The sequence below is a fragment of the Corvus hawaiiensis genome, chromosome 19 (assembly GCF_020740725.1).
Source record: "Corvus hawaiiensis isolate bCorHaw1 chromosome 19, bCorHaw1.pri.cur, whole genome shotgun sequence".
Taxonomy (NCBI): Eukaryota; Metazoa; Chordata; class Aves; order Passeriformes; family Corvidae; genus Corvus; species Corvus hawaiiensis.
The window spans coordinates 5,879,779-6,023,957 of record NC_063231.1 but is presented as its reverse complement, the minus strand read 5'-3'; the positions used below and the strand labels follow the sequence as shown (position 1 = coordinate 6,023,957).

Sequence of the window (144,179 nt, the reverse complement as noted above, 5' to 3'; positions counted from 1 at the left end):
TGGAAAAATTAACCCTTATTGCTCTGAAAACTCAGACATTAATTTCAATATCTGTTCTTTTCAAAGGAGTCCTCTGCTTTCAGGAGAAGAAAAGCCCTTTTGAAAATATCTGTCTGAAAGATGACCCCTGATTCTCCTTTCCTTTTTCCCCAGTAGAAACAGGAGCACTCTCTTAGCATGGCCTTTGAAACTTTGGCTTTTCTGATGGTGTTTTAATGGCTTTCACAGAAGTTATACATAGAAGCAGATATTAAATCCACCCTGCCACACTCACTTGCTTTCATCTGCTCCTGATGCTTTGTGGGAAATAGTGCCAAAAATTGCCAGTGAAATTAAACTTTCAGAAGGAGGCATAAAAAATGAGATTTCTTAGCACTGAAACCAGACTTGTGAATATCTCTGGCATCTTCATGAGTTGAAGAGCATCTAGAAAGTGAGCAAGGGTGATGCAAGATGGACTGATGCAATTAGTGGTGCTGGGCATAATAAGAAATGTCTTAAAGAGCTGTGAACATTTACTGTGTGGTAAATTCCCTGAATAATCCCAGAGGAACAGTGATGAGATGCTGCACCAGCATCTGCTCCAGGCTAAGGAAAGAGAGGGTAAAAAAGCACAAAGAGTTTATGCACAACCTGAAAACCAAACCCAAAGAATGTGTTGAGTTCACAGTGAGTGCTGTGGGCAAAGGCAAAGCTGAGCCACTCAAATCCCTTTTTATCTCAGTGGGATGAGGTACTTGGTAGGTGAATCCTTTTCAGGGATCTCCTGCAGGGAAGCTGTTCCCAGCAGGATCCATGATGGGATTTCACCTTTGAGAAATGCCACATCAGCAGCTCACAGGATCCCTACAATGCCTGATGTGTGAACTGGAAGTTGCTGGTGCTGTTGATTGACATTGAAATGGTATCCTTTTTTTGTTGTTGTTCTTTAGCATTAAATTTATACTACATAATATGGGAAATTTGAGGTTTTTTCTGTTAAAAACTCACATGCTTTTTTCATGCAGAGGCAGAACTTGATTTCAGTGCTTATTTACCAAACTCAAAGTATTTTTTGGTTTGTTTCTCCATAAGTGTTTGTGTTATTCTACATTATTTTTCCCTACTTAAAGTCTTACTGAAAACAATTCAGTTATTCATTTCAACAGATATGCAGTGCAGGAAACAAAAATAAAAGAAAATTCACACGGAGTAAACTGTACATTTTTAAAAAATTAAATATACTTCTAAATTGCTCTTGATGAAAGAAAAGCACAACCTACCAAACACAATCTGAAGCTTGAAGTTGAAGCTGTTCTTATTGTTAAGTTAAAAAATATAATGACTTATAGAAGTTGTGAGAAGATCTGTCTTTTCAACAAGATCCAGTTTTAAGCCATCTGTGATTGAACATGGGCTGATTTCATTCCTTGTATTTTCAGGGCAAGAAATCAATGATAGATGTAGTTCTTAAACAGCATTATGTAGTAGCATTGTACAGAAGACACTAAATAAGGTAAAATGGTTCTGGTAGGGCTTGTGCAGGCATGTGAAAGGGAGTAATTCTGGGGAAACCCAAGTCTTTATGAATACTTATTTAGATTTATTGCATCTACAAAACACATTAGCACTGTGGAAAACACCATACCTATAAAAGCAGATGAGCAAACAGCAACTGTGTACAAAGGTACTTAAGGATGCTGTGGGCCACTTTCCACTCACTTGAAAGAGAGGAAATATGAGCAAACAATTATGTGTCTTTTTCCTGCCACTGTGGTTCTGACACTCGTTTGTTTCTGCCTCAGGAAAGGCTTTTATTCCTTCCCAGGTACAGTAACAATTTTCATCCAAGCTTCTATAGCTTATCTTCAGGACAGTAACCCTGTTGCAGCAGGTTTGGAGTTGGCTTTTTTAATACTTTGGGGCAGGTATTTTACCTATACATTGATGAAGATGTTGAACAGCCAGGGTGCTGTTCAAGAGCTGATCTGGGCAAAAGCTCAAAATTCAATTATTCCACCTCCCTTAACAGAGATGATCAAAGTAGCGGATGGGGAACATGGGGAGAAGGGAGTGCACCAGGTTTAGGAGGAAATGAATGAGTGCAAACAGAAGCACCAGAAAATTACCTTTTCTTCCTTCAGTCTGTGCAGAGGGTAGGGCAGAAGGGAGTTGGAAATCTGCTTGTTTGTAATCTCTGTGTTGTGGGAAGCTCTGACCAGTCACACACCCCTGGAACCAGGGGGACTGACCTGGGCTCTCGTATGCCATGTAAATCTGAAACCTTCTGTACTGAGATCAAAAAGGGAAGGAGAATCCTGGCTTTTGAGTTTGGTTTGTAAACAGTGCTGGTGTCACAGGGAAATAAAATCCCCTAAATTGAGCTCTGTTTCCAGTTGTCCCAGTGGGGGCTGCCCATGCCTTGGTCCAGTTGGAGAGAGCTATAAACAGGCTCTGTTCCATATTCGTGTCAGGGGAAAAGCAGAGCCACTGACATTCCATGGCCATTCCCATGCCCGTCTGCTCCTGGGTTTTATGGACCAAGAAGACCCCTGTCATCATCTTGCCTGACCTCCTGCCTAACACAGGCCATAGATTTCATGTAGGAATTTTTGGAATCAGTCTATGACTTCCAACTTTCGTAATTTCTGCAAGACCTACTGCCAGACTTTACCTACAATACCTTACAGATGAAGGATAAACCTCTTATTTGCAAGGCAGCTCTCAAAAACCTTTCAGAAACACACTACATGTGCAGTTCTTGCTAGAAAAACCAACCCAACCCCCCAAAACATCCCAAATCCAATGAAGTATTTTATTGTTGTCAGATGGCAGCTCCATTTCTGTAGATTCTTTTAGTTCTGGTAACACCTAAGCTTTGTTTATTCCTCTTTGTGATGGACAACTCTAGAAACTGTTTGGCAAATATTGCAGAACCTTGGCATTTCTGGTTTTCAGCAGTCTTTCTCAAGAGTGTGGTTTTGGTGTTCTTTGTTTTGTTTCAGATTACACTTTCATTCTGCACATCTGAAGTGGTTTTGTATCTGTTTTGTGGGTGGCAGCTATTTAATTCAGGAAGAGAGTGACTTCATCTGACAGCTTGGGAGTTGTACAGCTCAGCCAGTTACTACTTATTTCTAATAACAGCCAATTGCTTTTTTTTTTTTTTTTTTGTAGGCTTTAAGAACTCCTGCTTTCTGTAATGGCTTTATGATTTAAATTACATGTAACTTATTCTTACCTTATTATGAAAAATATTACCTTCTTTCCCTTACTCCAAATTGTATTCTAATACATAAATCTCAACTTTCTCTTATTAAATACTGAAGTATTTCAGATGTTTCATACACTGACCTCCCCAGAAAACATCCCCTATAGATCCAGTGTGCTCTCTACCATTCAAATGGGTACCATACTTTATAGAAACTTAGAAGCATTCTCTTTTATTCCTTTGTATAAATTATGATCCATGAATATTTCACCATGAGGAAAATAGGCAAGCCTATCTTTAAAGAGGGAATGCAGGCTGGAACTGGAATGAATAATAAAAAGCTTTTCTGTCTAATGAACATCTGATCTTTTAGAAAAATATTTCTGAGGCAGGAGCGTGAAGTTCAAGCCTTGGAATGGTTTGTGAACTGAATATAAAAAAGTATGGACTAAGTTAATCAAGGCACTTCATTGAGTTATTGTCCTTTTACATTTAGAAAAAACCTAAAACCATAAAAACATTCTGTAATTCTGAAGTCTATGTGAAGAAATCGGTTATAAAATGTCAAAACATGACTTTTCAGCAACTTAATGGTTTTCTGTTTGCTTTTTTTTTCTACATTAAGAGAAAGTTCATCTGAACAATAAGAAAATAGATTTTAAACATGGCATAACTGTTTCCACAAAAATGATTAGCAAATCAACATTTATTAAGAATTACTTAAAAATTAATTATCAGCTCTAGTGGAGATGTTTTAGAAAATAACACAGGCAAGACCATTGGGCATTAACTAAGAATGTACTGTCTGGTCTCTCCGTTGGCAGTCAGAAAGAGCTGCCTGTGTACCTTAATCCTGGACATTTTTGATCTGTTTTGATATTGCCTGCTACAACACATGTGCAGTCATTCCTCTAACCAAATAATTTATGTAGTCAGCCACTTAAATACTAAAATACCAGATGATATCTTTACAGAACCAATGTAATATTGCATGGGGGAATTGCTTCAGCCAGAAGGAATTTCTCTTGAAAAGTGAGCATTGCTAGAGGAGTTTCTGATGCCTTTTTTCCTGCATGGTGCTCGATTTACATAGGAATCAGCTCATCAAATCGCTGAGTAAGGCAGGGGCTTATGTGCTCTTCTCATTCTTGTCTTCCTTCATCCTCTGGTAGAGAAGCAAAAAGGAATTTTTGGGTTTCCCAGAAGTGTTGCAGCTGATGCCAATGCAAAAAGCCTTGTTATTAGGGCTAATACTCCTTGTGTTCTCCCTCTGCCTCTCTCACATGCACAGGGAAATCACAATAACCTGACATGAAATGTTTAGAACATCCACTCTCTGTTATGCAGTTATTGATTTTTACACAGCATTCCTACCATGCATTTCAGTCATGCTTCAATATTTTACTGACGCGGAGGTAATGTGTGTCTGAAAAGCTTGAAGGCTATAAATTTTATGTTAATTGACAATTTAACATCTGAATTTAGAAATACCTGGCATGAATAAAATGTAAAACAGGATGATTACGTGTGATTAAATAGTTGACTTTTATATTGTATATTAGTCATGCCATCATCCAATTAAAAGGATAATGGAAACAATAGTGATTTTTAATTTTTAAACCAGTGTGGGCTGCATTAAGGGGATTATGGAGCTTTATGAAGTAGTTTGCATAATGTAATGCTCAAGAATAGAGTCTGAGTCAAAGCTGAGCTGCACATGGTAAATTAGGCAACTTTTATTTTCTCCTTGACGTAACTCCAGACTATAAATTCTGCCTGTGAAATTTAATGGAAGTGTCTCCAGGTTAGGGAGAGATTCACAGAACAAGGTTGCAATTTGTGCTCTTTTTTCAAGAATTCTTTTCAGGCCTGGCTTTGGCATGTGAGTACTGAGGCCAGGATGGCTGGCTGTGGGTTTTGTGCTCTGCTAGACCAGACTTTACTTTTTCTTCAACAGAGACTGATTTAATTGTGGATGCTCTGTGCCAGTAGCTGCCATTATACTTTATCCACTGAAGCCTGCTCTGTGCACTCTCTTGCTCATTACCATTAGTTAGCCTTGTTCACCTAATTAACCCAATGATCCTCTTCATTTCACCAGATTAACTGCAAATGGGTGAGAACATAGTAATGTGGCCTCTGATACCATTGGCAAAGGTCAAAGGCATTGAATGAGGCTTGTTTGCCTTTGTGGCCAAAAAGAACAAGGGCACAAGGCAGGGAAGTTTGAAGCACTGTGGGAAAGGTGTTTCATTCCCCCCATCTCATTTAAAACTGGCAATGGTTAATTCAGCATCTTCAATTTAGTTCCGTTCTTCCCCCAAAACCAGAGTATTTCAGATATTTGGTTGTTACTGAAGTGGAGCTGACAGTTTTATAGTGAGGCTTTTTGGTCCTGCTTGTGTGAAAGTCTCAGCCCTCGCATTAATCTTGTCAAAGGCAAAATGTTTTATATGTTGCATAAAATAGCTGCACATCTGTTGTTCTTAATAATGTTTGCACTTTCAGGACTCCTTTGAAAAAATAATTTTATAATCCAATATTTTATGCATCCTTATTATTCTGTAATTCTTTCTGAGTTTGTTTGAATTGACTGACAGTTTTATTCTGAAAATCCCTGATCTTCATATTTTGTCACAGGGATCATGAGTGAAACTGGTGAAAAATAGATTTATACTGGTGTGTTAATGACCTAAACTAAAAGATCCACTGCTCAGTCATGTCACAAGAGAGAAACAAGCCTCTTTTTTTTTTAACAAGAAACCCTTTAATGCAACAAGAGATTTATAACTTAGCTGCTCTGAATTCCTCTCTCGGAGTTTCAGTGGTTTAATGCAAAGATAGTCACTCTAGGGCTACCTGGCTGTAGGAATGTCTAAATTAGTGCTCTTGGAAGGGGATGATTTAAATGGTTTCCTGAAATTGCAAAGGAGACATTTGCAAAGCAGTCCTAATGATATGTAAAAGTAATTGAAACGTGAAGCTATTTTTCCTGATTTCCTATTGCATTTGACAACCACTTTCATTCTTCATTATTATGCGTGAATATAAGGAAGAAAAGAAGAGATTGGGGTACAGTCTGCATGAATTTTGTCTGAAGCTGAGGCTGCAAAGACAGTGTGAAATACGAGTACTATGAAAAAGATAAAAGCTGCCTCAGCTTATCTGTATAAACAGGTACTAAAATAGACAATGCCATTTTCCCAGGAAGCTCTGTTGGATGGCTGGAGGTGTTTTACAGACCCCTGGCTTGCAGGACAGAGGTACCACCTGCCCTGAACATCCCATGGGCTCACCAGGAGTTGGTTGCTGTAGTTTGGAGGTGGCAAAGGACAGGGACGCAAGGATCAATGTCCCGTGTGGTTTGTCCATGGCTCGGACTGGAAATTTTGAAGTAGCCACAATGCTTTCAAGCATGTAAGTGAAGGATTCCCTGTATGGGGGAGAAATTTGACATGCCCGAGTGTAACCTGCAATGGCTGTGTAGAGCAGGGGAGGGATTAATTGCATTCAAAAAATAAAAGCATTGCCTGAACATGGTAAGAGCCATGTAAGAGGAAGAAATTTGCAGAACAGGCTATTCATAAATTTGGTGCACAAAGAACTTGAGTCGTCTTTCCTGGTGTTGTTGAAGGGGGCTGTTTCTGAGTCTTTTATTTACTTTGTCTCCCTCAGCAGACCTGGGAATTCTTTATATTTAAGGACTTATCTTCTACTTTATTATTTCTGTATTTTGTAATAAAATGTGGCTTTAGAGACTGTGAACTTTTACTGTCTTTTGGTCTGTCTATTTAAACGAAAGAATGATAGGGAGTACAGTCCACTCCAGAGTTTTATCTGAATTATACCATCAGCCAGCCCTGGAAATGAGCCTTTTTGGTGCTGTAGTGGAAGAGAACCAGATATGTGAACTGATATTCCAATACTGATTGTTTTTGAAAATACTTTTGTTCAAAAAGGCTGCTTTAGAGGAGCAACAAAGATTTTGTTTCCCAGTATGTCATTGCCTGGGAGTTTCTTTGCCTAGGTAGTGGATGCATTTTTGAATGATGAACATCCTGGAAAGTGTGTTACTGCAGTGATTTGCACTCCTCTGTGTCTTAGCCAGGCACAGGCTATAGTTTTGTCCTTTCCCTTTAAGCTGGATCCACTTGGCATCATTTTGTGAGTGAAGAATCAGGGCTACTGGACAGCTCTGAGTTGACCTGATTCTTCATAACTTGCAAAAAATTGTAAATTACCCAGGGCACCACCAATTTCTCCAAACTGGTGCTTTCAGTGTCATGCCAACTTCTGGTGACTTCAAAGCAAGTCGGACCTGACCACTGGTATTCACGCCTTGCCCTGACAGCTGTGTGTGGATGAGTCCCCACTCCATTCTCTGCTGTCCTCATAGCTGATGGAGCACTGGCCACCTGCAACTGGCCACTGACTAGCTGCTCTTCATACCATAAACCCCACAGCAGGGCAGCAGGTGGTGTGTAAGCTGTGGGAGCATCGAGCAGGGTGGGATCTGAGAAACAATCCTGTTGGAGGCACAGCAAATGGCTGACTTCCCACAGTGAAACATTTGGGTAATCCATCACCATCTGGCTTTATTTTGCAAACCCACTCAATTGGCCAACATATTCAAAATACCACTGCAACTTCTTTCTCTCAGAGAGAGTCTTGAAAGAAGAAAAAAGAAAAAAAAAAGATAAAATTGCCTACACTTTTTTTCCCCCCCTCCTGTTCAAATTGTAAAGGATTTCTTTACATTCTTCTAATCATTAGGTTTTGTAAAATAGCCTTTTCTTGGACTGAAAAATGTCCTTCTGTGGGAAATGCAGACACAGGGTACCTTTTACAAATTCAGTGATTTTATTAGGTGCTCAAATAAACTGTGATAATGAGCTGGTTCAGCCAAGTAGACTGAGAGGCAATGACTCAGGGCTGTCATACCCATATTTATCAGGGTATGGGTGGTCTAGCACTTAGAGATAACTGGTGCTTAAGCTCACCTCTCCTGTTCCTCACTTGCCTTCCAGATGCAATAGATGCTCCTATCCACATTCACATGACTGGAATGCCTATGCCCTCAATTTGTGTGGGTTTTGTGGGGCAAATCCAGAATGGATGGCAATAGTAAGTCAAATAACTTGAAAATACAGCTGTCTGCTGTTAACTTTTGGCTTATCTGACAACCTTTTGTCATAGAAGGTATTTCTGAGGAATTAACAAGGGCAAGGATTATAAAGGAATATGCTTTTGGAGAATTTGTCATCCTTAAAGTTTCTTGAAAGATGGGCAACTTAAACTCCAGTTGTGCTATTTGTCAGACCCACATGTGACTGTCTTAGAATGCAGGACATATTCACTTAGATAAAAACAGCTAGACTATACAAAACAAAATCAGAACCAACAATAAACCAAAACCACACATACACACCCCACCAAACGAAGACTCCAAATCACAGCTCTGGTGCAGCCTAACAATCTAGTACTGTTCAAATATGCAATGAAAAGCTTATTTTGTACATCCCACTCTGTTAGCTGGGGAAATTAATACCCTAGCCAGAGGCCTCTGTGTTAATGACCCCCAGCTATGCAGGGATGAAAGGTTTTATATGTCAGCTTGTTCCCCACAGCTGAAATACTCTGTGGAGCCTTTTGTGCAGGGTTCTTTAAAATTTAAATTCATAAATGTATCAAACATGGGCATTCTTTTTTATCCCTCCCTCTTTGCATTGAGATGTGATCATGTTAGAGTGGGTGTTTACTGGAGAGAGGCTCCTTTTTAGAGTGATGTTTGTGGAGTCTTAACTGGTCTGATGAGTGTGCTCTGCAGATTAAGATACTCCCCACAGATAAAAAGATTACAAGGGCATGCAGTGACAGAACAAGGGGGAATGTCTTCAAACTGACAGAGGGTAGATTTAAATTAGCTCTTAGGAGGATATTCTTTACTGTGAGGATGGTGAGGCAGTGGCACAGGCTGACCACTGAAACTCTGGATTCCCCATCCCTGGAAGTGTTCCAGGCCAGGTTGGATGGGTCTCTGCAACCTGGTCCAGTGGGAGGTGGCTCTGCCCATGGCAAGGGGTTGGAACTGGATGAGCTTTAAGATCTCTTCCAATCCAGACCCTTCTATGAAAATTATAAAGCAGGCTTAAAAGAAGGATAATGATTTTTCCAGCTCTTTATGGTTCAGTAAATGTCCTCCTCATTCCCCTGCTTTGCATCTGTCATGGATCCATAGGCAAACCCTTCCTGTCTCTAACCAATATTTCTGAGAAGGCATTTACTGTACTGAGCACACCCTGAGCTCCTTTGCTTTTCTGTACAGAACCCTTGTGTTGCTCTGGCTTCAGAATTGCTGTTCCATTTTCTCTCTGGCTGCTTCTATCCTTTCAATTTTATGGTATTCAACAATCCCAGGCTGGGTCCAAGAATGTTTGATTTGCTGGGTTTTCAATGAATTCTAATCAAAATTAGGCATCTAAAGGCACCTATTCTCTTGATTAAAGGAGGCAAACATCCTAGGGATCTCTGACAGTGTCTTGATGTAGATAATTCAGTATCTCCGGCTACATAAACTAAAGTAATGTGAACTCTTATAAATATGCTTCAGACCTTATCTTGTGCCCTGTATCCATTGATCAGTGTGATCACTGACACAGGAAAAACCCATTTGAAAGCAAGCCTGAATATAGGCCAGAGGAAACTGAATGTAAGCATGAGAAAATGTATAGGTCCTGGAGCCAAAGAGAACATTCAGATTTTGGCTACTCTGCCCTCCTGTAAATTGAGTAATTCATGTTTATTTCAACCCCATCTTATTTTACAAAGAAGAATGACAGCTCTCTGTGTCCTTTGTATCAGCTGTAACTTTTCACCTCTTCAGCTGCTGTTATGTGTAAGTTCTTGGACCATTTTGCTTTAGGTTGCAGTGCTGTTGTAGGCTGTGTGTAACCCTGGGATGCACTGGCATCTCTCATTCTAACAGAGCAATGTCCTACCTACAGGAAGTATCTGGTAATGGGGATTTCAGGGCATTTCTGGTCAACTTGGACTAAATGAGCTCATATTCATGAAAAATACTGCTAAAAAATTCAGGGGTGGGAAGTTATCTTCTATTTAATTTACAATCCTTAACCACGGTGTGAAGATGGATTTAATTCTGAACCAGATTATGATTGTTCTTAACACCTTTTTAATTGCAATAGTTCCTGTTGGAAGGGATAGTGGTCATTTTAAATGTAAAGTGCTCTGCTTATTGCACAGGAGCACAGCTCAATTAAGCTTGAGTATTGTGGGATGCTTTCTAAAGCACTGCAGGAACAATTAATTCATTTCTGATTATCAAAGTTGTGCTTCTGAACACTTTTCTTTGATCAATCTACAATATATTTGCTTTCCTTGTGTGGGAGAGTACCAGTGTGAGGATGGCACTTGTGTTATTAATGGAGCTGTTGATCACCTCCCTTGTTTGTTAGGATTCTAGCCAAATGAAAAAATATTAAAACTGGGCTTAATAAAGGTATTTTTAATATATTTAATTGATAGTCCTCTTTAGTTGCTTATTTAAACTTAACTTGCTTGCATGAGAACTGTATGATACAATCCAGAGTCCTCAGTTCTGGAAAATACTCTGTATTGATTTGCTGACTGAAGTTAGAGACTCAAACATGTGCTTTAATAAGGCCAGTTGTTCTTGCATGTTAACAAAATGAACATAATAGGCAAACCACTCAGCAGTAATCACTGGTAATACCTCTGCCATTTATATGGGTAGCATTAAGAGATCTGTTTGTAACAGAGCTCCTGTTGTCAAGAACTTCTCTTTAATTCAGAAGTCATTGTAGAATTAAAGAAAAATGCCACTGAACTAAATTTTAGCATATCTGTAGTCAAGATACAATACAATATTTTCATAGAGAAAACTTAACTGACTGACTTGAATGCTCTTTGGTTTAAGGTTTTTTGTAGAATAATGAGTGGAATGAGAGATGTGTCTGAAAGATTGCCTGATTATTGCAATATTGTGGTGTAGGACTGTAAATGAGAGCTGGCAAAGGGCTGGGCAAAAAAGCCTCTGACACTGTCCTAGGAACACACTTGAGGAGGAGATGGATTTGCTCCTACAGCTCTGTCTGCTCCCAAGCCACATTCATGCTGGATTGCTCATTATCTCTGTGCCAATTACCTGTAAGGACTTGATGAGCATTGTCAAGCTCCACCCACCTGTGACAGCACACAAGACTCCTGTTTGGACATTTCTTCTTTTCTTTATCTGCTGAAAACCAAATAATGCAGCTCTTTATGTCCTCTCAACAGCTTTAAAATTATATAAATTCACACATCCATCATAAATACATATATGTATCTCTGTTGTTTCAGGCTGCTGTTGTAATCATTGTAATTAGATTTTGACAAGACTATGCAGAAGCTAGATATTCCATGAAATGTATACTAAGTTGTAGTTTCTGGAAAGCCAGCTACCAGCAACTTAGACCATTTCTTAGACTGCTGACTTCTAGTTCTCATCCTCCTTGATCTATTTACTCCTGAAGAGCAGCAGAGCCTGACAGCAACATCCTTGGGACACCTGTAACACAGCCTGTGTTGTGTTCTGACTGTGCTCCTGCACTGCTCCCTGCCTCAGCTCTCGGGAGTTTGTGCTGTTGATTAAAATGACAACTATTTATTTATTTAAAACTTAATCACAACTGCATTCAGGGATCTGTGAAAAGGTGGTTTTGACATTTTTCACACATCAATGTTTAATTAAAAGTCACTTGAAAACAAATAAGGAATTTGGGATGACATTTTACAGGAGTCTTTACCTGAGCTCTGTAATTCCTGATGAGCAGGACTTGAAGGCAGACTTTATGAAGCTGCTGTGTGGGATGTGGATGAAATACTATCCCATTTCATGGGTCTCAGAGACCTGTAAGAATAAGTCAAGGCAGAAACTCACAGAAAGATCAATATTATAAGCAAGAACTCTGGACAGTAAAATAGAAGCTTAAAAAGTGGCAGATATCACTAAACTCTGGACAGTAAAATAGAAGCTAAAAAGGGACTGGTATTGCTAAAGTATTCTGAATAGATTTCAATTTCAAAGCAAACCTTTACACACCCCAGTGCTCTGCACAATCAATACCAGAAATTGATAAGCAAAACTGCCAGAAAAATGATGGAGAAATCTAGAGCAGCTGTGAGCTGACAGTGCTGTTGCAGCCGAAGAGAAGTGTGACCTTTTCTGGCAGCTCTAAGTGGACATCTCTGTGCAGTTTTGGGGAGATTTTCGGGTGATCACATAGAACCTACCCTACTGCTAGGGTGGGTTCTATGTGATGTGATTAAGGTGGTATTTGATGAAAATGAAGGTTGTCGTAGATGTCATATAAAGTGAATCTATCAAACTATAATTGAAGAGAAATAAAACCTTAAATGATTATATGAGGCATCTCAATTATTTTTAATAGATAATTTTTTTTTCAGGCTAATGAATTTGAGACAATAAAGTGGGCTTGATTTTTAAAATTTTTTAATACAGATAGACTTCTTGTGAAGTTGGAAAGAGAGGAAAAAGCAGCACAAACCCTCACAGCTGGTCATCCCTCAGCATATGCTAAAGGAGGTTTTGCTGGTATAAAATGAGAGGCTGCCATGTGACAGTGGCAGTGTTTTTCAATTAATGTGTCTGGATAGAGTATAAATTGTGACACCTCTGAAGAAAGAAAAGGCAGTTTTGCTAATGACAGTTTGTTAAGGTTGACAAGATGCCTATAGCATGCTTTCATTTTTGCTGTATTCTTCCCTTTTGCCCAAAGGATTGACTGTGAGGCAAATTTGGCTGCTGCTAATAAGCACTTAATAAAATAATCATGGCAGAATTACTTCAGCATTGACATGTACCACAGCCCACATCGTGTTCTGTGGGGTTTCTGGTAATGGCATTTCAGACTGATAAATTCATAAATTATGATGTGGAATAATGGACTCTTATTTGAGTCTGGTTTACACTGCAGGAGCAAAACAGGAGTCTGTTACTACACCTGAGGACAGGTCCCTACATGGTTTTTAAATGACTGCAAAAATGTTGACATGAGTGGAGTGAAATCAGGCAATTCCCATCAATGTCAAGACCAAGTGAAGATGGATAGCTGTGAATCCTGACTGCGTTCATGGGTCAGAAAAACCCCAACTCTATTTCCACGAAACCGAGGCAGAGAGATGCTCAGCAGATCGCTAAAATAAAAATCTGCCAAACCAGAAACTTGATCCTAGTTCTTGTTGAGAGTTAAAAGGATAAAAATAGACTACTTTTCTCTCCTTAAGGAGAAAATGTTCAGTTGCAGAGCAGGTGTCCAATAGCTAACTCATGGCCAGAGCAAAGCAAAGACTTGCACGTTGCTGATAGATTTACTCTGACTTGGAACTACATTCTGCTATAGATGTGCCTGAGCTCTGCTTGCCACAATAAATGTTCTTCTAGTGGTCTCAATTTCCTTGCCACCAGAAATTTAGGAATGCATTGGATCAGTCCCTGAAGTAAGAGAAAGCAGACAACAAACTTGATGGCAAAGCTAGTAGATCTTGTTTTAGGTGAGGGATCCCTCATGTGAAGTCTGTCAAATAAAACTGATCTTATCTAAATTCACTGAGAATCTTATAGAGAATCTACTGCCCTGTTCATCTGGGTGTGTCAAGGGATAAGTAATTTGTCATCAAATGTGCTCAAAACCTTTCAGGATTTGACCTGCACTTATTAAAATCTATGATATCATGTTAAACAAAGAAACAGTAAAATGTGCTCTTCAGTTTCAAGAGTTTACAGTGTTATAGTCTTGGGGGTTTTTCTTCTGTGTGTTTTTTGGGGCTCCATCACTTGTAGCTTGAAAAGAGTTACACATTTCTGAGTTAAACCCCCCCCCCCGGAACAAATATGGCAATTAAAAATGTTTTTCTGCTGTTTAATTGCTGTGGATCCCTGAATGACTCTGCATTTTATTCTGTTCTCTCTGGCGGCCCCTGTTTTGATACAATAGTACAATCAAGGGAACATCTCAACACAGCCAGGGTGAGGGAACACATTTATCTGGTTCTGTTGTCCATTGTCATGCAGAAAGTATTATCTCTTCTTTAGGTGGCTGCAAAATGACTTTCTAAAAAATTCTTGGAGAAGTTACAGTTAAGCCCATATTTACTGGGACTTTCACATTCCACTGCCGATGGTTCTGCAGAATATTTTATTTTAAGGTTTTTGGGAGTATTTCATCTGCCTTTATTAGTTCCAACAATGAATAAATAACACCGTCCCTGCCCGGCTCCGTGGGGTCCCGCGTGCCCCCACAGGCGCACGGGTGGGTTCCGTGTTGCAGTCGGTAGCAAAGAGTCGAGAAGGGCGTTTGTGTGCGTTCCGCCAGGAGCATTTATTGCTGCTACACTGCCAAAGGTTACACGGGCAAATACCAACGTGATCCCGAAGCTCACAGTTTTATCCGGGGGTGGGGAAAAGGCAGGACCAGGGAACGGGGACCAATGGGGAGCTCTGGGGGAGTGATGAGGGGTAGAGGCCAACAGCCAACTGGGGAATCCAAACTGGGATAGATTAACACAACAGAACAAGCATCCTGGGAGAAGCCTTTTTGGCCACCCTAACATGAAGTGGTTCTTGTGGTACTGGGGACTTGTACTGAAAACTCTGTGTCCCTTGTAATGAATGTTCACCAGCCAGCACAAATAAAAATTATTCTAATACTTTTATGTAAAAGTGCATATGTACTAAATCACTTCCTTGCTGAAAACCAGTTTCAAACCCACCTAAGTGGGCTTCTCCAATGCCATTTTATTCTCAAGGGTTGAAAACTGGCAACCCACAATTGGATTCCAAGGCAATCCAGCTCAGTTGCCATGGAGACAGCCAGGATGTTAGTGATCTGGATTATTATTTAAAAAGCTGAACCACTTCCTTGTGTGCTTCCTGCTTCCTCTTCTTAATCCTGAGATCCCATCAGGCTTTGAACGTGCAAGCTGCTCTTGGCAGTGAATCGGCCTTTTTAATCCTTCTTCCTGTTGGATGAATTTTGAGGTCTGAGCACACCCCACTCCTTAGCTCTGAGCCTTACGTGCCCGTGTCCCCAGGAGTTCGTGTGTAGGACGCTCTGGATATTAATCCACACATCACTGCTGTCCAAGGCTTTGGCATTTGAGGTCAATTCATGTTTCTGCATCCTCCTTCCAATGCAAAGAGTCAGGGTTTATAGCTGTACACTCTATCAGTGGTGAAGCTTAACTTCTCTTTGCATAAACCCCAGATTTTTTGGGGAATATATCAGGTTTTACCCTCCTGGCCTGTTTTTTTCCTCCTGGATGACTGCAGAATGTGGGGTGGGCTTTGCTTAATGTGGGCAGGTTAAAAGCTTAATGACATCTGTAGTGGAGTTGTCATTAGCTCTTATTTGGTACCCTTAGGCAAAAACTAATTTGAAGCTTGAATTATCAAGACTGCTTCTGGCTGACAGAAAAATATTGTATTATTAAAAAAGTTTTTTAATTGCTAGTCCCAAAGTATGACTAATGTTTGCCATTCCTAACAGTGCATGAGGTATTGACAAGCTTAGATTAAAAAAAAAAAATGGCTAAAACTGAGAAGGGGGAAAAGACCAAATCAAACAAACTCCCAAACGTTGTTCGTAGTTCCTGTCCTTGAAAGGTACAGTGTAATCTTTCCTTATTTATTAATTCCACTCCACTTTGCCCTCTCTGCCGTTATGCAGGCTCCAACAAGGAAGGTGACCCCTAAGTATTCAAAACAAGTCTGGAGTAACATACTAATGAAAATTCATGTGGTGTTAAAAAAAAAAATGAAAAAGAAAAGCCCAAATCTTTGTTCAAGGTCCATTAAAATGTACAGACCATTCTGCAATACTTTCATTAACAAGCTTCTTGCTTGTAAAAGTCCTGCCTATTGTGTGATGAATCCCCCACAGTATTATTGACTGTCTTGTCCTCTCCAAATGTAGAAGATAAAGATAATAATAATAAAGAAAAAGTAATATGGTGGAAGAATGATAGCAGACAAGTTTCATATGCAGTCTAGTATGAGATGCATTAGCTTTTGGCAAACTCTGTTTGACCTCGTATCATTTGGCCATTCAATATCATTGAAGGGGTCTGTAACTCATACTACAAATAAATCAAAATATTAGCAAAGGTCCACATTAGTTTGCAATGTAATACCTGAGCCCCAAAGAAAACTCTTCTAATGCATGGAAAAATAAAGGGCAACAAAACCAGAGGTAAATGCAAACTTCAGGGCTGGTATAATTTATCATGCCTGAAAACCCTGGTGCAATGAATGATCCTTTCAAAGGGGACGCTTACAATCCAGGTCTTTCCTCAGCTTTAGGGACTAAGGGACTAATGTTGCTTAGGAACAACCTGCATATTTAAACACTGTTTTAAACAAAAATGCCACAATCTAGTTAATGAATTCCAAGCTCTGAAACTCCAATTTCTGCACTACTACCTTGTCTAAAGGCTGTCTTGGTTGGAAGTATACAAAAACATACAAGAGCAAGTTCTCAATCATTCAGACAATCTTTAAGTTTATTTGTATTTGGCTGTCTCCCAGTTAAGATTTTCCAACTGGTGCCATCCCTGTGTGTTTTAAGTATCACACCTTCTTTCAAGCCTGTGTAAGTAATTGGGTAACTGAACTGTCACCACTTGGTTCTGTCTCTACAACACCAGAGTCTCTCAAGCTGTAGACAATAATAACTCCTGCCTTTGAATCCAGCAGTCTCAGGGTTTGTTCTTCCCATTATGCAAAGTCAACAATGAGGAGCTGCTCAGTGAACTGCTGGGACTGCAAGTGGGGCGTTGGAAGGCTGAGAAATTGCTGCTTGGTCTGGCTGGATGATGGACTGCAGGGATGCACAAAACCATGGATGTGCCTCTGGTGCAGCACTGCGGGACAACAAAGCTGAGGTCTTCTGAGTTATGTAAAAAAAAGTCACTAAAAACCTGTTCAGCAGAAAAATTGCAGGTATTTTAGTAAAGTTTGGGATCATTATCCCAGTGAAATCTGGAAGGGTCTGCTCCTACCTCCCCCAGCAGTGTGGATCTCTGTGGGTGCTGCTGCTGAAACAAGAGCAAGGTGGAATGCTGCAGATGACACGAGTACTTGTCCCATAATATCATCCTCCTCAAAGAGGCTGTGCCTGATGAATTACAGCTGTCACTGAATAAAGTGTCTTCTCAGGGATATTATGTCTGTGGCATGTCTTTCCTAAGTATTCAGTTCTGTTCCGTGTCAGAACTGAGAAGGATCACTGCATCCATGAGGAGAGGGTTTGGTTTTCAGTTGGATTTTCCTGAATGCATAAATCACCAACTCATTTCTTTTCAGTGTTCTAGTGAGGGTTTTCTAAACATGCAATAAGCATACTAAAAAAAAAAAAAAAAAGAAAAAAGAAAAAAAAAAGAAAGGGAGGAGGGAAATCTAGAAGATAAAGGGCTTAGAATCATCTCAGACAAAAACAGTCACTTGTGATAAATGTAAGGTAGCTGGTAATTGATTGCAATATTGAAGAATTTTACCTCCATTAGCTTTATGGTCTCCTATTACACGCTTTCCAATCTTAAGTAAAACTAGATCCACGTGAACCTTTTGTAAATAAGATCAATCAAAGCTCCTTTAAAGACTATCAACATGATGAAGTTGTTTTTTTCCAAGCGTTGCTCTGCAACCCTACCCATAGATTTTGCTGGGTAGTAAAATCTCTGTTTTAGGCAATGACAATGGGGGGAAAACCAGTCTTTGACTTTACCTGATGTAAAGGAAGTGCACAGGAGAATTTAATGAACTCTGTGTCATAAGGTGGGCACAGGAGCACTTTGTAGGAGAGGAATTTTGAGAGCTGTCCAGGCTTCAGTAAGTCCACGAATATGGGATCAGTATCAAAGCACGATTCGCCTAAAATGCAGGCAGACGTTTACTTTTTGGATAGCAATTTTTTGTGTGGAGTTTTCTGCTTCTGTCTTATGAAAGGGATCAGTTTTCTCTTCCATTTTCTACTGCCTTTATGGCTGCATTTATGCTTCCTGTTGACAGGGAGTAGAGGTTTCAGACGTCATACTTAGTGCTTATTGGTATTATCCATCAATACAGTGGCACACAATTCCACTGATTTTAATATAATTGAAGCAAATTAATTTTAATAACTAAAATCTGAACATTATCATTAGTTGAAATGGGAATAAAATTGCTCCCATCTCGTGTTTAAATTACTGCTTCTTTTCATAAATTTTCAAACAGCTGACTCTGGATTCCTACCTGCATTTGGGGGGGGAAATTTATTGCTGCTATTTTTTAACAAGGACTCATGGAGAATTCTATGGGAGCTTTAGTTATACAATAGATTAAGTGCAACAAAAAGGCTGAGTGCTGCACCAGGAGTCTACAGCAGAGAACATTAAAGCCTAATTTCCTAATACATAACTGGGCATCCCCAAGGGGTGCAACTCATTATTAACCATATTTTCAAACAGTGCTAATGGATTGGATTGGAAAGAAAAAAAATCAAATATTTGACTCATTGAAATAAGTGCATTTTATTTCAGGATTTACAGAATGACTTGTTTTATCATTCTTGGATAAAAATCTCAAAATGTTTAATGCTGGAATTATTTTGACCTTTGTTACAGCTTTTCCTGGTGGACTTGTTCTGCTGTTTTGGCTCGAAATTATTTTTTCTTTAGTAAAGGGGGGAAGTTCTTCTAATCTTTTATAGTGAAAATAATAATCAAACCACTAAAAATGTGCTCTTACTGCTTTGATCCTTGCCGAGACTCATGGCAGCCTGATGTCCCTGTAGTGAGAGAGTTCTGAGACTTGTGACCTGTACAAAACTAAGGGAGTTCTCAGTTCATGTGCTAATCCCACAAAAACTGTTGGAATTTTATAACTGTCTTTAGATTTCATTGTCCCAATTCTGTGTCAATAAAGGAACCTTCTGAGGATTTCAAAGCTGTGGAGAGCTCTGCTCCACATTTGCAGGTTTGGAAACTGAGGGCAGAAAAAGTTGTGGCTTAATTGGTCTGGCTTTTCCTGCTTGGGCAAACGGGCTTGTCAGAGAGCCAGTAACTCTGACAGAGTTCCACTGTCGGAGTGTAACTTGTTGGTATTCAACAAGATGAATGTTTCTGCACAGGTCTGCTTCTCTTGTGCTGTTTGGTTATTTCACTTCTGTGCCATGCTTGTGGCTCTGACCTGCAAGGCAAGGCTCTATCTACAGGAAAAAGCTTTCTGTCTGGCTGCTTTTATTGATTTGGAAAGTTATAGTGGATGAGCATATTAGTAGAACTGCCCTTCTAGAAAACTGCATCTGGTGGATTTACTCTGGTTTCATCCTCTCATGAGTTGGTTGATTAAGCAGGGGATACTCCACACTTTTACCTGCAGTAGGGAGTTGTACAGTGCTTTCAGGGCTATGTTTGGACTGTGGGAATATGCTGCTCTGGCAGCCGACACTTCCACAGGCAGGACTTGATGCCCAAAGCTAAGGGACCCTGCTGAATTTTACACAGTGCTACTGCAGTTTGGAGAGGGGCTTTCCTGTTCCTGTCATTCAGTAACCTTCCTGTAAGTAACTTAATCTCTTATTTACAAAACTGTGTGCAGGAAACAGAAAATGCAAATCACAGTGGTTGATGCAGACTGGCTCTTAATTTGAATTAATACTTGAGAATAATGGTGTGTTTTATCTCCGCTCAACTTAACTGAGCCTTATTAAATTTTAATTTTTTTCTTCCCTCCTTTCCTCGAGTGCAAAGGGTGTACAAACCTTACTGAATGGTAGTAGACAGGATCATGCTGGAGCAGGTGATTTTGGAGGGAGGATTAGAGTCCTTGCATATGAGAACTGCTACTGCTGCATTAAAATTCAATGGTTGATATGCACAGGTGCATGAAGAGAGTAGGCTGACTTCTTAATTTGGGATAGTGGATGCCATTAACTTTCTTCATGTTTATGAAAATTAAATTTTAATTGTGAGGCATTGTTTTGAAGTTAATTTCTTTCTCTTTGCCTTGCCTTTGTGCTCAGGTTGAAGACTGGAAAGTGAGATTACGTAAATTGTTTAATTTAATTAGTAGTCTCATGGTAAATGTTCTGCAGAGCATTAGTGACTGACCTGTGCCCTGACATTATTGAACTATAAAGCAAATACCCATGAGAAGAAAGTATGGTGAATTAGCAATTTTCTAGCAAAAGCTGAAAATTAAACTCTCCTCTCATATAATTGTGTCTATGCAAATCCCTTGTACTAACTCTGAGAATCTGTAACTTGAGGAGGTGAAAAGCAGTTTATTTCCAACTCTGTTGAAATGACAGGTTGCTAGTTAACCCTTTATTCCCCATCTCACCCCAAATCCTTTCCCTCAAACCTTTGTGTGGCAGAGCTGTAATTCCCTGGGGGTATGGAGGGAGGTTTGCAGTGTGTATTAGTGACTGTCTTAGAATAGCTATATTTAAAATGTATGGGAAAACTTTGTGGATGGTGATGAGAATTTAAGCCATTTCAGTGTAATGCCAATTCATTACCAATCATTCCTTTCTTTTTTTTTTTTTAAACATAAATTCTGGAAGTTGAGCCTAAGAGAAATCAATAGCACGATGGAGGATTTAATGTGGATCAAAGTGGAATTACTTTAGGTAATTTACCTTTAGAGATCAGTTGCTACTAATTAATGTCTTTAATTTTATGAGAAGCTATTAGCAGCTTGTAGAGGAAATGTAAACTTCTTTAGATAAAGAATGCTACAGCTTCATGTGTGAATATATGACTCTCAAAATGTTTTTAATGCTGTCATCAATCTAGGAAAACCAAGCCATCTGCTACATTGATTACGAGAGAAAGCTGTGATAATTTAGTTTGCTAAAAAGATTAGACTAATGAATTTTCACTCGTGTTGAAAGCTGGATGTTAGAGCAGAAAGCGTGTCCCTGCTCACCAGCATTTCATGAGCTGCATTTCTTAAACCCAGACTTGTTTTATTTTTGTGATAGTAGCTGTTGTTTGGCATTTGGGTTTTGGTGGCTTGTTGGTTTTGTTTGTGTGTCTGAGATTTTCCAGTACCTCAGAGCTGTTTTGTCATCCCTTTCTAGGCTCCTGCCGTGCTGGAGGTATCAGTGCTGATGGATAGACTAAGAAAGAGTTTTGTATGTCTTAATGGCACCTTGAATGAGAGCAAAAAAGATTGCAACATTGCTGCATAATCTCTTAAAAGCATTTTAACAATTCTAATTGCTTTTTTTTCTACTTTGAAATACTCTGACACTTTATGTATATCTTAGATTCCATTATGAGTGTGCTGTGATATAATTTAGACACTTTCCAACTTGCTACAAAGTGATCTTAGAGTTCCTCCTTCCCCGAAAGTTTGGTTTCTAAAGACATCCTCTTTTATTTATTTACATCAACTCCTCCATTGCATCATCAAAAAGCAACATGTGTATCATAGCTTGAAAGCAGCACCCAATCTACTGATCAGTGCAGGGAGTGAATCAGGGCTTTTGAACAGCTTTGCCAAGAAGGTGCAATAAGGCTGCTTGGAATTATCATCAGGCCCCAGGTTCATCTTGCTCTGAATTCTTCAAAGCAGCAGGACTGTTGTTAAAAGAATATACCTGCTTTTAAAGCAGGAGATTGTTAATTAAGTGAAGTTTGGCCAAATGTTGATAATATTTGACGTGCAAAGCCAGGGCTTGTAGAACAGATTGGTGTGATGTTTCTGGCTCCTGAAGGCCTTCCACCAAGCTGGACAGAACTAAGAGCCTGCTGGGCTTGGAGCCTGACTCTGGTTGGGTTGTTAAAGGTAAATCTTTAACTCCATGGAGTCCAATGTTCTTCTGCTGAAACTGCTGATGCTGGAGGGTGAGGGACATCAACTGGCACCGTGACAAAAATGAGTTGATTTCACATCAGTGCTTCTCTGGGTTGTTAATGGAAATACTGACATTTACCTCCAGGAGTTCCTGTGCCATTATAGCACAACTGTTGGGTTTGATTTTATTTTTTGGAATGGCAAACATTGAGGTCAGCAGGTGTGGTACAACATGGGGCTGTGCTTTCTGAAGCTGACAGTCCACACCTGGCCTAACAGCTGAACTTGAAAACAAAATGCTGTCCGATTTTTAGGACCTTGAGCTCCAAAAATCTAATCATCCGTGTGTGGGAATCACCCTGCACCAGATGGGGAGATTAGTTTGCTCTTTCAGTTACATTAGAGAGCCAGAGTTAACACAGCTCCCCAGCAGCAAACAGCTGAAGTAATGATCACAGTTCACAATCAGGATGCTTAGGGCTTCAGGGAAAAGCAGGACAGGAGAGGGGGAATGTGTCTGAGAGCAGGAGCTGGCAGTTGTCTAGGCAAGCTTTAACTTCATATGGCTTATTCAGTTAATCCCTGTGACTCCTTGGCCCTTCTGCCCTACCTGGAAGGCGGGCTTGATGTACTGGAGAGTCCAGGAGCAAAGTGGAGAGTGCTCCTGGTACTAATGGTGTAAAACAACTCCCAGCAGAGCAGGGAGCTGGAGAGAAAATCGTCTCCTCAACAGGATGCAGTTGTATAGCCTCAAACAGTACTTCTGCAGCACACTGCACAGTCACTGAATTAAAGCCCTTAAGCAAACCAGGCAGAAAAGTATAAATTAGCTGAGCACGCACATATATCTGAAAAATCAATTTAAGTCCTGCAAGGCTCTTGCCAGCAGGACCACACTCTTAGGCTTTTCAGATCCAACAGAAATGTTCAACACAAATGTATTTTTGAGTACTAGCATTAAATAGGAGTCCTCTGAACCAGTGACCTGAAGTCTGCTAAATCATCCTTTGTCTCAATAAGGCACAATGTAAGTGTTCATAACTGGGCAGTGTAAATGGACAGGAGGTGATTACTGTCTCAATCCCTTTGGAAACAAAATTCTGCAAGTCTTCACAGAGAAGAGCAAGATGAAATTACATCTTTGCTAATGTTTTGCATTAGCTGCTATCTGCACCATTGCTTGAAAGCATTTGTGCCTTTTGAGGAGGATATAATTCAAGGCATAAGGGAGATGGTTGCTGGAGTTACAAGGCCTCCCTTTCCCTATGCATGGTACAGTGACAAGTGTTTGCTCCCTCAATTCTTGGCAAATGCTGAAACATAGAAATTACTGCAATTGTTTATTAATCATTGAAAATCAGAGCTGCCCCAAGCAAGAGTTTATCATAACTCAGAGCTCATTTGATCAGACTGAAACCCTGATGTTTGTGTTTTCAAAGTTCCAGTAAGCTGCTCTTTCAACTGGGAGTTGTACACACACATAAAACAAGCTAATGATTGTAGGGGATGGATTGGAAGAAAAGGATTTCCAGGGACAGCACGGGGGAAGCTCTCCACACCTGTCAGAGTGCTCTGTGTGCACCGGGCTCCCACCAGCCTTAGTGAAGGTACAAATACGGCACATTCTGTCCTTGACCAAACACGTGCCCAATTAGGCCCTGACCTTTCTTGTTAATTTTGAACCTTTCAGGGTGAATTCAATTATCAGCCTCAGCTTACCATGTTTATTAGCATGCAGGGAGAAAAGCTGACACTCCAGAGAGGAGGTATCTGAGGGTTGCAGTGCAAAAAACTCTCCCATTATGAAAGCAAATGGAGTAATGGAAGAAAATATGTACTGAGGCAGCAGTTTCCATTCCTACGTATCATGTGAGAACTTCTGGCTGCAAAGTTAGGAGTTTCCTTTGCAAGCCCTTGTGCACAAGAACCATTTTTGTTCATCTTCCTTACTCCTTGCTAAGGATCCTAGTCTTTCACTGTATGACACTCTCTTTCACGTGTCAGCCATGTGACAGGTTGCTGAGGGACACCGTAATGGTTTTCAAAGCCAAGCAGTCAGCAGAGATGACACCTTCCAGTTCTGTGGACAGAAAGTCCTCACCCACACTTAATGGCAAAAGGAGAAAAGCAAATAAAAAAGTTCCATAAGTTTCTAACAGTGAGACTGGGATTCCAGGGATAAAAGAAAAATTGGGTAAAGATGGAAAGCGAAGATACAATGAACTTCAGCAAGTCACCAGGAATTCCATGATATAAGACAAGTACTAACTTGCTGTACTAGTTTGAAAACAGACCAGTGGGAGGCACCAAGTCAGAATAACAATTTAATAGGGAAATTTTAAAAAATAATGGCAGGAAAACACTGGTTTAAACTGACAGTCAGGATACAAACTGACATCCTGTTAGTCAGGGTGGCGGTAGCAGTCTGATAAAATGGTGGCTGCAGTCCTCCTGAAGTGGTGGATGTGGTTCTGTTGAAGCAGTGATCCTGTAGAAGCGTCTGCTCTTCCTTGGAAGGTCCAGTGGTGGCTGTGTAGCTCCTGTCCTCTGGGAATGCAGTGGAAAGGCTGTCTCTGGTGTTGGGAATCTCAGATTATATCTAGGATGGAATGCTTGGTTCCTCCTTCTGGGTGGAGCATCTCACAATGGGATGATGAGTCATGCAGCAAGGCATTGATGGGCCCATTAACATAAGACAGTCCGGAGCGAGGAGGCAAGGAAACACTGCCCCACCTGGTTTCGACAGCTCATGAGGATGGTAATAGAATACACTGCAGCCCAGGACAGTTGCACTTTTCTCTTTTGAATATTTTGATTTCCCACTTGCGTTTCACACTCATTTCATATTAATTGCTAATATTTACTGACCCAGATCCTTCAGAAAGTAGCTTTAAAATGTGTCATAAACCCCCTGCAATTTCTCCTTGTAGTGATCTATTTGGCTCGGTGATTGCTGGCCATGAATTTAAGTGAACAGCTTTTTTTAATATTTAACTGGTTAAACCATTCTTTTGGATCTCAGGGTGGCTTAAATTTGGATCTCCTCAGCAAAGGAAGTGCAATTATGACAATGGGGAGCAGAGATGTGATGATGATGCAGTAGCCACTCTGCAGGGAAGACACTGATTCCTGCCAGGCTTTTCCCAGAAGTTACTGAACTGTTTTAAATGACAAACTACTGTGATGTGAGGATCCTGCACTCATGAAAGTCTGGTCTCGCTTTTTCTCTTTCAGCTGTTGTGGCAAGATGTGTGAGTGACGAATGGTGAAAATCTTTTGAAGAACTGCTTTACTTACTCTATAAACTGTTATTTCAAGGGAACAGCAATAGTTCTATGATAGGATCATCAGTAGGATCTCCTTGGTGTGTCTGTGAGGGAGAGAGGCTTTTCCTGCTTGTCTCCCTGTGTCCTTCCACTGCTGAGTGATGTGCACAATGGTGCTGGGTGGGGAGAACATCATTCCCTCCCCCAATCAGGAGCTTGCAGCACAACAGAACCTGCACTCTTCATGTCTGGCTCCCTCATCACCTTATTTTGAGCTTTATATCATTATTTAATGCCAACTGAACAAATAAATAAATCTCTAAAAGGATCTCATTGTTCCCTGCTGCCAGCCTGGAATGATGCTGGGATCAACTTCAACAATGGCCTTGACATCCCACTGTGCATTAAATTGAGGGTGAAGGGAGAGAAGGGGCAAGGAAAGCAGAGGCAGGTGGAAAATCCCTCTTGCTCCAGTCTGTCCCCTTATATCTTGCCCAGTTTGTGATGCTTTGCCCCACCTTGAGCAGTCCTATTTAAGGGGCTTGGGGTGTTCATATGTCCTCTGCCCCCAACAGATCATGTTATATTCCTGTAGAAAAGTAAGGCACATGTTCCTCATACTTCAAGCAGCTGAAAATGAATACAAATTGTGTTCACCAAGTGCTCTTTTATCACCTTATAAAATATTCCAGGTGATTTTCTATTATTTCTTTTAATGGCCAGAATTTTTTTTTTTATTATATTGGGTGAGCTTTCAAGAAATAGTCACTGATCCATTCATTGTTTTCTGATTTTAGTGATTCTATGTGGCCACTTTTTGTCTAAAATCCAAATCTTCTGTTTTATTCAACTTTTCAGGAATGGTTTGAGTCAGCTTGCAACAGCCCTTAAAGCTCATCTTGTTCCAGCCCCTGCTATGGGACACCTTCCCCTATCCCAGGTTGCCCAAGTCCCATCCAGCCTGGCCTTGGGCACTTCTGGGGATGGGGCAGCCAGAGCTTCTCTGGAAATCTGTGAGACGGCCTCCCCACCCCCAGAGGGAAAAATTCCTTCCCAGTATCCCATCTAACCCTGCCCCCTGGCAGTTTAAAACCATTCCACCTTGTCCTGTCCCTCCATCCCTTGTCCTAAGTTCCTCTCCAGCTCTCCTGGAGCCCCTTTAGGCACTGGAAGGGGCTCTGAGGTCTCCCTGGAACCTCCTCCAGTTGAGCACCCCCAGCTCTCCCAGCCTGGCTCCAGAGCAGAAGAGCTCAGCCCTTGGAGCATCTTCCTGAAGATTAATGACCATAAAAATGTAGCATTCACACCTCACTTCTTTTCCAATTAATATGAGACACACCTGAAATTACTAAAGACATTCTGAAATAATACCTGATGCTGCAAGGATACCTGAGAACCTGTGCTCAAGGGAATTTTGACTTTTCTTTGGAATTTGGCAAAATATCTATGCTTGGCATAAAATAATTAAAAACCTGACCATTCTCTTTTGTATTAAAAAGAAGTCTAGTCCATACTATGGGAATAACTCTTTCTTTTTTGTTTATGCATAAATAGGCACAAGACTGAACAGTGGCTGAGTATGATACATTTTGTTTCAAGAGATCTTGAATGCCTACAGCTATACTTGACTCCAGCACAAATTCTGTGTGTTCACTCCTTCTGAAAATTAGGCTCTTTGTTCTTTTCCTAAAGCAATGACAATCTGGGTCTCAAAGGTAAAACCACACTGTACCATAAGCTGGGAGTGTAACAATATGCTTGGGTTTTTGCAAAGAAATTTGCAAGTCAAAAGCAAGAAAAAAAGAAGATTTGATTTTTTAAGGGCTGTTTTTGATTTAACACCACCTTCAAGATTTTAAAATCTTGTACTTTTTTTCTTCTCCAGTCAGTATTCCTACAGGGACTTCTCTCACTCTTTTCTATCCTAATAGAAATGGAGTAAAAAATTAATTGCTCTTGTGTTTTAATTGTGAATGAGAAAGCATTCTAGCTGCCTCATGTAGGAAATGGGAAAAGGACAGTTCTTTTCTTTTTCAGGTACTTGTTAATGTTTAAAAGAATGAAAGAATAGGGAAGAAAAAAAAAAATCAAGCCTGATGCCAGATTTCACAGACCTCACATAAATGCTTTGATTTGGAATTTGTTCCACACACATTTTTCTGAAGGCTCTCAACTTCCCTGTGAAGCAACTTGCATTTGTTTAAGGGTCTCTTATTTAGAGGGGAGGAAGTTACTTTCCCCAGAGATGTTATGGGTGCATTCACAGTTACATTTTTGCTGTGAAAAGTCTCTCCTCTCTGCATACATAGGGGAAGCACATCTGTTCACAAGGAAATATTGATTTGAAAGCAACATTCACCTTCTGAGTGTTGTTACCTCTGAAATTCCCACCAAGAATCCTGTGCTGGAAGCTGTTGGATGGCAGCAGTGCTTCTCTGGCATGATCATTCTCTGAAGGTCATGTTTGTATCACATTTTAAATAGGGCAGGGTGAGAAGGTCAAATCAATGAGTGTTTCAGCTATCTCCTGGTTTATCTGTAAGGCTAATCTGTGTGTTCCAGCTCCTTATCTCCTCCAAGAATTCCTGTCCTTAGTATCAGCTGGGAGTTTGGTGTCTGTGTGCCTAAAGTACAAATCCCTCTAATTAACTCATAATTGCATACTTTGGGCACTTACATATTTTCTAAACCTAAGGAGATGTTGTAGGAGAGAATTTGGTGTTTCTTTCACTCATTCAAGCTGTAAAAACTGGACAATTCCATGACTGGAAGAAAACAGACTGGAACTTTGCTAAGGACAGAACAGAGAGTTGGGAAAGAACTAAATGACCCACTGGCCATGTGTGTTGTCTTATGGATGAAGTACAATTATGCTTAAAATAGTAGAAATCGATAATTTTACGAAACCCATCACACTGGTTGCAAATAGTAATTACTGTTGCTAAAATAGAGTAATTTGAGCTCTATTGAACTTTGATGGTGTTCTCAATATATGACTTGGTCTCTACTAGTCTTCCCCATGGTAAATGTAATGGCTTTTTAATAGTAATCTGTAAACTAAATGAATTGAGCATTTCAGTGGAGATCTGGTAGAATGAATGGAAATTGAGAATATTCTGATTAGTTTGTTCATTGCTTGATAGTTACATTAAACTGCGTGGAAAAGTGAATAATGTTCAAAAGAATAAGCTGAAAGTACTCTTCCAGCTCCAAGATGGTATGTCAATTTAGGTTTTACAGGATTTCTCATTTAAATAATTATCTGTGCTAAATTTTACTGTCTGACATTTTATAAAATCAAAATAATGAGCTTAATATAGAGAACATATTTGAAAACATCTTTGTTGGAGCTGGCTGGAAATTTCAACAACTGTTTTTGATCACAAATAGGAGTTTGATCAAATACAAAATGTTTTCAGAAAGTCTGAGTCGATTTTTTAGGACAGCGAAGTTAAAATAATACCTTCGGAATTTCTTTCTTTTTATGATTATTAAGATAAACCAAGAAACTGTTCAGATGACTTCTTAATTCCAGCTCAGGCTTTTCATACTGCTTTGAATTTTGAAATTACTGGATTACCTGTGGAACACACATTTGATTTTAAGACAAAGTCTAATCTTATTAACCAAAACAGTTCGATATTTCATTTTGCTCTTTGGTGAAATAAACAGTCTCTTTGACTCAAACTGAAGACTTTGAATTTTGCTTCTGGTCTCAGTGATTCTTTTTTCCTGCTGTTCCCCCTTACAGTAGAACAGTCCAGATTTCATGTCCAAGCCCACTCAGATTTGCAAAGTTTGGGTTTGGACTGTGGTTGAGAATTGTTTAAATATTTCTATGTTCTTGTTGACAGCTGGATGATCCCAAACCCGTGTGAAAGATTTTGAAGTCTCCTGCCATGAATGGATCCAGACTAGGCAGACATGCAAGGTGATTTCGCTGTTCTTAATTTACCAGAAAAGCAAGTTGCCCTTGATAGTAGTGAGCAGTTCATCAGTGTTTCAGCATCATTAAAATTCTTTATTTGTTGCTTTGATGGTAGTTCCTGTGTTATAGCATGTAATGGGTGAGTAAAGGTGATGCCCATTCCTGTCCTTGCAGGAGCCATCCTATTCCTTTCTCCCTGTGCCTCCCCTGTGGACCTGCACCTTCCAGGATGGGACTGGGAGCTCTTAAACTTTTGTACATCAGCAGTGAGAGCTGAGTTGCTCCATGACAGCTGCAGTCTTGCACAAATAAAACAGATAATAGAAGATGACAAACTTTCTCTTGTGAACTGAATTTCCTAATAGCTTTTAGTTTCTTTAATTGCTTTTCATGGTTACGAGGAGAGCTTTAGTATAAATATTAATGTTATGAATGAAACATGAGACTTTTATTTCAGCAGTGTCTTCAAACTCACTTAGAGTTTCCTTCTGGTAGAATGATTGATGGAATGTCTTGTTGAGGACTGGACTGACAACAGGAATTGTAGTTCAGAAAAAATAGCATAGATTGTAAAAGCATCTAGTTCTTGTTACATTGCTAGAAAGAGTCGAGCATATTTTAAATGTCTTTAAAATCCTCTCAAATAACAGCTGACATGCAGTGTCACTTGCAGACATTAGGACAGCTTCCTGTATTGGCAAATTTTTCCTTTGGTGTTCTCTCATTCTGCTTCAGAATCCATTGTCCTTTCCATAAAAATGTACTATTTATTGCAAAGATTTTGCTGGGTGATTGAAACAATTTCCTGGTAAGAAACCTGTAGCCACTTCTAAGTCCTATGCAAGAATAAGGAAGAAATTATTATGCTTAAAAAAAATCGGAAAAAAAAGTCATTTGTCCCATAAGTACCTCTTATAATCTCTGCACTGGAGCAGGAATAGTCTGAGATTGAAGTAAATAAAAACATCAATAGTTTGAAGAGAAGACAAATTTATAGTTTTTTTCTGAAGTGGTTTGGGATTGGAGCTGCAATTCCCAAAGTTCTCTGCTGAGAAAACTTGGGCGACTGTTCCTAGAGTGTATTTGGCTCTACAGAAGAGTTTCTCAACAGTCAACATTAAAAGCCCTGGCCATGGGTTACATCCTTTAAATATGTCACCACAATGCTGGAGACAATTTATCTTCTGAATCTTATTTAGTGGAGTATGTCCTTATCCAATGGATGGAGATCCCATGGATCATCATCTTACGGGATTTGGTGGAGAGATTCTGTATGAACAACCAGCTCCTACAGTCCCTCCTCCGCTGATAAGGTGTTTTTAGATGGTATTTTCTTTTCTGTAGAGAATATTTTTCTTAGGCAGAAATTTTATTCCAACAGCACGTCACTCTCAAAATCTGAATCTTACATGACCATTTATTCATATTTGGCCAGGGATTATAAAAGCTGTATGCACACATTTTTCCACTGGAAATGAGAAGTGTGACAATAGGGTAATTATATTTTTAAACATTCCTGCAAATGCATGAAGCCATCCATAAGTTTACTTCAAGTTCAAATACTGATGTGCACATTTGCATCTGTATATGAATGTCCCTGAACACTTGTTGGTTTGGGGCTTTTAACAGACTTCTCTTTTATGCTAATGCAAAGCTTTGAAAAATCAGTTCTTTGAGTTAAGGCAGTATTGCAAGAATTATCATCCCTGGCTTTAATGTACTCAGGAAGCAAATGTAGTATCCTTAATCAGTCATAGCAGCCAGCCTTAAATAGGGTGAGAGATGTTTTATTTCACATTCCCTATTTTTAAAGTGAAAATTAAACTAAGGAAGATCCAGTCAACAGACTACATAAACTTTATAGGCAAAGTCATGGGGCTTTTAACTTGTCAAACAATTTCATACACCATATGTAGTCTAATTCAACAGTTTCAGTGAGAGTATGGAATCCTGTCTGATACTTTTTACCAAACATAATGGATCTTCTTTAATGTTTTCATGATCACATTCTCTAGCCTTTATATAGTAATTATTTTATGTGTGTTTATAAGTCTAAAGCCCCAACAAGAATCCCTCCAGATGAAAATCAGAAGTGTAAAAATGACACTTCATGCTGTGTTCCTTTTGGGAAGCTATCTGCACCTCTCCCTTCATTCCACATTTTCCTTACAATTTCCAGGCTTTCATTTAAAAATAACTTTCTCCTCCTTTCCTGCCAGGAAGTTATCAGCTATCCTTGTGTAAATCTGTGCTGACACATGTTAATTCAACCTTGCTAAGAACTGTCTGCTTTTAAATTGCAGTGGCAGCAAATCCATAAACTCTAGAATTTACTGAGGGTCACTTCAGTATTAAGATGCATCAGCATAGCTGTGGCAAACCCTGATCCTACAAATGGCCACTCTCAGGCTGGAGCTCCAGGTTCTTTTGAGGACAGAGCCTGAGCACTACCCCTCCTAAAATATCAGTACATTTACTCAGAGAGAGTAAAGATCTGCTGCTCATTGGAGCTTAATTCAGCTGTCAGGTCAGATATGAGCCATGTTGAAATGTTTGGGGTCAGTTTTGGAAGTGTGGGATAAGTTATTTAGCACCTTGTGCCAGCATTGGTGTCTCTGGTCTTGTGAGAAGTGGCTCTGGTCATGTGTAAGGTCAAAAAAACCCCAAATGAGGAGTGCAAATACCCATGATGAGCATAAAAATGAGTGTGGATGATCACACAGGTAAATAAATATCACTAACTGACCTCTTGCCTGCCCAGGGTGCAAAGAAAACAGATTTTAATAGCTGGTTAATGAAGCTTTTAACCTAAGCACAACGAAGCTCTGGTTTATTTTCTGTGTCTTCTGGGCTGGGGGAGGTTGTACACAGAGAATGAAAAGAAGCTCTTTCTCCCTCAGATTGAAAAAAGATGCATTTATGCCTTGAGTGATATGGGCAAAGAAGGGAAGGAAAGAGACAGCCCTGCTCAGCCTGACACAGTCACTTGTTCTGGAGGTGATTTTTTGTCTGCACTTGCTGTATTGAGCCAGATTTGGAAAGTCCTAGGAAAATCCTGTGTCCAGGAAGATGCACAAGAGGTGGATGTGTGCATATGTCTGTTTACAGGAGGAGTTATGCACTGTGCTTTTAAAGAAAAAAAAGGTTTTATTTCTTGTACATTGTCCACGAAGATAATCTTCCTCACACAGTATTTCCTTGTATAACAGTTTCCTTTATCAAGCAGAAATATAATAGAATTCTTTTCCTCCTTCAACCCTTGGCCTCAGAAGAGCTTTTTCACGTCCTTTAAGAGTCAGTCACAGATTTTCACCAATGATGCTGAAACAAAGGCTAAATGTTTAGAGCAAGTAACACTCGAATTTGTCCTTCAGCCTTTCTGGGGGAAAAAAAGTGTTCACCTAATGCCCTCATTTTCTATCCTCAGAGGAAAAAAGAGTATTTTTTCCTCAGTGGCAATGGTCCAGCCAGAGGAATGTCATTTAGCACCAAAGGATGTCAACATCACAGAGCATTTATTAATTTTATCAAGATTAATATAATCCTTGGCGCTTGGTCCTAAATCATTGGTGACAGCTCATGGCAAAATGGGAAATATCACAGGGACCAATGACACTTGCTGCAGCTTTCCCTTCAGCAATAACACTTCTGATGTATTTATCTTAATTAGCAGCAGCAGGAGGAAAAGGAAGAAATAGAGACAGAGAGAAACTCAATTGAGTTTGAGTGAGATCATAATTAAGAAAGCAGTTGCTGTACAATTCCAAATGTAGATTTCTGACAAAAAGAAAGACATGCAGTTCACTTACATGAAAGGCAGAAATGCAGTGAAGTTTAATGAAATATTTGCCATCATTTTTCCTTTTCTAAGCATCAGCTCTAAATGCCATCCCTAAGTCATTCAGAAAAGTGCACGTTCTTTTATAGTAAAATCTTCCTATCAAAGGAAAAAAATATCAAGACTAAGTAGCATCATTGCTGAGAGATGAAAGATGAATCATTCAAGTTATTTAAGCTTGAAATGCCTTTATAAATTAAAATGAGATGGGTGGATTAAATATAAAATATCTTTTTCTAGCTTGTTTGATTATTACCCTGTTTTCTGGCTGATTGTGTTGTCTTTACCTCCAGTAAATACCAGAGCAATGTGCTGAGTAGCTCAGCAACAGCAGTCTGGGTACCCCTACTTTTATTGCTTCTGGAAATGAAAGACTCAAATATTAGTTTTTTATTAGTATTGTGCCCTTTATAATCTACTCGTTTATCACTAATATTTATAAACTGTTCTAAAATTTGTAAACATCTGTGTTTTTAAATTATTTAAATTAAAAATGAGAAATCTGCTGCTTCTGAGTATTTTATTTTTCTCTTCAACAATTCTACATGAATTTTGCTCATAAATTAGTGTTCTCTAATGGCTGATGTTGTTTTGTGGTTTTTTTAAAACCCTGTTAAACTAATGGAACAGCACAAAAACTGTTGGAAATAGTGAAAAAGGTACTGGAGAGACTGGGGCTGAACGAATATTTATAGAGGAGGAAATTCTGCCCCAAATTACTGGGAAAAATGTGTGGTTTGGGCCTTTATAGAGACAAGAGTGGAAAACCTACAGCAGTTCAAGACACAGGATAAAATGGTTGGGAAAAGCAACTGCCAAAGGACTCCACAATAATAATGGCCTTAAAATATCTTCTTTCATCTATATTTTTTAATTGTTTATTCTGACAAATGCCAACACATTTGTGTACAAAATTAGTACAACTTCTTTTTATGAGACTAAGGGAGCTTTATGTATAAAAAGCACATTTGTGTGGGTTGGAGGGGTAGCTCCCCTGTATCACATGATAATTATGTGGCCAAAATATGGGAAATTCTGCACTCTGTAGGAAAACTGGAGTCAGCTGAAGGCCAGCTGAGTGTGCAGCAGTGCTGCTCATTCCCATATCTCTGCTCCCTGCCTAACTGGATTGCTGCTGGGACAGCAACAATATTAAAGTCATCCTTTTTCCCTGCTGTCAGCTGCATCAGGTGCAGCTCCCCCTTATTGACAAGTGTCTAATAAGCTCAGATCTGCTCACTGCTATCTTTTTGGCGGTACAGTGCTTCTACTGAAGGCCATTTGGTCTAGCAGATAGAGTTCCCCTTCTGTCACATTCTTGGGGAAAAAAATGCCCTGTTCAGCTTCACCTTGGAAGGCAGATGTTCATTATTACAATTCACCTGACAGAAGAGCACCTGCTGGCTGCAGAACCTGTCTCAAATTTAAATATGTGGCAATAATCTCTGTGAAAACCAAACTTTCCCTGGAAAAAAACCCCCAAAAACAACAGAATGTATTTGAGAATTAAATGTTTAACAGTATAAGTTAACTATTATTGATAAGTGAAATGTGGTTATTTAAAAACCCCCAATAAAATCATGCACAAAAATGGAGGAACAAAACCCCAAAGCTTGCAGAAATATTTGGTTGCTCTGTACTGACAGCTGGTTTTCATAATCTGCAGCTTGTGTGAGCAAAGGAGAAACTCCAGGCTCAAACTGTTCCACATGCTTCTTGAATTGAGCAGAATATTTTGGGTACTCGATTCAAGATCTCAGCTGTTTCTAACACCCTTACTGGTGGCTTCACTTAGAGGGTGTGAGCAGACAAACATTTCGAGCAAGCAGCTCAATCTCCCTTCAAGTGATATCAAACTGAATTTGGCTACCTTGCTAAAAATGTGTCTGTGGGTAATCCAGACAGGCTGTGTTGTGACTCATTCCTAATCCCTCCTGGGGAAACACAGCCATGGAAAGCCCTGGGTGACTCTGATGTTCCTGCAGTGCCAGAGGCACCTGAGCTGCTCTGCACAGCCCTCGCCTGTCGTAAGTGAGGGTCAATATGGGGTTAGATGCCACCAATACAAGTTCAAAATCTAGGTTTCAACCATTTCTGGAGCTCTGGTTCCTTTCAGCCAGAGTTGCTCTATGAACTGATGACTTAAATTTCACAATTTCAATCCAGGAAAATATATGTTCTAATGAAGACAAGATCCTGAGCCCTGTGGTGTCTTTGTTAAGGTTGAGGGAGTTTTGATGCCTCGACTAAATTCTGGGTGGCAGTGTGGGGAGAGGAAATGTGGGGCCCTGCTGCTTTTCTTGGGTGCATTTTCCACAATTATTGGCACACCCTGGGTGTGTCCCTGGGCAGGGCTGTCTCCAGCTGCAGGTGGGGTGATTTTGGTCCATCCCTGGTGTGTTGGACCCACCCTGCAGGTTGGGAGAGTTGTACCTGCTCATTCACAAAGCAGAGGTGTCTGTGTGTCAGAGACTGAAAATAATTCATGCTTCAAGCATTGATATAAGGTTTTGCTCATTATAAAGAAGCTACAACCAAAGAAGCTTCCCTGAAGACTGGGACTTTGGACAGAAAGTCAAACTGCTGATTAGATAAAGGGAAACCCATTGTTCAATCATCTCAGGCTGAGGGAAAGGAATGCATCCACGAAAGGCCAAAGCCACCAGCTGCACTGAGAATCATCCCCGGCTGAGTTTGGGGTGGGGGGAGAACACAGCTCACAGAAACCAGGTTTACACAGACTCCCCCCTGCAAATGATGAGGGAGGAGGAGGTTTCAGTGCTTGGCGTAACCTCTGGCCAGAGGCAGTGAACACCCATCCTCCGTTACACAAACCGGCCCAGCTGTGGAACCCCCAACCCCACATCCATGGGACTTTCACATGAGAGGCAGCTGAGGGGGAGCCAGAACCCCCCCAAAGATGCAACAAATCCCGAGTCTGCTGTAAGAGACGTCCCACCCTCCCCCAGGGGACATGCCTGGGCTTTGCCACCTGGCTCGAGGGTATGTCAAGCCACGGGATTCTGTGCTTTTTGGGGGGGCGTTCAGCACCGAGAAGACCAGCTGGAGAGGATCAGCGAACATCGCTGGGATCCAGGGAGTGGTGATGTTTTCCGTATTTTGTCCCTGTCACTCTTTCTGTCCCCCCCACCTATTTTCTACTTTCTTTTCTTGTCTCTCCTTTTCTCTCTCTCCCCCTCTCATCAAATAAAACCCATACTATTGTCACTGGCACATGGTCTCGTTTGCGCCTTAATTTGGGCAGAGGAATTTCTAAAAACCTTAATAATCGATTCTAACACTGTGTCCTGCCCCTTTGAAATGCATTAGAATGAGGTACTTAGATAATTATCCCACCTCACTGTGGTTAGAAATACTGAACACACATAAAAGGAAAGGGTAGATGTTTTTGTGTATCCTTCCTGAAATATTTTTAGTTTTCCAATGTGGCACTTTTGGGCATTTCCTCTGAGGGACATCTTTCCTTTTTCATTAGACTCCAGATAAATGTTCTCCTGCCACTGAGCCAAGTGACTTTGTTACATCTCAGTTTAAGATTAACGCACAAAAAAAAGTTCTGCCATCTTGCAATTAGTCCATTGAAAAAATTGAAACCTTCAAGACGTGACAGGACTTAAATTTTCAGGGGCTTTATCTCAGTCTTAGACTCAAATAAGCTCACATAACTATATCTTTGTGTGTGTGTGTGCTTTCAGTGAATTATAATTTAAAATATTTGCTCTCCTTTTTGGACATTTTATATTTTGGTTTCCTGTATTTGGTGGAATGAGTGATGCAATTTAGTTTGCCTTGCATGAGGATACTTCCACAAACACACACTAATCCAGAAGTAGTTACAGGACTTGATGAGTGAAAAATAACTGATTTGACACAAAAATATTTAGAAAGAGCCTTTAAAATGGGAAATTTGCTGATTAAATTCAAATTCTCTGAAAAGTATTTCTGATTTTTGAGAGCAGCAGAAAAGCAGCAAAACTGCTTTTTGTATTAAAAACTATACATTCAGGAGGTCACAAGTAATGGTTTTTTAGGCTAGGGAAGGACTGGACAAAGATGTGCTCTCCAAAAAAGAGAAGTGCTGGGAAGTTGCTGCAGTAAAACTGATTTAATGGCTTAGATGGTCAGATTTTGGTACAGTTGATATGATGATCCTAAATCATTCTTTATTATGATATATTTTATTTCATATAGCTGAATCCCCCATATGTCAGGCACAGCCCACTCCATTTCCTAAGTGATCCTTTAAAATGGTCAGAACCTGCTGCCCTCTGTGTTCCCAGCACAGTCTGGTCTGGCTCATCAACATTTACCTTCTCAAACACCAAATCTGGCACAACTGGTAGTGATTTGAACCATTCCCATCTGTTATTGCATTAACATCTCATTTTACTTTATGTCATTTCATTCTCTAACAGTTTCCTTATTTCTGAAACTATTGTGGTTTTGTAAAAATCTCTTTATTCTGGTCTTGTTTTAATGAGTAGTGTGATACTTGATTTTAATTTCTTGGTGAAACTTCAGTATTTCTAGTTACAAAATTATTACAGTGTTTCAAGAATAACAAAAAAACTGATGCCATATTTCAGTCTTATTAATTGTGAGATCTAATGAGAAACGAGTGCTTTCACACTCACTGAGACTAATTTAGGAAAGCACTGGAAGGAGTGTAGGATTATATGACATAGTTCCTAACAGTTATGGGTCCGCTAATCCTGGCCCCACTTAAAATATTTGGGTTTCTGTTTTCCTTCAAGACAAGCACTTTGAGGATTTCTTCTGTGAAGCATTTCTGGCTCTGAACGGGAGTTGCTGTGGAAAAGGAGGTGCTTTATGACCCGATAATGTTTTGAATTAGGGACTTGCTATGGAAGCAGTTGAACCCTGGCAAATAGGAGATCACAGAATCATGGAATAGTTTGGGTTTGGAGGGACCTTAAAGTTCATCCGGTTCCACCCTCTGCCATGGACAGGGACACCTTCCACCATCTCAGGTTGCTCCAACCAGGCCTTGGACACTTCCAGGGATGGGGAGTCCACAACTGTGGCATTTAAGTAAAACCTTATAAAATGAAGGCCTTGCTGCCTTTGTAAAATTATGGCTCAGGCCTGTTACTTCGGCTAGAGAAGCACTGTGAGAAAAGTCCGTGAGAAGAAAAACAATTAGTTTTTACCCATGAGAATGTAGTATCAACAGAAGCAATAAGTTAAACAGTAGAAGGAGAAAACAGCAACATATCCGCACCTGTTATTTTTCTGAATGCTTGAGTGCTTAGGCTGTAGGTGGCCAATGGTAGCATGTTGTGGTTAGTAATAGCCAGTGAGTCTAGTGTAGTAGTTTAGCAGCCAATGAATCTGTAACACGAATGTTAACATATAAAAGGTGTATAAAAGAGGCTGCTTTGTTTAATAAAATGGCTTTTTGGCCCTTGAAAGAGGCCCTGTCCTTGTGTGTTGTGACCGCCCCAACAGCGACACGCAGCCTCTGTGGGTAACCTGTTCCAAGGTCCCACCACCCTTATAGTAAAGAACTTCTTCCTGTACATAATCTAAATGTAACCTCTTGCACCTTAACGCCATTCCCCCTTGTCCTGTCACTGCTTGCCCATGCAAAAAATCCTTGCAAAAGGAGATATGGACAGCAATGCATCCCATATGGTCACAAATAAATACTGACAAGTTATTTTTAATGATGTTTGTGATCTGCTGGTGGTTCCACATTTTCCACATTCCAGCTTTCTCTGTGCAATACAGGGTGTGGGGAACTTCATGTGCACCTAAGTACAGAGACATTGCTCCTGATTACAGCTGCTGGCTCTGCATCTGTGCTGCTTGGTTGCTTCTTTCTGGGAAACCTCTGTAGTTTCCCAGAAAAAAAAAAAAAATTATAACCTGATTTGAAGAAGAGAAGGAGGGGGAGACGTTAGCATGGCTTTTTAAAAGTAAATGTGGGTTGTGTGCCAGCCCTTGGTGCTGTTGCCTCTGGAGAAGCCCCACGAGCACCGTGCTCAATGGCTCAGGTGGGTAGCCAAGGTGCCCTGGGTCCTGTGTTGGTCCTTTGCACAGAGAGGAATTTTTCTGCTGGCATGGAAAGGGGCTACAATAGCTGCTACAAATGTATTTTTTATTCATATTCTGGTCTCTTCATGCCTTGCAGGTACTCCATGGGGAGCCTCCCATGCTGTCTGCTCTGAGAAATGGAAGGTTTTGTGCATATTTTAGGTTAATTCTGAAATCTCAGATGTCACATCCTGAGCCCATTTCCATAGTTACTCATGTGGAACAAAATTGTGCAGCCATGATGGAAATGGGAAAAAAAGAGGTAGGAGTAAATAAAATAAATTAAAATACTTCACACACTTCCTCCCCACCGCCACCCTGCCATGCCCCTGCCTTCCCAAAATGGGGGCCTGATCCCTTGCCTATGGAAACCCATATAAAAAGCTTAGTTCTGTGTGTTTTTAAGGCTCATTCCAGAAGTCATGATTTCAACTTGTGTGAGATAAGAATGTGTGTTTTCCAGTGTACTCTTCTTAGCTGTGATCTTCACAGCATTCTTAACTTATTTATCTGTAGCTCTGATCCACTGACCCTCTCACAGTCAGGTTATTGGATTTATGTGACGTTTTTTATTTGTAAGACATGCTTTCCTGGGCTTTAATATTTAAATAGTCATTCACAGCTCTCTGAAATGCCCACTCCTTCATGCCTTGCCCCCTCCCAGTTCACTTATCCTTTCTTGGGGGCTGAACTCTGGGATCTCTTGTGATTTGGTGCAAATTTCTCGTGTGCTCTGTGACTAATCCCAGTCTTCCCAGGGTGTTTATTGCTTTGGTGTCTGGTGGCATCTGAACAGCAGACACAAGGTTTTCAAAGTGAACTTAGTGGCCAATATCTGCCTCAGCCCCCTCTCCTTCCTTTCATTTCAGGATGTTATGGGGTTTGTTTTCATTCAACCATTGTCCAGTCCTACCACTTGGAGAACCAAACCAGGGGAGTTTTTTTTGTTGATGGGCTGAGTAGTATGTAGCAAATGTCTTAATTTTGGCCTCTCTTTGAAGTCATTAAAGTTAGAGAAATTAATTCTCATTTATGCAAAAAAATGCCTTAATCCCATTGCATTTCTTCCTGAGAAGATGACTGAGCAGATATCATTCTATTATTGTCAGTACTCTGTAAGGGCAAATGCTTGTATTGCCTTATCTCACCTAAACTTAGGAGTTTATAGTCTTGTTTTATTACATATCTCACAAATATATTTATAGTTTCCTCCAGCTCTGGCTTCCTTCATATCAGGCACTTCTCTGCAGGGAGTGAAAAAAATACTCCTAAGGCTGTAATGTTCATCTTTCTCTGACATGCTTGGTTGTGATATATTAATTGTTTTTAAATAGCATTCATTAGAACTGTGCTCATTCCTTCCAGATTTTAGAATCAATGTCAGAGAAAATGAAAGCCCTTGTTTCAAATTCTCTTTCTGATTATCACCCCTCTAATTGACTTTTGCTCCTTCCCAGTCAAGTTTTAATTTCCTCATGTGGATATATGAGGCTGTCTGTTGCTATTTTTCTTTCTTCTGCCTGGGTTTGCCTTTCTGCCCCAATATTGTCTCTCTCTGATTAATTTCCATCACCTACTAAGGGCTGTGCAGAATGAAGACCCTAAGGAGTACCTGTGGAAAAGTCCCAGTCAAGGTGGGCTTTGCATTTTGGGAAATTCTCAGTATTTCCCCAAACGCCAACTGGGACAGAGGCAGCTCAAGGTTATTTTCCAGTTTTTATATTTCACAGGCACCATGTACATTGCTGCAGTCTGGGGACAGACAGTCTCTCATTTTTGAGCAATCTTTATGACAGACCATTTTTAATTTGATGTTATTTTTGAATTTTATATATATATATATGTGTATATATATAAAATTCTAGAAGTTTTTACCAGTTTCAGCTGTAATATCCAGAGAAGTTCAGCTCCCTGGTGAGGAGGAGCACTTGTATGAAAGTGTTTAGTTAACTGTGCGAATACCAAGACATAGTTATATTAATACTTTGTCAGGTCTGCACTGACAAGAATTTGATCACCCAGTGCCACTTAACAGACTGTCTCCCAAAATTTTATCCTGTTTTTTGGCTGTGTTAATAGCCTGATAGACATTCTAAATTATTGCATATTTTGATGACAATACCAAAAAAATCCAAACAAAACCCCCAAGCCAAAACCGTAACAGCTTCATAGATGCATCTGATAAGCTCAACTATTTTAATTATCTTAGTTATCAGTATGTTTGTATGTCTGTAAGGGAAGGAAAACACAGTTTGAGGGTGGAGCTGGCAGAGACCTGAACTGGGCACTTTGATCCCTTTGCCACCTGGGAGCAGGGAACTTCTCTCCTTCCTCATGGGATGTTCTACTGCATCTCCTGTTACAGTGTTTCCCCAGGGCTGATCAAATGGAATGCTTAAAAACAATCCCTGCCCCACATGAAAATGGGATAGGCAAGAAGATATTTGTAAGAATGCAGAGAATTTACCATATTACAGTGAAAGCACAAGTAAAGCAAGACAAAAGGCTGTGTCAGAGAATGACTTAAGTCCCTCTTGTTGGCAAATATTGTCTTCATAAAGTACAGTGCAGGGTGCAGCACCTCCCAGGAAGACTTTTTTTTAATTCTTTCCTCAACATGAGAAGGAGCTTTTGTGTTCCACAATACATCAAGTATATGTTTTCCAAAAGCCTTTATTAACTTATTAAATCAGGAAGATGAAATAGCCACTTTGTTCTATTTAATTTAAAACAATAAAACTAAATAATAAAATTGTGGCTTTATAATGTAGTCTTGTGTTAGATAAGAAAGTCTTTTATTCAGTATTAGAATTACATCCAGTGTTATTTTAGTTTTGTTTCCATCCATATGTTTAAGTAGTGACACCACAAAAGGGTCTGTATGTTTGGCAGCCTGTGCCATATAATTAGATGTGAAACACTTTTGCTGGTGCAAGTAATTGAGGGTATGAATTTAAATGCATACAGGTTTAGAAATTGAAATTTATTTTAAAAAGAAAGGATAAAAACACCAAAAGACCCCAACTAGAACTGCAGGTATCCTATGTGGAGGTGAGTAGGATAATCCAATTTCCCAGTGATAATTTCTGCATTAGGCTGATGTTGTCCATGTTGAGGAAATGTAAATTTATGGCTCGAAATTCACAAATTTTATGCAATACAGAGTAGCCTATTGAGCATATCCCCATAAAGTGGTGTTGAAAACAGAATTTTAAGAATGGGATGTCAGTAGGAGTGGTGGATTTTGAAACTGAGGATTTAAAAATCTGTCTTCTAACTAAGCAGGGCTGCTCATTTTCAGGTTACTTCAGTTGCTCATGGGAGGATTTCTTGCACCTACCCAAAAATTCTCCTTTCTTGACCTCGTGTTAACACCAGCTCCTGTTGGGGGTAACCTGGGTCTGGGTGCCTCTGGCAAGGAGAGGAAAGGCTCAGCCCTTCAGGTACAACTCTGGGCTCAGATTCTTGGATTGTAAATAAGGAGGCATATTTTCAAATATTTAACTTTAAAGTCTGAGTGTGTCTGTAATTCTTAATTGAGCTACAGATTTAGAATAGCAATTTTTTTGAACTGGCAGAGCCTTTTTAACTCACCATCAGTAACAGAGTCAGTTTTAAATGTGAGTTCAATGTCTTCTGTCAATTTGTGAAACAGCTATTATATTATTTTAATGTTTCTGGTTATTTTAGTTATTAAATTCTGCATTTGATACGAATGTCTTTAAAATAGCCCTTTTTTTATTTTTCCTAGGGTTTGGGGATTTTTTTTCTTTGTTGTTGGTTTTGGTATTTTTGTAATAAGCATTTTACTGAAAAATAGAATGGATAGAGAAACAGAATAGGCACAGTCCAGATTACATCTCCATTTCCTAAAATCATCTGCAAAAGATTTAACAATTCTTTGAGACCATAATACCATCTTTTGAGCTTAAAGCAATTACGTGTTCTCAATAACCACAGTGGTCTACAACCAAAGACCAAAAGATTCTGGATCAATTTTTAGTCAGAATCTGTTGATTTTTTTGAAGGTACACTTCCAGCTTTTGTATCTGTGCTTAAATTTTACCTAATCCAGTTGGTTTTCTGCCTGTGCATGCAGAGGAGGCTGAAGTGGATACAAACATTCCCAGGTTTAAAATCCCTTGTCAGAGCATAAAAGCACAGGTGCATTGTAGCTTTAGTTTTCCCAGTAAATTTATTTTTGATTGGTTTTTTGATACTGCTTTTGGTGCAGTAGTTTTTAATAAAGGCTGCAGGAGGCAAGACTCTCTGTGTGCTATAAAACCTGCACACAAGCCTTCTGCAGAGCTGAAGGAAATGTGAGATCCTATGAGATCCTATTGCTCTGGAATAGCTGCTTGTTGACATTCTTGCATTATTTTTGTTTACCCAGGAGCATGGAGGGCTTGGAGTCAGGGCTGCTGGCAAAAGCTGTGGGAGGGTTTTCCTACCAGTACATGGCTAATCAAAGTATGAAACACAGAATGCTGAAAAGGTCACCATGGCAAACAGCTGGATTGTATTTCATGAATATATTAAGCATTTCATTTCTAATGTCTCATTCCAAAGACAAAGATTTTAATGAAACTGGAAAATGGCAGGAAGCTGCTTTTTTAATCTGGCTGCTTTTTGAACCAGCAGTTTCAAAGTCAGGTTGCCATTATGCATAGAGACCTTTCAGGGCACATAAAGTCTTGTTAGAGCTGGCCACAACTTTACTGAAGTACCCAGAGATTTTATTAATTTACTGCTATTTTATACAAGTAGAATAATTAACACCTGCTGCTTACAGGAGTTCCCTCTTTCTTCTTATCTGTACTGTTCAAAATGAAATATTACCTCAGGAGCCACAACCCATAGAGGGAGTTCACTGTGGGCCTGGCCTTCAGTGGGATGATCATGGAAGAGCTAAATGGAAAACTGGATGCTCTTTACAGCTTCAGAACTCGGGGTTTTGTCACATTTTCAGTGATGTGCAATGCACTTTCTGAGTTTTACGAGTACATTAAGGAATAACATGGGCTTGATGATTGAAATTAAATGCCTTGAAGGGTATATTCTTTTAATTTGTGCTGAGATTTCACTTAATACAAAAGATAGCTATCAACATTTTTTATTAGGATCTTACTGTGCCCCGTAGCCAGCCCCAGGACAGCAGGACAGTGATGGCACTGATGGGCAGTGACAGGTATTCAGTAAATGAACATTAATTATGTCAAATACCATGGGACAAGGGAACACTTCAAGCAGCAGCACATGAATCGTAGGTCAAAATGTGGAGTGGGGATGGAGCTTTTTCTTTAATCTGCTTTCACGGCTGGATCCTGTGCTGGGAAAGGGACAGATGGACACATCCTATATATAGATGGAGCATCTGGATATATGCCCTGCCCTGCTCTCTTCCTTGCTGTGCCCAAAATTAGGTTAGAATTGCTTAGGTAGGAATGATGTGGGTAAGGATTTTTGGTGTGGAGTACAGTACCAGTACTTTGATTTGTCTTCATCCCTAAGAATTGGTACAATTTTGAGGATGAGATGCCACACCTAAGTTAAAAAAAAAAAGAGAAAATATGTTTTGGTTTATAGCTTTATTTGTAGCCTAAAGACTTGTAAGTGGAAAGAAACATGGTAAGGATGAATTTCAGGTCTCTGCTAGACCATTTAAAAATACAAATATTCAGTACACAGTTTCTTCATAAGATTGAGCTGCTGTGGAAGGGGGATACAACATCTGTCAGTGTCTGTCAGATGTTTAATTGGATAATTTGCAGGTGAATAGGGATTATTTTGAGTAGTGATTTGACATTTTCTACTGTATGAACCACCGAGAGCCACTCCTCCCTCCTTTAATTATGTAAGAGTCTTGAGTTTGTTTTGAATAGTTCTGATTAGGAGTTCAGTCTATGGTGGCTATAGATTATTCATGAATCAGCCTTTCTCTTTTGATGGAGAGAAAATTGTGCCACCATCGTAAATCTTACAGCAAATATTTCACATTCCCAGTCCTACTGGGATGAATGTAAGGAGCAAATATTTATTTTTCTTGCAAGCCAGAGAGCAGCCATGCTTCTGGGGCAGACGAGGCAGTGACATATGCTCCGTGCTGTTTGTCATGTCCCAAGCTCCAGGGATCCAGGTTCTGCTTGCTGGGTGAAGGCATCCAGAGATGGATTTGCCTGTTGCAAAGAGTGAGGGATCATTTCCAAGAAAGCTAAGCATTTCAGCACAGTTGGTGTGGGTAGGTGTGCTGGAATTACAGGTAAACAACAGCATATGGTTTAGCTTGAGTATCCCAAACCTTTCAGGATTTGGGGACCAGGGATTCCTGTTCCAAGTTACCTTCAGGAGAAGCTGCTTTTCACCGCCTCAGAGAGAGCCCAGGGGTATGGCCAGGGTTAAGTTGGCTTCTCTGAAACCCTCCCAAGGTGTCCCAACAACTTCTGTCTACTCAGAATCCTTGGTCCTTTAAAAATAAATAAACCCCAAGGAGGCCCTGCTGCAGTTCATAATGTGCACAGAAAATTCCCCTTCCATTTTTTTTTCCCTATTTTTGCCTGGCTATGGCTCTTTTGGGGACTGTAATGGTGTGAGGGCAGCATTGTGTGGTTTTATTTGTCTGTTGTAAACTCTGGCACAGTTATTTCTACACTGCTATTCGGAGCAGAGAGAAAGCAGGTATGATAATGTGAGTAGGATTATACTCTAAATAATGAGTACACAGGCTGGTGTTCTGAAATTCGTCTCTTTGTGAGATTTGATGACCAAAACAGTCCAAGGAAGCCTGATGAGGCTTATCATTAGAGGAGGGCTGGTGCCTTGGGAAGATGGTTAAGGATTAACAGAATCTCTTCAGTGTGGAGTGGATTTCGGCTTTTATTAATTGTTCAAAAATGTATTTTGTCACAGCTTTCCTATAAAATAATAAGGTTTTTTCCCTGAAATTTATGATATTTGGGTGTTTTACTGAGGTGTAAAGAGTACTCCTGCTTTCATGTTTTCCAAATTTTTCTCCCTGTCCTGCCCCCAAATCTTTCTGGTTGTCTCAATCTTCACCAGAAGACCAGTCCTGAAAATGTGGCCAAAGCCCTGTTGTAAATTAACAACTGGAGCCCTAAAGGAGAAAGCCACAACAACTAAAGAAACAAACAAACAAAACCTCCCAATCCAACCAACCAACCAACCAAAAAACCTCACAACAACCACAAACCAAAAATAAAAGAAACCAAGCAAACAAACCCAACCATCCAACCCCAGGTTTCTGGAGATGCTTCTGCAACAATTTTCTGACTTCGGGATTTTTGACATAATTTACTCAATGTGGCTGAAAATACTAACTTGATAAAATTCTTCTATTGCTTTGTTTTTCAAGATGTTCACTTATTTCAATGCATTTTCTTCAAGTGAATGGCCTTTTGATGAATTTTTGCTCATTTTCTCTCTAAGCTGAGGTTTGCTGTGTTGCTCTGCTTTACTGTCTCCTAGGTCTGACCAATTCCCTCAACATTTCCAGTTGATATGGTGAGAAATAAGTGTTCGTTTTTCCTGCTCAGCTTCTAAGATTTGTATATTGAGATAAGCACTTGGTGCCTTTTCCTCATGTACCAACATTTTTCTGTAGACTGATAAAACTGTGAAGTTTATCCTTCCATTATTTTCTACTCTGATCTGGATAAGTGGATTATTTTTTAAATTAGTGCCAATTGAAGATCCAAACTCATATTTTCTCATTATCTATCTTATCTAGGTTACTTATTTTACTATGTTTATTACTGGAATTCAGTAATTCAGAGCGTAAAAGAGATAGAAATGAGGAGGAGGGAGAAAAGATAAATTTATACTGAAGTTATTAACTGTTCCTTTATAAGTGAATGTTTGTAGGAATTTGGACTGACCATGTATATATATATAGGAAATAAGAAAAAGTCAGCACAAAATGCTTTTGGTAGAAGAATTTTGTCAAGTTTTTTTAAAGTTTCAGATAACATTTAAAAAAAACCCCTTTGAATTTCATACAAACAAGCAACCCATCACTGCAAAAACTGATATGAATTGCATTAAATAGATGTGCTTCTTAAATAAAATTAACTATTCTTTTTCATTATGTCAACACCAAATTCTGCAACTCCCTTTAATTTTAATAGATGTTTTTTTGGCAAATAAGTGAAGATCTGCACTGTGAGATATTAGAACAGATGCGCTATTGCCTTGATCCTGCCTGCTGCTTTGTGTGGGTTGAGTTAATACTGTCTCTGTTCAGAGATTTTGATGTTCACCTAATATATTAATTTGTAGGTTTGAGGTCTAAGATTGTTCATCTTTCATGCTATCCTGCAGGCTGTTGTTTACTTCCTTTGGTGCTAAGGAGTAACCATGCAAGCATAATGAGTGCATTGATTAATCATTTCAGCGTAGATCATTTATATTCCAAATTAAGTTGCTTGAAAAAGAGCTGAGAAAAAGTTTTTTTAATTCCTCTTGCCAGAGCCTGACCTGTCCATCCCACAAATGCACCACGCACCTCCCTTTTCCAGCCCAGTTCCTAAGCAGGGAAGTCATAATAGAAGCAGGGATAGCCTCCAGATACAAATGTACATATGAAGGAAATTTTTACATATTTTGGAAAACATTATAATGTTTCTGAAGCAGAAGAGCTTAGGATAATGCAGGAGGAAGACAGAAGGCTTCTCCCCTCTCTTTCCTCCCCTTTTCCTTTCCATTGTGGAAGAAACACACACATAGAGCCTTGTCCCCTCGGGATGTTTGCAGGTTCCAGAAGGTCTGAAGGTTCAATATAAGTGTTCCCCTGCAGAATAGGCAAATATTTGGGTGCTCAGCAGCACAGTCCAGAGACAATTAGACACCACTTCCACCTGCAGATGAACTCTCCAAGCCCTTTCAGGTCCTGCTGGAACATTCTGCTCCCAAAGCTGATGGTAATGAGCACTTACACAGTGCTTTGCAGGGGAAATCACCTACACGATGTGCACTCCAGCTGGGGAAGTTGAGGCACAGGAGGTAAAAGTGGCTGTTAAGAGAGCTGGGATTGAGGTCCAGATCTCTTGACTCCCCACTCTGGGCTCTTCTGGAATTCTGCCAGGCAAATCAATTCTAAACTGCTGCTACATCCACAGAGTCTCAAATCTCTTACATCAGCGCTCAGTGTGAGGGATATCAGAACTGGGATGTTGGATCAGCCTGTGTCTGGGGCTCCTGAACCTCAGTGCATAATCAGGGCAGTTGAGTCTGTGGCTTCCTTAGAAAACACTATTTCACCCAACTATTGCTCTACAATAGAAAATAGCCAGGTTTTATTTCAGAAATCTTTACAACCAAATGGACAAAATTTATCTGTAGCCTGACAGCCAATATGCATTAGCCTCAGGTTCCCTGCTAAACTATTAAAATTAATCGGGTGGCAAACTTCAATTATGCCAGCCCTAATAAACAAGAAATCCAGGCTCCTAGCACTGGCAACATCAGTAAATAGAGCAGTACAATAAAGTGGATGATGAAATTCTCCATAAGATAGTCAAATCAAATTAAACTGCACATACACCGAACCATTCATTTTTTGGTTTGAATTTTTCAGACAGAAGTTTCACAATCTATTATCTGCTGCATAATAAAGTGCAAATGCCAGCAGCTGGGGGTGAGGCTTTGCTGTGTCCCCCTTTGGCAGTTCCATTGGTGTTGATGGTGCTGTGGGAATCAACATCTCGTGTGGGTAAATTAAGAGGCAGATCGGTTTTTCTTGTTAGTTAGAGAAGACAAGCTGAGGCCATTTTGCCTAGGATTAGACTGGGACATGACACAGGGTCTGAAGTGCCAGGGAAATGCAAGGGAAATTAAGCAGGAAGCAATAAGAAATGCATCCAGGGCATTGGTTAAAAATAGTAAGAGTTAAGGCATAGGTGGTCACGAGCTTTTCAGTTCAAACAGACATGGAAAGATAATAGAGAAGCTGAAACTGCAGCAGCTGGGAGCTGATAGGATCAAATAATTTGCAGTATGAACTTAGTAGTAGTGAACTAATCAGCTACTGAAGACTTTATCTGTTTAGCACAAGTGAATGAAAGAGAATGAACCAGGGAGCATGGAGCCACTGAGAGACCTGGAGGTTGTGTTTCTTTTAAATTCCTGAGAATTTATGGAAGTCACTCAAGAAATACAACTGTGTCTCCAGAGCAAGAGGAAGAATAGGCTGCAGTTTCTAAAGGGAAATGGCTGCAGTTTCTAAAGGGAATAGGCTGCAGATTCTAAAGGAGCATGGGCAGCTGAACAGCAGTTCTGGTGGTATTTGGACAGAGAGCTTCCTCAGGCTTTTTGGAAATTTCCACAGAGAAACCTCCTTAGGTTTATGGGATCCATGAATTTAACCAAAGCACCCAAGAAAGAAAACAGACTGAGAAGGAGATGTTTCAAAGTAAAAGCTGCTGATGTGCACAGACAAACTGCAGCTGTCTGTGAAGGCAGCATCCCAGAGGCTGGGTCAGGGCCGTGCTGCCTGGTACTCTCACAGGACAGATCAGGAAGGGCGATTTTGTCTCTGTGTCTGAGCCCAGCAGTCCCTTTTTCTGAAGATAGTACACTGAGGAGCAATGCATTTGTTTCTGGCACAGATATGAGGAAACTCTGTGTGTGTGCAGCAGCCAGGATAGGATGAAGACAGCCCTGGCACCATCTCCAGATCCAAAACAGGAGCTCTGTGACAGTACTGTGAGATTTGTTCACTAAACTGGGATTAGGCTTAACAGCTGCAAAGTCTTTGTGGCTGGCACTTGGGGAATATCAACTTGCTGCAGATGAGGGCTCTCACCTGGCAAATTAATTTCCACTTTCAAACTGATCCATCCTTTAAACAGTCTGGCCCTGGCTGCGGCACAGATCCCAGCACCGCGAGTTGTGGATGCAGCATCTTGGCTGCTGCTTGTGCAGCCTGGTTTGGAATCTGTGCAGAAACTGCCTTACTGTGTATTTAATGACTGACATGTTGGTAGGACGCATTTTTTCTGTTTCTCTTAGTACATTCATATTTATGCAATTTTGCTTCTCCCTTAACCTGTGTTGAGGGGAGGTGGTGATTTTCACCCTCTTGTTTTGCTTCTGCCCAGGGTCTGTGCTCTTCCCAGAAATCTGTGTAATCCCTCCATTGGAGCAGCAAATGTTTACCCGGCAATGCAGGGCCTTCTCCAGAACAATATGAGAATTTTAGTAAAATAGATATATGTATTATTTTTTACTACTGGTAGCCAGGACATTCAGAAATGTAGTTGAATAAGAATTAATTCTCTGATTTTGGGAAATCTTCCTATTCTCCCCCCCCTTTCTTTATTCTTTATCTTTTTTTAAGTAAATAGAAGTCTAAAGGTACAGTCTAATATTAGGATTAGCAGCTCAATGTAGTGCTCTGCACCTCAGCAGGCAAATAATCAAGGTCTTCTCCCTTCCTGTGGCTGCATGCTAACTAAGGCAAATAACAGAGCTCATAAATTAAACAGTTCCTGGCCCTGCCTGAACTCCTTTACCTGGGCCCATTATTGCCTGCTCTTTTAAAGTCTAAGCACGATGGAAATTTCCATGTTCATAGGGTTCGTATCAGGGGCTGATGTTGATATTTTGTCACGTTCCAAAATCCTTCTTGCTTGTTATACACGTAGGTACTGAGGGAACCTTTGGGTTTAATGTGAGGCTACCCATAGCCTGTGCCCACTGCATCCCAAATAGGATCATTTCAACATCAGTTATCTTCTGATGTTTCTTGAATCTGTTACATGGAAATAGAAGATGGAAGATAAATGCAAAAGGATATGATAAGGATGCAAAAGGAAATGATAAGGATGAGCCTTATAGAACTTTTTATGATCTACTCAGTAGCTCATTTTGGTGTTGGAGTTTTTTTGTTTGTTTTGCTTCTTTGTTTGGTTTTGGTTTGGTTTTTTTTTCCCCCCTAAATACAGACTGGCTCCTTTGTGTTAGTTGCAAAAGAGACTCTTGACAAATGGCTTGAAGAATGAGCAAGTCATAAAGTGACAAAGTAGGGGATTAGAATATTTTAGTTTGGTTTTGTTTTGGACATTAAACAAATAGAATGCCTCATATTAAAAGGGGACTGACTGTTGTTTTCAAACTGGACATGGTAGAAAAGACATACTTCATCTTGCACAGCTGACCCTCAGCTTGTGTGAGTGGCTTGGGAGGGACTTTGTGCACATGCAAGAAAACCCATCTTCCCCTGGTCATTTTGTACCTGAGCTTCTGGACAGAAAGGTTTGGAAACTCACCCAGTGGGGCAGACAGAGCCAGAAGTACGCCTTAAAAAATTTATGAGCCCTAGAGAACATTCTCCTGAGGGGTAATGAACCAGAATCCAGAGAGCCGTGAGTGGGTTCAAGAAGAGGGAAGTGTTTGAGTGTAACGCTAGGGAGCAGCGAGGAGTCCCAGGTGGTGCAAAGGAGGAATTTCACCGACAAAAACCCGGCCGTTTTATGCCGTTAGTCGGTTGTCAAACCCAATTTAACCAACCACCACACACCACGGTGCGGGCATGAGGCATTTACGTGGCACGCCTCACTTCCTCTATTCTAGCTGAGTCACCCTCACAGTCCTCTTCTACTTAGGCTAAGTAACAGGCTGGAGCCATGACTTGACCAGGCCTTCCCTTTACAAAGCTTTACCTATCGGTCACATTTGAGTTTCCGCTTGAACTGGAATAGCAAGATTTTAGCTGACACTGGAGACCTTTATCCACAAACATCAAAGTCATTTCTAGATAAAGAGGGAGGTGGCTGGACTTTTTGACTAAATACATCTTTCAGTTGAAAGAAAAATAGTGGAGAAATAAGATGTACGTGGGATTCAGTATTAAGTTGTCCAGGCATTACAGTTTCAGACATCAGTTTAATCAGGCCAGTCAGAAGGAATACGCAGGACAGAAATAAAATAATAAATGGTTTCTAAGAAGGAAATGTAGGCACACTGGAATCTGAATTACTTTCTGGAAGGACCTTTTTTCAGATGTGACTTCTTTTTTTTTCTGGTCCAGGAGGAGCCATAACCATCCAAAGCCGCTCTTTCCCAGATCAAACCATGTGAGCTTGGTCGCACAGTGTAAGCGAATGCTCATTTGGTCAGCTTCCAGCTGGCAAGTCCTGAATGAAGAAGTCTCTGTCTCTTGTGACAGTGGCAGTTCTGCTGCTCCTGAGCAGAACTCAGGTCCGGACAGTGCAATGACATTTTCCTGTAGAAAAAGCACACAATACATGGGAACTGAATCCATACAGTCATACATTCTGCCTTGAGCAACGGCCTTGGCAGATCTCAGATCTTAAACCATTTGAAGTCTGTGTGAGAGCCCTGGGAGAGGAAATTGGTGGGGAAGGATGGCAGGCAGATGGTTCAGCTCTGAATGAGCTGTGCCCCACTGGTAGGATGTCACATCAGGTGCCACTCTGCAGTGCAGGTCACACCACAGCTCCTGCTCTGTGTGACTGTGGCACAGCTGCACATGGGGAGGGTTGTTTGGCTATTGAGTTGTGACTTGGGAGAAATGAACTTGATTCCTGGCTTTCCCATGGCTTCCTGGGTGAGTGTTGCTTATACACTCTGGGCCTGAGGGGCAGATTCAGATTTGTGCTGTTCAGCTGCAAGAGATATCTTGAAATACAAGTTTACTACTAATTTCTCTCCTTTCTGTGGCAATCACAATGACCAGCCCAGAAGTATTATGTTTATTATGGTAGTATTAAAGCTGCCAACCACGAATGAGGCCCTAAAATACTGGGAAAAACACAAAGGGAGAGTAAAACTCTCTGTTCCCTGTGGTATTCATTGTTTTACGGGCTTGTCTAAAGCAGAAAGCTATTCTGGTGTCAGATAAGGTGTGAATAAACCCACATAAACCAGTACAGTTTCATGGGGCTCCTCTGATGCCAGATTAAAAGCAACTTGTCTTTGATTGTGTTTTTTAGTTTGTTTCCAACAACTGCACTTTAATGTAGGATTTCTAGCAAAGAAACATTTTAGAGTATTCTCTTCATCTCCTGAATTTCAGTGTGTTGTACAGCTGCTTTCTATTTATATATAACTATATGTGTATATTTATATGCTCTGCATCCTTCCAGAGCTGGCTGTGAACTAAATGATTTCAAAAAATACAGTCTGTAAGGAACCTGGGATCCTGGGAATGATACATGTTCTACAAATGCGTGGCCGGTTGCCACAGTGGGGTTTTTGATGTGTGAGAACAACAAGGTGAATCTCTCCCTTGTGCTGGAAGGTGGAGATGGAATGCAGGGAATGACAGGAAGTAGGTGGTGAAGAAATGGGATGAGAGGGGAAGGATGTGTCCTCCAGGGATGTAGAATCAGCCTCATTAAAGAGTTTCTCCTGTTAAAGATCTAGACCAGAAGGTATTCTCATACCATGATTGATGTAGAAACTATTTGCTGAACCTGTCCTACAAATCATCATCTTTATGATCAGTGGTTGGAGATCCATCTATGTTTTAATATCCTTATGATGTGATTAAAAACATGAATTGAATGAATAGGGAGAAATTACTTTCTTACTTTGTTAGTATAAAGACATTATGTCTGACCTAGTTCTGCAAATACTAGGAAGGAAATAGGTTGGGAGGAGGAAAATGCAGCAGCTGATTTTTAATATACTGTGAACTGCTTATAGGATGAGAACCATCCATTCCAGTGATTATTTTCTCATCACTTACATATTCAGCTGCCTCTGTTCCTAAACACAATTCACAAACTGACTTAATTGTTTCTAAGCTTATAACTATAATGGGTGTATTTTAAAAAGCAAACCCATCAATACGTTAAATAACAACATTTTAATTAACTCAGGAATACTTTCCCTTATTTATTGGGATTTATTTTTCCCCTCTTACCTAGCTCTTAAGAGCAGAAGCTTATGGGTTCCCTTAGGAATTCTGTTAATATAGTAAAGTTGTTCATTGAAATTTGAACAGACAAAGCCTTGAGGGTATTGGAAAGTCTCCTGCCAAAAATTTAGTATTTCCAAGAATTAATGGGAACTACTATTCCAGTGAGCTGTTAATGCTGTTCACTGTAGTTTTAATCCCTCAACAACTTGATTCAGATTTTCAAGAGTCTGTAAAGTTGTGTTCAAGATACTGCTGAGATGCTTCTTTAATTTTACAGAATAAATATATTCAAATAACCCCTAAGCACAATAAGGGAGCTTTATTCCTCTCTCTGAGATATGGCTAAAAGACATAATCCTGAGGGAAGGGAAATTCTCAGCTCCCACTGAGAATTATGGAAGACTTATGGTGCTTCCAGGTAGCAAAGGCACAGGGGCATCTGACATTAAGACAGCAAAAAAGAAAAAGATTCAGGAGGCTTGAATATAAATAATTCTCAAAGTCCATCAAGTAGTCAACTCAAGTTATTTAATAAAGTGCCAGGGAAGACTTAGGTTTATAACTGTCACATGGGAGAAGGAGATTAGAAGAAAATAGTGACATCTGTGTGGTTCCACAGGGCGAATTCTCAGAGCTTCATTAATGGGGCATTAACGAGCAGAAGACTCATTGTCCTGGCTGATCTGTGCCTCTGGATCCTGCATGTCAGGAGTTTATGATGGACCTGATCTTCCTTCTCCTGCAGTAAATGGCATTGCAACCATCAATTATTTGTTACACTTCTCATCTATAAAATATCTCTGTACTTCAAACAACAGTTAAGGGCTTATGACATATCCCAGGCTGACAGCCTTAGAGACTAAATTCTGTTTATTTGCGGAGCAGGTTGTGTTCAACTGAGAGTGCTTCTGGCACTCCATCTCTACGCTGTTGCCCCTGGACCTTCTCTGTGGGCAAGAAGTGTCCTCATCAGCAATTTTCTTTCATTTATGGCACCCCAGAAATCCTCAGCCAGACATCTTCTACCCACTGAGCATTGCTTTTTTACTTGAGCTAAAAACAAGAGCAGGTATAAATGACTGTCTAAATTTCATTCACGACTAAATGCATTCTACTTATCAGCAAGAAAAGTGCTTTACTTCTGTTCATATTTCGTTTGGAGGCATTTCCTCTGCCAGGCCCAATCTGACTGCACCAGAATTTGAATTTTAAAGATCCAGGTTTGCAGACCACTGAAGAGCCCTCAAATGTTAATGAGTTTCAGTGGTGGCCAGCCAAGGGCACTTTGGAATCAACAACCTCTGGGTGAAATGCTCGATATCCTCTTACCAAACCTCTGAGGTCTCCAGTCATGTTGATGGATTTCTTTTCATGTTACTTAGATATTAACTCTGCATACCAGGGAAGAAAAACATAAGGCATAGTCTGAGAGGGAAGAAAAGTGTTGTAAAAAAGCGGGAGAATATTAATAATTTTTATTACTATTTCTAACTAATAATAGTATTTATATAGAACTGTAGAAGAGGCCATCTACAAAACATTAAAAATCATAGATATTTTAAATTGAGATTATATCTTTGGGGAAATCAACAGGAATTCATTGCTATGTACTTAACTTGCACGGTTTCTTACGAGGCTATTGGTTCAAACAAAATTTGAAGCTAGATGCATTATGCCTCGGGCCAAAAAAATCATTCATCCTTTGCTCATTTGCCCTGTGATATAGAGCACAATGTATGAAAATTTTTAATGAGATTAAAATCTTATTTAGGAAAGAGTTCATCTGGGGCTTTATGGTCCGCAAAAAGTGCCGTTGAAGCTCTGACATTCACTTGGAAGCAAGGAAATACAACTCATTTAGGGGACAGGATTTGGTAAGCAAAAATTTATACTTACAGTCTACACAGCAAATCATCTTCATTAAGTCTCCTGCTGATCACAGTATGTTTGGAAGGGATTTTTTTCTACATAATGCAATTATTGCACCCAAAGAGTAGAGCAGTTTTGAGGGTTAATATTGGGCACTGTCGGTTCCAACATGTGCCAGCATTTACTCACAGGAGAGGGCCTGATCCAAAGAAATGCATTTTCCCCCCCAAAATTCAGAAAGCAGTGTGTCTCAAATGGAGCTGCAGCTCCTCCTCATTTTTATGAGTACTCTGAGGCATTACATGAACAATATGAATAAATAAGCCCCCTTCTCCTACAATTCTCCAAATACACTGAATAAATGGCCATATCTCTTTCTAGAAGTTGAGCCTAAAAGGAATAAGATCCTGCTACCACTCAGGTAATGGAGTTCTTTTTTCACTGTCACTGAAACTGGGCTGGTGTTCCTGGCATGCTGACAGCCCATAATAAAGGTCATCACACTTGCTGTCTCCAAACTCCCAGCGCCTTGAATAGGAGTTTCAAGTGCACAGCATGGAGCCTAAGAATTATGGCTTAAGAGAAACGTGTCTGCTAATAGTAATTTCTGATAAACACCAGGTGAAAACCAGCCCTGGCACTGCCGGGGGGAGGGGAGCATAGGGAAGCTGTGTGCGATTTCTTCATTTCTGCCAATAAAATTAATCCTTGTGCTGTGTGTGTTTTATCTGTAGACTTCTGATAATAAAGATGCAAATGCCATAGAAATAATTTTAGGCACAGGGAAATGAGTTGATTAATTCAAGTCCTTTGATAGAAACAGGAACTTGTTCTCCAGCTTCTGCGCTCCTGCGTACGCCTGAGAAATAGCCTGGGATTTCATTGCTTCCTGTGTTAATTTCTGCAGAGTCAAACTGAAATATTTTGTGACAATATAAACTTGTTTTGAAAACTTTTATGTAGAGATTTTTTCAGTATAGAAAGGAAAACTCTCATTTTTTAAAATATAATTATATTCACATGTATATGCATATCTATATGAATTACCATTTTTCAGGCTTTTTTTTACTGAGCTGTATTTTGTTCTGAGTTTTTTAAGGCAAAAAAATAATTAGTTATAAGTATGGTAATCCTGTGACATGTATTTAACACAGGATCATGGTGACAGTGAGGCTAACATGTCATGCAATTACATTATATTTAACAAAAGTCCTTTGGATTCACAGGCTTTGTGGACGACAATGTCTCGAAGATCTATATGAGTTTATTCCTACGCAAACCAGGATGGGTATAAAAACTATTACATTGCTGATTTTATCACATGTAGCTTATTTTGTACTCTATCAATGTACTTTTCAAAGTTTGCTGTCAATGTTCTCTCTGATTCCAGTTGTTTCTCACTGAATGTCTTTTATTGCAGAAAAAGTGATTATTTTCTCAGAATGTTGATGGGAATTGTAACAGTGTTGGGAGTAAAGCTGCTAAAATATTTCCATTTTTCAACTGGGTCTGTCACAGAGCCAAGGATTGATTCTGATGTGTCCTCTCTCCTTCACTCTGTCAGGCCCCACATCAGACACAGGGCCCTGGACAGAGGGGAATCAGCAAATTTTGGGTATATTTGGGGATGGAAAACTAAGGAATGAAAGGGGAATAAGAATTTCTTCCAAAATGTGAGACAAGCTTTGTCCCAGCTCTCTCTTAGAGCTCAGCAGCAGACACAAGGCAGGGTGGGGCAAAGGAGAACCTGTGGTTTCAAGTCACATTTATCCATGGAGCGAAGAGAACAAATTAAATGGGAATTTTATTGTAGTCATGCAGTCCCTGGGAGAGGTTCTGGGAATCTGTTCTGAGTTTATTAAAGGCTGTGATGTACCCCACAGTGTTTATTTCCAACATGAATAGTTACCAAACTGCTCTTGAGTGGGTGCAGGATTGAAAGCCCTTGCATCCACACAAAGAACCAAGAGCCCAGGGAGAGGGAAAATCAGCTTACAGTAACCACCAGAAGCCAGCCAGGTAAATTTATAAGTTTGCCGCTGTCAAAATTGGTGGTAGTGGGGTACCTTTTAAAACCAATCTGTTTTCTCTTGCATGCAGTGTAATAGGGACTTCTTTTCCCAGGGAACAAAATTCCTGAAAAAAAAATCAGTAATTTTCTCTTTTGTGATGTTATTATATTGTATATTATGTGGCATATTATATTATATTATATTTATTACATTATATTTATTACATTATATTATTATATATTATACTACATATTATGTGGCATATTTGATGATGGCTCTATGAAGTCTGCCTTCCTGGTTCTTCCTCTGTCTTCAAGCAATTAATCTTTCGTGCCTCTGGTTGTAAATTAATTTGTTTCTTGGGGCTCATATTTTGTCAGAGGGGTATTTTGGCACGCTGCTGTGCTGACAGATTATCCCAATTACATTTTACTGGTAGTGTTTGGTGTCTGATGCCTTCCATGTGAATACTTGCATGGGATGAAATGCTGCCTTTTATTTCTGTGTGATCTGGCTTTACTCATAGGTAATTTGTACAGAAATGATGAATTGCAAAGCAAGAGGTTCATTGTGAATATCAGTGACTAATGGACCCTTGATCAACACCTTAATCCCTACTAATGAGAGTACCCAGTGCTGGTGTTGGGTTCCAGCAACCTGTGCTCATGTCTCTTCTCCTGCCTTTATGGATGGCCTGTGGGAACTCCCTCAAATTCTGTGCCTGAAGAGGCACCTTTTTATAAGGGTGGACCTTCCTTATCTATAGGAAGGTGAGCTTTTCTATCTTCTTATCTTCTTATTCTCTATCCTCTCTTTTATAGAGGACTTGTAAAAATAAACCCAATCCTTGTCCGTGACAGCAAAGGTGCAAGAGGTGTAATGTACAAAAATGATTTTCCTGGGTTTTGGGTGCTCCTGAGGGTGACCAAGATTCACCACTCCTGTAGTGTGAGGTCCCAATGGGAGAATGAGCCTTTCCAGAATGAGACAGTAATTCATAAGAGCCCTAGGGGAGGGAGGATGTTGGAGACTAAATTACTGCATCTCTGTTATCTTTTCCTAGCTGAGAGTACAATTAAAAACATGATATTATTTTTAGAAAGTTATTGTTAACTGTTCTTTCCAGCAATCACATTTTCCATTTCCATATTGTTGTGACATCTCCTCTCTGGGCATGACAGTTGCATGAATTAAGTTAAGTGCTGTTGTTCAGCTTGATTACAAGGAAACTGAAATATGCCCCTCATGGGCATTATCTGTCACGTTGCTGAAAACAAAACCGTCATAAAGGTCTGCTTGTTGCTGGAAAAGCCTCGCAGTGCATCCATCTCTGTGAGGTACCAAATGTCTGCCACTCCTGCCAGAGGCCTCTTGGAGTTACTCTGCTGTCTTGTGACATGGAAATTTTGCTCTGTTCCAGCCTTCTAATATTGCTGCAATCTTTCCTCAAATTCTCTAATCCAGCCTTCCCCAAAATGAGATTTTTTTTGGTGTGCTTCATTTGAGGAGGAAGGCACAAAGTGTAGTTCATAGACTCTTTACATCTATGGGCACATGTTCCTCCTCGGTAAAGCATGAAAAATTCATAATCCAACTGCTAGAGTAAAACAAAACACCTCCTGTAATCAGTAATTCTATTTATGCCTCAAAGTCCTCACATTTGTGAAACACACAGAGGCAAAAACAAAGGTGGAAATATTGTAGTTAATTCTTCAATGCATTTTGTCTTTTCAAAACTTCTGTGCCATTATTTCCTTTCTGGCCTCCTTGTGTCATCCGGAACGTGGCCCATGTGCTCCTGCCTTCTGTGCATTGTTTATTTAATACCTGTCCTCCTTTCACTTTTACAGCTGCAGTGCCTATTTTAGGCTTCCTCAGAAGCTTTTCTCCAAGTGGTTTGAGCCATGTTATCTTCATGCCCTACTTTGGAAACATAAGAATTACTAAGGGTCTTAAGGAGTTAAAACATGAAATAATAATATTATCTTAGATTTAATGAGAAAATTGGCTGCTATCAACTGTAGGAGCATGCTTTTGTTTTTCAGCTTGTACAGAATGCATGTGCAAGCACCAGCTAACCTTATACTTTATCAGAAAAATTACACTTTCTTTATGTTTAGGGTTTTTTTTTTTTATTAACTCCATCTATTTTATCTTCTTGATAACGAGCACACAAGACTAAAACAACAGGTAAATTATTCTTTTAACCTTATATCTTAGTTTTGGATATACTTTTTTTTCCTTGTCCATACCTGTCCTCTCCATCCTCAATTAGTAAGCGATGATTTCATCCCATCCCCAATCAGGCACTCTTGGTATCACGGACATTATCTGGTTTTCAGGCTAGGACTGAGACCTGAACAGTGAGTGGCTTTTTTTTAAGTGTTGACTAAACTGGTTGACACAGACTACCCTGAAGAACACATCTAAGGTGCTCAGAAAACATGTCAGCATATTTAATATACATAATGGAAAGAGATTTTTGTCTCCTACATGCTAGGAGTCCGGGAAGTTAATAGTTCACTGTCACCTGATTAGAAACCAACTCTTTCATTTAAGGAAGTTGCAATTGAAACAAGGTTTGAAATTCTTTATTCATTTCATACTTTGGCTTTTCTGTGTGAACTGCTTTCATTTTTGACTGTGTGTGGTTAATAATAGCTGGACAGACAGCAGCTGTGCAGTTCTATTCAGGGACTAATGAGTAGTTCACAATCTAATATTTAGCAAAAGTTGTTGCTTTGTTTGTAAATCAGCCTTCTCCAGGCTGAGTGAAGTCACTATCTCCTCTCATATCCCAGCTTTCCATTTGGAAAAAGAGTAACAGCAAGTTGTTACTTCTTCTGTCTGTCTCTGTGTGTGTCTCTGTGCGTGTCTCTGTGCGTGTGTGTGTGTGTGTGTGTGTGTGCTGCCTGTTGGTCAGAGGCTGGAGCAGGGAAATTCAAGATGTCCCTGACAGCATCGCAGTGTGTTTATCTCCAGGCTGTCCCCTGGATGGGGGCTACTGGGTTTGTGATGGGTTTTTTCCCTCTTCCCACGCAGAGAGGGATGCCCTGAGCAGCGCCAGGCTCTGGAGTGGTACTTGCTGGAGCTCTGTAAAGCACAGTGACTCAGCTCTGACCCTGAGGAGCAGGGCGTGCTGACCTGCCAGGCTCCTGCAGCAGTGCTGGGGATGCTCCTCAGGGCCTCCAGTGGCCCTGTGTGTGCTGTCGTTTGTCGCAAGTCACACTGCCAGGCTGTGCCAGCTGCTCCCTGGCTCTCCTGTTCACTGTGCTCATGTAACCTGGGAACACTGTGCCCTTCTGCAGGCAGGAAAAGAGGTCTCAGTCTCTCTGCTTCTATCAAAACTCTCTTCATGCAGTGGCAGGGGCACTTCTGTTGTTGACAGAGTTGGGGTTCGTAACAGCTGGAGTACCTGCATAGAGAATTAACCAGGGAGCCCATGGTAGTGTCTTTTGAATAGATAACTTAAATATTGGTATTATTCTGAGCTCCTTTTAAAATTTGTCATGCATTTAATTCCTAATGACCTATAATTTTAGGGTTGACTGGTCCTTTTACAAGGCTAACTTGACATCTTGAAAGACCTTTCAGAAACAGCCAAGTTCTCTGTAAATCAGAATCTTCTAAAATGGCTCGAGTTGGACCCTTGTATCATTTCAAACATATTTTCAGATAACTGTCCTCAGAAACTTGGGATTGTTTCTAATGATTGGCTCCTTTGTGCTTACCTAGAGAATGCTGTCGAGAGATTGTATCAAGCTGGAAAAAAAAAAACGCCCAAGGAAAGGTACATTTTACAGCCATCAGGTAGTTGCAAAAAGCGTAACAAAAGCTGAAATAAAACACAAAGTGTTTTATAATACACGGAATAGTATCTTATCCAGTCATGGTTATTCACTTTAGGAAAGATGTCTTTGATGTGGCAAAGAAACTAACATATTGAGTTATATATTTTGAGACTGTACCTTGTGCTATAGTAGTTTTAAAAGTAACAAGTGAGGAAAAGAGATGATGAGTAAAATATTGAGCAAAAAATGAATCCAGTGTACTAGGGTAACTTAACACCCCTTGAGACATGCTTTTTGCCACAGGACTAGGTAATCAAAATATTCTGCTATGCAAAATGCTTTGTTTTAAAGAGGAAAAGAACAAGAAAAAAATCCGTTTAGGGAGAATATTAAACTTGTGCTTGGCATATGAAGGTTTCAAGGCTAGTGATATGTAGAATTTATGTCATTAATATTCTTGTTTCCAGCTACACTCTGTGTCCTGTGACCAAATAATTGGAGTACATTTTACACACCATTATGCAGCAACATAAGAGCAGGGTATACAGTTTTTCTGAAAGCTTGTCTATCCACTCTTTGCATTTTTTATTCCTTTTATGCACTGCTCTGGGATATAAAAATACAGCCTATTCCCTTTACAGTTGTATAAATAGTGAAGGTTAAATTGTACAAATGGTCTATGTCTAAACACTTGATATCAAATCTGCACAGCTTAGTGAAGAGAATGCTCTAAAGAACCAAAACAATATCTGAGAGTGTTGATACAAACCTAACCTGTCCTTGTGTGCTGTGCATGGACAGGATCTGCTGTGCCCAAACCCTGGGCGTGTTGGCTTAGGGAGGACACCGTGGTTCAAGCAGCAAAGCAGAAGTGCTCTGTGACAATTAAAAAATATCCTGAGCCAATGCCATTCTTCAATGAATAGAAAAAAATTGTTTTCTGTAGTAAGAAAGTCGTTTCACCAAATGACAGCTGTGGTGATGCGATACTTTTATTGTACTTTCACATATTCTCCGTACCCCAATAGTTCATCCCCACCTTCCCCACTCCTATTCCCAGTTGGTTTGCCCCAGACCCAAGCCGCTCCCCCGGTGCTCCCTATGTGGTTGTTCTCCTCCCCTTGTTCTAGCTCTTTCCCTATCAATCACCCAAACCCCTCCCGTTATTCCCGAAAGTTCTGTGCCTGTCACCAAAGCCCTCCCTAATTACCCTTATATGGCCCCCGTCAGTCTCCCGAGATCCTGCTCCCTCTTGGAAATCCCCTAAACCACGACGCCCCATTGGTGCATGTGACCCCTTTCCCTCCACCCCTCGAGACTATTGGCCCCTATGAGTGTCTATCCCTGTCCATATCCCTCCCCTAAGAGATCCCCATTGGTCCCCAGTTAAGCCAGCCCCCATTGTGACACCTCCCTTTATAAGATGTTTCCCAGATCCGTTCTGGGCCTGTCCTCTGTGGATACCTCCCAATAAAGTTGGATTACCTCCTGTGGCAAGCCTCCTCGCTACTTTTTTATCCTCTCCCTGGTCTGGGCCGCTGACAGCCACTGTGCCTGGAGCTTCAGCCCCCCTGGGCAGAGCTGAACTCCTGAGGAGCAGCTTTAAAGCCGAGAGCCTCCAGCTGCTCCCCACTTGTGCCGCACACCGCAGGGGCTGGCCCAGCAGAGGAGCGAGGGTCAGTGCGACAGTCAGGAAATTGAGGTCATGGAAACTTGGCTTTCTCATCAATGGACTTCGTTCACAGTTTGCACAGTTGTTTTTAGAAAACATCTTTCATTACGTTGTGGGAGACAGAGCTTGTTGTGCGGAGTGTGTAGTAATAGCGGTATAAAATGCAGCAGATGTCCATTCCATTCAAGAAAGAAATAAAAAAATTTATCTGAGTTACAAAGTGTTCCTTGAAACTTTCTGTCTGTGGGAAATAACATGGGAAATACATTCTTTAACGTTTCTTGGTATTGAGTAGGCATTGGTTTTAAATGATAGGTTCTCTTCAGGGTACAAATATGTAATAATTTGATTAGTTAATAGTTTTATTAGTGATTGATATGATTTTCTATGTAAAATCTTTTTGACATATTTTCCTAGGAGCTATTTACATTAAGGAAGACATAAGGTGCTGCAGGGTGGCTTTTTGTCTGCCTTTTTAAAAAACAATTGCACATGCAAACGTTAATTAAAATGCCTCATTTAGAGTGGGACTGTGGCTATCAATTTTCATTTATAAGCCTTAAAAATTTCAGTGCTGTTAATGAATTTTGGGTAAAACGTAACTGATTTCACTTGTTTTACAGAGTAATTTGTATGCTCTTGTGAAAACAAGCAACTTTAGCAAGAAGAATCTGACCTTATAATGATTTATTTTACTCTACTAAGCCATAAAGTGCAGTTCAGCAGCAGATGACAACCACCTAATGCAATCATTTATATGCACTTTATAGAAAGTTGCTTTTTAATTTGGTCTTAATCAGGAGCAAAATAAAGCCTAGAAATTAATAGCTCTTGGAAACACAAAGCGGTGAAGTTCCCAGCTCCAGCAGCAGCTCCCAAGGGGATTCCTTTTGATCTCATTCAGATCTAGGTTAAGGGTGTGGATGTGCAATCAGAGTTCTTGGAAATCTTGTGATGCTCAAAATGCAAATCCTGCTGCAAGTCATTAATAAATAAATCGATCAATTTATTTCCTCCTCAGGTAAAATACGTGGTGTCCATGCCCTGCAATGCAGGATTTGGCCTGACATTTAATCTTTTAAAGGAGAAGCAAACTGCCCTGATTGTGAGAAGCACTTTGCTACAGAGGCTGGGAACTTCAGTATCTGTTACATTTCAGTGCTGTTGATTTAATTTCTATAAATGAGCCCAGGAACTGAGACAGTAGGAAAAAGTACAAAGGTGTTTCAGATACACCAAACAGCAAAGAGTTTTCAAACCCTGGCTCATGAGGGGCCCTTGCAGCTCTTCAATTCAGCCTCTGTCTCCTCTCCACAAGTTACAGCAGTGCAGTTGCTGAATTGTGGTACTGCTCTTTGAAAAAGATGGGAAAAAAGGAAAAAAAAAAATTAGCCAGTTTTGAATACAGGTATGGGGATAAAGGTAGATGTTGAAGTAGTTTAGTGCTCTAGGTGAAGTTTCAGGGGGAATTACCATCTCCTTCCCTCTTTTTAACAATGCAGATCCAAACACCTTTTTCTGTTCCATAAGTGATTTTAGCATGGCACATAATCCAGCCAAAAAACCACAACGCATCTATGATTTATTTAGCTGAGATCAAAGACATACAGCTGCAAAGAACCTAATGAAACTTTGATGATGCAGCAGGCAGGCTACATCTATTATTTAATTTGGAGGTTGTGATCTTATACAAAATTAGCTCCCAGACTTCTCTTGCACTTGGGCTGCAAATACACTTGTACTTCATCATTTTGATACAGAGTTGAATCACCAAGGTTTCACAGCAGATCCTTAGATGTCCTATGCTGAATTTGCTGTCAGGAAAGGAGATAAGAAATTCCCACTTTGGATCAGCACAGATATACTTCTGGCCACCTGCTGCTCAGCACTAGGACAGTTCAGCTTGTTTTACTTAAAGGATCAAGACTGACATATTTTAAAAACATGATTGATTATGGAGGTGTGTCCAGGGCGGACACAGACCTAGCTCTTGGCCTACTGAAAATACCAATGAAGAAGTAAGCTTTAGAAAATTTTGAAAAAAGTTATTAAGTTTTTGAATTATTATAGTTCTTTGTTTTATGAAACAGAACATCACAGAAACAAGTCTAATTGAAGTACTTCTTTTTTCTCTTGTTTGAAATAAGAGAAACCATATCCTTTCTGTTATCTTGTTGATAGAAGGTTGGGTAAGCAATTACTAAAATAATTTTAATTGAATTTTTTTACTAATCAACCAGGTTATCTTTATTAAAAAGAGAATGTTTTAAGTTGATGTTTTTGACTGAAATTTTACCTTAGGACAAGTTCTGGAAGTTGAACATGCGTTCATCAATAGCTCTGATTTCCACATGTGAGTACAAGTGCATTCGTACAAGCAGCATTTTGCTCCAGTTTTATAGTAGCAGTTCCAGCCAATTTATGTAATTTAGGTGTGTGATGCTGAAGATAAAGATGAGTAAGGTAAGTCCAAAAAGCCTGACTGAAGCACAGGGAACTCTATGGAAAGGGACATTCCATGCTCCCATAGCCTCACACTCGAAGTCGAGCACATGCGAATTATCTCCCCACTCCCTGTGTTTGTTGCCCACCTTCAAAATTATTACAGTCTTCATGTCAAAAGTGCAACTCTGCACCTTTCAGGGAGTGAGAGTAGGAAAATCTTGCCTGTCCTATTTCAAACTGTGGATTTCCCTTGTTCTTCTGCAGCTGGGAAAGTGATAGGATGACTGAAGGTAAGGGGGAGCAGGCTCTGAGCATTGGGGAGGAGAATGAATGTAGGCTGAGAAACAGTGATCCTACTTTAGTGCCTTTACTCTTTGGTCTGGAATTCTGGTGTAAAATACAAATTCACGCTTCCAGAATCCACAGGGTTTATTTGAGATTTGGTACCTTTGCTGAGTGCATCAAGGGAGTCTGGAGAATATAACTGTCCTTGGCTGTGTTCTGAGGTACTCCTCTGTATAGCTCGTTTCTTTTATGCCTGCTGAATGTGTTGGCACTTCTCCTTTTTGAAATACTCAGTGGTCTAATTCTGGCATTCTTCAACTGAATAAAACACTGAAATCAAGCCCAGAGATAAGTGATAGATTTTTTCTTTTTTTTAATAAATAAGGTAGAAAGAAAGCTCTTTGTATTGCTGTTTTTGTTTCACTACTGAGAATTTACCTAAAATGTATCACAAACAGACTAAAATATTAATTAATTTAATCAGTAATGAGTTTCAGATTTTGTGTTCACCTGCTTTGGGTTCGGATATTCTTGGATCGTCATCAAGTTCTTAGGGTTAAATATGTCAAACTACAGCAGAAGACAGAAACATCCTTAGCTCGGCTATAAAAAGCTGTGGGTTTGAGGAGAATTTTGCTAATTGGCAGATTGATTATTTCTAAGTAAGCCTACTGCTAGTGAAATATCATGCAAATTATTGAAATGAGAGGTTTTAATAATGCAGAGTGGGTATAAGATGATACATACCTTTGATTATCGCTCTGTTTGTTTGAGTTTTTTAATATTAACTTTAATCAAAGAAAAAACAGATTTCAGTTAATGAAAGGAAGAAGAATGTGATCCAAATCTCTGGGGAGATATAACGGATAATTGGATTTCAAGTACTCTAGCTCCATTCCCAATAGTGTTCATTTTCTTTGCAGGATGATAGTTGTTTAGTTTCATTAGCCTTAATGTACAGGGTCAGCTTTTAAATTACACTGCATTAGGCTGCTGCTCTCTTTTGCCTCATTCCTTGCATTTTTGCTGTGTGGCCTCTCTCATGGCCATGACTCTGCCTTGGTAGAGGTCACTTGTCACTGCCACCAGAGGGCTGCCACTGGAACTGCCAGTCCTCTTCCTAATGATTCCTGCCTTCCTCCCGAGCCTCCAGTGTGTCTCTAAGAAGGCAGAGCTTTGCCTGTGACTCTCAAAACAATGAACAGAAGCTCCCCTTTTCTTGTTAAAATCCATTACCAGTAAACTGAGCCTTGCAAAAAAAACACTTGAAGGACTTCAGTTGGCAGCACTCACTGTGACTGCAGAAAAGAATTCAGCAGCCTCCAGGGTTTATTTTAAATTCCAAATTAACAAAAGAAATTATTATGTGTGATGCTGGAATAAATTTATATTCTAAGGGAAATGTTTTCCGTGTTGGGAAGGAGAGGTTCTCGAGCAGGGCAGGCTGTTAGGTCGTATTTGCATACGATGAATTCCTTTCTTTCTCAATGACTGAAATTTCAGCCTGCAAATATTGGTGCTGTTTGTGTCTAGAAAAGCAAATGTTAATGAATTTAGTTTAAAAACAGTTACTAAATGTAGGTAGAATTGGGTGACAAGTACACGTGCTTGTTATGGCTTCCTGCTTAATGGGATTGGCTAAAAGCATAGACTTTCCTCCTTTGAAACTCATTGGTATTTGATTTTGATGGGTTCAGGGAGAAAACCACCAAATACTTTGCCAAAATTTGATATGCCTTTCAAACCTGGTGCATTCACCGGGTTTGAATTGTGAATGCATCTTCCTGATGGAAATAAGCTCTTTTTGCACTGGAAAAATGAGCAGTGCGTGAGCTTGGCCATCACATTTATATGTCTGGATTAATTACTGGACAACGTGATAAGATGCATAGCAGTTGTTTTTTACTCAATTCTATGTGTAAATTTCCACATCCTTGGAAGAAGCAACGCATTCCAGCAGCATAACTGAGAGTAAACACAGGCGGTGGTGGGGAGAAGTTACCGAAGTGCTGTGGAAGTGCCAACCTCTAGAGACAACATTTAGTTTACCCTAAGTTTTAAAAATGTGTCAACGTTGTTTCTCTTTCAAAGAAACACACAACGCCTCAGTGAACCTGACATCTCTTGGAGCTGACCCTATTAATTATTTTTGACTTACTGTGTGCTATACATCCACAGGGATTTGCACTGAATCAAGTACACTATCATCAAGGGCTTTTATTCCTTCTTTATATTTCCTGGTGTGTGTTAGAGAGTATATATGCAAGGCTAATAGCAGGTACTGTGTGATAGATCTGGAGATATAAATGCATCTGTCTTGAGGGGGGAAACCGTACAAAGCAGATTAGGAAAGTGCACTGTTAATTTTTTATCTGCACAGCTCAAAAATTCAGATATCTCTTTTAGACTACCAGGCACAATACCTGATTTTCCTGCAGATCTTAAAATGATGATTTCTAAGGACAAGTTCCAAGCCTGGAATACACTCCCCAAACAGGGACGACCAAATTTTTATCTCAACTACAAATACTACATTAGAGTTCCTGCACTACATGTGCAAGGCTTGCTGTGCATCAACAAGGCATGACTGAGAGCAGCTTCCCTCCCCTGTGCATTGCTCTTTGGGGACCAGAGGCAATTGAGAAGGTGGGGAAGGGAATGGCTTGTTAGGCTCAGGGTGTAGAGAGAGGTGGGAACAGTTCACGAAAGTAATGAGTTGAAGAGAAAGTAACAAGGATGCTGAGGAAGCTCATTCTTTTTCTGATTCTTTTGCATTCATTCATGGGAGAAAAAATGGGAACTCTAGGAAGAAAGACAGGAGGAAGAAGATAAAATAATAAAAATGTGCCTTTGTGCAATGAAAAGTCATTTCCTCTTCGCCTACACACGCACAGGTTTTAAGAACAGAATGTATTGTTTCATGTAGTAAAAAAATATGAAAGGGCAGAGAACAAAATAAGGGGGTTTGCTCTTTGTGGCTTTTTCTTTGTTTGGTTTTTTTTTTTGGTTAGTTTTGCTTTTGTTTTTTCGGGGGGGTTTTTTTGGTTGGTTATTTTCTTTGGTTGGTTTTTTCTTTTCAGTGGTTTTTGTTTGTTTGCTTGTTTGGTTTTGGGGTTTTCTTAGGATAAATCCATAACTTTTCAATTCTGTTTTTTTCAGAAATCCAGCTGAGCTCTGTGGTTCCATGACAGAGACAGCTGTATCCAGGATGGTTCTGACTCCAAGGCAAGACCAAATCCTGCCTGCGTGGGAAGACATGGTAGAGAAGGTGACAAAAAAATTATTGAAAATTCAGATATGAGTGATTTGCCTTATCATTGTCTGATAGTGTGGATTTCTCTTGCAAGACTGAATTTAAAAGAGAGTAAGGGAACACCACTACCCAGATTAATCAATGTTTAGCACTGTAACATCTGTGCTTTTTTAAAAAATATTTTTAAAATTCAATTGACAAGGCATGATACACCTGTGTGACTAATGTCAGTTGTCAGGAATGTGGGAGTATAAATGGGAGTGTCAATATAAACATGCTGGAGCAAGACTGGCTCTTAGAGCAATATAATCTTGAAATACAGGCTGTGATTTGATACTCTGCTCTCTATGGATAACCTCTAATAAGAGTTTTCCTATTCGAATCTGATTTCAGTGTTGGATCACTATTTTTAAATTGTTCTTTTTTCCCTGTAAATTACCATTTACACCTCTAACTATGACACAATCCAGCATTTATAAACCACTGACTGCTCTAAGCAAATCTGCTACCTCTGCTCAGGGTTACCTGTAGGGTTATTTGGCTGTGCCAGGTTTTGACCTCCTGACAGCAGCAGAGATCAATGAAAATTGAGTGAAACTGGGAGAAAACCATAGATTTTTAGTGGAATCTTTCTAGCCAACTGGAGAAAAGGGAAATGGCATTGGAGTCATTGCATTGTTGAATCCAGGGATGTGATTCCTGTGTGCTGTGATGCACGAGAGGACACCACTATGCAGGGTGGTCCCACAGTGGATCCACTAATCCAGGCTACTTCCAGAGACACAGTGGGGGGGTACCTGAAGCACGGCTGAGTAAATCAGAATCTCTCTTTTCAATGAATATATTTTTACTAAGCTCCACAGAAAAGCCCAGCATTCAGCCAGTTTTGTCAACATCTGCAAGCTGTTAGACTGCTGTGGACCAGAATGAAGCTGATGTTAAGTATGGAGCAGGGAGGAGTTGCAGAAAACAGCCACATCTGGGTTGTGGGTCTTCTCTTGCCTATCTTTTTTTTTGGTGGAATCTCCTTTACTTTGAAGTAAAGGAGATTCCACCAAAAAAAAAATCACCAAAAAAATGATGGTAAAATATAGAACGAGAAATCTGAAGAGGCACATTCGAAATGTTTGAATTAGTGGAGAGATCCTCTCTGAATGCAGATAAATCTATACAACTGCCACTCAGAAAAATTAGCCATAAAGAGCATGGTAGAGATAGTTATCAAACAGCTTCCCACTTGAAAAGAGATCACAGCCAGATTATAAATTCTTTTGAAACTTTCATATACTTAAGGGTTTTTGTCTGGCACTTGTCTTAAATGTTGATTTTTTTTAAACCAAGAAGGAAATACAAACAAAAATGTTGTCAATAATACCCTGTAAATCATTGTTTTCGTTTTAAGTTCAGTATCTTTTTTTAAATGAAATTAGCTTGGCAGAGAAACAATTCTTCGTAATTTTTACTTTGCATTTTCCTGTTGGAACATAACAATCTCCTCTTACTATATATTAAATGTTTAGCTATGAAATGTGGTATTGTGCTTGGGATTTATTTAATACTTTATTTAGGTACATTGTAAAATTAAAATTTAAAAGTATTTTTTTAAGTGAAGTGGGGTTTCTAAAAATGTTTTTAACGATACTTCAGCTGCAGCAGTTTGAAGAAAAATCAAATACTTTCTGAGATTGTGAAACATATATTTTTCAGCTGGAGGCACAGACTGAGTGAACAGTGTCAGACCCTGATCCTTCAAAGGTTGTGCGTGCAGTTTTTCACTTTAGACATAGCCCTGCTCTCTGCTAATGGAATTTTGGTAGGCTTGACATTCCTGTCTTCCAGGAGTGGTTCTAATTGCAACAAAACACATAAAACATTTAGCAGCATGTGTTGGTGGGTTAGCACAAGGAGATGTTTTTTTCATCCCAGAGTCCTGAAGGACGGGTGTCATCCTGAGCACCTCGCCAGGAATAGAAAGAGGGGACAGCAAGGACCTGTAGTCTTATTCCCTGCACAAAGGGGCAAAATGAGCCAATCCAAAATTCAGCCTGATACAAAATTTATCTGCCTTCCTCCCTGAGAATGACTGCTTGGGAATGGGCTGTGTCTCCTACAATAAGGACCTGCTGGCCTCTGGTGATTTCCATGGCAGGGCAGACCTCTGGTTGGACATCCTTGCTTCCTTCCATGCCTCTGCCCTCATGATTTCTGCAATAATGAAATAAATTCTCCTTACGTCTGTTGAGACCAGTGCCTTGAATGCAGGAGAATTACAATATATGAGCAATGGACATTTTTTCTACCTTTTGAAAGGTAGAAAAAGCTGCCTTTTTTCACTCTGGAGCAAATTTCCCACTTTAACTCAGATAAATAGCAAAATATTAATAATCACCACTAAAGAATATGGTGGCTCAATTATTTGATTTACTTGATTTTTGCCTGCTTAATTTACTTTGCCTGCTGTTTGTATTCGGTAAGGAAAGGCAAACTGAGCCACAGGAAACAGCAACACTGTAAAGTTGTCCTAAAATCATCAGACTCTGGATCAGATCTTTCCTCACTGAAAGGGTAATTTTTCTTGCTGTCATCAGTTGCAAAAGAGTTTAATTTTATTGATTCTTTATTCATCTGTTTGTATTATTTGTACTCTCTAAGTGAATCTCCAGTGAGAGTTTACTTTTAACAAGGCAATACCACGTCACCAGTTTTCCCTGTGATGGATTTATTCTTCCTGATACAGATAAAACGAACTCCACCTGCATGTTAAAAAATAATATGTAGCTCTTTCTCAACAGTTTTTCTAGTGGCATATTGCTGTGCATGTTCTTGGTATTGGAACACCAGCAAGCCAGATAAAGTTTGATGGAAAATAGGCAAACACCCTCCACCCTCCACTCCCAAATTCCAGCCAGAAGATCTCTTGAAGTCAGGAAGGTTTAGATAAAAATTGTTGGCCTTTTATATGAAGCTGAAAGGACTAGGCTGACTGGTATCTCCTGGTGCTCTGGGAGCTGCTCACTTGTCTGAGCCTGAACTTTTCCCTCATTTCCTGACAAAATGGCAGCAGTTTGGGAGCCAGTGTCAGTCCATTTGTGCAGCTCTTCCACAGCAGTGTTTTAGAGCAGTTGAAGCAAAAAATATATTGCAAACTATAAGCTGGTTTTTTGTGGGAATTTTTAGCTAATTAGCTCATTATTTAATTTGCATAAATAAGCTAATATAAGAACTTAATTATAAAAATTGTAGATTTCAATATAAACAATTATTACTGTTGTCAAGTTGTGGACAGGCAGCAGAACCCCATGTTGAATCATATTTCTACTGGAATCCTAAATGTAAGCTATAAATAATCTCATTTCTAGAGGAAAAGGAGAATTCTTTGAGACTTTATCTTACAAAATTGGCTTAGAAAAAACACTTAATATAAGAGTCAAAAACTTCTAAACTTACAGCAAATGGAAGGAGAATTCATTGGAAGAAAGTAGGAAAACACCTTTTCTGTGCCATTGATGAGTAAATTCTAAAAGTTTGGCTGTTGAATTCAGTAGACTTCAAACTACCCTGTTATTATTTGCCATTCTCATTATGCTTTTAATTGAAAATCTGTTTAAGATTTGTTTTTTGAAATATTTTCTGCCTGTACTTCGTGCACTGGAAAAACACATGAAAGATAAGCTGCTAGAATGTCAAGAAAATATTTTAGTTCAGAACATCTTCAAAATATATTAAAAGCACCTAGGTCTTCAGAAAACACTTCTAGTCACCATTCCTCTTTTTCAGTCTTTATTGTCCCACAAAATTCTGCTTTGTTGCTTTAAAGGGGCTGAGGCATAAAATTGATTTTAAAAGTTGAGTGGAAATTTGGTTTTTTTGTTGCTGTGTTTTGGGGATTTTTATTGTAAATTTATAAAGTGAATCCCTTCTACATGGTAATTTTTCTCCATATTAGAGCCTGCAAATTCTGGTCAAAATCCTTGACTCCCTTTATTTTGCTCTATGTTATCACCTTGGACAGCGCCTGGTGAGTTCTTGCAGCCCTGTGGAGGCCGTTCTTGGTTTATGAAAGCCAGTTGTGAGACTTGTCAGCTCAGACACGTGGACCACTGTCTTCACACACAAAAACAGAGAAATCTGACAAGTCCATCAACGTATAAAAACATTTGGAGGAGCAGTCCCCCAGCACTAGGGAAAACCTGCTCATGGTTACAAATTCAGGGTGTACCTGGGACTTAAAGGCAGCTTAAAAATGCATTTTCATTACCCCAGAAAGGAAAATAACTTCAATGAATATGTAAAATGCAAACACCATGACATCTGCAAGCAGGAGCTGCGCGAGTTTCTCAAATTAGTTCAGACTTCACATATTCCGCCCCCACCCTCTGTTTAACAAATGTATGCATAGATGACAGAAAAAAATGAAGTCTAAAGGAAAAAAAACCCAAACCATGGGAATGAACTAATTCTCCTGTCAGTCAAGTAGTTATAAAACAAGCCAAGCATATACTGAAGGTGAATGTTAATGACTAAGGAGGCAGACAGATGGTCCAACTTTTCTTTAGGTGTTTCTTCATCCTTTATTATTTAGAGAAAATTGTCTTTGATAACTGCATTCACTGTTAAATAGATGTTCAGGAAACATAAAGGTCACCTTTTGATTATGGTCAAGCAGAGCACATTTGATAGATTTCTGCCACTTTATGATTTTATTGCAAATACAGGGTGGGGGGTTGATATTTTGGTGTGGGGTGTGTGTGTTTGTTTTGTTTTATCAGAGTTTATCACCATTAAACTCCATGCTTGTTTCCTGCACTTAAAAGCACATTGTCATTCCCCAGGAACCAATTTTGGTATTGAAGTCTCAAGTTCCCTCCACAGTTATGACATTTCTCACTTAACATAATTACTGAGAGCTCCAGATCGCTGCTGCAGGCACTGGCACCTTGGGGGAAGTTCAGTGTGTTCTGGGTCTTTCAGAAAACCTTCAGTGTCTCCAAGGGCTCAGCCAGCCCCAGCCACATTTTGAGGAGGAGGAACTTTTTTCTTCTGTGTTGACTAACAATTAGGAAAGGTTTATGCATAACTGACTGAAGGAAACTGAAAATTAGCTGGCTAGACACCAGCTGCTGCTGCTGATATGGCCAAGGCTTTTCTTCGCTCTGCAGAGAGGAATATATTGCTGTCTCAGGAAGGGAACACAGCTTGTCCCATGACATCTTTGCCTTCACATCCTCTCCGTGGCTGAGTTATGGCTGCAGGTTTGGACAGGCAGTCATTCCATGGCACCACATTTACACAAATTTCGGGGTGCAGAGGTTAACAGTGACCCACTTGGTCGACATTTCTCTCTCTGTAATAAGACAGAAGTCTTCTCACTGCTGCAGTTTTGTGGAAATCAGCCTTCCAGCAGAGCAACACTTCCACGAGTAAGTTTTGCATGTTTTGTGAGTTTCAAAATACAGGAGCAAACACTGTGTAGAGGATTTGTATTTACACAGGGGGAAATTAAGTCACCACATCCTCTGACTACTGCCTGCTTGATTTGGAAAAAAACCCCACACCCTCAACTCTATTGACCCCAATTTTGCAGTGTTGCAATTCAATATGTCCTCAGCAGTTGTGTGTTATTTACCCAAAATATTAAAATATTGCTGCTGCATAGTGTGTAACTTGCATTATACTTCCCATTAAGGTGTAAAATTGAATCAGGCAGCTGTGGTTTGAGTTCTTTTCTCAATTCAGCTGTGTAATCTACCAGTGTCTCCTGGGTATAGAGACAGCATTTCAGAGGAGTTGAACTCCTGCAAGCTGGACAGGGAGATAGTTCTGGCCAGTGTAATTATGCAAATGGGAATTCAGTTTCCCGGGAGTATATTACCAGTATTACTTCAAAGACTTGCCCAGAATTCTCGCTTATCATCTTTTTTATGAGTTCTTTTTCTTTGTTACACAAGTGAAAACGAAATATTGAAACATTGAGAAAATTTGGAGAAAATAACTGAGCCCAGATCCATTTGCAAATGCTGCCTGTTCCAGTTGGAGACTGGTTAGCCAGAAGTAAGGATATAGAAATTCTGTTCTTTTTCCCCTCCTGTCTTGCAACCATGTTTTTTGCAGAATTTTCTGTAGAATTTAAATGCAAACAGCATTACGTGTATTTTGAATCACATCAAATAATTTAATAGACTGCCGAGGTGGTACCATTCTAATATGTATTTTAAAAAAACTGTTTTAAAAGGAAAGTGTCCCATAGAATATTTCATTTGAAAAAATTGGGGTTTTTAGCACTTTAAAGGATTCTTTGAAAAGCTATAAGGGTAACACAGCTCATATTTTATGTCCTTCAAAAGTCTGCTTTTTGAAATTAGCCTGGAAATTGAAGAATGGCACTTTCCACTCTCCTTGGAATCTTGGAAATTTTATCCTTAATGCAAGTAAAGTTCAAGGCACATGAATGATTCTCTCTTTCCACATGAAAATAAATGTAATTGAGGCTGGAGTCTGTCTAATGTAATGAAATTAAATAAATGGAGGTGTTTGGATTTTAATTTCTTTAATTTTATTTTTTACAAATTATTTTAACGTTGAGGAACTATTCTTCTCTTTTCCCATCTTTTCAGCCAATTGGTCTTTTTCTTGGGTTCACTAGGAATAGACTTGACAGAAGCACTTGAGTAGAGTATTAGTTGATGTATTGGGGCTGAAGGAACTTCCCTACCCACTGACTCTTTCTGCATGAGTATTAGAGAGTTGCACAAATGTCTGCTCAAAGTAGACTTATCTCTGGAACCAGTTTTTAGTTTTTAGCCTTTTATTTAATTAGTGCATTATTTCCTTCTGAAAGTGAATACTTTGAAGTAATTTCCAATATCTAATGGAAGTGGACGTATTTATGACTTCAGGTCTCATTCCCAAGGAGTGATGGCAACTATAATTGTGAGTGCAGGTCAGAGCTTATAGCACTTCCCAATAGTTTTGTGTGTTAAAAAGTCATAAAGCAGCTTCACATTTCCATTTTTATTGCATGAGTAAATCTTTCTGTGGTGCAGGACAGCTTTTGGCAATCAACCTGCCTCATGATCTTAGCCAAGAAGGGGACTTCTGAACATTTTTAAAGGGCAGGACCACAATGTTAACTCAGGGCAAAAGCAGTGTTTTGCTGTCATGAGGCATAATGGAATTGTCCTGCCATTGAAACTGAGCTGACTGAAGCCTCACTCCTTTGTTCCTCTTTAGTAACCTCTTTTTGACTAATAGAGCTCTGCATTGAAGTCAACCATTAATAGCAAAATTAATTTTCTCGACTTTTTAATGATGTAAAAATAAATTTTAAAAATGCTTAAGCTCCCTCTTTAGTCAAACAAGAATTATTCACACCTCCAGAGCATGAATCATCTCACCTAGGAAAACACCTATGCCAGTGCTCTCCATTAATTCCATAGAGAAACTAGATGAATAATGGGAGCTCCAGTTAGGTGAAGGGAATCATTCCTAAATGAGCACATCTCTGCTTTGGATAATACCACAGATCAACTACTAAAGATTAATATCCTCTTGACTCTTTACCAGGACAGTAGTCAGCCTATCTTGGCCTTGATATATTGGCATTTTATTGTGGTTTAGAACCAAGCGAGATGAAGAAATGTGATACAAGTTTCTGGCCTGAGGTATTAAAAAATTATAGAGTAAGAAGGAAGTTGTTTGAAGTAAACATGAGACTAGTGATTAAGTCATTGGCTTCCAGGTTCTTTTAACTCCTTGCCATGGGCTGCCTTTTTATTCCTGCACGCCTTTTTGCCTTTTGTCTACAAATCATGAGATTTGCAGCACAGTGAATCATCTGGAGTACTTAGGCTCTTGGCTTTTAATCAATCATCCCATTGTTATTTATTAGTCCAGGTTCCATTGACACTGCATAGAATAAGGCCTTTCCCAATGACCTTGTAATAAAACCAGGAGGAACTATAGAGAATCAGTCCTTGTTCGAGAGGCAGTCACTGTATCCAGGAATTGTGCTAAACAAGTAATTATAGCCCAAACTGTGAAACTCTCAAAGGCTTTTATGAACATCTCATTCTGCATGCATATTTCAATTTACAAGGTTCATTTGAATCAGTGGCTGAAAGAACAATGCATAACATGGGTGACAGACAACCAATATCTCAGATTTATACATTGAGTTAATTCTTTAAAGCCACTGTTCAGTAACACCATCCATTTCTTCGTTTTCTAATTCATTGGTGTCATATTTTTGATTGAAAGACAGTTTGACACACTTGCTTTTGCCGTGCATGGGATTCTCTTTCTGTCTCATCCTTTCTGTTTCAATTTCACACCAATACACAGTGCAAAGCTGAGTGAGAATAGCACAAAACTCAAACCTTATAAATACATGACTGGAAATGCTTTCAGTGTTGGAGATCCAGTAACCGATGGCAAAAGCTGTGCTGGTGGGCTGCTCTGTAGCACTGAGAACACAGCCTTTGCCATATACCTTATACAGGATAAAAAATCCCTGCATTGCCTGGCAATGAATCCTCTTAACTCCTCTTTGGTTATTTGTATGTTAAAACAAGATTTAGAAGCCAAAACCTGCTTACCATTTAAAGAAAACTGCATGTACCACTTAAAGTAAACAACATGTTAAGTAGCATTGCTGCCAGCCTTTAAATTGGCAAACATCCCCAGCCAGAGCCTGTTAAATATCATTAAAAAATTATGGTCAAAGGGAAGTATGCACATTAATACTTTATGAAAACACCTCGGAGTGCCCGACTTCAACCTGAATGTAATTTGCCCAGGCAGTCTGAGCACAGACCACAGGGAAATACCTGTCTGGAAGGGCTTACAGTCTGCAGGGAAGGCAAAAACCCCGACAGGGAGGAGAGTGAGATCCAAAAAATACCGTTGGTCAGCAGAATGAGCGATGACCTGGGCACAATCTTTTTCTGACCTCTGGGTATGGTGGCTTTAATTCTCAAGCTGGGAAAATTTGCTTAATTTGTTGCTAATCAGACCACGCTTTAGAGGTGGACTTGCTCCATTTGGAGCTGCCCAGTGGGATCCCCCCAAGACCTCACCCTGTCCACAGAGGCTCTCAGTGTGCACAAAGTGGGTTTAAGCGGGTGGATGGAGAATGGGAAGGAGAGCAGGGATTGCCAGGTGCCTAACAGGCAGCAGAGATTAGGAAACATTCCAGGAGGCTGGCTAAGAAAGGAACTGCTGTCGATTGTAAATTTTGGCAAAGCAATCTGCCAATGGAAAGAATTGTCACACTGTACATATTGAACTATTTAAGGGTGGGTTTTTTTGCTTTTAAATTGTTTTTTTCAGTACTATCTCAAATACCATTCAGTTGCATTTGCAATGTCTACTTTAAACCCCATTAAAGAGGAGAACATAGAATCCAAGATCAAGCAGTACCTGCAGTCCTTCCCTAGCCCAGCTGAGATGTTGCTGCTGTTCCAGGGACAGGCTGCACACATAAGAAAACAATCCACTTTTCAACAGTTGCCTCCTGTAACAACATCCCACAGCGCTAGGACTCGAGGGGAGAAAATAACATGAAATTTGATAGTAATTACTACAAAGAATTTAATACTTGAGCTTGCATTTTTGCAAGATGCATAGTGAGATATGCATGCCTTTTTTTTCCATCATCAATGCATCATTAGATTAATGTTGAGTATTAGTATTGAGCAAAGGCTTGGTACTCCTTTCGATCACTCTGTACTGGTGATGGTTGTGGTGAATACTGTAAATACCACAAGAAGACAATTTATCTTTGATAGGATATTTCAGACTGAGCAAAATCACTTTTGAGCCAAAGACAGACCAAAGTGAGAGGAATGGAAATAACAAGAGGGATACAGCAACACTGTATCAATGTAAATTGAGGTGGAGTTTTATTCCGTGATGGTGCCAGGGACTGGCACTGAGATTGGTGGTTTTATGGCAATTATTCATAAGGACAGAGATCAAGAGACTGTTCCCACCCTGCCAAAATTACTAATTCAAATAACAAAACAGACCAAGGGCCAGGGACAATTCATCAGGGGGCACAAATTGCAATGCAGAGAGATTTAATTACCTGCCCTTTACTGTCTGGAAAAATATGGAGCATTTCCACTGCAAACTGCAACCAGGTGCTGGGAACCTTGGCTCTCTGAGCTGCAAAACATCCAAACCACATCTGCAAGCACTTTTCAGACTGAAGGAAAGCTCAACACTGGTGTGATTATTCAGAAGTTATTTTAAGAGAAACTATAACAGAGACGTTAATTATACTGTTATAGATTGATATTGTGAACCAATGGACCACGAGAAAATTACTTTTCATGCTTTAAAACTTTTTTGGTAATTTTTACAGACATTTTAGCAGCATCCATTGGCCTCAGCTGTCATCAGGGCACACTCAATAGAGGAGTTTCACAGTAATTAATGTGTCTCTTCTATGAAGACTGTATAGAGAAGGTATGACATGTCCTAGCTGGGAGGGGGAGAAGAACCAGAAGTTGATGAAGAGCCACATGGTTGAACTACAGTTGAGGAATAGTAGAGCAGAAGTTACTTTCCTCATGTGGCATTGTGTATGAGGCTCTTTGGTAGAACATGATTCTGCTGCACATCTGGATGGCTTTAAAAATATGTGTATAAATAATAAAATTATTTATTATGGTTTTGAGCTAAATTATATATGTTACAAGGTGAAAACTGAATTGACTAATGTTTACATGTATGTTCTGGTAGTATTAAATAATATAATCAGTAAATTCACCACTTATATCCATAAAAAGTGATCATGAATCAATTTTTGTATCATACAGCCAGCTATAGTCCTTGAGATCATTAAAGATTTCCCACATATATCTTAAAATAAAGGAGAATGAAATATTATGGAAAGCTTTTCAATGACCAAGAAAAATACTGGAATATATTACAGACTTTTTCAAGTGTACAGTTCTATTGATTTAAGCAACCTTTAAAAAAAGGACCCTAAGAGCAATGATGCACCAGCCCAGATAGCAATTCTATATTTACTCTGAATTGCTCATGTTTGCTTCTGAAAATTCATAACCCGAGGCAGAACTGAACACTGAAAGCAAAAAACCAAGCATGTAAAATCAATTGATATTCTGACTTGCTCCTGGAACATCTTTATTTTCTATAGCCACGTTCAACCGTGCTTTGTATCTATTTATCACTGAACTCATTGGGCAGAACAAAATTTCGGCTAATGTTAATGTGTCATGAATATGCACAGAAAGTGTTCTCTTTTGCCTAAATATCAACATTTATAACAGCTTCTTTGTTCTCCTGTGTTTAATAGGAATGGCAGATAGTAGGTGCTGTGGGCTAAGACTCCCCATTAACGCTGTTCTCTTGGGTATTCTTGACAGTTAATTTTGAGAGTCAGGAGATTAATGTAGATCCTGTATTTAGTTGTTACATATCAAACATTTCTGAAACTGAGCATGTCCTCTGAAACACCACACACCTTTTGAAAGCAGACTCTCATTTTTAGGGAGAAACATCATCTGATGGTGAAAATCAAGCCTCAGAAAACCTGGCTGATGTTCAGAGGATGAGATGGAAGCCTCAGGTGAGTATTCCCACCAAACAGCCCATCACCATCAAACTAACCTAGCACACACCCATGTTTCATGCCACCAACAATAATTTAGTGTGAAATACCTCATGAACTTATGGAAAAGCTGTGGATTTCCTTTTGGGGTAAAAGACAAAGGCGCAGATAGACAACATCAAATGATTTGACAAATTATAACAACTCCATTGTCACTGTTCTGTGTTTGTTGAATGTTATTGAGTTTGTCATCATCTTATGGAATCACATATGTGTGGCTGTACCCGTCAATATTTCATGCCACATCTGAGATTTGGGGTTTTTTTGTCCTGAGTATTTTGGTCCGTTCCAGTAGAACGTCTAAAAAGCTTGTTACTGGCCCCTCCACGTGCAGAGAACTTGTAGTAGTTTGGTAGAATCTGAAAAGCCTTAGAGCCCTGTGCATTCCCTCAGTGGAAAAGTGTTATGCCTTGGAACAAGGTGTTTGTAAAACCTTCTCTGAAATGAGGAAATTGTCAGAGGGGACAAGGGGCCTGGAAATTTCCAGATGTGCTGTTATGCAAAAAGTAATTCCTTACCTGAATTTGCCTTAAGTTCTTCAACCTGGTTTATGCAGATCTCTTTAGTGTTGTTAGGGGTGGCATACCTGTTAATCTGCTTTATCTCCGTTTCACTTGGTCTCTGGAGCAGTTCTTGGAGGAATAATGAAAGACAATAATTGCTTGTAAAAATGTGTGTGTATCCCAGTATCCTTAATAATTTGGTTTGTCCCAGGGACTCCAGTAGAATTTTTAGTGACCACATCTTTATCTTTCATAGCAGTTGTGGCCTCCAACCATGTTTTCAAAGCCAGAATGGGCATTTAGGACTAACACTGGTTTGCTGTTTATCTTATAGCTGCTATCTGGCAAAACCAGTGTTCTCCTGAAAGAGAAGATAACCAAACATTAGAAAGTTGTCCTTACTGCAGCAAGGCTTGATTTTATGAGTCCAAACTAAATTTGGACACAGATGCCCCTGTGATGTAAATACTGTTACTCTCAGTAGACGACTTTTTCTTTTCCAAAATTACAAAATTACACCATTACAATTACTTGAATAAAAAAAGATTAGCAAGACTTCATGTTGTTTCTGCTTAAAACACACACCTGGTTTCCAGGAATTATTGCTCTCTTCTTTCTTTATTGTTTTAATGGGAAGAAAATACTTGACTCTGACAATGTCTTATGTGTGGGTTTGTCTTGGTTAAATCCTGTTGTGTTCTTGCATCTGTTGTACAGTCTGCTAGTTCATATAAAGGATTCTAAAGCACAATCACAAATGGCATTGTGTTTCTAACTTTTTTGAATAATCTAGATCTTGCTTGGTATCAACAGTATTTATTCCTGATGTATTTGCTAAAAAACAAAGAAACCTTAGAAAACTTTATAAAGCGCTTAGAGGAAGGTCAATCAAAATTTCCTCAAAGTGCTACAACGTGTTCCCTCATTTAACAGACAGCCATATGTCAGGATCTATTCAGATAGCAGCATTCAGCAATGCTTGTATTTCCAGGCTGCTGTGTTTGCTTGCTTTTGCAAAGACCGTCACATTTCCCAGAGGATTAACTATTAGGTTCTCATTCTCTTTCTGAGAAATCCAGGCATTAGTATTTCACAGTCTAGCATCAAACTTAACACTGGAAAAAGAGAAGGAATAATGATTAGATGGCAGTGCAGATGCCTGAGGTTTGCCAGCAGATTCTGAGACTCATATCTGAATGAAACCACCAACACTAGGAACTGAAGTAATTTTTCCTAGACAATGAAGTCAAATGGAAAAGGTTTTATGGGTAGAAAGAGCATTTGCTCCTGGGGCTCCCCCAGATGGGCTCTGTTTGGACCACAGGCTGCTGGAGGAATTTTTAACATTGTGAGGTTCATATGGAGTAGATAACCTTGAGGCTAACAAGAGTTTGGAAGTTAGTGGCAAAGAAGGGATGAAGAGATTATTTTCACAGAGGGAGTTCAAATAATTTACCTCCATATTCTCTCTTTACTCCCTGTTCCACTTTCTTCACCTTGCAGCTCGGAGATGATAAATAAAAGTTTGTCACGGAAACACATGGGGAAAGGATCAGTAGTGAAACTTTTAAATTTATGGTAGAAGTTTACATAAAAGATGACAAAATACTAGCAGCAGGAGGAAGGTACCATGACAACAACATCTTGCAAAAAAAGTCAAACAATCTTGGCCTGCCTGAGGATGCAATGCTAAGTGGATTTTCATCTAATGTGCAATCAGAACACACAATCTTTTTCACACGACCCTGTGTGAAAAAAATTGGTCGCTGATGATCCAGAGATGAAGGAACCAGAGAGGTCAGTATGTTTTAAAGGAAATAAGGTGAAATGGTCCTGCAGATGCCACTGGTTCTTTATGTGCTCTATTGTGCTGATAAGATAAGATGATGACTCCTCTGTCATGTCAGTGTGTGACAAAATTTATTTGTGATGAGTTTCCTGAACAGAAAACTCGTTGCACAGCAGCAGGATTTATCCATCTTCTCCTTGGCTTCCATGTAACCAAGTCCATCGGGGTGATTGAGCCCAGTGCCCAGAGGGTCAGAGGTCAGTGCTCCGTGGTCTCTGAACCACCTTTGCCATGGAGCAGGGCGGATGCTCAAGAGGCAGGTGATAGTTCATTACAGCATGGGGATCTTGCTGTGGTGGGGTGGGAAATCTGACCAGAGGCAGGGAACCTCGAAACAAAAGCGGTATTTCTGGTTAACTCTTCGATTACAGAGGATAGAAGAGCTGGGGCTGCCTAAGGGAGCTCTGGAGTGCAACAGAGCAGGAGCTCTGAGTGATGACAGGGGCTAAAGGGGAAAACATACCGGTTAGAGGCCAAGGGGAGCCTGGGAATTGCACCACAATCAGAAAGATGGGGGTGAAGTAGTTTTAGAAGCTTATGATTATGGGCAGTAGGGTTTTGAAAATTCCTTCTGTGGATAGAGGTCAGCTCTCTGTAGGCACCAATGTCTGTTGGTTTTGCCAATGACTAATCCGAAGGAGTCTTTTTATTCCAACTAAAATTTTGGGCTTTATATTGTTACATTAATGTGGAAAGCACACTTTGGCAAAAGCAGAGCCCACAGCATTGTGTATGGCTGCTTTCTAGGTGAGGAAAATATTTCCCATCCCTTAGGTAGAGTCAGGTAACGAAAAAGTGAACTAGAGGGTGTCTTGTGGGGGAAGATGGAGAGGCATTTTTTTGCAGTATTTTTCTTAAGTGGTGTCCCAGAGCTGCTGGGAGGCCTGAGCTGCCTATTTGTAAACAACAGGTATTATGGCCCTGGGTCCCCTGCCTGTTCCTAGCAGCCATGGGAGATGGCCTTTGTGTTTTACTTAAGTCCCTACTGGAGTGAAATAAAAACAGCTGAGCAAGGGGGAGCTCCTCTCTGTGGGCCACGAAAACCTTGTGTGAAGGTTTGTGAGAGGAAATGGAGGCCCTAGAGTTTTTTCTTTCCGCTCTTTCAGCTGCTCGCTAGCAGGTGATGCACGAAACAGAAGAAAAGTGCAGATAAATTTTCTCAAAAAAAGGGGAATTAAAGTAAAAGTAGGACCTGGGGGACTAAGAAGGAGTTTGAGATGGCTCTCTTGCACACCTTACCCTTGTGCCAGTGGCTGCTCGTAAGGCTGGGTAGTTTTATTCCAATAGCTCGAGGCTATGCCTGAAAACACCTTTTAGAATTATCCATTTATACTAAGCCTGCACACCTGAGACCACCCACAACAGTTAAAAGATTTCAGAGAGGAAAATGCCAGTCTGCATGTGGATCTCTAATAAGAAAAAGTAAAATACAGCTGGCTTTTTGATAAAGGGACTGTGTCTCTTAAAAGCAATAGTTGCTGCCAGTCCGGATTAAAACAGACTTTCAAAAGCAATTTTAAACCAGTAATGTGTTATCACACTTAACCACCCCTCTTCTTCAACAAATGGTTTTTTGTCCATGTTTAAGTTTACTAGCATTCCCAGTGCATCTCCCTCTAGTTTTTTGGTTAGTTGTTTTTTTAAATTTTATTTTTAATAATTCCTTTTTAATAGTACTTGTCAGTTTACAGATAGCTTTTTCCTATCATCCTGCTACTATAAATGAGATCCTTCTAAAGAAGCATTACAGCATTTCTTTAATATTCTGCCATCTGCTTAAGACGGAGTCCCTTTGCTGGGGAAAATTCAGTCAGATAGCTTAAATGTGCTTTATCAGATCTCTGAGATTCTTTCTTGTGCTTCTGCCACTTCCATGAAGGTCTCTAGTTAGCACTTTGGGCTCGTGTTTTACTTGGGAAAGAGGCTCCTGTGTGATAATGCTAATTTCTCTTTATGAAGCTACAAGAGATAGCTCTGTTCAGTGAGAAACTCCATCTTAGCACACCAATTTACAGCTGAGCCATATTACAAAATCTTCTGACTATTGTGAGAGGCCAAGTTGCATCAAACTTCTGCTGCCATGAATCAGTTTTTGAGATGACAGGAAGCAGCAGATCAGCTGCACACTCCGAGCTTAAATTTGAAGGCAATTTTTATTTCAATTTCACCCAGGTTTCTTTGGAAACTAGATTGCTAATTAACACCGCGTGTTTGTCCAGAAATAAACAGTGGTGTAAAATTAGTGAACGTTAGCTGATAGAATGGAAAAAATGATGGGCATGCAACAAACTGTTTTCCCAGACTACAAATTTGGAGGTTTTTTCTGAATAAAATAAATTTGTATTGATTCCTCTGCAGCTGTGATAGCTCTGTGCTTTTTTAGTGTTTCACCGATGCTGTGATGAGCCTTAGCCATGGCTTTCTGCTCCTCCACATGCAGAGGATTTAAGGTAGGACAAGAGGATAGGGAGAGAGAAGCTTCTCTTGTGAGGAGCACAACTGGGTTTTGACCAGCCAAAATATACCAGGTTTTACTCAAAAAGCTGCCATGAACCTGAGAAACTTAACAATTTGATTCCTCAGGAGTGTGTGTTTTTCACCCCTGCATGTTGCTGTTGCTAAACGGACTCTTGTTTTACACTGTTAATTTTTCCATGTGTGCCTCTCCAGTGATGTGAACCTCCCAGGTCTGATGTGGTACGCCTTCCCTCCCTGGAGCTCAGATACTGCTTTACAATTTGGGTGACAAGAGCAAAACAACAAAAATCCTTTTGTGCACTGTAAATATCTTTGTGCTAAGTGGAAACAAGGCTGTTTTGACAGGAGGGAGGTGCTGGGAAGAAAATAATATTCTTCAACCCAAAGCAAGTTTCATATCTTTATTACTAAAGAAGTATGGTTCCTTTGGTTTAAGGGTGCCTAAAAAACTTCTCAGCTTTACTGCAGTTTTCAGGAGGGTTTTTGCTACCAATGACCCTAAAAACAAAGTCAAAATGTGAAACAAAACCCCAGATACAACCAAGTTTAAAAACGTCAAAATAAATGCACGCAAAAACCCCATTCCCTTAAGTCATTATATGGAATTTAGATTACTTTAGCACTTCTCCGACAAGCAATGTTGGTTATATTTTTCCTCCCAAAACAACACTTCACAGAAAGATAACCTTACCAAACACAGTATTTCTCCTTATTTCTGCACAGAATGACTTAGGGAATGCCATATGTTACATATGTGGTGGCTCACACGCCACATTTTTCCTGGATAATTTTGAGGATGCCATACACCAAACAGGACAGGTGGCCTCTTGAGGTCGGCATGTGCCAAATAGAGATATGTGAAAAATATTCTGCTCCAGAGAACTCAAAAGATAAAATGCTGGAATAGAAAGAAGAACATAAGAACAGGCAGAGTGAATGACATATTTTCAGATTGTTCACTGCAAAGAATGCTTTGGGTGGAATGGAACTATTTGGCAGGTTGTATTTTATATTTCCGGTGGTGTTGAGTGCATCTAGGAAATCTGATTCTATAAAAAGTATTTTCTTGCAAGTCTCTATTCCAGATCTGAAGCAGTCCAATCTGATGGCTTTGTGCAAAAGATGGTCACTGAACCAGATCTTCCTTGTACTTAATCTCTTCGTATGTACAGTGTAAGTTTTCCATACACAAATTTTGTTTATTTTACTGAGCAAAGGAACTACATTGTCACATTAAATCCCACATGAAATTGCTTATCTGATCAGGAGCAAGCTGGCTGCTAAAGACAATAGGCTTTGAGCAAAGCTCTCTGGAAATTATTTGCATCGTCTAAGAAAAATTATTCACTACCAACAAAGAGACTCAGAAAAACATGTCCTCATGTTGTGATTATATTGTTGTAGATCTATTCCAAAGCACCCAGTGCCAGGTGTTGCTGGTAGGCACTGTTCTTTTTTGTCCCTGAGGCAGAGGTGTACATTGAATTTGTAACTGCAGAACATTTACACCTCCACTTCAAATGTACCCCTGGACTCATATCCACATAGGATTAATAGAGAGAAATCACTGAGCTTTTACTGGATTTTAGAACTCTTTTGAAATCGCTTTGCAGTTATCAGATTTTTTCTGGTTTTTCTTCAGCCAAGTATGTAGATAAGAGCTTTTGCTATTAGGGTCCAAAAAGAAAATATTTTTGACTGAGGTGACTAAAAGAATCTCAATGTCCTAAAACTGAATCTTTTGCTTGAACCAGTGTTGGTCTGTTGACAGAAATGAAACTGAAAAGACTTACGGGCTGAAAATGCTGAGCTCTGACTTGTGTAATACATTTCCTGTTGCCCGCTTTCATTCTGGAGGGTTCGGTCAGAGAATGCTCAGGAGGAGCTCTGAGTAGTGAAGTGATAAAGCTGTGTTGTTTTTGTGCCTTCTCATCAAGCTCTTCTAGAACTTCTTACAAGCATCACAATGAAGGAAAGAAATTACACAATGGCATATTGTCATAACTTTTGGGACCTCATCATTAGCATGAGAAATAATGTGGGGAAAAGCAGAAGAATATATTGTTTGAACTTCCAGCAGAGTGGGCAGTGGAGGTGGCTGGAGTGAATCCATCAGAGATGTGTGCAATAGGCAGGAAAAGAGGGCAATTTTATCTCTACTGTGAATCTGAGAAATTAATTTAGAATAACTCTTTGAATTTGGAATTCTGGACCTCACCAGAGCCAGCACATGTGCCATGAGGTGTCCTTTACTCGCTTGCTTGCCCCCTCAATGAATCTGAGTATTAGATCACCTCTGTTGTTATTCAAGGTATTCCCTTCAGTGTTTGATAACCAACACTGCTCATCAACCTACAGCAACAGTGTTATTTATTGGTCACTGGATGTTTGTGTCCTTTGTGGTTCTCTAAGTGGATTTTTTTCAATTTACCTGTTGAAGGTTTCCTCCTAAAATAACGGTAATAGAAGCCGGAATATTATGGCTGTTTTCTCTATCTTCTAATCAGACAACAGTGTCTTTATGTACTGCAGACTTTTAAAATAAGCATTAGCACAGCATTCTGGAGGATGTGTAGATGTGCCATAAACACAGATTGTGTTTCCCTATTTAGATTAAAAGTTTCTTTTTGAATACTGTCCTTCTTATTGTCATCTAATCCAAGCTCACCTTTTTTCCTCTTTTCTCTTGTGCCTTTTCAGTTACGTGTCTGAATTCCATTTATTGGCCAAGATTCTAATTTCAATACTTCAGTTTTGGTGACTGGTTTACTTAAAACTGTCTGGGTTATGATTTCCCTGGCCCTTATAGAAGAATTTCTTGGTATTATTTTGCCTTCAGAACTGTGGTTTGCATAGCACTGCTGTCAAGGACTATTCAATTCTGTTTATGTTATGTTTAGGACTTTGCACTGAACACAAAGCAATTGTCACATCTATGAGGTACTTAAAGTGCAGATCCTAGACTTTCACGAGGGTTAGAATGTCCCTGTGACTTCAGAAATGCAAACACTGTTTCTGAAGCAGTTCTGGCTTCCTAGAAATTCCATCTACTGTTACTGTGTGTGCCATAGATTTAAGGGGGGAGCTCTACATCGTTTTCGACTGGGATGGACACCAGGAGCAGGAGAGGTCTGTTTCCTGTACTTTGTTGACTGATGTCCATTTCTGCAGAGGAAAAATTTCAGAAGGAGCATTCTCTGTTTTTTTTTCTCCTCAGTCCTCCAAGTGCAAGTGTCCTTTTCTTAGTCATATTTGGAGATTTCTGTCAATTGGGGGATTAGACTGGGACTCTGAGTTTTAGGGGAAACATATAGGTCAGGAGATTCTTGGCATGAAAATATCCCAAATGCACCTGAAGTGTTGCACAGTGATACCCCTTCAAGAAGATCTCAGGCTGTCTGGTTAGGTGCTTGTTTGATTGAGCAGAAATTATGGGATTTCAAGGAATTTTGAGGGAGAGTGGAAAGTATTTCTAAAAATACCTTGAGCTGATTCTTTAAGTTGATGTATGTAGATGTGTAGAAGAGACAAAAAATGCCAGGCAAGCTTGGCATTTGGTGCAGCAGGATCAGAGTAGTGGACTAAATGTCCTTTTGCCAGAAGGTGAGGTTAAAGAGAAAATTATTAGGAAACTGCTGTCAAGGTCTGGTGTGCCAAAGACTTGTAACATTTGTCATTCAGCCCTTTTGAAGTTTCTAAATGACAGCAGGGAAAAGAGAGTTAGAGCAGTGCTTTCCTGAATTCGGAAAACTTGGCTATTTCCTTGAGGAAAAGGGGCTGGTGTTGTGGCGCAGAATTATTTACCACAAAACACCTGCAGATTGGCTCTATATGCTGGTGGATTTTGAGTTTTTTAGACTAACATTATAGAAAATGAAAAGGCAGGTGGATTTTTAGGAAGTCTGATTGGGTCCCAATATAGCTGGAGATATCTACTGATTAAATAATTCTTATGAAAATGACAAAACATTAAAAAAAACTTTCCTTAAGCCCAGCAGCCTAGAGGTGATCACACAGAATTAATTTATCTAGCAAATCCTCTTAGTAGGAATGCTTTTAATCTGACAAATGGAAGGACGGTCAATACTTTGAAGTCCTTCTACAACATACTGTATCTGTATCACATGTGAGGTCCTGTATTGTAAATTTGTAAACCTACTTCATTTTTGTAGTGGTTGTTCTAGGAGTTTTGAAGACTTGGTCAACGTGCCTTGAATAAGATATTTGTATATAATGAAAATTTTGGAAAGTTTAGCTCATCTGGTGCTTGAGAGATCAGCAGTAAAACAGGATTTGGATTTGATCTTCCTGAGTAAGAAGGCTTTATCTGAAAGAGAACTCCAAATAACAGGTCCTCTAACCCGAAGTAGAGAAAAGCTCCACTGCCTTCCTATGCTGTGCTCACCCTATTGATTAAGTCCTAAGCAGAGCTTGCTTTACTTTCTTTACCAGTTCAATTATAAGACTAAAAATTGACGAGTTATTCATTGTTAGAATTCTTTTTATGACTTAAGAATATTTGGTTTAAGAAGGAATAGAAGAAATAACTTTTTACCCTTGTTCCAGCCAGATCGACATGATACCCAAAACTCCAGAAGATCAATCTCTGCTTTGAACTCCTGGATCTAGGGCAGACATTCTGTCTTGATAGAAGACAAGGTCAGCTCCTTTGTAAAACAGGGTTCTTATGTAAATACAAATCTATGTGGAGCAAAAAATGATTTTTCTTGATTTATGGTGTGACCTGAGTCCTGTAGTGTCCTTCAGTTCTGATTTAGTGCTGGCACAGTCTCTTACTTTGACTTCCCAGTTATTGGCTATTCATCAAGGAAATGGATGAATTTGATCTATTTTTTTCTCAGGTGGGCCACTGCTCTTGCTGTGAGCTTCACAAAAATTCAGAGGGATTGAAGGCCAGAAGGATTTTCTTTTAGTTCCCCCCACCTTCACCTTAGATTTTTCAATGTGGGGGGTAGAAGAAAAAGTCAGGAGAAACAAATGTCTTCTCATGTTGAGTTGTTTTCAACAAGGATCAGGCTGAAGATGTGCTGAACCACAAACACTCTGAAAACTCCATACACTTCCGGAAGGAAACAGCAGGACGTTGTGGAAGAAAAAGATTTACAAAAATATACAGGGATTTTAGAAATACCTTCTGGTGTCTGAGTGCGCAAGAGATGACATCTGGATAATGTGGGAGATATTGAAATGTCTGATTCTGGTGGTGAGGGTACAAGCCCAGGAATCAGGAAGTGAAGTGAAGCCATTTCACACTGTTGTCTTCAAATGAATCATTAACACCCTGATAAATATGCTGGGGAAATTACCTGCTTGATCTATCTAGTTTTAATTATCACTTAAATTATTAGGAAGCTCACTTGACTTGAGAAAGGGTAAAGGAGAGTGGAATGCAACCTGTTGAAGTGATGGCTGCTCCTCCAGGGGTGGAATTGAATTCTCACCTGGGATTATTCCAAATATGGCACAATAGCTAGAGTGAGAAGATTTCCTGTACTAGACCATGATTAAAACAGACTGTAGATTTCACTGCTCATGTGGTTCTTTCTGAGGTACTGATGTGACCTGGTGAGAGAGAGAGGAAAAAAGGTTGAATATAGCCTCAACCTCATCCAGGAGAAACCTTCTACACCTGCATCCAGGAGGTCTCTCCTAGCTCCTGGCATCTAAATCATCATATGCATTGTCAGAGCTCCCTGAATGGATGGCCAAGTTATAGCTGAGTTTTATTGCCCTTGCCTAATTTTAACTGTGGGCCAAACTCTACTTCCTTTGCATCTGTGAATGATCCCATTGGTTCCACTTCATTTAAGTTGCTGGAGTATTACTTGCCTTTGAAGTGGCAATTTAAAAAAAATACATTCATTGGTTATAGTTTAATGTGAATTATAAAATCTATTCAGGAAGTGACGGAAGACTTTGAGACAGACACTAAATACTCTCCAGCTACAAGTGCCATGATACCATGGAAGTTAATTTTGGAAATGAACTCTGATTTAAAAAAAAACCCCATCAATTTTGCTGGTTCAGTCACAGAAGCTGTGACAAACAGAAGGTTTTGAGTGAGCCTGATGAATCCTGAGCTTTCTGAGGTGTGGAGATGACGGATGCTCAGCTGACCCTGCTTGGCATGGCTCTGGATGGCAGAATGGGGCTGAGGTGGCCACTGGGGGTGACAGGTCAGGGAACCGGGCAGGACTTTTTCTTGGGATCCATGTCTGCTTCTGATTGTTGGGTGCTGATCATGACTTGAGACTTGTCTGTATGTCAGGCTAGCAAAACTGAGCTGAGAGCTGGAGTTTTTGTCTTGGCTGTGCAGGTGAGTCATGGAATGGGATTTTTCTCGTTACTTCCAGTCCTTTAGCAGCCAGATTAGATGATTTTCAATTCAGTTAACACTTGAGGCTCTACTTAGCACCCTCTAAGATCCAGCATTAGAGAAACTGGCAGATGTCCATGTGGTGGGATGTGTTTTTTGGCGCCAAAATGCAGAAAAGCATTAGGATAGAAATTGCACCTGAAGCAAGTAATGGCTCTGCCTGAAACTTTTTGGAAATTATACTTGAACTTTTTCTGCTGCTTTTAAAGTGGTGTTAGTATACGAACTGTTACAGTGACTGTTGTGATACTGTGTCAGTAGGCTGGTAAATCAGATTACAGGCTTAGAAAGCCCCAAAGGTTTAGGAACTGCACCATAAAGGAATGATGGATTAACAAGGATTTTTGCAAAAAGAAACAAAACAAGAAATTTTTCATTAACCTGAAGCTTGGATATATGGCTCTTAAGGATTTGTGGAAGAAAGACGCAGAAGGACCCCTCTCACCGGAACTGTGCTAAGTGGCATTGGAAATAATTTTATCTCCTCTCTGGAGTAGAATAAATTACTGTTACATACTGTACATGAAAATACATAAATATTGCCTTGCTGTGGATTAAGAGCAGAAAGTGATTAGTCTGGTAAGATTTGGGTTTTTAATGTAATTTGACCCCACTGCCTGTACACAGAGAGAAAAGCATTCGGTGTCTTTGCCAGCAGAGTTGAGCAGGTATCACCTGCTGAGTCAGAGGTTACAGTCTGTAGTCAAAATTCTGTGATAAGGAACAAGCTGCACGCAGATGGCAGAAGTTAACAGCCTGATCCTGCCATCAAGACACATGAAAGAAATTCTCATCCGTAGAAGATGGAGCAGTTCTGATGGCTTGGAATAGATTTGTACTGCCTTGTACTTTGTACCCTCATTTATGTAACAGTGCTATCGTTTTGTTTCACACAGTATTATTTTTAAACTGACATAAATAATTCCAAAAGACTGAGGATAATGGGACTGCAGGACCAAGGTAAGGAGCCTGTTGCACTAAACCTTGGAAAGAAATGCTGCTAATCCCAATTTCAGCTGCAATTAATGAAACTATTGCCACAGCCAAAGCAGTAAGTGAATCTGGTCTCAAGGATGATGCCACCAAGCTGTAACAAAACTGGTGCCCATGTATTTTGCAGTACATAGACTGGAAGTTTGCTCCGTTTTCCGTACTGCAGGATAGCTGCTGCGTTTTGCAATTAAGATGTTCCCCCAAAGCCTTCTCAGTTTTGGAGTCTTGAGCCTGATTATAGTGGCAGATTTTTTTCTGCTTCGTGTTTCAATTAAAATATTTAACATTGTGGTAACACATTACTAGATTTCAATTATTTTTACTATCTTGGCCTTCCTGTAAATAAATATTCTGCAAATGTAAGAAGCCAGTGGAAAACATATCCCCTCTAGAAGGATCCATGTCCATGCTTAACTTGTTTAGCAAGACAGCAGTTGTGTAATTTCTTTATAGCAACAATAATCCACTTATATCTGAGAAGGGACAGTCGCTAATTTGCATGACTTTAAAAAAATTATGATGTTAATTAGGTGATAAAAATATCGTTGAAGATGGGTCTGTACCTGTGCATTTTAAATGACAAGTAAAAAATAATTACACTAAAAACATCTAATTAATATCTGACAAGATTAAAATACTTGGAGTTAGTTTATTATGTGATTTATAAGGGTTTGTAACATGCGGAAGAAAGAGAATGAGACATATTCAAATCGAAAATAACTGAGTTTAAGCAGCACTTTGGGAGCTGAGGCACCTATTAAAACACTCCAAATTTTAGTGTCAACTAGGAGTCAAATGCGACTTATCACTTGTAGTTGCGATGCAAGGAATAATGTCACCAACATATTAAGTACTGAGCTCAGCCATTCATGTGTCAACAGTCTTCAGTGCATGGAAGGAAAGGCCTTTGCCTGAGCCAATTTTAAGTTTTTTTCCATTTCTACCTGGCTTTGCCCTTTTCCCAGAAGTGGTGGATGAGTTGGGCACTGCTGTGTTCTAGTGGTGCTGTCCTTACCATCTGCCAGGAAGACGTATCCTTGCGGTATTCCGTCTTTTTCCTTTTCCTTGGAAATTTGATTCTGAAGCACCCGCTGTTCTGGCACAATCCTCTTCTTATTAAACCTGGCAGTCATGGTCTTCCCTTTCAGAGTGCCTGGAATTCAAGGACAGAGTCAGAGATGCGGTTGCAGTTGAATTTTCACTGTGTTTTTGTGTAATGCCCTCAAAATGTGTGCCAGTGCAGGATAATTTGGCACTAATGGGCTAACTTCAACAAAATTTAGATAAATAGATGGCCACAGGAGTGCAAGTTTGTTAAAATAGCTGTCAGTGAAGACAGAAGAGTATTTCCTTACCAGTAAAGTGTGAAGTCCACTCTTATTGGGCCTGAGAAAATCCACAGCTGTTAATTTTGGTTGTGTTTTACCATGAATGGAAATCACTCTGAACTACTTCCCCCTGACAAGTTCTGACAGAGCAGGAGATTCTTCTTTTACCTGCTTGTTCATGCAAAAGTGGAAGTAATTTTGAATTAAAGAATTGCATGTTTGATCAACTCACCTGGTTCTGGTAAAATGTTTTCCCCTTCCAGTTCCCTGATGGTTTTTAATGATGTTCCTTTGAAATGGGTATTTGGAAAAAAGAAAGCCATTGAATGGGATGGTTACACTTAGATTAGAGCCAAGTAAGACTTTGGGTCATATAATCAAAGGTGATTAAGTTTTGGGTTCAATTGACTAAGGTCTAAGAGAAGTTGAGGGCTGTAGTAATGTTGAAGTCCTAAGAGTCAGTGACATCATATGGTGCCAGCAGCGGGAATGTGAACTTCAATCCATATTCCAGTATAGGCTATTCCCTCTAGGCTGACTCTGCTGTGATAAACCTCTATTTAAAATTCTCATTTGACATGGAGAACAGATTGGTCCCTCTTACTTCAAAATTAAGGATGAACATTCTTCCCTCAGTTTAGGCAATGTGTTGTTATTTTACACCTGTTTTCCCATCAGTCCAGTTCCAACATGGCCTGCTGAATTTAATCATCAATATAAGTCTTCTCCTTCATCCTCTGGAAACTTGAAAATATTGTAAGTTGAAGGTATAGGCTGCCAAATACCAATCTAATACCAATGCATAATCTAAATAAATTCTTGTCAGAAGGATCCATAGGTCTCCAGAATAAGTATGTGCTGTAAATGGAATTATGTATGTATCTGGGAAGCTGGAAAAAAAAACAGATAAAAGGAAGAATTAAGAGCAAGAATAGACTGAAATCTTACAGGGTACCTGGCATATGAAGCTAGGGATAGTTTCTGGGATGAAGTACAGGGATGAATTAGTGAAAGAAAACTGGCATTAGAAAAATCAACAGAAATTCAGGATTTCTAGCACTACCTGTGGGGATATATTCACTGTTTCTCAGAGCACATCTCTCTGCTGCCAATCCAGGCTGTGTTCCTCCCCATAAGTATGCGTGTCAGGCCATACTAGCACAGATAGTGGGCAGCCAAACAGATGTTCCCTGATAAATAACACTCCTGGGCTTGAGCTTTTTATTGGAAACATTTACCTCCCTGATACTTGTAATGCAGCGAAACAGCTATTGTTCTTGTTTCAATTTTTACCTCCCCCCTTTTTCCCTCACGCTGCTTTATAGAGCAATTTGTCTTGTAATCTTTTCCTTATTGATGGAGAATTGTCCATTTCAAGCCCTGATTCTGCTATCAGCTATGCCAGATCAAATCCAGAGCAGCAGCCCCGGGGACAGACAGTGCAATATGAGCACTGCTCTTGTCATGTCAGGGTTGTGTCCTGTCCTTTTTATCAGTGCTGCCCACCAGGAATAAGTTAATAAATATCATTCTTAAGCATTGCTTTTCTCTTATTGATTTCGCTCATTATATTCTATCTGCAGATTTTCAGGAAAGCATTCCTGACCACAGCTCAGAGCTGTCTGCTCTAATCATTTCATAGATCTTAGGGAATGCCAGCCTGAACAATTCTCATAGTGTTAACTGCAATACAAAGTATAAAAGATTAAAGTAGACTGATCTTTTTATTGCAGGAATTATTTGCAGAATAAGTATGTCTTTGAAAACCCATGTTACACACGGACTGGCAAGATAATTTGTGTAGTTGCGGGTAACAAAACAAGCTGAATTTTCTTACTCTTTAAAGTTACAAGAGTCTGACTTTTCCCCTTTCAAGTCTTATCTAAATACAGTGACCCTGTCTCTCCATTTGGTTCAGCAATGCAATTTACAGGTTAGTTTAAATGCAGACATTTGCTTAAATAAATGTAAAATTAACTCTACCTTTTAGAGACCTGCAGGAAATAATCCTCTGTGTATTACTTAATTTCCCAAATGATGTAACACACAAATTTTGTTTTGAATAAGAAATGTATAAGACAAAACACTTCCAAAAGCCTGGAACCAGGAGATGCAGCTGAAGTCTCAGGAAGACACGGAATAAATCAGGAGCAAACCAGACCAGCTTAATGAAGCAAGAGAGGTTGAATCAGTGTTTATGTTCCTCAGATAATGAACATTCTGATTCACAGTCACAAGGAGATGAAGCCTTGCAGAAAAATATACCAAGTGAAGAGCAACAGGAATACAAAGGCAGGAATCCTGAAGGGAGTGTGTTGTTAAAGTGTGGAATATGGTGGGACAGCCAATTATCCTGAAGCCAAAGATCTGTTTTAGTCACACTGATAATTCTACACTCTCTATCTTAGTTAATTTCCATATAAAACCTTAAGAAAATCTATGAAATGGACTCAAATCAACACAATCTGCTTGGACTGTTGGAGAGTTTTTTCCATCTTTGGTAGATTGCATAATTTAGGATATCGTTATGCTTTGAGATGATGCCTCATTTGGGATCACAGAGTCTTTCAGTGTTGTTTGAAAGCTATTTTAGTTCTTTCAAAAAACTTTTAGAGCCTCTCTTCAGCTTTTCCTCTTTGACACAGCTCTGATAAATCTTCTTTCCCCTGTATTGTGGATGTTTTTATAACGTTGATGGTCCTGCTGATGGTAGAAAGAGAGTTCTCAGTAATACAGGAATGCAAATGGATGGAAGCAGCTCCCTAAGGTGGGCAGCTAATTAGGAGCTTTGCTGTTTTCTATTGGGACTTGGACTCTGGGAGAGAGGATGTACAATAGCTTGCTTTTGACAGAGAAGATGCTATTGTGGCTCTCTGTTAATTAAGGAATATAGATTGTGGCCTCGTGTTAATAGAGTAGATATGATAGCCAGATTATTTGTCTGGAATGTGCATATAATGAATACTAAGATTGTTTTGGCACATCTTGATAAGAAACCTTCAAGGCTAAAATGTAATAACATTGTAACCATGGTGATGATGTTGAATTAAGATTGATGGAAAGTTAAGAACAAAGGTTGATGCAATATTTTATTAATAAATTTTTCTCCAGCATGGTAAAATCCCTGGTTACTGTGGAAGGTTCTAATGTGTGATGGGGAAATATCCTGTTTTTATAGGTTCTGTTTACCTGTGTGAAAAGAAAAATTGGCAGCACAGACCTTTTTTCCCTGTCTTTGCATGTGTGGTCTGGGGTGCGGGCAGAACATTTGGGGCTCTTTTATCCCTCCTCGAAGGTGGGTGGAAAGTTCTTACTTTAGAGCCACAAAAATTGAAATAATTAATTATTGAAATATTAAGCTTCTCTGCATTAATATTTGGCATTTTTATAGTCCTACCTACTTTTAGAAATGTAGTTTAATCAAAACCCTGGATTTTTTTTTATTTCCTGCTGTGTTATATATTTTCCCTCTTTCTCAGGGTATATCGCCACAGTTACTTCTCTTTTAATTAGATCTGCATCATTAATCTAGGCTGCTTCTCAGGCTGATCTTTGCTTAAATGGAGTAACAGTTTGCATTTCTCGGAGAGCAGAAGAGGCTGCTGGATCTCTCGTGACATCTCACAGCTGATATCTTATGATGTGTTTAGAGGTCAGTGCAGTTGACTCCAAGTGGTTTTAAAGTCAGTGTATTTCACCCTAAGTCTTTAATATCTAAAACTAATGAACACTAAATGTGCAGCAATTTTCATGCACATACTGATGTGTTCTCTCTTTGACATTTCATGCAATCCATTTTTGTCTATCAAATTTTGTGTTGGTGCAAAGCTGAGTCGCCAAAACAATTGGAAAAGTGTGGAGTTTTAGTCTCCATGGAGTTTAGCAGTTGTTGGATGGCTGCTGCATGATGTTCAGTAATGACAGTGTTTCACCCCATCCTTGGGCTTTGCTGCTTGAAGTTAAGACTGTGTTCAACTCTCTGCACAAATACACAACTTCTTCCACTAACTGCAGTTGGTTTTAAGGGACCACTTCATGCACGCTAAAGCTGTAAAACCTAAACAGTCCCCTCAGCCTGACAGTGAAGCCCAGATCTGCCACTGTGGGCTCACACTTCCCTCTTCCCTTGTGCCCAGGGCTGCTGTTCCCCAATCAGCCTTATCTTCATGATTTGGGGGAACTTGGATGTGACACAAATGTCACAGACTTCCTGCCTGTGTGAGGAAATGTGACACAGAAATTGATTTCTTCTTCTTCAGTTCAGCTTATTTTCAGGGTCTGGGTAAGAAGGGTCTTTTAAGGTTTTTTACTTTGTGAGCTTTTCCTCATCTTATTCCTTGGTGGCTTCAAAATCAGGAGACACTAGAACGCTCAGTTTTCCTTTCAGATCTTTTTAAGAAAATAACTCTTCTTTAACGATTCCAAACATCCACCCAAGCTCCCACCAAGCTGGGCTAACATATAACTGCAGTTACATGCAGTAATTGGGAAAAGGGGGCTTCTGGGAACAAATTTTACGGAGTGTGACAGATTTCCCTTCTCTGAAGACAGGGGCATGCTGCTGTGAAAGGGCTTGGTTCTACCCACAGCAGAAGAATGAGAAATGCAGAATATACTAGCAATAGCTTCTTCCTACTTTTGTCTTTGAAAATTATTCCCTTTATTCAGAAAGAGTGTTTTGATTCATTGGTTTGTTTTGGCATTCTCAAAGTGATCTCAAGAGGATTAAGATGCACAGTTCCCCTTAGTTTAGACTGGAATTGCCAGGAGTTAAGTGCCTTAATGCCTTGGGAAAACAAAATTTGGTTTTTTCATTATTATTATGTAAGATTATTTAGTGCAATTAATCCCCAGGGCAGGAAACCACGAGCAGGTGCAATTGTGATTTATGTGGGTGTCAGCCCTTTACTTTGACAATCCTGGCTTGGTTCATGATTCAGGAGCTTCTGCGTGGCCAAGGGTGAGAGGCAGCAGAGGCAGGGAACAGCTGCCCAGGGAGGTCAGTCCTGCTCAGACAGTGCAAGATTTGCACTCTCAGCTCAAAGCAGTTTCTTTCAGCCACCGCAGGTGAGCGGTGCTCCAGGTTTGACGACCAACCTTTATGATTAAATATCATTTATTTAACATAAAAGATGCTGTTTATATCTGTATGTCAAAGGAAGAGTTCCTGTTGCCCATTTACTGCTATTCACACCCATCTCTCCAACTTCTACTGTTCATAACACTCCTCTGTGCCCTCTTCTTTTCTCATGCACTTTTTCTTACCTGGGGTCTACTTTCCTTTGCCTATTGTTTCTATTACCCAGGAATAAATCTGCAGAGACACTGAGGCAGTACCTGTAGCTTCCTGTAAAAGGGCAGTGCTCTCATTATGGTAATAGCTCAGGACTTTAAAGATCCCAATTACATCCTGGGCTTCCTAGATAATGTTTGGCAAGACACATGCTGTCCATACTTGGACATCCCTTACAGAAGCCAGGCAAGCTCCATCTATAAATGAAAGGGAAATTAGAAAGGGTGGGAAAGGCTCTGACTGCATCTGGAGTCAATGTCTTTGTCTCAAAATCTAGGGGATTATCATGAATATTACTGTCAATAGTGACAGCAGCCAAATTATAATTATTTGCATTTCAGGTGGACATCTGAATTTGAAGCATTTTTAAATTGAATATTATTAACAAAGAGTATATTAAACCTTGATTACCTTAGCATTTCAAGTGTTAGATTGTTTGAAAAATGTGGACAGGAGACAATCCCAGGAGAGCATTCCAGTAGAACTGCCTTTCTTCCTCAATTCTCTCAGTTTGGCTGATCCCAGAAGAATAATTGTATACAGGGAAAATCATCCTTGTGAAACCCTCCTCAGACATTAGTGAAAAATTGCCTTGGAAGATCAGGAATATTTGAAAATGGATTTCTGTATGAGCGGTGCTCCAGGTAAATCCATGTTGACATGCCCTTCGTCTCTAAATTACTGGGGGAAATGGATGGGGCCAAAATGGGCTGAGTAAATATCAGAGTACGCTATTTCCATAAAAAGGTTATAGCCTAGAAGTACAGTTTGCATCATGGCTATAATAGCTCTGATCTGGGAAATAAACACATTAGGACATGCAGATTTCATAGCATCAGCTGTTCCATCTTTTTAATCCACACTTGTCAGAGTATTTTCCTTCATATAGCTTAGGAAATTGTTAAATTTTTACAGAAAATAGATGATTGTTAAATGGCATCCTGTCCAGTGTACACAGCTTTCTCTGCCACACAGGGACAACAGGGCAATTACTGGGGCATCCATTAAAGAACTTGAGTAATTTGGCAAATATTATTTTGTTTTCAGATAAAATAAACAGTTTTAGTACAGAAGGGCATTTTAATTACTCCTCTTTTTGCTCAGTTTGTTTAAATTTTCTTGTTTCTCTTACCCTTGTAAAAGCATTTCTGTGTTTACTGATTTTCCATTTTGATGTGCTTGTGCCCAGTTCTGTGACTGATTGCCTTTAAGGTCTTTTATGATGATGAGCATGAGGGAGCTCATCCCAAGGTGGAGTTGTACAAGGATGTTAATTTAAAAGAGGAGATCAGTGAAAGACCTGATAAAAAATTTTAAAATACCAAGTTCTCTCTGTGAGAAACAGAAGAATGGTTTTGGCAGCTGTGGTATTCCCCTTAATAATAAAGCAATTTCTCATATGTATTGGTTCACCAGAGCTTGTCTTCTACTGGTAGTGGATTATTCCTTGTATGAATCTGCTGATGCCTTGCAAAAAAGACACATAATCGTACCTCCCGCACATCCACATCAGCACAGGAAGACTGGAGTGTCGACCTTCAGTTTCCTGGTTTTCCATAACTCCAATAGTAACGTGGAGAATGTAGATTACAGTCCTTTTGATTCTACCCTCTTCTTCTTTTAGCGTTCAACCCGTGGTGTCTTTTCCAATGGGAATGACTACTGCCATATGTTGCATGTGTATTAACAAAATTTTTCAATAAATTCAAGGCATTCCTTGAGGATTAGAGCTGCTAACCCTTGAGTAGCACTGATAAACTCTTGACTGTTCTGCCGTGTTTCCTGAACTCAGACCACCTGAAACCCAGATGGTGACAGGCATTCAGTGAAAATCTCTGAGCTGGTGAACACCCTCTCCTGCTTTTACAGCACACCTTACCAAGCTCCACCTGCTGTCTTTATTGTGCTTTAGAAATGCAGCTTCACACCCTCGGTGTAATTCTTGCTGGCCAGATCCAGAGGGCTTTGGCGCGGACTGGGGTTCCAAAAGCCTCATTTCCTTAAGGAACCCAGTTAAAATTTCCTTCCTGAACTACGAAGGAAAAGAATTGTGTCACAATTATTACTGTGTCCCTAGAAACTCATGAATGCCCAGCATCTTTCATTACTTGCAGTAGTCAGTGAACTCCCTGGCCTGGTCACTGTGAGAGTGCCATGGATTTCCTGCACCTCCTGCTTTCTGAAAAGGACTACATAACCTGATGTGCTGCAGAGATCTGCTTTGCCAGAAAGACCACTTTTCCTTTTAAAATTACTTTCTTCCTTTTTTCTCTTGTTGGTGACCACTAATTCTGCAATAACAGTAGAGTTGTCACCACTTCTCTGATCGTCTGCAGAGAGGAGCAGACAGGGAAGACAGCAGACCGGGGAAGTGGTGCAGAACTTTCTGCAGCTGACTCGCTCTTCCCTTTTACTACTGTGCAGAGAATTCTCTTCTCTTCACTGTGCTTTATCACCTTCAGAAGCAAGCCTTGCCTAATCCCAGCCTATATCAATCAATGATCCCCCTTCTCCTGTGCTTCTTTTCCTTACTTTCAGCTTTTTGCTGTTTTCAAAACCTCTGTCTGTCCCTGCTGACAGGTGCTTCTGAAGAAATGCTAGCCTGCACCTTGTCAGATCTATTCGGAAGCAGACATCTGGAGGGCTTTCCTACATGCAAGAAACAAAATACAGCATCCTTGTGTAGTCTCTTGTGCACAGCAAATCATGGATTCAAGGTAGTTTAACTTGGAAATAAATTAGGTGATTCTTGTTAAACTGACCAAGTCCTCTTGCCAGTCCTTCATTCTGAAGTAAAACAGTGAGACACAGATACTAACAGTGAGTTTAGTCTGAATAACAGAACATAGAAAAACAAATTACTACATGCCTTCCTCTCCCACTTCCTTTCAATTTTTATCCACTGCTATCTGCCCTATCAGTGATCAGCTTTTTCTGACTGTTCACACCATCCACTAGTCTTCGCTTTTATGGAATCATCTTTGCTGCTTTTCACAGCTGCGTTTAAATCTTACTGGTGTTCATATCAGACTATGTCCAGCTGCTGAGTTCCTTTAATATTACAATTTGAGAGCAGGGTGAATTAATCCCTTCATCTGAAATATTTCACATTTCACATTATTAATATCTGGAAGTCTACTGTGTCCCAGGATTGAGGTGGCTGAATTGCTGGATGTGGAAACTCATCAGTCCCTTTTGCACACAGGTCATAAACTGTGCTCAAAGTCTTTGTGTACATTTAAATAATTTATATTATCTTTGTTGTCACTGTTGATTTTTGTCTCAACCACACCTGCCTTACATTTTCTCCTCTCTAAACTTGTCTTATCACAGTGTTCTTTACAGTTACAGAGGTGAATCCAGTTTTTCTACTTTTCAGCTTATTGGTGGTTTTGTATGGCCCTTTATGGAAGGGTTGATCATAGAAAAGAAAATTGCGATTGGCAAGCTGGTTTCTTAAAAACAGTCTCTCAAATCAACCCAAAACTCATAAAAATCCCAAAAACCTACATAACAAATTCCATGTTTGTTTGCTTTTTTAACAAGTAAAATGCACTGATAAACTCAGCAACCTGGAAGCTCTTTACCTTGTTTAATCTCTGGCTTACATGTGTGGAATTTGGATTTTCCAGAGAAATTTGACTGCATTGACATCTACTTGTAGACAAGCCTTCTGCTGAGATCAGACAAAAATATACAAGCTGGTGCCATGAAGAAGGTTCAGGTTGGAATTTCTCTTCATTTTGGACTCTTCCTTTATGTGAGGTTTCTTGTCCTTTTACACTTCAGATACCTAAGCATCAGTACCATCTTTAGTCCTTTTCTGCCTTTTCCCTGTATTCCTCTGTGTTCCAATCTGATGTATGAACTAACTTCACATCTTTGGAGTAGTTGAGACCATGCACTGGAGTTGTTCCAATGTTCAGACAGGCATTAGGAATTTCTGATCAAAAAAAATAAAGCCAAATAAAAGTTATCCTTCATAATGTGCGGTTTGTTCATGTGTCTGTGCAGAGCTGAAATATCATGGGTAATTCCCCAAATCCCTGGAACCAGGAAGGGTGTAACAGTTTGTTTCAATGGGTGACTGGAGTGGGATATAAAACATATGCTGTAGTGGGAAGTTTGGATTGATTATCTGGTTTTGGACTAAATGAAAAGATATATTTAATTAGAAGGAATTTGTCTAGAGATCAGTGTTCAGAGGCATGTTCTGGAGGTATCAGTAACTATAGAAAGAGAGAAGCTTCCCTGATTGACCTTTTTAAGTGTAACTTCAAAATATTTTCAGGTCTAGAAACACTTATGGAAAACATTTTTCTGTGAGGGTCTTTTATGCTAAAATTTCTGTTGTAACAGTCATGAGGATTCTAAATGTGCTGACAGTCAAAACAGCCAAGCCTCTGCACCCAGAGTGGCTTGGCAGTCTGGAGCTGAAGTTCATCTCGCTGTAATAGCTTGTTCTTTTAAAAATTTTGTATTCCTCCATTGTTATTTTTGTTAAGTGCCTTTCTAGAAGAAAAAAAATCCCTTGAGCTTTTAATGTAAAGTCTTGGATTCATCTTAGGAAATTGAGTTTGCAGCTCTTGTGTGGAGCCCAGAGTAAGGTAAGAAGGGTATTTTTTGTGTCCATTTGCCTGGAACAGCATTCGTAACTGGGCATTAGTGTAGTCCATTAATCCATAAATAAGTCACAGATAAGTTCTCAGATAAGATCAGTGGTCCTGTTCACCAGGGGAAGTGCTACTCAATGGCTCTAAATAGTCACATTAGGGGCCTTGGTCTGGGTATAAATTATTTTTCTAAAAAAACAAAAAGAATTTTCCTCTTGCTGCCTGTGCCAATGGTGTGTTCTGAGCACTACCCCTGCAAGCAGATAGAGAAAATCAGACAGCTTTTCAGGTTGAAAGCCCTGCTTGCTCTTTGTAAACTTGTGGTCCTCTTGTTTACCTTGTTGCTGAAAAAACAGCCATTGATTTCTCTTGCATGTGTTTTTTTAAAACAGCAACACCCAGGATTGGACCCCAATGTGGAGCCATGCTGCTTTGCGAGGTATACAGCTTAAAAATGCAAACTACTCCAGAAAGGGGCAACAGCCCTTTTTATGGGATTGATTCTGTTAATAAGGAAAATGAACACATCTGAAGAGAACAGTCAGGTTATGAATGTGCACCTGCCCTGGGAAATGTGAGTTTGGAAATTAAATGTGTATTGTATTAAATGTGTATTGTATGGATGTGTGTTTGCTATTTCTTTCACTGGAGCATAATGAGCTGCAAACCTTCTAGTGCCAATGGTGGGTCAAAGTGCATGTTTTGCATAGTTCTGAAACAGGATCTTGTTACAGTGGGGATACAGCAACACATGTATCAGAAAATGAGGCCTGTGGAAAGTATATATATGGACCAATTCTTGGTAGATATTTTCAGAGATGTTTATTTCTCCAGCTGCATGGCTGAGGATGCCAAGGAACTGAGGCAGTCATAGGACCCGAGGCTCCTTGCCCGTGCAGGGGAACACAAAACAACCAATGGGGAATGAGGCTGACCAGGGTCTAGGGAAACCCTGTGTCTCCCCCCCAGGTCCCCTCTCCCAGGACCACATGGCAGGGGGGAGGAACCCCAACACTTCACTAATTAATGTTAACAAAAAAAAAATATTTAAAACTTAACATTGAAAACAACTGGATAAACATGAGATGACGAGGACAGTTTCAAAACAAAACAAGCCACCCTCATGAGTCTTTAAATGTCCAAACAGATTCTCTAGAACATCTTAAGGCTGGCAGAAGGGAGACAGGACTCTCTGAGCATGCTTTGTGGGGAAACTGAGGCAGGAGAGGGTTTCTTCCATTTGTACCTGTTGGAACGCTAAACAAAAATAGTTAATTTCTTCCCTCCCCCTCTTCATCCCCCACTCGGCATTGGAAAGGGATTTTGGGGGAAGCATTTGGCAAAGGCATGGTTTTGTGAGGGAAACCATGGGTGAAAAAACAGATTGGGAATACACTGGGGGTGATAGGTTATAGGATAAAAGGGAAAGGTGGGATTAGGAAAGGGAGACTGTAGGGGGGGCTTATAATGGAGATATTGTCTAACATGACTACAATTTTTAGCATATATACTGTCTTTCACAGAAACACCATCAGGCCCAGTGACATTTGCTGCTTGCAGGCCTTTCCTTCCTTGAATAATCCTGAACTCTACCACTTCTCCATCTCCTAAGCTTGGGATGTATTTTTCAGGGTTATTCTTTTTAATAGCAGTTCTATGAACGAATATGTCTTCTTGGTTGTCACATCTTGTAATAAAACCATAATTTTGTTTAACATTATACCATTTTACTTTTCCTAAAACCTTAGCTACAGTGATTTTTTCCTTTTTCCAAGTGGCTGCTGTTTTCTGTCTTGCTGCGTTCCTGGTTTCACTTTTTTGCTTTCGCTTGCTTCCGTGTTGGAACTGCCGGGGCTGCCAGTGCTGCCAGAGTCATTGGGGCTGCTTGTGCCTGCGCGCTCTCGCTGCGGGGTCTCCTGGGGTCGCAATCGGGGCCGCGTGGGCCAGGCTAGGCTGTGCCACTCAGCTGCCCGCGCGCCGCCGCCTCCTCTGGTCGCAGCTTCGCTGCCGATGCCAGGCGCCGTGCCCACATCTCGGCCGGGCCCCCGAGCGGCAGCCCCCCCGCGCCCCGCTCCAGCGCGCGTTTCGGCTGGGCGCGGCTACGCTCCGCCGCCATCGCCGCCAGCCGCCACCCACGTGCTGCCCCTCTTGGTCAGGCATTCACGGGGCTCACTCCACCACGCTGGGCAGGGCTTGCTGCACAGGGCCGGGCAGGCATCGCCGGGTCGCCCCACTCCCGCCGCGCCTCGCTGCGCCACCGACACTGCGGCTCGCTTGGCTCCGCCCGCGCGCGGGAACTGCCTCGCTGCTGCTCGCAGAGCGCTTGGTGCACGTGGCCTGGGCCGTACGGTCCCTGAGCCAGGCTTCCCTTCGCCAAGACACAGCTGACATTGCTCAACAGTCTTGGTAATTAAATAATATTCATGAAAATATTCTTCCATCGGCATATATTTTGACTCAGAAATTAACTGTGTCCAAACAGTCTTCCAAAAGTCTTTGGTAAGAATTAAATCCCAAGAAAGGTAGAAAAAGTTCTTAAACAACCATGACAGGAAGTGTTTCAGTTCCTTTTGAGCTTGAGTTAAGCTAAAATTTATAAATTATTGTTCAAGAATCTTTTCAAGTTTAAGATAAATGTCCATATGCAGCTCTGAGATCCAAGAGTCTTTCCACGGTTCCTCCATAGTTTAGAGATGGAACAGCAAAACAAAAACAAGAAGAGAAATCCGGAGTTTACTCACAAATCAGTCGCTGTCCTTAGGGATCGGGGATCGTTCTGCTCGTGTTAACCACCATTTGTTAAGTGGGGATACTGCAACACGTGTATCAGACAATGAGGCCCATGGAAAGAATATATATGGACCAATTCTTGATAGATATTTTCAGAGATGTTTCTTTTCCCAGCCGCATGGCTGAGGATGCCGAGGAAACTGCTGCAATCATGGGGCCCGAGGGTCCTTGCCCGTGCAGGGGAACACAAAACAACCAATGGGGAACAAGGTTGACCAGGGTCTAGGGAAACCCTGTGTCTCCCCCTCAGGTCCCCTCTCCCAGGACCACATGGCAGGGAGGAGGAACCCCAACAGGATCTGTGTTTGCAGGAATAAAAAATGCACAGTGGATTTACCAAATATGTATTTTTTATTTTGTATATCCTTATCAGTTTGTGTCTGTCTTATTATGTTGCTTGTTTTCTTTCATTTTTGCAATGTGTCCCAAATACATTGGTCCAATTTTGTTCCTGCCTGTTCAGAATTCCTGCCCTTGCACCTTTGATGTTTTGTAATAGTACTGGGAGACCTCTACCTCATCCTGCCTGTTGTATTTGGTATTTGCAAATATTAAAGAAAATATAAGCTTAGTTTCCTTGTAAAGTAGCTGACACACAAGACCAAGTGTGGCCAAAAGAGACTTAACTGAAAAACTGAAGGCAGAGGAAAGCACAAAATTAGGCTTTGATTTTTGTAAGGAGGGCAACCCCGTTATCATAATTTTTAATTTTGGATGGTATCACTAGTAACTGAAATATAAGTACCAAAAAAAAAGTCCGCTTCACGTTGGGATTACCTCAAGTGCTAAGATGAAGTCTAGTTTGCCTTCAGAAAAAGAAGTTCCCTGAGCATTTTGGGCAGAATTATCCCTTAGTGAAGGTGCAAGAAACTTCCCATTTAAAAGAGGAAATGCTGGTGTGAGACAGCAATGTGACAATATAGTGAGTGCCAGCATTAAAAGGTTACTTTCAGTCTATTATCCTGAAGTTAATTCCCAGGTGTTTGCTACTCATCATGAGAACACCTATCCCCATGTCCTTCTGGGAGCACAGGGATGTCCCAGCTGTGTCTAGGGAATGCTTTTCATTAACTAGTCCACACTTTAAAGGATGAAGAATGTTACAGGTTTTTTTGATAGCTTGCCCTGGGCCATAAGCTACAATCATTCCTTTACAAAAGGGGTACTCAATGCTCCTGAGGTGACAAAACAGATCTAAGGCATGGGGAGCTAGAAACAGTTCTGTCAAAGAGTGTGCAATGGCATAGTACACTTCCATTAAAAGGTGGGCTGAATTTTCCATCAAACAGATATAGAAGAGACACAGAGTAACAGATGTTTGATGATTAATCATTTGCATCCAGACTAAGGGCAAAAATTTTTCCAAACTCGAATCTGTAGAAATCCGCTAAGGTCATTAAAACCAGTCTGATTTGCACCACCAAAGAATGAATTGCAGTTTTTCTCTGATTTGGGTACTATTAAATATTTTTTTGGTTCTCAAAATGTATTCTAATGTCGTTGGAGTATTCCACCAGCTCCTGTCACCCATGTGTTGCCCAAGCTGTTTATCCTTGAATGATTCTGACTCAATCAATGCTATCCCTCTGGGGATGTTCATCACAGACTGTACTTTGCCTCACAAGTGTGTGGGCACAATAAACTGCCTTGAACAGTCTTGCTCAGGTTCACCGGTGCTGTTCAGGCCAGAAACTTTTACTTCGAACTGCAAGAGCTGTAAGCCTTGGCCCTTAATATGGATTATATCCAGCTATTAACAGACTAAGGTTAGTTCGATTTGTGAGGCCGTGTCTGTACAGTCACTTGCCTTATGCAAAAAATATAATTTCAAATACATAAAATAGTAAACTAACTCATAGCTGTATCCTCTAAAATTATTTCTGCTACAGAATTCTTTACGTGTCAACAGATTTTTATAGCAGTGTTAGGAGCGAGAGGGAAGGTGAGGAATACTTGGTTTGGAACTGAAAAAAACTTAAAAGAAAACCTTTTTTCTTTTAAAAAGGCTCATCTTCCAGGTCTAGAAGTGATTGACCATCACAAATTGTTGCAGTCAACATGTTAAGTAACACCTGAGAATACCTATTTGTGTCTCATGTTCCTTAGCAATTAAAAGCTGAAGTTTTGGTTCCGTATATTCTGCAGACATCATCTGTAGGTGCCACTATTAAAATTGGAAGTGCTGGTTACGTCAGTGAAATTCAGGGGACTGATGAGACTGGGGTATTTATATTTACCTCCTGGGCTTGCCATTTAATTTGATCTAAAATCAATTTTCAATTATTAGTGGTTTGGCACCTCATATTAGCTGTTAGAATTGTGAATAAGTGTAAAGAGTAAAGTATGTGAAACTATAATTTTACCTTAATGAAATGAACATTAGCAGCATTACGATGAGAAGTGCTGAGTTCCTAAAGAGCTCAGGGGAGTTAAGACTGACATGTCCAGAGATGCCAAGCATTTTCAGGTTGGCCATAGGTATGGTATTCTTGCATTTATCACACCAACACAGCAAATGGAAATTATTTTGACTGCTGATGGAGAAACAGGACATCCCTGCCTACCATCCATATGATTTGGGTTTTTTCCTTGAAATGGGAGCAAAATCTCATAGAAGGCCACTCAACATTACGTGTTAAATCAGCCTTACTGTGTGAAAAAAATTAACTGGAAGCCTCCAACTAAATTTATCTTCGAGAAATTGTGCTGGTCTGAGACAAAACTAAAATGTATCTAGGGCAGGTATGTCTAAACATCCTGGAGAATAATATTTACAAGTGGGGTTCCAATAATTGTCTTTAGTTTCTAAGATCTGTGGTTTTCCAGTCAGTTGTTGATATCTGTCTTCTAGAGCAAGAGCGCTTGGCCCTTCTTGCCAGTGCATCTGCATCACCTCATAGTGGAAAACTGGTCAGTAACTTTGCATTCTGTTCCATCCTGCGGGTCTACTCCAGAGTGACGATTATTTTGCAACCATTGCCTTTTAGGCTATTTGTTTTAAATTGTTGCAACACAAAATCAATACAACAGAGAAGGGCTCAAATGGTAAATACTGAAATTGGGAATGAAGTTTCTCCTGCTAACCCCCCACACCTGTGTTTTCATTATTTGTAGCACAGAGGATTGCATGTTTCTGTTTCCCCAATTTACAACAAGCTGTACTTCTGTGAACAGCCCAGGTGATTTTCTTCTAAGCATTTCTGTAGAAAGGCTACAGAGGTCTTCCACAGGAATAAGTTTTGTGACAAATGGGGTAGAAGTAGTTGGAATGTTTTTACGGCAAACTGGGTGGTCTTCATATTCTGTTACATGATCTCTCTTTTTAAAGGACACATGAGAAGCATAAATAAAGAAAACCAACAAAAAATCCCATCCCCAAAACTACAAAATTTTTGTTAGTAAGGCACAAGTTAAAAATGTAATTTCATAGTGTGTGTGATATCTGAAGCAGGGATCTTGGCACCCAATGTGGGGCTCGAGGGCATTAAGAAAAAGGAATAACAGTTCCTGGGTAACTTAATTCTGTGTGCTGGATATAGGAACCTCATTAGACAGCACCATGTGGGCTAGCTTACCCTGGTTCGCGTGTCACGTGTTTGTGGCTATATTTCTCCCCTTTGCATCTCCTTATCTAAACATGGATCCTCTGACTAAGGCTACTGTAGCTGTTATCCAGTTGGTGCTATGGGTTGATAAGGTGAGGAATTCATGGGTTTTTAATTTCCTTTTGAATGTGGGCACGTGGATAAAAAGCTATCACACACTAAGAGTAGGTTTTTGGGGTTACATTAACAATGGTACCTTCTGTGAGGAAATACCCCTGAGGGAAGTTTTCTCCCAGTCCTTCAAGCAGTTCTATGGGCCTGCCCCACCAATCGTCGAGGGGTTTAGATTTCCCCTAGCTACTAGTCAAGTGTTGTTGATAGGTTTACTCTATCTGGTGTTGTCGATAGTTGTACTCTCTTTAGCACTCAGGGATAAGGTGAAATTGACTTATATTGATGCCTTTTCCTGGTCTTAAAATCAAGAGGCATACACGGTTAGAAGGGTAAAAGGGATTTTACCTTGGTATTTATTCTTAAGGATCCTTAGGTGTACACGTCCAGGTCATATGCATCGAGATGTACCCCACCGAGTCTTTCCCTGTGTCTCTGTGTCTCTCCTCTCGTGTGTCCCCCCCCAACATTGGGTATAACATTATAGGCTTTACTAATTAGCATATCTATCAAAGATTCCCCAATGAGAGGTTCAAGTGAGCCCCCCCTCCCCAAGGAACCTTCCCCTGGATGGTTCTATCTTGGTTTACAGAATATGTTCTGGAGAGGACCTTGGGGTCTGGGGCACACTGATCCCTAGCTACGAAGCTTCTAAAATGTTTAGTCTCTTAGCTTAACAAACAAGTCCAAGAATGCAGGCAAAAAGCACTAGGAATACAGAAGCTGTAAAAAGGTATAACAGGGGTATAAAAGAAAAGGCAAAAATCTTCATGGCATCAATATAACTACCCAGGCACCTGCCCCAGAGTCTAGGGATGCTGCCTCAGAACCTGACATGGCCCCAGAGACTAGAGATCCTGTCCCACGGCTGCCCAACAGCCTGCCTCAGAAATGGACCACCCAAACTGGGTGGAGGTATTGGTGAAGGGGATGCAGGAGATGTGCCAGGAGATGGGCCAGGTGTGCCAGGAGATGTGCCAGGAGATGTGCCAGGTGCGCCAGGAGATATGCCAGGTGCTGAGGGAATATACCTCCCCAGCTAGTGAAAAACCTTCTCCCTGCCCCAAAGAGGGTGAGTCCGATGGTGCAGCAGTGGAACCCACAGATGTTACAACTGTCCTGGTTCCAGGTGAACCACAAGGGCAATCAGAGCCAGAAGCAGTCGTCCCTGTGCAAAGGAGGAAGTATAAGACCAAATCAGTATGACCAGTTAATGATGATGGGGAACCAGGGCCCTCACAACCAGCAGGAGAGCCAGAGCCGGAAATCATCACTGAGTCCCTGTCGTACGACAGTCTCCGTAATATGCAAAAAGACATTGTGAGAAGGGGGCATGAGCCTTATACAACCTGGCTGCTTTGGGTTTGGGACCTTATGGGCACAGGTGTGCAACTGGATAGTGGTGAGGCAAGGTATCTGGGATCATTGACCCAGGACCCAGGTGTGGACCAGATATTTGTGAGGGAGCCAGGGCCCCTTTCTCTCTGGTAGCGGCTCTTAATGAGTGTGAGAGAAAGATTCATTCACAAAGAAAGAATACAGGAGTACCATCATAGAATGCAGTGGAAGACACTCAAGCAAGGGATCCAACAGCTAAGAGAGGTGGCAATATTAGAGGTACTCTTTGGGAAGGATGGACAGCGTGATAATGACCCCGATAAGGTCAGGTGCACAGGACAGATGATGTGGAACCTGGCAAAGCTAGGGCCACAGCAATACACCACCTTCATTGCAATGATTGATGCTGACAATAACCGAGAAACAGTGGGCTCTGTTGCCAACAGGCTGAGGAATTATGACAGTATGGTCAATGGCCCGCTGAAAGCTCATGTCTCTGCTGTGGTCCAGGACCTCAAAGAGGAATTTAAAGAAGAGATTAGGGGGATGAGGGAGGAGTTGAGGAAGATCAGTGTGGCACCAGTGCGAGTCACAGGCCCCCAAGTCAGAGCCCAACGTCATCCAGCTAGGGAGAGAGGGTACACCCCATGAGCTGTGCTGTGGTATTTTCTGTGCGACCACGGGGAAGACATGAGAAGGTGGGATCGGAAACCCACTCTTGTCCTGGCAGCACAGGTGCATGAACTCAAAGGGAAAGACACTAACCGCAGGGGTTCTGCTAAAGTGAAAGTAGCCTCAGCCTCCTGTGACCGAGCTGCCAGGTATTACAGAAGGGAGAATGATATGTTGGATCCCCTTGAAAGGACCTCTAGCATGTATACCCAGGGAGGGAATAATAACCAGGGCTAGGGGGGCCCTGCCTCTAGCCAGGGAGAAGCACGGGAGAACCAGGTTTTTTGGACAGTGTGGATCCGATGGCCTGGCACATCAGAGCCACAGAAATATGAAGTGTTGGTTGATACTGGTGTGCAATGTACTCTAATGCCATCGAGACATGTGGGGGCAGAACCTGTATCCATCGCTGGGGTGACTGGGGGATCACAGCAGTTGACCCTGTTGGAAGCTGAGGTGAGCCTGACTGAGAAGGAGTGGCAGAAACATCCAATTGTGACTGGCCCAGAGGCCCCGTGCATTTTGGGCATAGACTTCCTCTGGAACGGCTATTACAAAGACCCAAAAGGACTCAGGTGGGCATTTGGGATTGCTGCTGTGGAGGCAGAGGGCATTAGACAATTGAACACCCTGCCTGGACTATCAGAGAATCCTTCTGCAGTCGGGCTCCTGAAAGTGGAAGAGCAACGAGTGCCAATTGCCACCTCGACAGTGCACTGCCGGCAGTATCGGACAAATCGAGATGCTGTGATCCCCATCCACAAGATGATCCGCGAGCTAGAGAGCCAAGGGGTGGTCAGCAAGACCCACTCACCCTTCAACAGTCCCATCTGGCCTGTGCACAAGTCTGATGGGGAATGGAGATTGACTGTGGACTATCGTGGCTTGAATGAAGTAACTCCACCGCTAAGTGCTGCTGTGCTGGACATACTGGAGCTACAGTACGAGCTGGAGTCCAAAGCAGCAAAGTGGTATGCCGCTACTGACATTGCTAATGCTTTTTTCTCCATTCCTCTGGCAGCAGAGTGCAGGCCTCGGTTTGCCTTCACCTGGAGGGGTGTGCAGTACACCTGGAACTGACTGCCCCAGGGGTGGAAGCACAGTCCCACCATCTGCCATGGACTGATCCAGGCTGCACTGGAAAAGGGTGAGGCCCCGGAATACCTGCTGTACATTGATGACATCATTGTGTGGGGGAACACGGCATCGCAGGTATTTGAGAAAGGAGAGAAGATGATCCAAATTCTCCTGGAGGCTGACTTCACCATCAAGAAGAGCAAAGTCAAGGGACCTGCCCAAGAGATCCAGTTCCTCGGGGTAAAGTGGCAAGACGGAAGGTGTCAGCTTCCCACCGAGGTCATCAATAAGATCACTGCGATGTCTCCACTGACCAACAAAAAGGAAACCCAAGCTTTCCTAGGTGCCATAGACTTTTGGAGAATGCACATTCCCAAGTACAGCCAGATCGTGAGTCCTCTCTACCTGGTTACCCGCAAGAAGAATGATTTCCACTGGGCCCTGAACAGCAGCAAACCTTCACCCAGATCAAGCAGGAAATTGCTCATGCTGTAGCTCTTGGCCCAGTCAGGACAGGACCAGAGGTGAAGAATGTGCTCTACTCTGCAGCCGGGAACAATGGTCTGTCCTGGAGCCTCTGGCAGAAGGTGCCTGGTGAGACTCGGGGCCGACCACTGGGATACTGGAGCCAAAGCTACAGAGGGTCCAAAGCCAACTACACTCCCACCGAGAAGGAAATCTTGGCTGCCTACAAAGGAGTCCAAGCTGCCTCAGAAGTTATCGGCACAGAGGCACAACTCCTCCTGGCACCCCGACTACCGGTGCTGGGGTGGATGTTCAAAGGAAAGGTTCCCTCCATGCATCATGCCACCGACGCTACTTGGAGCAAATGGATCACCCTCATCACACAGTGCGCCCGAATTAGAAACCCAAATCGCCCTGGGATCTTGGAAATAATTATGAACTGGGCGGAAGGTGAGACTTTTGGGTTACCTTCTGAAGAAGAAGAAGAAGAGCAAGTGACACATGCCGAGGAAGCCCCACCATGTAACGAGCTACCAGAGACTGAAAGATGATATGTCCTCTTCACTGATGGTTCCTGCCAAATTGTAGGCACTAACTGGAAATGGAGAGCTGCCATATGGAGCCCCACATGACAAGTTGCACAAGCTACCGAGGGAGAGGGTGGATCAAGCCAGCTTGCTGAACTCAAAGATGTCCAGTTAGCCCTGGACATTGCTGAAAGAGAGAAGTGGCCAAAGCTCTACCTCTACACTGATTCATGGATGGTAGCCAATGCTCTGTGGGTTTGGCTGGAAAGGTGGAAAAAGGCCGACTGCCAGCATAGGGGAAAACCAATCTGGGCTGCTGATGAATGGAAAGACATTGCCACTCGGGTAGAGAAGTTGCCTGTGAAAGTCCGTCATGTAGATGCTCATGTTCCCAAGAGTAGGGCTAATGAAGAACATCGTAACAACAAACAGGTAGATCAGGCTGCGAAAATATAGGTGTCCCAGATAGACTTGGATTGGCAACATAAAGGAGAGTTGTTCCTAGCTCGATGGGCCCATGATGCCTCAGGCCATCAGGGCAGAGATGCCACCTATAAGTGGGCGTGAGATCGAGGGGTGGATCTAACTATGGACAGTATCTCCCAGGTGATCCATGATTGTGAGACATGCGCTGCGATCAAGCAGGCCAAGCGGGTGAAGCCTCAGTGGTATGGCGGGCGATGGTCCAAATACAAGTATGGGGAGGCCTGGCAGATTGATTACATCACACTGCCTCAAACTCGCCAAGGCAAGAGCTATGTGCTCGCAATGGTAGAAGCCACCGCAGGATGGCTGGAGACCTACCCTGTGCCTCACGCTACTGCCTGGAACACCATCCTGGGCCTGGAAAAGCAAGTCCTTTGGAGGAATGGCACCCCTGAGAGAATCGAGTCTGACAATGGGACTCATTTCAAGAATAGCCTTATAAACACCTGGGCTAGAGAACATGGCATTGAGTGGGTGTACCACATCCCTTACCATGCACCAGCAGCTGGGAAGGTTGAGTGGTGTAATGGATTGCTTAAAACCACCTTGAAGGCACTAGGTGGGGGGACTTTCAAAAACTGGGAGGTGCATTTAGCAAGAGCTGCCTGGTTAGTTAACACCCGAGGCTCCACCAGCCGAGCAGGCCCTGCCCAATCTGAACCCCTACAAACAACAGATGGGGATAAGGTTCCAGTGGTGCACATGAGAGGTATGCTTGGAAAAACTGTTTGGGTTGATTCTGCCTTGAGCAAAGGCAAACCCATCCATGGGGTTGTTTTCTCTCAGGGAGCAGGTTGTACCTGGTGGGTGATGCAAAAGGATGGAGAGACCCAATGCATACCTCAAGGGGACCTTGATTTAGGGTGAACTACCCATGACTCTGTACTTGTATCTGTATCAGCATGTATATATGTATATAATTCAAGTGATGCATGTATGTATATGGTTAAAAGGTTCAAGTTTGATGTAACATGTTAGTATGGAAAAAATTCAGGCTGGATAATGTTTGGGGTTTAGGAGTTCCCCTTCTGTTTTTTTCCCTCTTGAGGCATTTTCCCCATATATGTTTCTGGGGTGACAAATTGCTGCGTACTTTGGGAGGACAAAGGTTCTAGCCATTGAGGATGTGGTCCAACAAGCTACTCTCTTTGACCTGGGTGTGTTGGTGGTTTTGTGCTCTGCATTCAGACGGAGAGAGAGAGAGGCTGCTGCCATCTCATCAGCACTGCAGGCTTTCTGCTCTCGGCTACCTTCTTTCTACCAGAGAAACCACGGGATTCCCAAGCTTGCCTTTCACTGCCCCGCTGGGAGCCAGGCCATGGCCGCCCTGCCCCACCGTTGCTTTGAGCCTTCGCTACTCTGTAGCCCTGCCACGTCCTGCCTGCCCAGACCTCCGGGGAGTTCCCACTGCAGCTCTGGAGTTTGATCCATCTCATCTGCCGCCTGGGATTTGTTTTCGTCCCTGCCGTTCCAGCCTGCTGTTCCCGAGAGTCCAGCCGGACACCGGGATCGGCTGCCCAGGGCTTTGTGAAGCCTTTGTCCCATCCCTTCCCGGGATCCCAGGGCACCAGAGCCGCGTGCTCCCCGAGCTCGCTCCGGAGCGCCCCCTGCAGCCGCGGGGGAACCATCGCACCTGCCCTGCTCACCGGGAGCCGCCAGCGCCCCTGCCGGCTGCAAGCGGAACTGCACCCGAGGGGAAAGGGCCTGACAGCCGAGAAGGCTGGGACTGGGTTTGTGATTGTTTGCTGTAACTGCCATAGTTATTGCTGGGATTTTGCCTAGTTATACATATATATATGTATATATATAAAATAGTAAAGAACTGTTATTCCTGTTCCTCATACCTTTGCCTGAAAGCCCCTTAATTTCAAAATTATAATAATTCGGAGGGAAGGGGGTTGCATTTTCTTTTTTTCATTTCAAGGGAGACTCCTGCCTTCCTGTCTTTCAAACCAAGACAGAATTAATAAAATCTTCTCTTCAAGCAGCTGATTGTAGCAACACCTGATGTTTACTTAGCTCCTCAGAGTGTCTGTGGTCTGAGACTACTCTGATTTGGTCTGACTGTTCCAGGCCGTGGGACACTTCTGGGAGCGAGCTTTGAAGGAGTCACTGGAGAGTCCACACATCACACTTGCTCTTGGCTCTTCCCCTTATTCCAGCTCCCCCTGTACTGATCTCTTGCTGCAAGAGAGGTCCCTGGAGGATGGGGTGCAGCTGTTACCAGGCTGATACACCACTGTCCTTTGCTCTTCTTACTCCCAGTTAAGTAAGTGAAGTAACAGAAACCTTGCAGAAGAGTTTGACTGCTGCTATAAATTTTGTATTCAGATATAACACGGCTACAGATGTCCTGTCGCTGTTGGGGCAGTCACGACACACAAGGACAGGGCCTCTTTCAAGGGCCAAAAAGCCATTTTATTAAACAAAGCAGCCTCTTTTATACACCTTTTATATGTTAACATTCGTGTTACAGATTCATTGGCTGCTAAACTACTACACTAGACTCACTGGCTATTACTAACCACAACATGCTACCATTGGCCACCTACAGCCTAAGCACTCAAGCATTCAGAAAAATAACAGGTGCGGATATGTTGCTGTTTTCTCCTTCTACTGTTTAACTTATTGCTTCTGTTGATGCCCATGATTCTCATGGGTAAAAACTAATTGTTTTTCTTCTCACGGACTTTTCTCACAGTGCTTCTCTAGCCGAAGTAGCAGGCCTGATCCATAATTTTACAAAGGCAACAAGGCCTTCATTTTATAAAGTTTTACTTAAATGCCACAATGGCCATGGTTTAGCTTTCTTGGTTTTCCGGTTATGTCCAAGTTCTTGTGTAAGGCTGGGTCTCAGTTTTCTGACTCAGTCCCATTTCTACCATTTGCAGAATTAACTACAGTAGTCCCTACGAAAAAGATGATCTCACCTTACACTTGCTTCCAGCAAATACTTCCACATATGTATTGAAGAGTATATTGTTTGGATGGTTTTAGAGATACTTTTTTTGTTTTCAAAGAAGTTCTTAGAAGAAAATAGTGTTTATTTTTAAACTTTTAAACAGGGCTGCTTGAAGACGAGAATTCTTTTGGAGTCACTGTGTTTTCTCTACTAAAATGCTAATTAAGCTTGCTGAAAGTGTAGAAGAAAGTGGCTTTTGACCTTCTATATTAATTTTGTGTAGTTACTTTCTTTTCCTTCTCTGCTCCATAGACTCCAAAGGTGCTGGTTTTACATTAACTTCTATTAATTTCCCAGTTTGTACGACTAATAGTGGGCTATTTGGCCCTGTTCTATTGACTTGGACAGAATCTGGGTAACATCCTTAGTGCTGTGGTGAGTAACCTGTGTCAGAGAGGTGGCAGTGGTGACTATAGAGTGGCTTGGGTTGGAAGGAACCTTAAAGATCACCTGGTTCCTTGCCATGGGCAGGGACACCTTTCACTAAACTACATTGCTCAGATCTTTATCTCTCTTGAGCTTTACACTTGGTCTTACTACTTTTACCTAAATACTTAGTTACATAACTACTATCACCTGTTACCTAACCCTGAAGTCTAAATTTCCCAAGATTTTCATGGGCCACTTCTGAGCTTGTCCAGGTCTGTCTGGATGACGCTTCATGATGGGATGCTCTTTTTCAGCTAATGTCTGGAGAAAAGCAGCTGCTCTAGAGGTGCAACCTACACCATTCCGAAGATTGCAGCACAATTTTATAGGCAGAGGTCTGACAAACATCTGCTTTAAAATATTGGTCATATTGGTGTATTGTCTTGACTCTGTTTCATGTTAACACTTCTGTGTTGATGCTGTGGGTCTTTAAAGGCAAAAAATCTGTTAATAAATTCTTAACAATAGTATAGAATATGTAAAACAGAATATGCATGTGTAACAGGGAAGAATATGGGAATTCATGGGTTTGGGTAGGGAATGGTATAAACCCCCAAATCCCCTGAATCTTTACAACAGGGAATTTTATCAACTCCAAAATACCCTCGATCTTTACAAAAAAACCAAGAATTAGCTGTGCTAAAATGAGTGCTTGGAATTACTTCTATAACTGTCTGGATGTTTATGGACATGTTAAACAGGTTTTGTGTGAGAAGCCATTGGCAATCATAATTAAAACTTCCCCAAATACATATTGTTTATGGCACAGTTATTCTCTGTAGTAAGTAAAAATTTAAAGGCTTAAATTCAGATGACCTGCAGCTATAACCTTCTATATCTTATTGAGTACTTCAGCCATCTTTAATGACTTTTACTCTTTAAGTGTTCTGAAGGTTTTTTACCAGTCTGTAATTAGTAGACTTATTTCAAAAAGAAACCGAGTACTTTAACTCAAGATATCTTACCCTTGTCTCATTTTCTAAAGTTCCTAAATGTATTTTTTCACATCAATGTTGACTGCTGCAACTGAAACCAAAAATATATGTAATTTGATTCTTAGACAAACAGAAGGAGCTGTTCTATAATGTTGTGAGACAAAATCACCAAAAGTAATACGCTGAAGAGAACTCCCCAACATTTCTTTCACACTTCTTGTCAGCCAGTTGTGGGGGATTAATGAAGTTTGTGGCCCAGGGAGGAGGCTGGTGTTGGGCACACTTGAACATCAGACCCTAGATTGAAGTTGTTCTTTTTTTGCTGATTCAGGGAACAGCAGGTTTCTGCTGAGCCCAGGGCTCTCTTAGCACACGCTGGGTCTACATCCATCTGCTCCTAGGTAATGCCAGAGTTTCCAAAATACTGTACAGGGGAACAGCATATGTGACTGATGCCTCTGTTCTCTCAGAAATTGCCAAGATGAAGTAGGGAGTGTTCTGCTCTCCTGAACCCAAAATATTTCTTTACACATGCAGAAAATAATCTCAGAAGAGGTTGCCAGAGTGCTGTGTGTTGTATGTAACTGAAATTCTTGATTTCACTATGTCACTTAATCCATATTACATAACTCTTCTTTTCTTTCTTTTAATGCTTTCCTTGAGGACATTGTTATTCTTGGAACCTTCAGCTGCCTGTGGTAACTCCACTGAAGAAGAATCAATCTGGGCACAATTTGCAATCCCCTTTTTTTTTTTTTTAGCTCTGTGTATTGATTATTTCTGCTTAACATTTAAAGATTAATTAATGCTGTGGTACACAAGGATTAACATAATAAATAGGCAGATTGTAAGCCTTTCTTCAAATTAAGGAAGAACCAGCCTGTGTAACAAAGCCTACCATTTCTGCAACGTGGGGAAAAAGAGAGAAATTGGAAATACAGAATAGGCATCTTTATTACTCTTCTGGCAAATTCAATATTGTAAAATTTTTATTCACTAGGGACAGGATGTCTTGGATCATCTAATTCTACATTTGAACCTGACAGTCCTTTACAAGCAAGGACAGCTCAGCACTGAATATTAAATTGTAAAAATAAGGAAGTGTTTTTTCAAAGGGCAAAATACATTGGTAATGTCATGTGTTATAACCTATAAACTTTACCTGTATAAATACTTGAAAGGCTGTCAGGCTGCTTAGATAATAACTTGATATTTCCAGCAAATAAATCTTTATAATGTGTTGACCCTTTATTTTTCTTGAGCCAGTTCAGCTATGGAGAAATCACTGTAATCTGGAATGCTCCATCAAGCTGCTGGTTTTTGTGACAACAGGAGTTTTTCAAACTTCTCTTATAGCTGTATACTGAACTTGGAAATACACAGTGAGGGAAGGGAGACTGAAAGCTCTGGAATACTGTGAGTCATCTTTGCAATTGTGTGGATGACTATCTGCCTTTTTTAGTCCTTTCAAATATCACTAATGGATCTGCATAGAAGAAGTGATGGTTTGGGTTCTTTTGGCAAATCTCCTTTGCTTTATTCCACTTAGAAACACGTCATAGGCATTTCAAAATTTACTAATTACAAACCAGTCAGGCAGGTTAATGTTGCAATTTGCAGCCACAGCAATTAGGCAACGACAGTGGGATGATGAATCCCAGGATCAATAACAGATGAACCCTGGCTAATTGCTGAGTTTAGTTGGTGTGATAAACCCACACCTCACGGTTGGGAAATGGTTTCTGGACAAGGTATTGAGAGTGAAGTTTAGGTCTTTATGTCAAAACAAATTCTCTGCCTCTGCAGTCTTGTTGTGAAGGGTCCATCACATACCTGTATCTTTTGTGGAGGGGAAAAGCACCTCCTTTGCCTTCAATCTGCATCCCATTAGTTCATCTGATGTCTCCTCCTTACCTATGTACCACCTCTTGTGATACTGTGTGACCTTGTGCCATGCTGACCAACAATTTATTATTTCTCTCTGCTCACTTTTCATCATGCATATATTGACTTCATTGCTGCCGAATGCTGCACAGAAGAGTCAACATTCTCTGTCAAAAATCTTTGTAGTTCAGCATTTGAGCAGCACTTTAATAACCAGTGCAGTGTTCTGGTCTGGCTGTCTGCAACCTGCTACAAATAACTTGTAGGCAAAATTATCTCATGAAATCACATTTCACATAAGGAAATTATAGTGTTTAGCAAGGAATTTAATCTTATTTTTATGTCTTTCTGTTTTGCATAGTAAAGTAATCAAATCTTGCCTTGCAAAACCAAACAGTGCCATTGCAGGGAAAGCAGTAAGAGGATCTGGAATTTTTCACTCTCTATTCTTTGTGCTTAGTCAGCTGTAGTAGAGTGGTTTACAAAAGTTTCTTCAGTAAATTCCCTATATGAAAGTGCCTTGTATGGGCCACACTGGCTTCTTCTATGTCTTTTCCTTTCACCTTTAGTCATCACCTGACAGGACACATTTAGTGGCTGGCAAAAGAAAGAGGGTGCGAACTTGAATTTTAAAGGAATGATTTTCAAGTAAAAGTTTTTGTGCATAGAAGGTATTGATGAGAATGAAAAAATGTATCAGCCAAACCCTTTCTGACAAACACAAATTTTGAAATATTCAGCAGAATTTAGGTATTGACATCTAGTTTGCAATTTTGTGTTCTTTGCTAGGCATTTACAGGGCAGGTTGAAAAGCTGAATAGGAAACTTGAAGATGTCTGGGCAGACAGATTGAGGCAGAGGAAGAGGTTGGACCTGCTTTGCCTGGCTGCTGAAGGAAGCAGATTTATGTGGATGCCACAGGAGGGGAAAGTGTTAATATAGTTTAGAATTCCAAAATATGGACATTTTCCACGATGTTTTTAGTATCTGGGCAAGGTGCTTCAAACAGTTTCCTTCACTTCCCAGACAGCTGGCTCTGAAGCCTGGTTAACCAAAACTATTAAGACCTCATCAAAAAAATAAAAAGGTGTTCTTAAACTCACCGTGACATGAAACCCAACGAGACCCAAAGTTTGAGGCATCCCAGTCTGTCCAGGACTGATTAATTGAGTTTCACAGTGGCTCAGAAATGCATCATCAGGAATATGTGCTAAGCTGTTTGTTACAATAACAAATTCTATGTACAGCAGCCACTTGACAAGGCTGAGTGATGGTGTCACGATCCGCTAATACAAGTGAGGGTCGTGATGGCTCATTTATAGATCTCAGAGTGTAAAAGGACACAAGGGATTTCAGTTTTAATCAGAACAGTGCACCTTTATTAAGTGCCCACAACACGGTAATGCGATAGAGGAGAGAAAGAGGGAGAGAGATAAAGGAAAACAAAGCAAAAGAGTAGGGAGGGAGAAAGGGGAGCAATAGCTACCAACGGATGAGACGAAGTCCTCGTGGTCTCCTGCCAATGGATTCATCTTCTTTCCGTGGGGAGATCTCGATCTCAGTTATTTCAGAAAGTCCCTTTATAGTCCTTTTCAGAAGCGAGGGGCAATTCGAGGTTGGGGAAATCTACAGCCATTGTTATGAGGCCCATTGCTTTGAGAAAACAGGCACAGGACAGGTGTACAGGACAGGTGTACAGGACAGGTGTACAGGACAGGTCATTCCTTTCCGCTTCAGCGCAGTCCTTCCCGCCTGGGCAGCAAGAACAGTGCAGTCCATTGGGACCTGCACTAATTTCCTCAGGAATGCGTACCAGTTCCCAGCGGGCACACCCACAGGCAACACTTGGCAGACATCCCACCTCAGCCAGGCCGGGACTCCTGTGTTCAGTCTCTGTCCTAGGCGATGATCATGAGGCAGATGAGGGATCTTCAGACCATCTCTTATAGATGGTTTCTTACGTTACTGTCTTGGTTTGAAAGACGGGTGTCTGCTAAGGAAGGCAGAAGCCTCCCTTGGAATGGCAGATGCAACCCCTTTCCCTCCGAATTATTATAATTTTGAAATTAAGGGGCTTTCAGGCAAAGGTATGAGGAACAGGAATAACACTTCTTTACTATTTTATATATAACCAGCCAAACAAAACAACAATAACTATGGCAGTAACAGCAAACAATCTCAAACCCAGTCCCAGCCTTTCGGCTGTCAGGCCCTTTCCCCTCGGGTGCAGTTCCGCTCGCAGCCGGCAGGGGCGCTGGCGGCTCCCGGTGAGCAGGGCAGGTGCGATGGTTCCCCCGCGGCTGCAGGGGGCGCTCCGGAGCGAGCTCGGGGAGCACGCGGCTCTGGTGCCCTGGGATCCCGGGGAGGGATGGGACAAAGGCTTCACAAACCCCTGGGCAGCCGATCCCGGTGTCCGGCCAGACCCTCGGGAACAGCAGGCTGGAACGGCAGGGACGAACAAACAGGACGACAAATCCCGGGTGGCAGAGGAGGTGTATCCAAACGGGGAACCCCCCGGAGGTCTGGGCAGGCTGGGCGAGCTCGGCTACAGCGTAGCGAAGGCTCAAAGCAACGGCCGGGCAGGGCGGCCACGGCCCGGCTCTGAGTGCAGCTGGGGAGGCAGGCTTGGGATCCCGGGGCTTCTCCAGCAGAAAGGAAAAGCAGCCGAAGAAAGCAGCCTTCCTCTCTGTCTGAACCCAGGAGACTGAACTGCCCACACACCCAGGTGAAACAAAAAGAGCAGCCAGCTCTTTTGTTTTTCTGAAGTACCTAGCCATTTGTCCCCCTGGCAACATGTATGGGCAAAACTCCTTTAACAGAAAAAAAACCCAGGAGAGCTCTTAAAACCCCAACAGTTACCTTACTTCTGAAATTTCCTTACCTTACAGCACTTGGCTTTGCAGCCTTGATTGCACTACTTAAACAAGAGGCATCTGTGTAATCGATGATGAATAGGGTTTTTTTTTCTGGATTTTGCACACAGTTAAAGAAATAAATTCCCAGAAAGCTTCCCATAATTATTCTTTTAGCTCTGTTTGGCTTTAATTGGTAAATTACTCCTTGTAAGTCTGACAAATGAAGAGTCTTCTTTCCTGGAGTTATTTGGTTGGCAACTTAGAGATGATTTTTTAAACTGTAAGAGAGTATTTCATAAGCTTAAATATAAAAATGCAGAACTTCTCAAGGCCGTAATTGCCCTGCTTTCTTCTAGAAACACTGTTGTGCTTCATATCTATAAACCAAATATGTTCTTGTGATGTTGGTACTGCAAAAGAGACACAATGGTACTTTCCTTGGATCTAAAATATTCACTCCATCCTTATATCTGTTCTCTGCTGCAAAGTCCCAAAGTTTTCTTGTTAATAAATGAACTTTAAACCATAACCTTAACATATTGGAGGCAATTGGTCTCTGTTGCATCCTTTTAGCTTATCTGCTGATAATGCTTTCTCATTTCTTAGCTTGCAAACTCTTTTTTTTAATATGTGTAAAAATTTACTTTCTAACAGGGACAAGTTGGTGAAATGAAAAGGTGGATAAAATGGTGGATAAAAAATTTACTATTAATAATTATGAAGAGACTCGGTGATGTCTCCTCCTATACAGAGCAAACTCTAAAATAAGTTGGGAGGGGCAGGGCAGAAACTGATTTGAGATGTTTTGGCAGCAAGACCAGGATCTGGACCTTGAGTACATTAAATAAAATGACAGATACTGAAAGGCTGCAAATCACATTAAGGCAAAATATTAATAAAGGGCAGAATGTCTCTAATACTTCATGCTAGAACTAATTATTAGTAAGATATGTTGAATCTCTCTTATTTGACTTGATAGGGTGATTCACAAGCTGAGGGTTTGTTAAGTGAATTACTCCTTCAGTCCCTGGGCTGTCCAAGTGCAGCATCTCTGCTGATCTGTTATCACTTATTGCTTGGGACCTTATCAGGATTAAAATTCTCTTTCAGCAATAGCCTGAATATTGCTGTGGTAGAGCACTGCAGCTGTCCCTGTCTTAGCCAGTTAGAGAAATCATTGATTTTCTCTTTTGTTAAACTCTTTGCGCCCTTTATGTACCCAAATCAAGAGCTTGTCATTTCTTAACCCTTCCCTGTTATACTGATACTTTCATCAAAGCTCTCAGTGATTTTATTGCCAGTAATGAGAGCGATGCATCAGTGTTCATTGCCTGGCAAAAGCCTCAAGTATTGGATGCACTGACATACCCTGTTGGACTCCAGTCCTAAAATCCACTGCAGTGCTAAAGTCTGTCAAGAAAAGCGCATGATCCCTCTTGCATAGATAAATATTGAGTATTTAGTTCTATAATGGACAGTGTCTTTTGGATTTTAGACAGTTATAAGGATAAAAAAGTCTGTGTTTTAAATGAAAGCAGGGTACTGCTTAAAAACTATCACTTCATTCTAGCATGACTGGGGTGGGGGAGATGAATTTTTTTTAGCACAAAAGTCTCATTCTCTTAAACCCTCCACAGCCCTTGGTGCCTTTTGATAAATCTTACGTTTTGCTGTGAATTAAATTAATAGGTTCTCCTTGTGCTGTGCATTTGATATCTATGGAATTTGAGAAAAGAAGATAAGAAACTCTTTCAGGTCTTATATCATCCCCAGCATCTCTGTGGAGCTCTACAGTGCTCAGAAAAATGAGCAGTAAATGCAGCAATTCCTATCACACGTCACAGACCTTTTCCTGCAAGGAACCTGGGCTGGGGACATGTGGCATCCAGGCCTGTGATGACTCAGCAGCCCAGCTATGATAATGGTTTTAGGAAATCAAAAAAACCCCTCTTTGATGCTGTTACATTGAACAGTGGTGGTTGTAATGTGAGAATGCTCATTCCAAAATAATCTGGTTTGCTTTATGTGGCTTTGGAAGCTAGCAAGGTAAGTGTGCATTCCTGTGAGGCAGGGACGTTTGCTGAGAGTGCTTTTAGGAGTTGGGTTTGCTCTGATAGCAACAACCACTCTGGAATGATGTAAAAGCCATGGGAAAAGGTGCCTGAGGCAGTTTTTCCGGCTTTCTAAACTCCAGCCCCTAAATGCATCTATTTCCTTAAACCAGGGAGTTTAGAAGATCCTCAGAAATTTGACCCCAAGGTGAAAGCAATATTTTTGTGTCACCAGTTGGTGGTTTTCTCCTAGCAAGTTATGTGACTTTGTTTTTGCCAAATTATCTACTGCTAATATTTGCTATTTATGGCTTTGGGGATTTGAGTCCTGAAGGACATCTTGGAAAAGATGGATTTTTTTATGTGTGCGTCCCATGTCCTGGCTAGAATTTAGAGGTGATATATGCTTAATTCTCCTTAGGTTACAGCAACTCAGTGTTTCAAAGGAAAATTCAGGTTGGGATTCTCATGGGCGTTGGTTTTTTGGGTCTTCTGATGGGTTCTACTCCATCCGAATCCGGCTCCCTATTCTAACTCTTAATGTATCGAACTAGGAGAAGTTTTTTCCTCTATATCCAGTATGGGAATTGCATTTTCTTGATCTGTTTGGGGATCTGTATACAACTTGTTGATTAGTGAAATTGTTTATACCTGAAGGTTGCTCAAAGCTAATACAGTAGAGCCTAAGAAATTTTGATAAGAATACATTTCTCACATAGGGTTTGTACAGACAAGAGTCCTAATTCACCACTGAGGCCCTTTTTCCATGTTACTGCAACCAGACTGAAACGGAAGAATGCAGTAGGGAATCTGTCAGCCTTTATCAAATCTTTTAAAGGCCTCCTCATTCCCAGTGCTGAGATTTCTCTCTGTTGAATTGGTTTTCCTTACAGAAACAGTGAGCACTACTAATATTTCTGAAAAACAAAACACAAAGTATTTTCTGCATTTAAGCAACAGATTAGATCAATCCTGGAGAGGAACTCACAGCATCTGAGATAACATGTTAGATATAAAATGTGTGAGAGGATCCTCATGGAGCTGAATATAACAAGAGAGTAGAAAGGTGTTGCAGATAGTGGGAAAAAAAGCCCTGAGGGCTCAGCTGGCATGGCACTCAGGGAGAAGGTAATGCCATCTTCTTGCCTTTAACACTGGATTTCTCATTGTGTACAGGATACTTTCAGTAAGTGCTGAAAAAGAACTATTAAATCTCAGCCAGCTCAAGGATCTGGCTGTTCTGTAACGACTTCAAAAGAAATTGGAAAATGAGGTATGAACAGAACACTTTGTCTTATGTGACTTCCTTTTGGTCCAGAAGCCACAAATCTCTTTGCAATTAGTAGTGAAGTCCCAGTGGAGCTGATAAATAATTGATTTAAAGGGGCTGTTGGTGGAGCAGAGGGGAGCGGAACAGCAGTGATGTCAACAGCAGTTTTGCACGGGCAGTGAAAATTTCAGTGCTGTATTGATGAGTACTGTTGGAAGTGGGAGATTTGTGGGGGTCAGGGACTGCATTATGAAGGGTGTAAAAACTTCCTTGGCTTTAGCCCTGTGAGAGATGGAAAGAAAACAAGCATTGAGGTTTGAGGTATGACCAACATTTGGGGAAATGAGGGCCTTGGCATTGTACCCAGAAGAGACCACTTTTTTATAGTAAGTGATGAAGGGAAAGAAGGGAGGAATAAGGGGTTGAAAGAACGGCAGTGGAGCCACTTAAATGAGTGGAAAAGAAGCTCTTGAACCCTAAGCCATTGTGGTACTTTGCTTTGTGTTCTAGAAATATATGTCTGCTCTTGGCCTATGTCCAATATTTTAAGGACCTACAGGACAAGTTGGGTGTTCAATCATCAGTGACAAGAAATCACACTGAAAATATGTCTTTAGATAATGGCATCTCATGTATCACTGCTATCCATGGCATGGTTTTCTTCTCTTTATGGGTGAATCTTACAGCAAAGGCAAGCAAGTGGGCTTAGTATCTGGAAATTAAAATCTTGAGGGGTTACTCTATAGCAGCCCTGGTATTAATATTAAATACTTCCTAGTGCTGCCTAGCCTCTAAGTTCTGCTCATGGAGAGGCACTGCCTGGCTAATTTTTCCTTTCGTGGAATGAGAACAGAAGAATAAACTCCAGTGTGCAACATTTTTTTGGTTTAGGCTTATAATGAGTAATTACAGCTATTTGTTCTCTAAGGGAATCTGAAATTTCCTGCAGCAGGTAGACTTGGGTGGCCAGGAGTCTTGCTTGGATGATCCCCCAGATGCCTGGAGCACCCTTGGATTTTGTCAGGCAGATGGAGGAATCAAACAGTGTAATTTCTTTCATGTCATCTTCATAGTTATATTGTCTTTCCCTGCTCCCACGAGCTAAAATAAGGGACTATGAATAACACTCAAAACAGGAAAGAATTTATCCAAGCTTGGAGTTATGAAAGGTTCATTTTAAGTCTAATTTGAAGCAACTGCTCAAAGACTCTGTGGTGCTGGTTAAAATTGTAAAGCAGAAGACTGTTTCATAATCACTATTTTTTTACAAAAATTACACTATTTTTCATCTAGTTCTGAGAGGTGTGGAAAAAACTGAGATGCTGTAGCTGGAGAGAACAAGAACTGAATTGGAGAGATTAAAATATAATACTAATATAAACTAGTGCAAATTCAGTGTAGCTGCACAAAGACTTACTGTAGTAGCAATGATACAGTGGCAGTACAGGACTTTACAGAGTAAATACTTATTCACTGCTGGAGCACTTGGGTCTCTGCATTAGTTTCCTTCTCCTTGGATGACCTAGACAAGAAAATTGGAGCGAACTGAAACTAATAAGCAGGGTCCCAGTTGGTGTTTAGAGACCTTGTTGCAGCTTGAGTTTCCTCTGTCCCTACTTTACACTGTCCTGTCCATGATCTCCCTTTCCATTCCTGCCTTGTGTCCTGCAATCAATCCCCAGCAGAAGAAATTTGTCCCTTTTCTATCTTCCCCATACCTCCCTTTAGCTGAGGTGCTCCTTTTAACCCTTCACTCTTTTTGAGAGCAAAAACTGTACAAGGTATTGTACAATGTGGGGTATTTGCGTATTTTGACACTTCAAGCCCAATTTGTGTCCCTCCACTGTGGTTTATAAATCCTCTGGGATCAGGACTTCTCCCTGCTGTGTGTGTGCAACTCCTGACACAATTTTCTATCCACTTGGCTTGGTCTGTAGATATCACCTAAGAAATATGAGTAATAACAGTAACAGTAATGGAATCTTCTCATCAGTCTTGAAGATATCCAGAGTATGAGCTTCAGCAAAGTGACATGAACTTTCTAGTTTATGAACTTTATCTGCAATGAACAGTGAGGTAATCAAAAAAAAAGTATGTGCACTAACATCAGAAGGTTTTTGATCCTGAAAATGGGACTGTGCAATTAATCTGGTTTCCCAGAAGCTAGCAGAAACATTCAAATGTGAAATTATTCCTCTTTTGCAGAAATGAATGAATTCAAAAGATCAATCTCAGCAGTTTCTGATGCAACTGTGCCCTGGGAATGTAATTTATTTTCTAATTTTTTTCAATTAGATTACTGCTCTCTTTCAAAAGAGAGGATGTCCGACTATTTAATCTAATCTAGTTCATTTATTGTTTTTATCCTGTTGAGCGTCTCACAGCAAATCCAATAGTTCTCTTATAGCACAGAGTTTGGGAGACCTCCAGGGAATTTTTACAGTACTTTTCCAGTAGCAAAGCTTACTAGGGTCAAGATCTTTATTTTAGTTGCAATGTACAGAATATTTCCAGCACTCTGTTATTAGTTGGGAAGATCTGGGTGGAAGACAGGGTGAGAAATACAGCTATGGTTTTCAAAACTGAGGAGCATTTATGAGAGGATTTCTTGAAGGTCATCTTCATCTATTCTCTAGCCATTTTGTTCCACAGCCAGGTGTTTCATATACTTTTTTGTGGGAATTGCCATGTTTCCAGTTTTGCTGTAGGGATCTCTGCCACTTTTTCGGGATGTAGAATGTCTTGTACACTGTGTAGTACTGATTTAACTGAATATACAACAAATTATACCAACAAAACATACCAGCAAAAGATATATCATTGCTCACTATCTGCTTTTGGATGTTTAATGAAGATCACTGAAACTACAGCACTCTGTGATCCTTTTTTACTGTATGTCTTAGCAAAGAATCAAACTGAAGATAAATCCAGACCCTGTGGAAAGAAGCTGAAAGATTCCCATTGGCTCCCGTGGGAAGTGGATGGGTTTTTCTGAGAGAAGCTGAAACAGCCCTTGAAAAAAAGATAGACCTCCAGATCAGAGTATAACTTAAATCTTCTGTGCAACTTTATCACCATCTGCTTTCAGTTCTGTTCACGCTGCAGAAGGTCACACACAGAAACTTGCCGTAGACTTGAGAAGTGCTTCTCTGTCCTTAAAAGTAAAAAGTGAGGAATGGAAAAACAAAGCTGGCAGTATTGCCAACTGGTGTTTTTATAAGGAGGGAGTTACTCATCAAGGTGTGCTCCTGGAGTTGCCAGGGTGATAAAGTCATTGTGCTTGGATATCTACATTCTTTTCCTCTTGGTTATTAGAAGCAAATGATTCCCTGTTAGTTAGATGGACAGTGAAACATGCAATAAATGTTTACTGAAATGAGTCAGAAATCCTAATTCCAGTTCTGGAATTATGAGTGCAATAGGCAGTAACGTTGTTTAGTGCTTTCTAATTTCCAAATAAAATGTGCAGTGTATGAAGATCACTGTGTTTAATAATGAACCGTAAGCTATTACATATATTTTGCCTGATGCTCTGAAACCACACAAAAAAAATGACCAAGTGAAACTTTGCAAATTAGAGAGAGGTTTATGATGCTCAATTCCCTGATCAGGGACTCACAGGCTCCTCCTGAGAGTGCTATTCCTTGTGGGATGCAAATCATAGGTATGGGGGCACTACCTTTGATTCCTCAGCAAACTGCTGACATGTTTGAAGTGCTGAAAAATCACAGGAGTCTATCAAAGAAAAAACAATTAGATACATCAGCAGTCTGAACACCATACCATTTTTGTGGTTTTGTTTTCTTTCAGAAGGAAGTGACTGAAATTCTCATAATTGTTATGTTTATGAAAAGGCTGCTGTTGGCAACTGCTGATTAGATATGGCAGTGCCCTGACAGAGTAAATCTGAAACCCAATGTCTGCTGGCAGAAATCTTTATTTTCCTTACTTCTAGGGATCTGGAGTTCTTAGGCTGTCCTGCCCAGGAGTTCCTCAGTGCTACAATCTGAGGACTGATCACTACTAATTTTATACAGGAAAGCTTCATGCAACGTAGAGCACGTACAGAGACAATTAGGAAATAAGTGGCAGGAAACATTTGCATTTTTGAGGCAATAACCTTAATTTCTTCATTTTTGAAAGCATTCCTCTTGTGATATTCAGGTGTAAAATTAAAGACAGAAAGGCAAGCAAATTTTAATGGTCTAAAATTGAGAGATTAATTCTGAGATCTGTGATTTTATTTTTTTCCTGGACAGAGCAGGTGCAAAATGTTCCTTTTGTGCCACTCTTCCCCTTTTTATTCTCCATTCCTGTCACTTTTCTGCGCAGGTTTTGTATAAATAGAACATGAATGGAGTTGCCTGCTCTGATCCAGATGGAAGGATACAGGGCTGGTGTAATTTTAGTGTGGAAGGTGCTTTAGTTTTCATTTAAATTCTGTAAATATGCATCTTCTTCACTGAACAAGTGAAGACAAACTGGAAGGCATCAGAGATAATTGTACATGGAAGGCAGGAGACCTTGGCATTGGTACCCACACAAGTTTTTCAGTTTTGAACAACTTAATGTGGATGAATCACTGACCTGATCTTGCAAACAATTACCCATGTGTTTAGTTTTATGCACTTCTGCAGAGCTGTTGCAGGCAGCAGGTTAATTGAAATTTGGAGTACGTGCACAATCGATAGATCACATTGGAATGGAATTTTGTGCTTGAAAACAATTTTGCTGTTGCTTTATATGTGAATTCAGTTAATTTAGGCACTGGTTTATGAAGCTGCTCCAATTATTGCAAATGTTTTGTCCCCCTCCAGGTAATAGTGTCATCAGAGAGGAGGTAGAAAAAGCAGCCTTGAGAATAAATTTACCCCAGGAAATGAATCAAAAATTTACCAAGGCATTGACAATCTGAAATTATTTCTTCTGCTGCTGACAGAGTCCAAACTGAGGTAAATGGATGGGCTTGACAATTATACACTCATGTTGTGTGGTGTTTGCTAACCATGGAATACAGACAGGAACTTTACAGAGGGCAATAAAAAATTATTTTGAATGAGTCAAATGAGTGCAGTGCTGTGCTAGGCAGGAGTTATGTAGTACAATAAGACCCATGAGCTGTAAAGGGACCCAGGCTCTTTGAACAGCAAGTCCATTTGTTGTGAGGGCTTGGAGAGAGTTGTGCACAGGTGTGAGTATTCATGTTCCTCATTAGAGAAATAAAATGTTCTCCCTTATTCTTAGCTCGTTTATTTTTATTTTTTCAGAGCAATACTACTCCCTAAAGAGAAATAATTCTGGTCTCCATGTCAGCAGTAGTAACTGCTCTGTGTTCCTCAGCTGGCTGGGGCAGCAATAATGTACATTGTGTATTTCCACAGCCTAAAATATTAAAAAATCAAGTGATTCATGGAAGAGAAAGGGCATGTATGTTGTTTCTTTTTAACCATTTTTCTCACCTTTGCATAAAGGGCTGCCTTAATTAGCTGTGGTGAACTGGAGAACAGCTGCAGCTGGGAGGATCTTCATTTCTCTCCTTTACTGACACCTAAGAAGGGAAATATTTGAGTACTTTGGACATGAGTACCTTTTAGATATTGATGTATTCTCTTTAAAAGGAGCCACCTCTATCAACCAAATACCCTCATAGCCAATGACAATGAAGCTTTTCACTTATGAGAAGGACTTTTGTAATTGGAACAGGCTTTTACTGATCCCTGCACACTGGGAAGAAAACGTGGTATTGCCCTACAAAAATGCTACAAAAATCATTATGTTGCCCCCCATCAAAATACCTTTTCCTAATAAATATTTTATCTTTAAGAGTAGAAGTTTGGAATTAAGAAGTTACTCAGCAGCTGATAAAAACAATTAGAAAGCTTATCCTCTTTCTTCTCCAAACACAGCATTTGGAGTAGTGAGTACCTCCAGGCAGCTTAGAAAGAAAGACTCGTTAAACAATTACAGTGTTGCAGAGACCACTATAATGGTATTTCATTGATTTTAAAATTTATTTGTTTAATTAGAAAATCCTTCCCAAACATATCTGGAAACTTTTATAGCCCTGGTCATTTTGTCATTAATATATTTTTTTTTTAAAGTTACAGCACATGTTTAGCAAATATCTGAAAACATTATGCATATTTTATGTGGCATAACCACCCATTTATTATTTCTAACACATGTTGCTAAAAACATTTATTAAACATTGATAGCTTGTTTCATTTTACTACTACTCTATATTATAAATACAATAAAATCACTCAAATGTTCCCACAATATTTCATCAACACTCACTTATTTTAAAAACTATAGTAGTGTAAAAATGGCTGTAACGATCATAAATGATTTATGAAGTTATGTCTACCTTCTCATTTTTCACTTAGGCCATACATGATATGGCAGAATTTTCAAACCAAACTTGCTGGTAACCAAGTCAGTAACTAAGCTGAGATGACCTGGACTTGAGCACAGCAAATGAATTTGTTCAGCAAAGGAGTCTCTAACTCCTCTTACCCCACTCCTCAAGGGTTTTCTGCTGGGTTGGAAACCTCGCTCTGCAATCCAGCCTTTTTTCTGTGGGTCACTGCCCTTCTTCCCTGCTTTGGTTGTGGTGTCATCATCTTTGTCTCCCCTCTGGCAGATTTGGGAGTAACAGGGGTGGAGGGAAGGAGGTTGGGAGGCTTTGAGTGTGAGCTGGCCTGGGCCAAAGGCTATGGGACAGGAATCCTTGTTTCTCTATGAGCGGAGTGTTCTAGGCAGAGCCACAGGAGTAGAGACTGCTGTTCTCTCCTTGGTGCCATGATGATTTTTTACCTTTTCTTTTATATCCCTTTTATATACCTTTTATAGCTTTTTGTAGTCTTAGTGTTTTTCAGCCTACATTCTTAGACTTATTTTGTCAAGCCAGGAGACTAAACATCTCAGGAGTCTCATAGTTAGGGATCAGAAAACCCCAGATACCAAGGTCCTCTCCAGAACACATTTTGTAAACTAAGATAGAACCATCCAGGGGGAAGGTTCCTTGGGGAGGGGGGCTCACTCGGGCCTCTCACTGGGGAATCTTTGATAGATATGCTAATTAGTAAGACCTATAATGATATACCCAATCTATCAGGGGTGTGCACTGCAGTGTGTATTTCGGCACATTCCACCTGGACATGGTGCACCTAAGGATCCTTAAAATAAATACTGAGGTAAAATCCCTTTTTCCCTTCCAACCGTGTTTGATTCTTGATTTTAAGACCAGGAAAAGGCATAATCCTTACCACTACTTACTTGAAAAACCTGTTTAGTATAAGATGTTTAAGAAGTTCTGGAGCACGAGGTAGAGTTTAGGGCTGCACCTTTCCAAGGTGCCTGGACAGTGACCCCTAACTCTTATTTGTTGGTGTGAATCAGAACCACCCGCACTTCTTCAGCCTAGCATCTGCAAGATTAATGATCTTCCTTACTTGGCAAATCCCTTCAGATCTCTCCCTTGTATACTGCACTCTGTATTAATTTGTGGCCTTCGCCCTTGTCCATAAGTCTTGGGTTTTGACTCACAGCCTTTGAGCTCTGCTTTAATGGGCATTTGCTAGTTTAAGTTGCTTTGCTGCACTTGTGATTTTAGGCCTGCAGAGGAGAGAGCCCTTCCGAGGCCTGGGGAAGACACTGGGGAATGCTGGAGGGCAGGCCTTGGTTAAGTGGCAGCAGAACTCTTCCCTTGCATCCACTTGTTCATTATTGTCACATCCCCTGCTGTGATCTCTTTGCAATGTGAATGGGTATTTTGCAAATGAGATCCCTGGACCATGGGATGGTCTTCCTTCCTTTTGAATATTTAAACTGTGCCTCTGAATCAATACCAGCCATTTTATGATAAGGTTTCAAAGTATTCTGTGGAATTCCTTGAGATACACATGGCACATTGTTATTTTTATTGTGTTTCTATTTATGCTTTCACTATTTTTTTTTTAATATAACCAACAGTTGTGTACAATTTAATCTCTTCCATTCCATGTATTCCTAACCCAGCTAAGTTTCACTCTCTGTGAAAGACTTTTCAGCCCTTACAGTTATATTAGAGCTGGAATTTTACGCAAATCCTATGCATTCTGAAATATTGCTGCGCAAATGTATAAGTTACTCTATTTTTGGTGCTGCAATAATAACCACAATTAGTAGGCACCCCAAATAGTGTCTGATAGTCAAAGAGAATCATTTGGTGCTATGGATTCTCCCTAGCTAAGTGTAATTTAATTGCTCCATTGTTTGCGATCTGTAATTTGCCATTCTGAAAGATTCTTTTAATAAAGGGGGAAACTTTAAAATCCTGTTAAAGACATGATGAATTTTGCAAATAGGGATTCCTGTGTCTTCTGTTTTCCTGTACAGATCTACAAAGCCATTGATCCTTAGTGTCTGTGCTGTACTGCAAATCAACCTCCACCGTTCTCCAGTGTTATCCTGGAGAGCTCCAGGGGTTGCAGCAGTGATATTTGTTTTATTCTGTGTGCAGCTGATGCTAGCAGACTTTATTAGTCCATTACTTCATTGTTACTTTGTGTATCTCGATTATAAATAAAAGTAATGCTGGCCTTAAGCACAGGAGTCAGTGTATGTGACTGGAGTTTGTACACATAAATTATATATAAATCTGTCCCAGGATTGAGGAGACTGGAATTTTTAGAAATTTTAAAGAGAAGAATCATAAAGGGCTTTCAAATTCAGCTCCCACCCAGTTCCTTTACAGAAACTCAAAGCTGAGGCAAGTCAGGATAAATCCATAAAAACAAAGCTTCAGAACCAGAGAGTGGTGTGATGCAAACATCCTGAGGCAGTGTTCATTATGAAGCAGTCTTGTTTAATGTATTTGGAGTTTTCCCAGTGCATTCAGACATGCAGTTTTTGCCATCTTTCCCTTTGATGGAGTTTTTGGTGCTCACACCTTACTCTTTCTAGGAGGAAATAATTGCCAATGAAGTTTTATCATTAACTTTCAAACAACTTTTCTTGTATGAAGGAAGATAAATCAAACTAGCAAGGTCTCTCCCGATCTGATATGCATTGCTCACCCTAAAGAACAGAAAATTTTAAACAGTTCTTAATAGGAACCTTAGAGGTATTCAAAGCTCTCTGAACATGGTCTGGCTAATAGCTTTAAGTGCCCCAGCTTGAGCAGGGCTTTTGGACAATGTAACCTCTAGAGATCCCTTCCAAACACAAAAATTCTGTGATATTTTATTAATTAGGTCCCTCATTCCGTGATTAAACTTACGTGGGTTTTTTTTCTAACCTTTTCTAATGAAACCTTTGTTTAATTAAATGCACTGAAAAATAAAGGTCCATTGTAGAACCAAGACTCTTTTTCTTCTTTCCATCTTTTAAAGCAAATGAAAATGGAGAATTTTGCCATGGAGGTAAATAAAGAGAACATGGGGGTGATAGGATCTGATTATGCCCTTAGAGGGTGACATCTTCAAATCAAAGAGAAGAAAAATGTTTTCAGTGCCTCAGTAATGGTAATTGTGGGAGCAGGGGTTTCTGACCCTCTAGTAATGAACTGAAAACACATGGAATATACTGGGTGTGAGGAAAAGGAGCAAGGCTTATGTATGATTGCATTTGCTCATTGATATTGTGCTGAGAAATGAGTAGATGGAACTATCAATAAGCTTTAGGTGTTTCTTTGCAGTTGCTGTTATCATCATTTTAGAACATTGAAAACTGAAGTCTGAACCAATATCACACAGCATGTCCAGCAGATTAGAAAGGCAAACACAGAAACACTGTCTGGCAGCCCGGTGTGTTAGCCTTCCACCAACTTCTTGCCCAGTTTGCACTTCAGTTTCAAAACGTTTTTGTGCTTTTCCAGGGAAGAAATGCGATTCAGCTACTTGTTTTCAGTTAGAGAAGAAAGCACTGAGTATTGTAAAGTGCTGGGTTTGAGGGGTTTTTTTGTTTTGGGCTTTCTTTTTTCTTTTTTTTTTGGTTTGTTTGCTTTGGGTTTTTGTTTGGTTTTGGGTTTGTTTTGTTTTGGGATTTTGTTTGTTTTGATGGGTTTTTTGTTTGGTTGGTTTTTTTGTTTGCTTGTTTGTTTTTGTTGGATTTTTTTCTGAGCAAATCTGGTTAATAATGAACACAACATAAGGGTCTATAAAGCAGCAGCCCTTGAGCCACAGCTCTCTCCATAACGGTAACAGAACTGCACTTAAACTAATGGGAACCATTGCGAATAAACAGCAGCAGCACTTTTGAGACAGAGCCCTGGACTCAGGGCTTTGCAGTCAGTTTGGAGGATGAATACTGGCAGTTTTCCAAGAGAATATCTCAGATGTGTGTGTCCATAATGATGCAGAGTTACAGTAGATTCAGGCTGACTTCCTTGCGCACACACACAGAGCATTCTCCAGTCCATGTACAGTGTGGGTTCTCAAGCCCTGTTGTTACAATGATCTCCTCTCTGTAAATATTTTTCTAAAGCAGGAGTGGCTTCTGATTTAAAAACAAACCCAAAGAACAACTGCTCTGGGAGCGGATGACAGCCCTGTGTTCTCTGTGTGTGGATGCTGGTAAATGAATTACTCTTGCTCTGCAGAGATTTTCCCCTCAGTATTGTGTGTGTCTCTAACAAGGCTTCACAGCTTTGGGAAACTTAACAGCTTTTCAGATGAAAAAGTGTAAACTAATTTACGTGTGTATTGCCTCTTTCTGCAAAGCACTTGGACAGGAGATGAAGTGACAACCGGAGGTTTTTGGGTTAACTATAGTGCAACCATCACTGTGTTTAAAACAAAGCATCTCCTCAAGCAGTGTCTGGGATCAGTGACAGATCTGGAGGATGGGTAATGCAATATCACTCAGGGCCCCCATCTTTTATTTCTAATGGAAGTTCTGACGGAGAGATTTCTTATTCCATAGCAATTGATGCTGCTTTTGGGATTCTGGTACATAGATTTTTTTTTTTTTTGTAGAGGCGGTGCAAAATAGTTTTGTGCTCTTGAGGGGGTTGGCTCAGATTCCAGTCTTAGGCATAGAAAGGCACAAGAATTAATTTCTGGGCATAGGGCAGCGATATGGGATACACATCATAAAGTCACCCCAAGACAAGGGGTGTATTTGAAATCACATTAGGAGATTGTTAACCAAACTCTGTGCAATTTCTTTCTGAAGCTGAAAGGAACTATTTAAATTGCCCAATAATATCACTGATTAAGTTAAAGTTATGGTCTCTTTTAAATTAAGGTATTTTTCTTGTTAAAATGCTAATGGTAAAATGGAAGCTTATGAGAACTTACAGTCTTCTGTGTCATTCTCTATTGTACATTTGTTCTGCTAATTAGTTTTTAAATAATAGATCTTATTCTGGTGTTTGAAGCTCAGATTTCATTTTGAGAGTGTATAAGGAATTCTCTGTAGGCAGTTTCATAATTACAGAGTCACTTGTTTGTTATTTGATGACACACATTTTCTGTTACGACTCTTCTGTAAATTAAAGACGTAAAGAACCTGACTTTAGGTCTACAAGTAATCAGAGATTTCTTTAAGTAGATGGAAGTGATAGTGAGATGCGATGGGTAATAGACAACACAGCACATTTTGCTAGAATACGGAATTTTCTCTATAACGGTTAGGGAAAGTTCATCTAGCCCAGCCTTCTAATTTGCTGAACATCCCTAAGTTCTTTATAATGATTCTGCTCCTGTTGGTACAAATTTAGATTTTAAAAAACACACACAAATGCCAATTTACTGAGAAACCCCTGGACAGCAGTGCTGAGGAGTCCTTTGTCGAAGAAATGCTTTTTTCCAAACTCCACAGGCTCTGTCTCTGTCAAAGGACTGAGGACTTGAGAAGCCAATGGTGAGAAGTGGTGTGGGTGAAACCAGAAGAATCCTTGTTAAAGAAACAGACTGTGCTCATGTAAAAGGCACAAACTATGCACTTCAAGAGTGTTCTGTCTGTTGTGAAGTTATTTATCTGAGTTAATTGACATATATAGGATTAAGCCTGGTGTAGTTAAGAAGGCGCCTGTGTATGGAGAAGGGAGGAATTCTGGGTGATATGATAGAAAAGGCTGTAATTTTCCTCTAACAGTCCCAGAAATTGGTATCAGTGATCTCTCCTCTGTGCATGGCATCTGTTTTTTCCTGTTGTGCTGCAGTAGAAAAGAAGAAAAAGAAGTGCTTCAAACCTAGCATCTCCTCATGAAATCCTGAAATTTCTGTTTTTAATGTGCCAATATTGATTATATGTGTGACCAGCATGGCCAGTGTCCTGTGAGACGTGATGAATCCATAGCTCCCAGACTCCTAATCTGGGAAAGATACAACACTCTCCTTCTCCAGCTATAGGACTACAGGAGGCACAGGGATTCTGGTGGGGGACGTGGATGCTCGGCAGCAGAATAAATTTACTTTAATGGCTGTGGTAGATGGAAAAATAGATGCTAATTTGTCCTCTTGAAATGGGGGGAAAATTCCAGAGAACTGGATGAAAACTACCAGGAGGGGCAGATGATAAGAAAGATGATATGGTAAGAGTGCAGAACATTTAGGTGCAATGACCACAACACGCTGCAGAGCTGGGCAGGGCAGACCACAAAGAGATCATGACCATCACTGGGGTGTCTTGACATGACTGTTACCTCACATTGTGGTTAATATGTCACTGTCCTGCTGGGATGATTGAATGTCATAATTTCTTTTGATTAGTCCTGGCTGTTGGAAAGTTTCCAAGTGCTGAATTTCTGTATTCAGTGAATTTTAAGTCTGTTTTTTATTAATCATATTTGGCTGGCACATCAGTTGGTCACTGTGAGAGGTTGTGGGGGAACCAGACTGCACTGATAAGGAGTTAAAATCCCTTCATCCTCTGGAGCTCCTGATGATTTTTGACTTTGTGACTGTGGCCTTGAACATCTGTTCCCTCCACCTTTGCAAAGCTAATGCTCAAAGTGAGCTGCTGGCTCCTGCACAAGGGCTGTGTGTACTGGTGTAGTTCTTTACTCCTACTTTTTTCCCACATACAGATCCACAAAAGGCAAAGTGCTTAAATCACCACTGCATTGTAAATGTTTGTTTGTTTTCTTTTGTTAGTATTTTACAGGTGACAATTTTGTTAAGGAACTTAAGGAAACTTGCAAGGACAGATCTCACTTACCCCTCTCTATACTTACGACATATACATATAAATAATATTTAGCTTTATCCACATTTTCAAGAACCACTGCTGTAGCTTTGTAGGAGGATTATCTCTAACTGCTTGACAGGAGAGTGTGTGTTTATGTAATGGGTAGTATCCATGACTATAAATATATTTAAACACCAGGGCTGAGTTGCTGAGGATACAGAACTGCTGTTGGGATTGACCTGCTCTGCGGCTGGGTGCGTTGGAGCCATCTGGACCTGGCAGCTTTGAGGACCTTGTGCATGCACATTGGTGCCTTTCCTCTGGATGATGTGGGTCCCTGCTGTGGTCTCCCAGGGTTTTCAATAGAAAAGGAAATTTTCATTCGGCAAAAGATGGAGGGATGGAGGACTTGGACCCATCAGGACCCACCACCTCCTCTCTTTTTCCCCCAGTACTGGTAGAGCAGTGGAGCCAGCAAGCAAAGCATGTACAATTAACCTGCTGCCTCTTCATCTGGAGGGACCTCAGAGTTAACAGGAACAAGAAAAAGTGCAATTCTGATCTTATTTACTACATTTGTTAACAAGCTGTGATATAAATCTTCTAAAGTGAAGGAGCTGTCAAATTTCATTCTAGTTAAACCTGTGAAAGCAAAAGAGTAGATTTTAATTTCTTTCATCTGGCATTCAGTGCAGCAACAACCTTGCACGAAGAGCAGTGCTAATGGAACTACTGTTTTTATTCTCTTGGTATGTCCACACTTTCACAGGTTCTGGTTGCTGACAGAGGTCACCAGTGGTCAGCAGGTTATGTGGAGGATGACAGGGAAGGAGGTCAGCAAGGTGAGAAACTTCCTTGACTGGAACTGTCAGGTTCTGTGAGAGGTGATGGACCCATAGCTTGGAGGTTGCTAAGGTGGCAGAGGTGCAACACTCTCCTTCTCCAGCTATGGGCCTACAGCAGCCAAATTAGGTCTGGTGGGGGACATGGATGCTCTGCAGCAGAATAAATTTGTTTGAATAGCTGTGGTAGATGGAAAGCAAGGTGCTAATTTGGCCTCTTGAACTGGGGAAAAGTGATGTCTTGAGAATTCAGCCGAGACACTAGGAGGAGCCAAGTGATAATGAAGGTGCTGTAGCCTGCCTTGCAGAGGGATGGAAGCTCTCTTGGAGTTTGCACAGAAGGAGAACAGGGCAGGATCATTTTCAGAATTTGCTGGACAAGAATGCAATAAAAAATACAATGCAAAGAAGGATCAGCACAAATTGTGGCAGTTTAAGATACTAGAAATGTAACAATAAATAATGTAATGGGGATGGTAAGATTTACTATACAGCACTGAAAAAACTTTGCTCTTGGTTTGTGACTGTGGAAACTGAGCCGTGGTGTTCTTTGACAATTTTGTTTTTCATTATTTACCAGTTTAGAGCTCTGCTATCAAGGTGGAGAATTGGTGCTGCTCCCTTTCCTGAAAAGTAGTGAGCAAAAGTAAAAAAATTAAGGAAGAGAAATTACTTGAAGAGAGGGAAAAACAAATAAGAACAACGTCTCACAGCAGGGAGTCAAATTTTGCGCTGGAGCAACCTTGGTTTCACTGCAGTGAACACAGTTTAGAGGAGAAAAGTATTTGCCCCTGGATTTTGAAAGTGGGGGGAGAAAAATGCCCCAGTTCTGATCAGAGGTGAGGGAAAGCCGTATCAAGGGTGGGACAGAGAAGGTGTGATCACATAAAGTAGCTGTAGAGATCTCCTGCAAGACAGGAATGGGAATTGGTGGGAATCTCTTTTGTAATGCACACAGGCTTAGAATCTGGTCCTGACATACCCTGCTAGGTGTTGATTTACCTCTCAGGAACAGTGTACGAGCTAGAAAGAGGTATGGTGCTGCCTCCAGGAAAAATGAACTGGGGAACTGTAGCCCTTTGCAATGTGGGAGTTAAGTGTTCTGCACTACTGAGAATCAGGTTGCTTTGGTGCCAAAATATGGATTTAGTTGCTTAAAATTAAGTCTGCTTGTGTCCCAGTTTCCCCATCTGTAAAATGTATTACAGCAATTTCAGCTAATCCTATTAAATTGTAGTACTAGTGTTTCACTATTAATATATCCTCCAGGACATGCATCATGGTAACTTTACCCCATGGTAACTAGAATTTCTGCAGGAGCACAGGATGAAATAATCAGAGCCTTAGGGACTCTGGAGTTCTCCACTTTTAATTGGTTGACTAGCAAGAAATTATGCCAATTTTCTCCAAGTAAAGGTCTGGTCTACTACCCTCACCATGGAGGAGGGAAAGCAATCTATTTTTCAGACTAGGATTTTTCCTATTTTGTCTCAACCTTGCTTTTTTGGGATAACAAACAAGCAGGATTTGGTGACAAATCTTTGCCTTTCCTTGTGAATTTTTTTTGGTTTCTTTGTTTTATATATCACTTTTCAAGCAAGAACTCTGGTGCCTTCAAAATGTAAAAACTCTGTAATGAAAAGTTTTCCTCCTAGGCGAGAAAAGCTTCAGAGGTAATTACAGATTTGTTTCTCTGGCATTTTGTTCTATTTAGTGTTTTATTAAACCTCTCACCTGATCTTCGGTGCGTATATGATAAAAGAAAATTTGTATTCCAGCCACCTCTGATAGATGATATAATCCTTTCAGCAGCCAGGATGTAAAGTAGGTCCCATAATGCATCAGAATTTCCTCAGAAATCTCTGGTAAGGCTAATTTTTTTTCCTAGCCACTGAGCAATCACTAACTCTCCTGCAGTTTCTAAGTGCTTCTGACCTTCAATATGTCTTCTACACTTGTTCAAATATTACACCTACAGTCCTCAAGGATATGCACCTGGGTTACTGTCTCAAACCAGGGCTTGGGAAGGACACAAGTTTTGAGAGATGCAGTGTTTGCTCTCTCAGTGCATTCTCCAAAGGCAGCAGCATAACCTGTCACTTTGCCATAAGAAAAAGTCAAAAGCCTGTGGGCAGGGTTATAGAGGAAGGTTATGGCACCTGGTGCTGGTAGCTTTCTGCTGGAATAAATCACGGGGCAAAGGCAGGGCGAGGTCCCAAAGAGACAAACTGGGTCCCAAATACCCAGAGCTGTCCCAGGCTGGGAG

At 40.6% G+C, this 144,179-nt stretch overlaps 1 long non-coding RNA gene across 1 annotated transcript; it reads left to right on the top strand.

Moving 5' to 3' along the window:
* Positions 1–66,742: 66,742 nt before the first annotated feature.
* On the top strand, positions 66,743–105,018 carry LOC125335613. Its single transcript, XR_007207500.1, has 4 exons — positions 66,743–69,047; positions 69,313–69,421; positions 80,925–81,002; positions 104,891–105,018. It is a non-coding gene; the product is annotated as an uncharacterized LOC125335613 (long non-coding RNA).
* The last annotated feature ends 39,161 nt before the right edge of the window (positions 105,019–144,179 follow it).